Genomic DNA, 144,179 nt, shown 5'->3' with positions numbered 1-144,179 from the left:
TTAAAAAAGCCCTACGTTTCTACATAAAATATCTGCAGCAAAATCATGACATTCAGAGAGGTTTTTCCTATGAGCTGAGCTTTGGAAACCAATTGTGTCCATACATTAACACACAGGTAAACAAAACAAAACAAAATCATGCACCACTAAAAACTCTAATTTGTATGCAAATTTATGGGGGTGGGGAAATGGATGCAGGGATTTTTCTTAAAAGAGGAAATGGCTCTAGATAAGAGGCAAAAGGTATTACATATGACATTTATAATCCCTGGATGTTTGAACCTGGAAAGAGGTGGGCCTTCACTCTGCAAACTATTTTAATAATAATGACTTTACACAACTGAAATTACTAATTCATCTAATTTACATTAGCATGTAAATTATTCATTAGCGAAACACACCGAATACAATTAGACTAGCCAGTGGAAAGACTCCTAAATCGTCCATGTTCCTGCCCTTGGTGTGAGATCTTAAATCATGTATAATTTCAGGGAATAGCAGTGCTGTGCGGATGACACACATGAAAACTATCTAAAATGTCAGTATATATTTGGCACAGGGAGTTCTGATATGTTTCACAGTTTAAACACTGAGAGGGACACTGCCAAATACATTTGTTTATAGTTTTCACTTAAATTTTAACTCCCTGCTATTTGTAACTTTTCCATGGAATCTTGACTATAACCCCCTCCCCCATTGTTTCCTCTCCTCCCCATCTATTTGACAAATATTTCATTCTGCTGTTTTTTCCCCCCAGGGCTGTGGCAGGAAAACCAGGTGCTTTTATTTATGAATTAGTCATTCTGTTTCTGAGCAGTGGGAATGCTTGCTGCACCATTTGTCCTAACTTGCTTTCACAGATGGCCATTTACAGAGGCAGTATGGGTAACTCTGGAAATAACAGCCTATTTTTCATGTGCATTCATCTATTTTTGGGGCTGAGTCTGTCCAAGGGGAAGCATCCTCAATGCTCATTCACATCAGTGGAGGTTGAGTGTTCTCAGCAGCTCTCAGACATCTTACATCCTTTCACATCAGGCCCCTTTAGCTTATTAGTGTAGGTTTGCAGACGCAAGTAGGAAGCTTGCTCCATAAATTGCTTTTACAGGAAGCCAGGAGAATTAAAATATGCAAGGTTCACAGTCTCTCTTGGGGTGACAACTTTTCATAGATCTCATCAGAGAACTGTTTTTCTTGTAGGAAAACTTCAAGGCATAAAAAACTTTCTCCAGGTTTTAAAGATGGCTTCATATTTCACCTGAGCGACATGTTTCAAACAATGCACTAGTATAGAGCTTTTCATTAGAAAACCTCAGTGCTCTACGGACATAAACTAATCAGTTCCTACAAGTTCAACGCTCCTGTTCTCTAGAAATCCATAGAGATCACCTCATTCATCACCATGTACAGCCAGCTCTAGAGTAGAGTGCAGCAGTCACTTCACAATGCACAAGATTACAGAATGGCTTAGAAAAAGAAGCGCAGAAGAAAACTGTATCCAATTGAAACTGCAGGAGAGCTTAGGCCGGCAAAGTAATTGTTGGAATTAGATTTTGGCCAGAAGATCAGGACTAAAACTCTTCCAAAATGTCCCAGGGGATCTTTAATCACCTCAAGAGGTTAAGAATGCAGTGTGGCAGTGTGGAATATTCCACACAAGTGTGAAATTCACCCCTGAACAGCCGATCTAGCATTTAAATCCTCAAAATAAAGGTTAAATGGGGACTGCATATGTCTTGTGGTAGTATTCTGCACAAGGGTGAATTTCATCCAAAAAAGTGCAAAACTACTCAATCACTTAACACTCCATCACACATTAGAAAATGGGCTCACTTTGGTAAAAATTATGCCGATGATGAATTATACCGATTGTAAACTCTGAGGCAGAAATTGTTTGTACAGCACCTAGCCCAATGGGGCTCTAGTCCATGACTGGGATTCCTAGGCACGGCCACATACGAATCAATGTTTTCAGCTAAAATCAAGCTTCTGAGCAAAGATGACTGTCACATCTAATACATGTAAAGAGTGGTTTCTTTGAAATGAAAATAAGAGCTGTTTCCTCTAAATGAGACCTTACGGGAAGGAACCTGAAATCCCACAACAGGAAACAGCAAACATTTTTCTAAAGCCATTTCAGCAAATGAAGGACCAAATTCTGAAGCCCAACTCACGTGATTCAGGTTGCTGGGTTCATGAATGTGAATTTCACACAGCTTTAGTCAGAATGACTTGTTTTACATCTCATTTGAAAAAAATGGCTTTCTTTCCTTGCAATATTAAGTAAATCACTAAAATTAGGGAGGAGGGAAAATCCCTAGGAGGTAGCCCCTGTGGGTGGAGATGAAATGAGCTATCTACAGGCTATGCTGAAAATAGAAAGTAAACTCAGCACTGTCACTTCAGCTACAGCTATAAGGTCAATATTAAGTGCAAAGTAACGAACACTGGAAGAGAGAATCCCAACTGTATATACAAAATGATGGGGTCTAAATTAGCTGTTACTACTCAAGAAAGATCTTGGTGCCATTGTGGATAATGCTCTGAAAACATCCACTCAATGTGTACCACAGTCAGAAAAGATAATGTTTGGAACCATTAGAAAAGGGAGAAATGATAAAACAGAAAACTACATAGTGCCACTACATAAATCCGTGGTGCCCTCACCTTGAATACTGCATGTAGTTCAAGTCATCCCATCTCAAAAAAGATGTATTAGAACTGAAAAAGTACAGAGAAGAGCAACAAATTACTTAGGACTATGGAACAGCTTCCATATGAAAAGAGATTTAAAAAGACTGGGACTGGTCAGCTTAGAAAAGAGACAACTAAGGGAGATATGATAGAGGTCTATAAAATCATGACTGGTGTGGAGAAAGTGAACAGGGAAGTGTTATTTACCCCTTCACATAACACAGAATGAGGAGTCACCTGGTGAAATTAATATGCAGCAGGTTGAAAACAACATAAGAAAGCACTTCACATGACACAGTCAACCTATGGAGGGATGTTGCCAGGGGATGTTGTGAGGGCCAAAAGTATAACTGAGTTCAAAAAAATTAGGTAAGTTTATGGAGGATAGGGGCTTATATGCCTACTATCAAAGATGGTCAGGTATGCAACCCCATGTTCTAAGTGTCCTTAAACCTCTGATGACATGAAGTTGGGACTGGACAACAGGGGTGGATCCCTCAATTCCCTTTGAAGCATCTGTCACTGGCCACAGTCAGAGACAGGATACTGTGGTAGATGGACCATTGATCTGATCCAGTATGGCTGTTATGTTCTTGTGGGATATTTTCACTCTGTATTCAAATATTACGTAGAGGAGAAAAACTATTCCTATTTCCTAGTCTGTTCCTCATGGGTAAATCCTGCAGTCCTTTCTCAGGGAAAACTCCAAACACTGCTTGTCCTGAAAATTTCAGAGCCCTTTCTGAGAGTTGTTGCGTTCTCAGCAACCAGTTGGTTTCAGCAGCAATTCAGTGTTCCAATCTCACCAGAAGTGAACACCTACTAGAAGGGGCACTGCTGAGCATACTCAGTTACCACTGAGTCCTAGTTGCTACAGGATTGGGCCCATTGACTTTGAGTAGAGTTTTCCTTGAGTAAGGATTATAGGATTTGGTCATCAGGGTCTTGTGGTCAGAACTTTGCCTAGTACTATATTTTTGCACCCTAGCCAATTTATTACAGATGAGATGGTGCTAACCCAACATCAACCTCATCTGTAGTTGTTTGATGCAGAACATGAATTATTTTACAACCATTTTTGCTAAAATGCCTGGGTTATTAATTCAGAATATTCAATGGGCCAAATTCTGCTCTCAGCTATACCAGAGTGACTGCTGTTCTCGCTGGAGTTACACCAGCATTACACTGGTGCAACTCAAAGCAGAGTTTGATCCAGAATCTCTCCATTGTTAATTATCATAATGGTAAACAAAGCCTAATATTATGACTGCATTAAGAGTCAATGAAAAAGGGCATTACAAAGTAAAGTGGTGGGTGGATCCATCTGCTCATCATGTGTTAAATAACCCCAGCAGTTAACTCCTTTGCTGGCTCACTGCTTTGCCTTCTATTTTATAAGAGGAAAGTCATTTTTGACTATAAATTGGGGAGCCAGGCTCATGCACCATTTTAATGCCTAATTACTCTTTCATGTATTTACATGAAACAATTTGAACTTAAGACTCATGAGCAACATTTTCTCCATTTGAGAATGCACTTTAAATTGCAGCAAGGTATGCTAGCAATCCATCTAAAATTCGTTAGCTGGCTAGTACAACAATACTTCAGACTACTGTAAAAACAAAATGATATGGCAAAGATTATTTGTTGTACTATCACTTTCAAAGCTTTCTGGTATTTGCAAAGCAGCCTAATAAAATATTGGCCTGTCTATGAAAGATTGCTCATCAGAGATCATTCTAAACAGGTTAGATTATCGCTGTGCTTGGTGTGTTAATTGCTCTCCTCCAATAGCAGTGGGCTTTTTAAAACTAATTTTATTACTGGAAAGTCAAGTGAGACCTCTGTTTATTTTGTGCTATAAATATGCACCAAGGAAGTCAAATGACTGCAGATGTTTTAGTTTGAAGTGGAGCATATATTTTTCAACCAATTCTAATTGTGCAAAATACATCTCTATAAAGGAAGATTTCCCCCCCCCATTGCCTAGTCTTTGAACTTTTCTTTTTAAATGTCCTCTCCTTATAGCAAAAGAAGTTATAATGGAAAAGTCTTGATCCCCTGTGTATTGATGGAATAATGACATGTTATACATGGTACCTAGTGGAGGAACCAATATGCCAGTGGTGTTAACCACTGGATCATCCTTCCACTCCATAAGTCACCATCCCTACCTATAGAAGAGTTGGGCTTAGTTCCCTACTCTGCCACATACTTCCTAGATGGGCAAGTCATCTAATATCTCTGTGCCTCAGTTCCCCATCTGTAAAATGAGGATATTTGAACTTCCCTGCTTTACAGTTGTGTCATGAGGATAAATATATCAAAGGCCTGAGTGCTCATATACTTAAATGATGGGGGCCAAATAAATACTATAAATAGAGAACCAAAACAGTAATTTTGTCAGTGCTACATATTGGCACCTGCTTCACTCCCTACCCAGCATGGATTTTGACTAGACAACTCAATGACCATGCCCATGGTTCACCTTTCCCAATTCTGCTGACTTAGAATGCACTTAATCCTTAGCTTGAAGGCCATCACAACTCTGGCAGCCCAGCTGATTTTTGGGCTTTGTGCAAAGGAAGCAGGCTGTGGACCAAACAGCTGTTGTTGCTATTGAAAGGAAAATGTGAACAAGACACATCCTGAAATGGAATTGAGCGGCCATGTCTCTTCTTTTCCAGCTGCCCTTAGAACTAAGTAAATGAAAATGTCACCAAACTTTAACTGTTTGCCCTCATTGGCTTGAGCCAAATTCCAAAACAACTATGCCAATACGACCTAGCTCATAAGGACCTATAGCCTGGCTCCTTACACAACTCCCCAGCCAGACGCACTACACAGGAACTGCAGTTACTGGGTAACAGTACACAGAAATGCTTTAATACCCTTACGGTGTTACTAAGACAGTATAGTCTCACTTGCCACTTTACAGAAAGTTCACTTTTTTTTTTTTTTAAATGATCAGAATGAGTCTTCTCCTGTCTATCCAGTCATCTCTGGCTCCCAAGCTGCTCAGGATTCACCGGGTGCTGGAAAGAACCTGTTAATTATAACATCTTACCATTCTCTGACATTCCAAGCAGCATGATGGTTGGTGGTCATTTATTACTTCTCCTTTGAAGCTCCTACATGTTGGTCTGTGTTATGGCATGAAGCTGCTGCCTGGGTTGGGGTGTTGGTACAGCAGAGCTACATGCTGATCACCCCTCAAGAGCGATGCTACAGAGGGAGAGTGCACGGGTTCTGGGCTCACCTGTGGAGCATACATATTGGCGGCTTCTGATGCTCTTTCACAAGGTGCAGCATACACTCCCATCTCGTCTCCAGCCCTACCCTGCTGACCATCATAAAATGAGGAGTTGGGCATAACCCCACCTTTGCCTTTCTTTCTCCCGTGGGGTTTCTAGTGTCACTCTTGGCCAGAGTCCTCTAGTCTTTATACACGGACAACTCACTGGGAGATTGTACTTGGCCACAGTACAGGGGCATTAAAAATAGCTCTCTGCTCCTCTCCTCACACTTCCATCTACATGTCTGTGCGTAGGGCTAGGCACAGCCTAGTGCTAAGAGTTTAGCATTGCATCATGGGTTCAAAATAATACAAGTCAAATCACTACAAAAATCTCCAAGAACCTTAATAGTACACATGTGATTGGGAGGAGAGGGAGTGAAATACGAAGCAATCAGTACTAGAGGAATCTTGAGAGGAAAAAATGCAGGGGGATGTAAGTAATCTTAAATTAATCTCAGGAAATGAGTTTTGCCTGCATGTGGAATAGTCTTCCAAGGTATGTGAGTGTGCATCCCTTGGGCATATGTGGGAGGAAGCCATGGCCCTGAGCCAACTTAAATACATGGGTCTACACTTTCAAGTGACCAGTGACATTGTTTTGGGGTGCCTCAGTTTTTCAGTTGCCCAATTTGAGACACTGATTTTCAAAAAGAGCCGATTTTAGCTTTCCAGGGACTCTGCTATTGATTTTACGTGGAAAGTGCTCAGATAAGTAGCAGTATAAAACCCTGAGATAGAATAGACAAATAAATGAACCAACCATATAAATCATAACTCCAGGGGAAAATTTAATGAGTATTTTTAAGCACAGGACCCTTGGCATTGTGACATTAGTCAAACAGCACATACCACACCGACAACTCATTAACAGACCCTTTCCCCTCCTTCCTACCCCATTCCCTTCTCCTGACCCACACATGGAAACTTGCCTTTAGGTAGCCACTCTTTTGATTAGTTAGAAACTAAGCCCAAAGCATATTCAATATCAATTTCCCTATGAAGAAGACATCTTGGTCCCTCTGGATAAACATAGAAGCAAATGACACTTGCTGTGACTGTACAGATTGCAGATTAATGGGCTATCCTGCTATGAAGACTAAAAGAAATGATAGCCACCTTGCAGTATTAATCATTTTGTGACAGTATGCCCTAATAGCACCATTTTTATACCTCTATAGGAAAATTTAGCTTTCAGAGTTAAATCATCCCATTGGATCTCATCCATCCTCCCAGTGGCATCCTATGTTTCTAATACAAAATGTTGAATAAAAATGGAATGGGGGAGAGGCGGTTTACCTTGTAATGTTTTTGATAAATCAGATGGCTTGGTAGCACCTTTTGATTTTCAGATAGGCACAAACATAATCATATTCACAACATGGGCAAAGAAATGTTGTCTTTGAAGCTATAGATGAAAAGCCGGCACAAAATGAAAAGATTTGTTTTGTTCATTGATGTCAATATTTTCTCAATGCTTGAAAAGAATGAAGGCAGGAAAGGAGTCTGTCTGATGGGCCATGTTTGTGTTCCTGATGCATATGTGTGTGTTAACTTCTGTTTAATCCAGAGAATCATGGGTTAAAATGTTGAGCTCTAATCTTCCATTAAGGAAAATGCAAATATTCGCTTATCCAAACAGAGCAAGCCCATCTTTGAAATGCTCATTTTGACATTTCCCCCCCATATTTAAAATTATCTTATCTTATTTGATCTTGACAGTTAGACCCCTCCTTCATCTATAATTCAAGGGAAAATCTTGTAGACTTTGAATTTAAATCATTGGGGTTTTGTTTATTCTCACATGAAAAAACGGATTCAACCCTGTTTTGACTAAGCTACAAGTACACAAAAGTAGCTCTTTCCCTTTATAGACTAATTTGCGAATCCAATGCCCACTGGAGTCTTCCCACTGACTTCCCGTGTGCTTTGCATCAGGCCCTAATATTTCCTTTTACAAAACTCTTCCACCAGTTAGGGAATAATAAACTGTGATTTCAAAGATGTATAGAGGTTTGTAGGATGACCGCATTTGGTCCTTGGCTGAGATCTTGAGCACAAAAGTGAAAACTCAAGCCAATGTGCACTATCAAATATTAATTAAATAAGCTGCACTACCCAGTGCAAAGTATGCATTACTCTCATTTCACAGATAACATTTATGTGCCTCAGTTTACCTAGCTGATTTGCCCAAGGTCACCCAGCATGTCAGTGGCAGACCTGGAGATAGAAGTCAGTTCTTCCCCTTGATAACTTGACAATACTGCCTTGCAGAACTGTGCTATTATCTGTATTCAGTCACACTGGATAAATGACTTAACCTTTTTGCCTTAATTTCCCTATCTATTTCCCCATATTTCTGCCTTACACAGCCAGTGTTAAACTATCCTGTGCTCTTTTGTCTGACATCATGCACTTCTCACAACAAATCATTCTTCCAAGCCGCTTCTTGTAATCAAGTGTGCTCTGAGGCATGAAATGTGCATGTCTCAACCATGAAGAATTACTGCTAGGGTCCCACTGTGTGCTGCAGTGCACCCTTCTCCCCTCCCCCCACCCCCGCTACATCTTTTTTTTCCCTTTGCTTTTCACACTCTGGACCACTATGGACTTGTTTTGCAAGATTGTTGCTGTACAGCTACAAATTCCATTAGCTGCAGCCCTGATTTTCCAACATGACCCCAGACAAAAACGAAAGAGGAGCACAAGCTCTTTGGTGCAGGGACCACCTTTTTGTTCTGTTTCTAGAGTGCTGAACACGATCGGGTCCTGGTAAATGACTGGAGCTCCTAGGTGCTACTGCAATACAAATAACAATAAATGTGTTAGGGTGAGTACACTTGACAGAAAGATGTTGGACATTTTCCAGCAAGAAAATAGAATGGAATAACTGATTGGTTCACTGCCTGCATGTCCTGCTTGGCTATAGTGGAGGACTGGAGCTAGTAATTACACTCCTGACATTTCCTTGGCTCTAGCTCTTCCCCCACCCTCCCTGGCCCCTCGAAACTTAGCAGGGGGGAACTTAGCAGTTATGGGGAGTGCTGCTACGGCTCCATTCATCCTGAGCAACACAGATACCCTCTACTGCTGACAGCCTCCCCACCTGAACAGTGTGAGGAAGCAAGCGTCACACTGATTCAAGGATAGAATGGATGCACTCGGTTAGAATAACCAATTGCTCTACCACAGATTGATCTTTCTAGTGCAGACATACCCCTAAATGGGTTATAATCCTAGAAATGAAATAAAACACAAAAGTAGGCGGAGGACATATTTATACTTTCTGCTAGCAAAGTGTCAATTAGGAATCAGTAATGCAATGTGTCTTTACACAATAGCTGTTTGATTTTTCTGTTGCCATAGACGCTCATTAGCACACCAGTTCATTAAGTTTCTCTTAATTGCTTCATTGGTTTAAGCTTCAGCAAGCATCTGAAAATATTTTCCATTCAGAATCAGAAGAAGCTGGAGATGTGCCCTACTTGATTTTGTTTGTTTTTATTCATTAGAGGATAGTGGTAATTTTGCCTTTAAAATAATAGAAAATAGACTGACTTCGCTCAAGGAGAGTAGATCTAAACACAGGCCTCCTGTAGACTCTCTTTAAAAGATAGAGAATCAGGTGTTTGCCTAAGATAGGAATGTCTTCTGAATATCAACGCACCCATAAGTCGCTGTCTGGCCCAAGGAATCTGAAGCTGCTTTCCCCTCTACCAGAAAAGATGTAGGATCCTTGGTAATCTCAAATGTTCTGAGACTCCCAGATGGCATAAGGGGTTCAGCATCTGACACAGAATGCTCTTCCAACCTCTCTTTAATGATGAAGAATGGAGAGGGTTGCTCGATAGAGAGGCTCTTTTGGTCTGTACAAAATATGAACCTCTGTTCAAATACAAAGAGCTCCTTGTATATATCTGAGCAGGAATGTTCAGCTCAAATATAGGCTATGGCTAAAACGAAACGGGTGTATCAAATGCACTGCAGAAATGAACTGCTCAGAGTCAGTTGAAAAAAAAAAAAATCTGCAGAAAAATTCCAATAAAGGAAGTTTTGAAATTTTCAGTCACATTTTTTGACGTAAAAACCCCCCAAAAAACTGAAAACCAAAATTTTCAGCTGACACTAAAAAAAAAAAAGTTTCTTCAAAATTTAGTTTAGTTGTAAACAACATTGTCAGTTTCAACAAGCCCCTTTCATCTATAAAAGCAATCCACCAGGTTTTTCCATTTGTTTTAATAGTCGTGGGGTTCATAGAAAACTCAGTCCTGGAAGGCTTGCTTTTGTATGTGAACTGACTCACTCAGCTGTACTCTTCTGTCCTGGTCAGTGTTTAGAGAAATGCATCAGAGTGACATCTGAAAGATTTTACTGCTCAAGGTGTCACCTTCCATGTGGTAGGAAAAAAACTTGGGTTGTCCATAACTCCTTGTATCATTAATGATCTCTTGACGCTACTCTGAAGAACAGGGTATTAATTCTTGTGTCCTGGACAAATACTATGTAAGTAATTACATTTCACTTCCTTAAATCCCACCAACAGAACAGAGTTTTTCACTCACTGTATCCAACATAGGTTTATCTACATGAATACTTAGTTTGTGGTGTGACTCTACCTCACGCTAGCCCGCTGCACCCTAAGGGTATGCTTCTGCGGCCTGTGGCTGTGAGCCTCTGAGCCTGCGTCGACAGACTCGGGCTCATGGGGCTTGCACTACCACACTAAAAAATAGTGCTTTCTAAGTTGTGGATTGGGCCCTGAAACTCACTCCTCTCCCTCAGCTTCAGAGCCCAAGCTCCAGTCCAAGCTACCACATCTACACAGCTATTTTTAGCAAGGTAGCACAATCCTGAGTCCTTTGACCCTGGCTCAGAGGCTCGTTGCCACAGGCTGTGTAGACATATCCTAATTGTCCATGTGCACCTCAGCAGGGGTCCACAAACAGCTCATTAGCACACTTTGCAAACTCCCATTTTGAAGTGGGGTGGATCCAAGTGGTGGTGATGGTGGTGGTGGTGGACTGAGGACTGTTGGAACTGCAAACTATCATGATAAAAGTGGGAGGGTTTCCTGGTCCTGCTTGCAGGACAGGGGGCTCAGTGGCAAGGCATATGAGCGGAGTCAGTCTGAAAAGACACAGCTTAAATAAAGGTGGGTTGAGTAGTGCCTCACTGCCTTGGGGAGCAATCTGCTTTCTCTCTTTCTGGGTTCTTGTGTGTATATCACTAAATTCTATGAAATAAAGCTGTGTAATGTTGCAGTCTTCCAGCAAGAGTATTTGTTTGTATCTGCTTTCTCTGTGTATGCTGTGAACATAACAGTAATATAATGACAAGGAGTCCGGTGGCACCTTTAAAGACTAACAGATTTAGTTGGGCATAAGCTTTCGTGGGTAAAAAATGCATGGAGTGGAAATTACAGTTAGTCTTTAAGGTGCCACCAGACTCCTTGTTGTTTTTGTGGATACAGACTAACACGGCTACCCCTTGATACTTGAGTAATGTAATGGTGACTGTGTGTGTCTGAGAACAGTATGCTATCCTCTTGTGGCTGACTGCAGAGAGAATAAAATCCGTACTGCTTCTGAGAACTGAGATTATCCTGTAGCTAATGTGCGCTGTGTTTTAGGAACAAAGGACCAGATTTTTAAAGGTCTTTAGGTGCCTAAAGATACAGATAGGCATCTCATGTGCTTTTAAAAATCCCACTAGGTGATATCTTTAAAAATCTAGGTCCCAAATTCCCAGGTTGTGTCCATTTTGGCATGTAGCTGTTTTTTGTGCCTATTGTTTCATTGAAGATTGGACCGAACATGATGCAAGTAGAGGATTACAAACCAGCAAAGCATGCACAGGATTTATTGCCAACAATTTTTTTTAAACAAAACTGTGCATTGTGGAACACATTAGAATAATTTTAGCAATGACAAATTAGTAAACACCACTGCCTTGATTGCCCACTTTAAAAGGATGGTTGATAATCCTCCCTCCAGTGTCTCTAGTTTGATTTTCACCTCCATCCCCACCCCCACCGAAACTTGTTGAATGAGATGATGCTACAGCTTCTGGATTTATCTGGAGTTTTTAGACTGAAACTAGTTACTCCTGAGGGCATTCTGCGCCAAAAATTAAAAATTCTGCACACAATATTTTAAAATTCTGCAAGTTTTATTTGTCAATAAATAAATGCAGAGGCTCCAGCATGGAAGTGGGGAGCACAGGCCACTGCATGAAGGTGGGATATCACCCTGCAGCCCTCCCACACCGGGACATGGAGGCTGCACCCAACTCTGACACAGCACAAGGCCTGGGCCTGTCCCAGAAACACCCTGGGGCCTTGCCCCTATGTGCCAGGTGCACCAGGAGTGGGGCAGGCAGGCTTACCCAGGCAGGATCCAAGTGTGGAGGGGCTCTGTGTGGGGGGGATCCAGATGTGGGGTGAGAGGATTCTATGTGGGACAATCTGGGTGCTGGCAGCTAAGTAGGGGGTTTGGTGTGTGTGTGGATCGTTGGGGGGTGTTCCAGGTGCTGGGGCAATGGGACTCTGCAGGGGCTTCCAGGTAAAAGTGGTTAGGGCTCAGCGGGGGGGTCTGGGTGCTGTGGGAGTGGGACTTGGTGGGGTGGGGGTCTGGGTGCAGCTAGTTGGGGGTCAGTGGCATGGGGTCTGGATATGGGGGCTCAGGGTGGTGCAGGGGGTGGGGCTCATCATGGTGAGGGTTTGAGTGAAGGGAGCTCAGTGGGGGGTGGTCTGGGTTCAGGGGTGGAGTCCATAGGCAGGGGGTCTGAGTGCAGGGGGGCTCTAGATGGAGGGGATGAGGTTCGGTGGGGTGGGGTGGGGTTTGGGAATGGAGGGCTAGGGGAGTTCTAGATGTACCGTGTGAGGCTTTGCAGGGATGTTTGGGTATGGGAGGTCTGGATGCACAGGGGTTGGGTGAATGGGGGAGCAGCTCCCTGTATTGTGACCCCCAGAGCTGAGGAGCAATGGGGACAGGAAGCATGCTGAGCTTCCTGCAGCTGGGGGAGGTTTTTAGGGGTGGGTCTGACACAGCCCCAGCAACTCCTTCCAGGGGAAGAGGAAGTCCTGTTCTCTCCTGCCTCCAGCACAGCCGGGACTAGCAGCTGATTCCAGCTTAAGGTAGGAGACACTGACTGGGGTGTCCCCAGCCCTGCGGTGATTTACCTCTCTGCTGGCTGCTTTGGGTGCCTGAAACAATGTACCTGCGCTGCTAGGGAGTGATGCATGTCTGCTCTTGCAGCTTTCCTGTCAGAAAGTCATTTTTTTCTGCGGGGAAGCAAAGAAATCTATGGAGGACATGAATTCTGTGCTTGTGCAGTGGTGCAAAATTCCCCCGGGGGAACTAATCAACAGAATTTTGTGCATAGCAATGATTTACTTTGGCAGAAGTCCCATGTTCAGCAAAGTCCAGTGTTCTTGTCCCTATGCTAGATCAATATCCCTATCTGATCACTGATGGAGTTAATGTGAACTGCTTAGAAATCCCAGCACACTAAGTAAACTAAATTAACTCTTTCTACTTCTTTACAGTGCATAGAGTGTTTAAAGCAATGACTCTCTTTTTTTGGTCTAGAAAACCAGTGCAAATCAGAAGTGTCCACAAATTAGACAATCAGTTTTGTGCAGAAGAGATTGAGGTTGGTGATACTGAGATACACATACCTCTAATGGATAAGCCTAAATCAAAATTTCAGTCATACATCAGCTGATCCACTCAGAAATTACAAAGATGGTGCAACATGTAATAGTATGTTAACAGTATTGTCAGCCTCACACAGTCAAATCATGAGATTTAAAAAAAATAAAGGTTGTCTTCTCATTTGCTTTGGGGTTTGTGAGTCTTTCAGATTCACACTTTCCAGCTTTTCTCTGCAACCATGAGAGCTAGAAACTTTCTTTTTTCAAAATGACAGCTGGAATTCTGAGTAATTGCATGACTCCAGGAGTTGGGGCTTAAAGGAAAAACACCAAATGTTGCAAGGCTCACAATAAAATCATGAGCTGGCAACACTGCAATTAATGCCCCCAAATCTGTTTAAAACACATCAATTCCATTTGATTTATTCCATTAGTTTATTCACTGCTGTCTGGGAAGATCAATCACTATTGAAAAGTGCATCCTAGATTCAGATGGGTTCCTAGTATAGAAAGAAATCTTATAGATCAAGGTTGTTAATTGATGAATTCTATACAATAAATCAAAAAAGACCTGCTTTTTCAAAATTGTAAATCTTGCTTGTAAAGCTTTCAGCTGAATTTTGAAAACAGGTAATTGTTCATACATGGTTAATTAGGTGCATTTGCACATGCAGTTAGCCAATTTGCAAGGGCAATTCTAATAAATGCATGCCATTGCACATCTTGCATATCTAAAAATCATGTCTAATGCAATTTGAAATGAACTGAGAAAAGTCCAATGAATGCCTCTGGGGCTTACACTAAATATTGCACAAATATAATGAACTTTTGAAGAAGTTTGTACCTCAAGCAAGTCCCATTAGAATCACTGATTTAATATAGGGAAGTTTAAACAAAAGTAATGTTTGAATTAAAGTTTAATGCTAGGGAAATGGACTGTCAGGACGTGTACAGGCTGAGAAGGAACGGCAGCACTTTCAGATTGTAAAATGTTGCTAAATGTCATAGCAACACTTATTTTGCTGTGGAAATTAATAATGTATAAGAGCTTTTGCAGCCATGAGTTAAGCCATGACTGGCAACTAGAGTTTTTTTCTTTCAGTCAAGACCGTCTCCCTTTTAGGTATTCAATCCTGCTCCTACTGGATTCAATTAGAGTTCTCCCAATGACTAGCTATACGTGTTTAATTAAGTCCTGATTCTGTTCCCCTAAAGTCTTAACTTTGTAGCATGTGTAGGTCAGAGGACAAGACCACAGGTGAAGCTTTAGTAGGCCAGACTTTCTAACAGTGTAAATTGACATTGCTCCTTTGAAATCAGTGGAGCCATGACAACTTCTATGAGCTGAGAATCTAGAACAGAAACTCATACTAAATAGTATGAACAGACCTCACTTGTTCAGCCACACAGTCACTAACTATTGCTATTGACATAGAACCTGCATATTTACCATTTAAAGGGCTCCACTGATATTCAAGAATTAAGATACTGGATCCACAAAGTACATAAGCATGTGCTTAACTTTATTACACGAGTAGCCCCATTAATACTGGTGGGACTGCTCACATGCTCTAAATTGCTGAATCAGGGCTTTGCAACTTTCTGTGGAAAAGCTTGAGGGAGGGAAGGAGGAAAGTACGCTTGAAATTCTCAGGGGAGAAATTAATACTTCCCCACAGAAAAACCTAAATAAATGCTAGACTCGCCAAAGGCTGGCCCTGAAGGGTAGGGCATGTTAAAGAATGTCAAAAAAGCTCCATCTGTCATATGTTCCCACAGCTGCCCCATCCTCCAATACTCCTGTTTGTCTCGAGTGTCTTTGCCTTCTTCCATGCAACCGGAACACCTGGTCGAAAAGGGACCCTCCCCAGCCTGGTGAAAATGAGTGAGTGAGGGTGGGGGAGAGCGAGCGATGGAGGGGTGTGTGTGGAGTGAGTGGGGCGGGGCCTCAGAGAAGGGGCAGGGCAAGGGTGTTCAGTTTTGTGTGATTAGAAAGTTGGCAACCCAACATGCAAGTTGTGGCTTAAGAGCCACATGATAGCCCTGAGTAACTTGCTCACAGTCACAGCCTGTCAGTGGCAGAGCTCAACAATTCTGAATCCTAGTTCCAGGAATTAGAAAACCCTTTTTACTGCACTTAGAGGAACTTAATGGAGTTCAGCATCCAAATCCCATTGCAAGTTCAATGGGTTGGGCTTCTAAGTCTGTTAGACTCTTTAAAATCCCAACCAAAGTGAATTATTTCAAATATATGAATGTCTAAAGTTCAGACAGTTTGAGTTGAGACTTTAAATAGAAGGCTATTGTGATGTGCTTAAATGTCAATACGAGAGCACCCGGACAATTTTTCATCTCTGCTTCAAACCTTCAGACGGTGCCAAAGGACAGATAATGCTGCTGCAGCAAGAACAGGTACTATTCAAGCTGACAGTACTTTTTTTTTTTTTTTTAATCTATCTTAATTCTAAAACCTCACCAGCGTTTTGTTTTCAAAGAAGATCTGTGAGCTAGATGGTATATTTCATAAAGGCTGCTCTTTGAATGACCGTAACTTCAGTTTCAATAGATTAAGACAAAAGATAACATTGATTAGTTAACGGAAGCTCCATAGTGGGAGTCCTGCAGTCTTATTTTCTTTCAGTACTGGATAAAAACTCCTTGTCTAGCATAGTAAATGAAGATGAATCAATGTGGAGTTGAATCATATTTATCAGGAGCACAGTGCATTGGACAAAGCACATAGCCTGAGACATGAACTGCGTGCCCCCAAACTGTCCAAATGCCATAAGAATTCCAGCTTACTCCCTGAAAGCAAGCTGAGCAAAGGAAGAAGACAAAGAGGCCTGTCTATTTACACCAAAACACTTATACCCTGATTGTGCGTCTATTGCATATTAACCAAACATGAATTCATGCACATAGGATACTGTGTACACTAATCAGTCTTGGGGCTAGATCCTAAAAGAGGATATAGGATTATGTTAATGCAAACTAGATACCTTTGTAGTTTGTGCCAGCAGCATCCACATGGGGCAGTTTTGAGCACAACACTGGTGCGCTTTGCAGTTTGCATGTCCACAGCCCACACTGTGCTGCAGTGTAAGCAAGCCCTTGGACTCAGCGTTGCAGTGCCTTACTCTTAGATGTTATGCCACCTCGTGGAATGCACAGCTGCAAGGTAGGTGCCCAGGCTCCCTATACAATGCCTGAGGAGAGCTGGACCCCTAAGAATGGGATTCACAAAAGCCAGCATGCTGAGTGGGAAGCCATCTAAACTTGCCAATAGGCCATGCCCCTCTTTTCAGCATTTCCTAAATCTAACCCCTCAAAGGGACGTAGACTAAATTGGAGGCCCCTCCCTCTGCTTGGGATTCACAGGTGTGAAACCTCCCCTGAGTTAGGAGTACAAGCCCTTACTTGGGCAGGTACACACATGCAGGTGCTCCTCCTATATCCAGTAGCCCATGGGTTAGAACACTTACCCAGGGTGTGGGAGACCCAGGTTTAGTTCCCCCTGCCTCCCTGATTTGGAGCAGACATTTGAACCAAGGTCTTCTCCCCTCTTAGGTGAATGCCCTAACCACTGAGCAATGGGGTGTTCTGGGTAGTCCTTTCTCAGTCTCTCCTGTTGAAGCTGTTCCATTTGTATAAATAACTAAGTAGTCATTGGAACAGACTTGAACTTAAGTCTCTACCATCCCAGCTGTATGCGCTAAACACTGGGCTATAGTCACTGGGTGAAAGAAAGAGTGACTGGTAAATACTCTATACAAAGGGGAACAGCTTTAATGGGAAAGACGCACCCTAGAATACCCCAAAAACCCCTGGTTAGGGCACTCTCCTGGGAGATGGTATTTGAGCCCAGGTTTACCTACTCGATGTCAGGTAGAGTGAGGATGTGAATCTGGGTCTTCCACACCCGGGGTTTGTGCTCTAACCATTAGACTAAAGGTTTTAATTCTCCTTTGTTTTGTGTGAGACCTGATCCAGTAGGCATGCTCTGAGCACGTCTATCAGACTGGGACCACAGACAAGGTAGGTGGGGTAGTGCCTAATGTGAGGATCCCACTGGGGCTTAGGCAAGAGGGAGGTACCCAGGCAGCTTGTGCATGCCCTGTGGCAGAAACGTAGGCAATCCTGTGAGGTTTTGAGCACCTGCAAAAGTCCTAGTGCCATGAATGGGCGTTAAAGGTGTTCATTGTCTTGCAGGATCAGACACTTACGTCTCATGAAATTAAACTGAAGAGAATGGAAGGGATGTTGTAGAGGCATAATGGAGGGAAGAATTTGATTCTACAGTTCTAAGGTGACAATACTTTTTGCTGTAATCAGTTAAAGCCACCAGTGTATCCTAATTTTTGTCAGTCCTCTACATGCCAAAGGATAAGGGCATGAACTATGCAGTTGGAACTAAGTTTAATGTATCTGAATACAGAATTAAAATCATGGAAGCAGGAACAAATGTAGGTCCTGACTTTGAGACAGTTTAGGTGCAGAACAGTGTGCCTATATTGTGCATACAGGAGAGACTTTCCAAAGGAGATTTGTCCTCCTAAAACCCTTTAGCCTATTTTGAGAATTCTCCCACAATTACTATGATTTCAAGTAATGTCAACTACACGTAAGAGGTGGAGTAATGTCAACTACACGTAAGAGGTGGAGTAATGTCAACTACACGTAAGAGGTGTAGCTATAAGGAAATTCTCTCCAGATTGCTAAATCTTTTGGAACAGCTGAAAAATATAACTGGCCTCAGAGAATCCTTTCCTTTTTTTATACTGTGTCCATTACAGCTGGGACAGGACCTAGAGTCTAGTGAGCACTGAGTGAAATCCCTTCCTCTGCAGAAGGCCTAAACATCACTTACGTTCAATTTATGTTGTAAGAATAGGCTTGAATTTCGTTCACAGTGCAGATATGATTAATAAATTGTCTTTCATAACTTAATGTCACAGAGTTAACAGTTGTTACCAAAATCTTTATTCTACACATGAGCCTTTTGCTACCACTATGTTACTGAGGTACATACATATTTCTGAGTGCAATACACTTTAGCCATCTTTACGATCGTGAAAATATTCATCACATTGTAAATAATATTGTGACACAAGCTCATGCCAAGGCCCTGGGCCTTACTGAACACTGACAAATGCAGAGCTGGAAACCAGTCTGCTTCATCTCTATTGTGGAAATAAACATTAGAGTTATAAGAATGTGTTTAGTATTTAAAACGGGGGCGGAGCTTGGCTGATTAGGGGGCCTATATAAGAGGCCTCCCAGCCGAGCAGTGGCCCTAGCAGCGAGCAGCGGCCCCCAGGAGCCGGCCAACAGGGCTGCTAACAGGGGAGTTTAAGTGGGAGTGAGTCTCATTGGAGGAGAAGAGGCTGCAGGCAGAGACCGGAGCAGCCATGAGCCAAGCAGCAGGGGACACAATGCAGATGAAAGCATGTAGCAGCTGCGGTATGTATATAGTCCTAGCAGGGGCACCTGATCAGAGGTATGTCTGTATGAAATGCCGCCTAATTGCCCTGTTAGAGGAAAAGGTCCGAGGGTTGGAGATGCAGGTAGAGACCCTGGTAGAGTTTAGAAGGGGGTTCGAGCAGCTAATGGAGCAAAGGCAAGGAGTGGCAGAAGGGGAATGCTCGGGGGTGCAGATGGAAGCGGGGGCTATGGTCTGTGAGGGGGGAATGTCGGGGGGAGAACAAGAGCAGTGGAAGCATGTGACCGTGAGAAGCAGGCCAAGGAAAAGAAGGGCTAGTGAGGGGGAAATAGAACTCAGGAACAGGTTTGGGTGTTTGGCTAACGAGGAGGGGACGCAGCTGGTGGTAACTGATGGTGGGAGGCAGAGGAAGAAAAGAAGGGCAGCTAGTCCAATAGACAGGGGGGAGGAGTTGATGGAAACAGCATCAATACTCGGCCCCAGGAGGATACAGGATGGCAATAGGGGGACTATAAGGGAAAATAGAGACAGACAGGAGTTACGGCCGCAGGGAACAGGGGATAGATTAGTAGATTGCGCTGCCCCCAGGCAAAGGCAGGTTTATGTGATTGGGGACTCCTTACTGAGGAGGTTAGACAGGCCTGTGACCAGGGCGGACCCAGAAAACAGAAGGGTGTGCTGTCTGCCGGGCTCTAAGATACGGGATGTGGACCTGCGGTTGAAAAGGATCCTAAAAGGAGCAGGTAAGAACCCCTTGATCGTCCTTCACGTAGGAACGAATGACACGGCTAGGTTCTCGCTAGAGAGAATCAAGGGAGATTATGCCAGGCTGGGGAAGACGCTTAAGGAAGTCGAGGCTCAGATTATCTTCAGTGGGATTCAGCCTGTTCCTAGAGAAGGACAGCAAAGGGCAGACAGAATTGTGAGGATAAATAGCTGGCTAAGGGAGTGGTGCTATAAGGAGGGCTTTGGGATGTATGGCCACTGGGAGGCTTTCGGGGACAGACAGATGTTCTCACGGGATGGACTTCACCTGAGTAGGGAAGGAAATAGACTTCTGGGAGGGAGGCTGGCTCATCTCATCAAAAGAGCTTTAAACTAGGAACTTGGGGGAGACGGTTGGGAGATGTCCAGTTAATCTCCAGGCCAGATTCCAACACTGAAAAAGAGGGTGAAGAGATAAGCACAGATATAGGTAGGGGTAGGGAATTGGACATAAGAAGGAGGGGGCGGATGGACAGTACGGGGTCCGTACCAAATTGCATAAATAATGGGAGAAAGGATAGACAGCATACGGTAAGATGTTTATACACAAATGCGAGAAGCCTAGGTAACAAAATGGAGGAATTGGAGCTCCTGGTCCAAGAAATGAAACCTGATATCATAGGAATAACCGAAACGTGGTGGAACAGTAGTCATGACTGGAGTACAGGTATGGAAGGGTATGTGCTGTTTAGGAATGACCAGAACAAAGGTAAAGGTGGGGGTGTGGCATTGTATGTCAATAATGAGCTAAAATGTAAAGAAATAATAAGTGATGGAATGGATAAGACGGAGTCTGTATGGGCAATAATTACACTGCGCAAAAGAACTACTAGAGCCTCCCCTGAGATACTGCTTGGGGTGTGCTATAGACCGCCGGGATCTAGCCTGGATGCGGACAGAGAACTATTTAATGTTTTTAAGGAAGTAAAAACTAATAAGAGCTGTGTAATCATGGGGGACTTTAACTTCCCGGACATAGATTGGGGAACAAATGCTAGTAACAATAATAGGGCTCAGATGTTCCTAGACGTGCTAGCAGATGAATTCCTTCATCAAGTAGTAGCTGAACCGACGAGGGGGGATGCCATTTTAGATTTGGTGCTGGTGAGCAGTGAGGACCTCGTTGAGGAAATGGTTGTAGGGGACAACCTTGGCTCGAGTGACCATGAGCTAATTCGGTTTAAACTAAATGGAAGGATTAACACAAATAAAACTCTGACTAAGGTTTACGATTTCAAAAAGGCCAACTTTAATAAATTAAGGCAACTACTTAGGGAAGTGGATTGGGCTAACATACTTAGACAGCTAAAGGCAGATGAGGCCTGGGATTATTTCAAGCTGAAGTTACACGAGCTGTCCGAGGCCTGTATCCCGAGAAAGGGGAAACGGTTAGTAGGCAGGAGAATTAGACCTAGCTGGATGAGCGGGCGTCTCAAAGGGGCGATTAAGAAAAAACAGAAAGCGTACAAAGAATGGAAGAGGGGAGAGATCGGCAAGGAAACCTACCTTATTGAGGTCAGAGCATGTAGGGATGCGGTGAGAAAGGCCAAAAGCCGTGTAGAGTTGGACCTCGCGAGGGGAATTAAATCCAATAGTAAGAGGTTTTATAGCCATATAAATAGGAAGAAAACAAAGAAAGAGGAAGTGGGACCGCTGAAGCATGTAGATGGAGTGGAGATTAAGGATAATCTAGGCATGGCACAATATCTAAATGAATATTTTGCGTCGGTCTTTAATAAGGCTAATGAAGGGCTTAGGAATAGAGGGAGCGGGACAGAGGGGAATAAAGGAGGGGCGATTGACATTACAGTATCAGAGGTGGAAGCCAAACTTGACCAGCTAAATGGGACTAAATTGGACGGACCGGATGATCTTCATCCTAGAATATTGAAGGAGCTGGCGCGAGAAATTGCAAGCCCCTTAGCGATAATTTTTAATGAATCTGTAAACTCGGGGGTGGTACCGTTGGACTGGAAAATAGCTAATGTGGTTCCTATTTTGAAGAAGGGGAAAAAAAGTGACCCGGGTAACTACAGACCTGTTAGTTTAACTTCTGTAGTATGCAAGGTCTTGGAAAAATTTTTGAAGGAGAAAGTAGTTAAGGACCTTGAGGTGAATGGCAATTGGGACAAATTACAACATGGGTTTACGAAAGGCAGATCGTGCCAAACCAACCTGATCTCCTTCTTTGAGAAAGTAACAGACCTTCTAGATAAAGGAAATGCGGTGGATCTAATTTACCTCGATTTTAGTAAAGCGTTTGATACTGTGCCGCATGAGGAATTATTGGTTAAATTAGAAAAGATGGGGATCGATATGAAAATCCAGAGGTGGATAAAGAACTGGTTAAAGGGGAGACTGCAGCGGGTAGTACTGAAAGGTGAACTGTCGGGTTGGAGGGAGGTCACCAGTGGGGTTCCTCAAGGTTCGGTTTTGGGTCCGATTTTATTTAATCTATTCATTACTGACCTCGGAACCGAATGTAGGAGTGGGCTGATAAAGTTTGCGGATGACACAAAGTTGGGAGGTATTGCCAATTCGGAGAAGGATCGGGATATTCTGCAGGGAGACTTGGATGACCAACAAATTGACACTGTGCCGCATGAGGAATTATTGGTTAAATTAGAAAAGATGGGGATCGATATGAAAATCCAGAGGTGGATAAAGAACTGGTTAAAGGGGAGACTGCAGCGGGTAGTACTGAAAGGTGAACTGTCGGGTTGGAGGGAGGTCACCAGTGGGGTTCCTCAAGGTTCGGTTTTGGGTCCGATTTTATTTAATCTATTCATTACTGACCTCGGAACCGAATGTAGGAGTGGGCTGATAAAGTTTGCGGATGACACAAAGTTGGGAGGTATTGCCAATTCGGAGAAGGATCGGGATATTCTGCAGGGAGACTTGGATGACCTTGTAAACTGGAGTAACAATAATAGGATGAGATTTAATAGTGAGAAGTGTAAGGTGATGCATTTAGGGATGACTAACAAGAATTTTAGTTATAAGTTAGGGCCGCATAGGTTGGAAGTGACGGAGGAGGAGAAGGACCTCGGAGTCCTGGTTGATCGCAGGATGACTATGAGTCGGCAATGTGACGTGGCTGTGAAAAAAGCTAATGCGATCTTGGGATGCGTTAGGCGAGGTATTTCTAGTAGGGACAGGGAGGTGCTGCTTCCGTTATACAAGGCGCTGGTGAGACCTCATTTGGAGTACTGTGTGCAGTTCTGGTCTCCTATGTTTAAAAAGGATGAACTCAAACTGGAACGGGTACAGAGAAGGGCCACTAGGATGATCCGAGGAATGGAAAACCTGTTGTATGAAAGGAGACTCGAGGAGCTCGGTTTGTTTAGCCTAACCAAAAGAAGGCTGAGGGGGGATATGATTGCTCTCTTTAAATATATCAAAGGGATTAATACCAAGGAGGGAGAGGAACTATTTCAGCTCAGTAGTAATGTGGACACGAGAACGAATGGATATAAACTGGCCGTGGGGAAGTTTAGGCTTGAAATTAGACGAAGGTTTCTAACCGTCAGAGGGGTGAAATTTTGGAACAGCCTTCCGAGGGAAACGGTGGGGGCGAAAGACCTCTCTGGCTTCAAGATTAGGCTTGATAAGTTTATGGAGGGAATGGTTTGATGGGATAACGTGATTTTAGTCAATTAAGCATTAACGTGCCATCGCGGGTAAAATGAGGGTCCGGCTGTAGAATCTTGCCTGTATGCTCGGGGTTCTGCTGATCGCCATATTTGGGGTCGGGAAGGAATTTTCCTCCAGGGTAGATTGGCAGAGGCCCTGGAGGTTTTTCGCCTTCCTCCGCAGCATAGGGCAGGGGTCGCAGGCTGGAGGATTCTGTTGTGGGTGGGTCAGCTTTTGTGGCCTGCATCATGCGGGAGGTCAGACTAGACGACCATATTGGTCCCTTCTGACCTTAAAGTCTATGAGTCTATGAGTCTAAACTTTTGGAATGCTTGTAGGATGCTGCATGTATTAATCCTACTTATATCTGTGTACCATGTTATAAGGTAACGTTTACATGTTTGCTCTAACTATAAAAATGTTTATGAAGACTGTAAACTCCCTATAGTCAGGTGAGAAGTATTACCAGCTGGGCAATGCGAGCTTACCACAAGAGGCATTCTCCCCAACAGAAGAAGGTCTATAGACATCCGACAAGCCATTGTGCACAGGAGACTATGTTGATTGCTTCCCCCAAACCCTTACAGAGGGTATATGCACAAGCCCTCATCCAATCACAGCTTGAATGCTGGGGGAAGGGAATAAAAATCCCTGATAAGGAGAAAATGTTACCTTTTGCTGTCTGGATTCTGAGGGGCAAGGATTCCTAAACATGGACAAGTGATCCCAATGCTGCTTGGCTTGGATTAGCCCTAAAGGACATAACACTTGCTTATTCTAGAAACTTCTGTTAAATTTTTGAACTTAAGATTGTGTGTATATGTTTAACTACTTTAGCCTGGCAAATAACTCATTTTTTTTCCTGGTTAGTAAACCTTTAGTTACAGGATTGGCTTCAGCATTGGCTTCAGTTTGAGATCTGACCTTGGGTAAGTGACTGGTCCTTTGCGACTGAATATTGATATTTTTGGTGTAAGGGACCATCTATCACAAAAGCAGGCTTGACTGTGTGGCAAGATAGATTGGAGAACCCAAGGGGACGGTCTGTGGCTCCCTATTAAGGCTATTAGAGTGCCTGAGGTGTTCACACTTGTTACTTGGTTGGTGAAATCTAAGTATGGAACACACAACCAGTTTGGTGTTCATGCCCTGTTTTTTGACAGTCTGCCTTGAGTTTGACACTCATGGTTGTGAGCCACTCCAGACAGAGTGACAAAAATAATACCAATGTGTTTTAACAAGCTCCCAAACCTTTATGGAGCCAGATTTTGAGCAGTGCTGGAGTTGGGAGGTGCGGGGAGCGACGAGTCATTGGTAGTGCGCCCTTCAATTATATCTATTAATTTGAAAAAGTGCCATACATACACCTAAAAGCCAGCTGAGGGGGGCAGTCACCTCCTGCCCCCCATCAGCCCCACTGTCCCAAATCATGAGCTAAGTACCTTTGTTTTGAGTAAGAGGAATGTCATCATATTGTCCAGGTATTTGCATTTCCTTTATTTTGTTTAGTTTGTCTTTGAGTTAACGATTGACCACAATTTTCGCTTTCAGATCAACTTTCACCTTGAAAAGTAGCAAAGAACATTCATGAATCTGGGGCATGTTTTCAGACAAATTAGACGTACGGTTCCACATGCAAATTGCCACAGTTTAGCCACTTTACACACAATTGTTACTAAGAAGTAGACTGAGTCTTCAGGGTCAGACAATATTAAGGGGAGGAAAATAGCTGCAGTGCCCCAGATAGCCTTACAAAGACACTGTGACTCCGAGTCCTAATTCCTGCACTGAAACCCACCTTGCTCCTATGGAATAACAACTTACCACATTCCTTTACTGGATGCAAGTTGCACTTCCCCACATGTGACATTTTGGAAGAACAGCGTGGGAGCTAAGACTGACATACTCTGCCCCTTCCACATTCATCTGCTCAAGTGGGAACAGTTCTGGCGCACAACCCCTCCATTTCCCACTTACAACCCCAGCCGCATTGCTAGAGCACTATGTAGGCATAGTTGGGGGTTGTCTCAAACCCGCTTCCTCCCCTGAGCAAAAGATTGGACCAGCCATGATCTGGTCCTGAATGAGCAAATGGGCAGTTCTGCTCACTTGAACGTGAAACCAATTGAATTTGGGGGTGCAATTATGGAAAATAAGCTTACAGTTGCAAACCCAAACCCTGAAAATCTATTCCAACATTTATTGATTATAAAGGCAGTACAGGTCTGTCGCATCTTACGCTGGGGTTACGTTCCGCAGTCAGCTCGTAAAGCGAAAATCGCGTATAGTCAAAATTCCATTGAGTGTAATGGCGGGCGGAATCGCCCGCTCTACAGGTACAGTATTGAAATTGTAATTTTTCTCTTTTGTTTTGTTTTGTTTTTTTGTTTTTGCCGACCACGCAAAGCTGAATTCGCACATGTTAAATGTGCATGAGATGAGACAGACCTGTACATAAAACCTGTCTATGGTGTGAAATGAGACCATTAGTATCTTTTCAAAATGCAATCGGCAAATACTATAATTAGACAATTTATTTTCCTTCTAACGTTTAACATCAACAAAAAATTGTACACTTTCAGGCATAATTTTTCAACAGACATGCAGCAATAAATGCTTAAATATGCATTGATTCAAGATAAGAATTTGCCTTGGAGACATTGTTAACACAGACATCAAATTAGCTTGACATTGATTCAGTAATGAGTATTTAGGGCAAAACAAACTTCACTGGAATCAGTCAACATTAGGAGACCTACAAAGATAAATGTGGAAGCTTAATTCATAAATGAATTATTTCTATATGTTCAAAATTATATGATAGAATGTGAGAAGCTTTCATCAGAAGTGGTGTTTTCCTAATGATTTTATTAAATGTATGCTTTATTTAAAATTAAACGTGAATGTTTCTTTGCCACATCAGACATATAATTGTCAGGTTCAAATAGCTAGAGGTCCCTCTTAAAACTAACAAACACCACCAGCTTAAGCCCCCACCCAGGATGTCTTGGATCACTAACTACCTTCCCTGGGTGCCCTTATAATAAGCAATACATCCCAGTTTGCAAATCTGTTGTCTGTGTGTGTGCAAGTGTGAATTAAACAAGGTAAACTTTATTGGGTGAATGTTGCTATGTTCCCTGTCTATATAAAGAAAACATTCCCCCACAGTAACTCTGGCAATAGCCCATTAACTTGGACTCCCACCCGCCACTGAATGTCCAATAGGCAAATATCCTTTCACCACATCACTTCCCTTTCCTGTCCATGAAACCCCAGCCGGTTTGGTGTGAGTGGGTAGTGTAGTTCCAATGTCCTCATGTGCACTTGCGCAGATCTGTCTCAAGTTCATTGACATGCTGACTGATACTGTTCTTAGGCTCCACCACCTAAACCAGCTATGATTTCAGCTTTATCAGCTGGCTAGGAAGGGGCCTCACCACAATTCACTCAGCTCTGCCGTTTTCCTCTGCAGCTTCAGCAATGAGCTATCTGACTGTTGCACCTGGCTGATACACCTCCTCTGTTATTTCCTGTCAGTCTTCCCAACAGCACAATATCCCCAGAGAGGAACCAATACCATACAACCACGCCACTGGGGATACATTTCTTACCACAAGGGAGATGCCCATATTTTCCCCTCCCTCTGTCAGGTCAATTCTGGTACACAACCAATTCTGACAGGTTTCAGAGTAGCAGCCGTGTTAGTCTGTATCCGCAAAAATAACAGGAGTACTTGTGGCACCTTAGAGACTAACAAATTTATTAGAGCATAAGCTTTCGTGGGCAGTTCAGTGGACTGATAAGTGTCAAAAGGCCTTTAACCAGCTTAAGGCAACACTCATGTCTGACCCTGTGCTAAGGGCCCCAGACTTTGACAAACCGTTCCTAGTAACCACAGATGCTTCCGAGCGAGGCGTGGGAGCAGTTTTAATGCAGGAAGGACCAGATCAAGAATTCCATCCTGTCGTGTTTCTCAGCAAGAAACTGTCTGAGAGGGAAAGCCACTGGTCAATCAGCGAAAAGGAATGCTACGCCATTGTGTACGCGCTGGAAAAGCTACGCCCATATGTTTGGGGACGGCGCTTCCAACTACAAACAGACCATGCTGCGCTACAGTGGCTTCATACCGCCAAGGGAAATAACAAAAAACTTCTTCGGTGGAGTTTAGCTCTCCAAGATTTTGATTTTGAAATACAACACATTTCGGGAGCTTCTAACAAAGTGGCTGATGCACTCTCCCGGGAAAGTTTCCCAGAGTTAACTGGTTAACAATTGTTTTTGGAATGAAACATATTGTTAGTTTTTATATAATCAGTAGTATGTCTAAAGGTACGTGTGTCTTATTAACTCTGTTTTCTCCTAGAGCTCCAGGAAAGAAATCACAGCCAGTGTGGAACCAAACGTCCAACACTATCTGTGATTTGGGGGGCGTGTCATAACTATAAAAGGAAGGGTAACAGCTCTCTGTGTACAGTACTAAAATCCCTCCTGGTCAGAGACTCCAAAATCCTTTTACCTGTAAAGGGTTAAGAAGCTCGGGTAACCTGGCTGACACCTGACCCAGAGGACCAATGAGGGGACAAGATACTTTCAAATCTTGGGGGGGGAAAGGCTTTTGTGTGTGTCCTTTGTTTAAGGGGTTGTTCGCTCTTGGGACTGAGAGGGACCAGACATCAATCCAGGTTCTCCCCATCTTTCTAAACAAGTTTCTCTTATTTCAAAATTGTAAGTAAAAGCCAGGCAAGGCGTCTTAGATTTACTTTGTTTTCTCAGCTTGTAAATGTACCTTTTACTAAAGTGCTTATCTTGTTTGCTATACTTTGAACCTAAGACAGAGGGGATTCCTCTGAGCCCTTTAAGTTTGATTACCCTGTAAAGTTATTTTCCATACTGATTTTACAGAGATGATTTTTACCTTTTTCTTTAATTAAAAGCCTTCTTTTTAAGAACCTGATTGATTTCTCCTTGTTTTAAGATCCAAAGGGGGTTTGGATCTGTATTCACCAGGAGTTGGTGAAAGGAAGGAGGGGGGAAGGGTCAATCTCTCCTTGTTTAAGATCCAAGCAGTTTGGATCTGTATTCACCAGGGAATTGGTGAAAGGTTTCTCAAGGCTTCCCAGGGAGGGAATCCATCGAGAATGGTGGCAGCGGGACCAGAGCTAAGCTGGTAGATAAGCTTAGCAGTTTTCATGCAGGCCCCTACATTTGTACCCTAAAGTTCAAAGTAGGGATACAGCCTTGACATGGTGGCAGCGGTGGGATGTGGGTTGTAGCCCACGAAAGCTTATGCTCTAATAAATTTGTTAGTCTCTAAGGTGCCACAAGTACTCCTGTTATTTTTACAACCAATTCTGAATTTCTGTATAGCATGGCAGATCCCACAGTGCCACTAGAAGAATTTGGGCTAGAAAGCTTATGCAAATGAAGCACTCATTCTGTAACTACTTCCACCTGTTCACCAATAGAGGGGGGAAGAGAGCTCCAGGCCCTCCAGAGCATCAGGTCACAGGGATCATATTGGTATAATTATGTAGGACTTTATGAACTGGATTTCACTTTGAGGATCAGGTTTTTCAGGTTGCTGAGACTTCCAGAAAGAAGTATGGAGACAAAAAGGGTGAAGTTCAGCACTTGATGTTTACTCCACACCTGAGGAGAGAGGCTTTAAGACAATGACTTACAGAAGTGCTCAGCAACCTGAGCAAACCTTTACCAGAGCGGTGAGAATGGGTGAGTAGGGGTGGAAGTGGTTGTGATGGGACAGAGATGGCAAGTGGCCACAACATATGTGCCATGAGTGCAATCCAGTGCATAGTGGCCATTTTAAGGATTTTTAATTACTCCCACTGCCTGCCAGGAGAAGAGGCTACATAAGTGTTGTCAAGAGCGGCACTTAGAAGGAAGTGGGTCAGATCCTTGGCCCCTCTTGTGGCAGCACAAGAAAGCAGCCATTGAGCTGCCCTAAAGTTAGCTGTGGATTTGCCTGGCATAGGAAATTCCCAGAGTAGCCTAAAGCTGACATAGCCGGCTTTATACTGCCCACTCTCCTCTCTCCCCTCACAAAAGAGGCATGTTTGGGTTGAACAGCGCCTCTGGCTACCAATTGCTAAGAATTCTAGCCCCTGACCTGTCCATAGAGGAAACATTCCTGCGACTATAATTTAGAGTGTTTTTAGGATGGGATTTGGTCAATTGAACGTGGGGTCAACCATGAGGGCTGCTGATACAGAAATGTACCTGAAAGTTCTGAGCAAACACTAACCTTCAGCCAACTGTCGGTGCCTCCTGATGAAAGCCAGGTACAGTGGACCTGCTAGTCCACCAGCCTTCAATGCCCACACCTCTCACCTAACTTCTCCTTAGTAGATCATGAGTAAAAAAGCACACTACTCAGGAGCTCGAGTGGGGGCTCAACACCAGTCCCACACAACTCTTATCAGCACGCGTGCAGGATCACGCTCTAAATAAGCAATAGGATGACCCTCTTTATATTTTATATTAGTCTGTCATGTAATCTTATTTTGTGGATACACTTTCAAAATGGTGTACAGGGATTTAGCTATGCAAGCTCCACTGACATTAATGTAAGTAATGCAGCCAAATACCCACACAGTTTAACATATCTATCTCTTAAGATATAATATCATAGATTAGAATTTGCATTTTGCCATTGCTGGTGCCTGTATCGCCAGAAAAGTTGCACTGCTTCCTTGCTGCTTGTAGTTGGTTTTCACTGATAGCTGTAACAACAGATTTAGGACTAATCCTGGGAATAACGCTCCTTGTGCTGACTCAGGCTGAGAGAATTACATAGACAATGATCCCAGCCACCTGGAGAAGCTAGCCTGTATCAGTCAGAGCTCTCCCTTAGCAGCCAGTTCAAAGGAAGCTGTCAGTCCTGGAGCTGTGCTCTGGTATGCTGTAGATTCTGATGAATTACATACTGGAAAAAGAAGAATGGATGATGATGACCTTGTGATCTGACATTCAGTTCTACTTAATTCCTGAGTCACTGTTATGTGGCTGGAGGAAGGTCCCTTGGCATATGTCCTCAGGAGATTGAGGATGACAAAGTTGTTCGGATACTTGTAACCTGTCAGAGAAACACAAAGCAAACAAAATAAATGTTTGGTTTCTCAGTAGGTAATGTTACCCAGGATTCAAATGCATTCATTCTGCTTGCAGATTGAGTCAGCATATATTTATTTTTATCTTAACATTCACCATCTTGACAGTAATTTTGTTAGGCACACAATATTAAAATCAGAAACACAGCTTCCAGTAAAAGGACACATTCCATTTGTTGTTGTTATTTTTAATATATGCTGTCTCACTCCACTTTGGCCTATATAAAATAAAAATATTTGAATGGGACAGAGGCAACATAATTACACTGCATGACCTATGTTACTCCATAAACTGGCATATCAGCCTGGTCAATAGATTCTTTATTTTCATAAATCATAACATTACAAGGTGTTCAGTAAGAATTTCTTTCCCAGTTGTGCAATGGGTAAATACTTCTATTCATTAATGACCATATGTATTTGTTTTTTAACGTTAGGTGGGCAGTGGGCTGTATTTGTATATGCTGTCTCCTGATTTGCAGGGGCAATCACAGTAATTTCATTCAAACTTAGGTCCATATTTTACTTACTTCACATTCTTGAAAAGCTGGCAATAAATTAGGACATTGAGTGGGTTCTAGTAAAAACACTCCATAGATTTCCAAATACAAGGGAAGAATGGAGGCTCCAAAGAATAGCCCAATTTTTAGGGCTGCCCAAATTTTGTGATCAGAACATACGACTACTCTGCCAGAAATATGTCCAAGTAGATTTAGGGATTCACAGTCTTTGATCACTCGTGGCCATGGTTAATAACCCCACCACACTGGCCTGATCGAGGCATAATTCCAGGGCTGAGCCAGGACATCTGCCTTCCCTAGACCTTCCAAGTTCTACAGTCATCCTCTGCAGAAAATGGTCCACACTGATCAAGTCAAGATAATGACAATAAGTGTTCTTGGCGTGAACACTGACATTTTCCCAAGAAATCCTCCTGGAGTTAAGTCTTTTGTGTCCAATGTTAATGTTGCTCCATCTGGTTGCTCAAATCAGATTAACTGGATAGCTGCATAATTTGGGAAATTCCCAAAACATTCCTATAGCCAAGATAGGGCCATTTTTGGCCTTGTTTAATCAGACAGTGATTAGGTAGAAGAAGGCTCCCCCTTGATTTTCTCTTTATATAAAAGGATGTCACAAATAGAGAGGATAAAGCTATGCAACCTGGTTAATTCCATGCCAAGTAAAGAAACCTGATATAACTTTACAGTCTCTCAAAGGCCACAACCCTCTGTTTTGAAAAGAGTGCTTATTGGGGACAGATTTTCACCAGTCAAATTACTTACAAATTTAAATAGACTTTTGGGTTACTAAATGTTTATACACACTAGCTTTGCTCTCAGCTTAGTTCCATATATCATATAAGAGACAACCAGTCAGGAATAAAGGAACACTTGCAAGGTCAAATTCTTTTCAGTGTGTGTTATACCTTCTCTTCTAACACCAAGTTAACATTCCTCTCAAATCAAGTTAGGATGTCTTTCTATACAATATGCTCTAGTGCAACCAAAAGTTGTGGACGTTTGCAGGAATTACTGGGTGAAAATTTATTTATTCCCTGTGTTCTGCAAGAGGCCAGTCTAGATGATCATGATGGCCTCTTCTGGCCTTCAGAATCTCAGTGGGGAAAAAAAAAATCTTGGATCATCAAAGACAGATCCGTGGTTTATGTAGAAAATATTACCATGGTATTACCATTACTATCATCTGCTTTCATAGCAATCATACAAAATGTCAAAGGTAAAATTAGAGCTCTCTCTCAGCTGAAGAACTTGTTTCTCATCATAAGAACATAAGAACGGCCATACTGGGTTAGACCAAAGGTCCATCTAGCCAAGAATCCGGTCTTCCGACAGTGGCCAATGCCAGGTGCCCCAGAGGGAATGAACAGAACAGGTAATCATCAAGTGATCCATCCCCTCTTGCCCATTCCCAGCTTCTGGCAAACAGAGGCTAGGGACACCATCCCTGCCCATCCTGGCTAATAGCCATTGATGGACCTATCCTCCATGAACTTATCTAGTTCTTTTTGGAACCCTGTTATAGTTTTGGCCTTCACAACATCCTCTGGCAAGGAGTTCCACAGGTTGACTGTGCGTTGTATGAAAAAAATATTTCCTTTTGTTTGTTTTAAACCTGCTGCCTATTAATTGCATTTGGTGGTCCCTAGTTCTTGTGTAATGAAAAGGAGTAAATAACACTTCCTTATTTACTTTCTCCACATCAGTCATGATTTTATAGACCTCTATCATATCTCCCCCTCGCCCCAGTCATCTCTTTTCCAAGCTGAAAATTCCCAGTCTTATTAATTGGTCCTCATATGGAAGCCGTTCCATACCCCCTAATCATTTTTGTTGCCCTTTTCTGAACCTTTTCCAATTCCAATATATCTCTTTTGAGATGGGGCAATCACATCTGCATGCAGTATTCAAGATGTGGGCATACCATGGATTTATATAGAGGCAATATGATATTTTCTGTCTTCTCATCTATCCTTTTCATAATGATTCCCAACCTTCTGTTCGCTTTTTTGACTGCTGCTGCACATTGAGTGGATGTTTCCAGAGAACTATCCACAATTATGCCAAAATCTTTTTCTTGAGTGGTAACAGCTAATTTAGACCCCATCATATTATATATATAATTGGGATTATGTTTTCCAATGTGTATTACTTTGCATTTATCAACACTGAACTTCATCTGCCATTTTTTTGCCCAGTCACCCAGTTTTGTGAGATCCTTTTGTAGCTCTTCACAGTCTGCTTGGGACTTTAAAATATTGAGTAGTTTTGAATCATCTGCAAATTTTGCCATATCACTGCTTACCCTTTTTTCCAGATCATTTATGAATATGTTGAATAGGGCTGGGCCCAGTACAGACCCCTGGGGGACACCACTATTTACTTCTCTCCATTCTGAAAACTGACCATTTATTCCTGCCCTTTGTTTCCTATCTTTTAATCTGTTACCGATCCATGAGAGTACCTTCCTTTTTATCCCATGACTGCTTAATGCATTTTATCCCATGACTTAAGAACCTTTGTTGAGGGACCTTGTCAAAGGCGTTCTGAAAATCTAAAGGTCTACACTATATCCACTGGATCCCCCTTGTCCACGTGCTTGTTGACCCCCTCAAAGAATTCTAGTAGATTGGTGAGGCAGGATTTCCCTTTACAAAAACCATGTTGACTCTTCCCCAACAAATTATGTTCATCTATATGTTTGACAATTTTGTTCTTTACTATAGTTTCAACCAGTTTGCCTGGTACTGAAGTCAGGCTTACCGGCCTGTAATTGCCAGGGCCACCTCTGGAGCCCTTTTAAAAAAATTGGCATCACATTAGCTATCCTCCAGTCACTTGGTACAGAAGCTGATTTAAATGCTAGGTTACAGGCTACAGTTAGTAGTCCTGCAATTTCACATTTGAGTTCCTTCAGAACTCTTGGGTGAATACCATCTGGTCCTGGTGACTTCTTATTGTTTAATTTATCAATTTGTTCCAAAACCTCTTCTAATGACACCTGGGACAGTTCCTCAGATTTGTCACCTAAAAAGAAATGGCTCAGGTTTGGGAATCTCCCTCACATCCTCAGCCATGAAGACTGATGCAAATAATTCATTTAGTTTCTCTGCAATGGCCTTATCGTCCTTGAGTGCTCCTTTAGCATCTCAATCGTCTAGTGGCCCTACTGTTTTTTTAGCAGGCTTCCTGCTTCTGATGTACTTAATTTTTTTTGCTATTACTTTTTGAGTCTTTGGCTAGCTGTTCTTCAAATTCTTTTTTGGCCTTCCTAATTATATTTTTACACTTCATTTGCCAGAGTTTATGCTCCTTTCTATTTTCCTCACTAGGATGTAACTTTTTAAAGGATGCCTTTTTGCCTCTCACTACTTCTTTTACTTTGTCGTTTAGCCACGGTGGCACTTTTTTGGTTCTTTTAGCAAAAGATGGGTCCATGAATTAGTCCATGTAGGGTATGGAGTAGAGAAGCGGACTATCACTGTGGAGAAAATAGCATGACCTAGGACCTGCCTTTCCCAATACAAAACTGTATGTGAGGTAGTAGGTAAAGCAGGAGTTGACTCCCTAAAATATACCAGCATTCTGTCCCTGGTCCCGTCAGCTGCATTTAATGGAGATGCCTATAAAAGCAACTCCTAGCTACAGGCCCAGATGGCAGACCACACGCCTACACTCTCTGCTTCCATGGCTCTCAGTGAAATTATAAAACCTTAGGTGACTGGCCAACTTGTTGCTGGTTTGGTGCCAACAGTATGCTTAGGTCTGTACAATAGACATTAAAAAAGCAATCCCTGCCTGAAGAATTTAGTTACATACCTAGAAGGTACATTCCACATTTACTATTGATCTCTGGCTTTCAGTGACTCTTTCCTGGTCTACCTTGTAGCCATCTGCCCAGCTCCTCTATAAGAAGGATGTCATTGCAGTAAGCTGGCAGTCTCAGTCTAAAAGGGATAGGTATTTGAGTATCCTCCTACGCAGACAATAGGTGCCTGTGTTTAGAACTGTTAACAGGTAGTAAAGGATGCATTTTTAAAAATGTCCAGTTTTACACAGTGAGCAATTCCTTCCCCAGCAATGGGGTGTATGAATAAGTCATTTCAACAACAGTGGTGGGGGTGCCTGAAGTTCTCCCTTTCCTGGTTCATTGTTATGCTCAGCAGTGCTTGCAAACATCTGAAAACAATGACTATCCACCGGCTGCAGCATGCTGCCCAATGCCAGCCAAGTTTTTTTCATCGGGACAGCCACACATTGCCAGAGTAAAAGTGGCATATGTCTGTGTGACATTTCTACCACTTCCACAGGGCCAAGGCTCAGGTTACTTTCAGTCAGAGTCTGGAGTGGTGCCAGATGACGCTTGTTGAGGCAGCCAAGAGACTTTCTGGGAAATGCACCTTCCTGCAGAAAACCACAGGTCACCACCACCTGTCCTGAGAATTGCAGAACAGCCCCTGTTATTGAGCACTGGTCCTTTCTTACGTGGATCTTAAACTTGGTACAGCAAAAAAAAAAAGAGAGGCTAAGAGCCTGATCCAATGCACTTTGGGGTCTTTTTGTTGTCTCCCATGGACTTTAAATCAGGCCCCAAAACAGCATGTCAGTTTATACTCAGGGAATTATATGTACATGCTGAAATATTGTAGGACAGTATCACTTTAAGTGGTTTTAAGGGTGATGTGCAATTTTTTTTTTTTTTGCTCCCAATAAATGACTTACTGTGGTGTGTGTGGGGGCGGGCTTGTCCGTGGCTTAATGTGTGGCATGTCAGGGTATGATGATACAGTGCACTAGCTTGCTGTGCACCATGTTGCCTGTGGACCCTGATACTGGGCATGAAAAGTTCTGTACCGTGCTTTGACATACTATGACCTGTTTCAAACAGCACTATGTCAAAGCATGCTCCAGAACTTTTAACTAAAGTACCTTGTTCCAAGTGGTCAGAGTGCTATAGATTTACACCTGAGCTCATCACCGTGCCCCCTTCTCCACCTCTTCGCCCCAAGGCCCTGCCCCCCTCACTTACTTCTCTTCCCCTATCCCTGGATCATTTCCTCTCCCACTTCCCAGCTGGACTCCCTCTGCTTCGGGATGGGAGCTGATACAGCCTGACAAAGAGCCTGCACGCAGGTAGGAGGTAGCCCTGGCTGAGCCGGGGCTGGCGTGAATTAATCACCCAGTGCCTCCCCACCCTAGGGTGACCAGATGTCCCGATTTTATAGGGACAGTCCCGATTTTTGGTTCTTTTTCTTATATAGGCTCCTATTAGCTCCCACCCCCTGTCCCATTTTTTCACATTTGCTGTCTGGTCACCCTACCCTCCCACCTCACGGTAACCGGTCTTTTGGTGGCCGGTCAGTACATCTCACTGGGCACTGCCAGGGTCCCCTTTTTGACCGAGTCAAAAACTGGGCCACCCTAATTAGGGCACCTGGACACAGCACCCGAAAACCAGACTATCCAGGTAAAACCTGGACAGGTGGCAACCCTATACTCAGCCCTATAAAAGGGGAAAAGAGAGACTGAAACATGGGTAATGAGAAGGGGTGAACACAACTGAGATGATGGTGAAAGAGGGGAAGAGACAGAAGAAACTGGGACAGCTGCCACAGAGCATAGAAATAGACTTAATAAGGGTGAAGATAGGTAGTGAAGAAAATAAAAAGGACGAGTAAAAAGCACAGCCAGGAAAGCTAAGTCAGTCGGGAGTATGTGTATGTATTTAAAGGGGCTGGGCAGAACATGTAGGGAACGGGAGACAGAGAGCAACTCACAAAGCAGCAACGTTTTTTCAGCCAGCCCTACTCCACCAGGCTTTCTCTCACCGTCTCTGTTGCATCGACCATAATTCTCCCTGGGATCCCCCCGCAACTTTCCGGTGCTTCCCCCTGTGAACAGCCAGGACTGCTGCTTCTCCAGGTGCAGCCCCTGCTAGGTGGGCTGGCCCGGGGGCTTTCTGCCCTGGTGGTGAGGAAGGCAGAGGGCGGATCCCGCTGTTCTGCAAGAGGAGAGGAGCTGAGCTGGAGCGCTGAGCTCATTCCAGCCGGCAGCGCCGTCAGCTGATGCAGAGGGGGTCCTCTAGCCTCTTCCCCCCTCTCCCAAGTGGATTAAAACTCTTGCCGCTGAGTTTCTGGGTCAGGAGGATTATTCCAGGGGATGTGGGCTTGGTGAATCATTTCAGCCACAGACTGGATTCAACTTGGGCGAGCGGCTCCTCCCCACAAAAAGGATGGCTTCCAATTTTAATGACATAGTGAAGCAAGGGTATGTAAAGATTAGGAGCAGACGTTTAGGTGTAAGTATTTGTGCTTTCCCTTTCTGTTTGTTTGTTCTTTTTCTCTTTTGGTGGTTCAGTGTGACATGCCTTAGCATTCTCGTTGGCCAGGGCTGGAGACAGCATGCGCGAGGGCTCCGATTGTTATTTCTTTTGCAAACTGCTCGGTGGCTGTCTCAGGGGGAAAACAAACAAAAAAAATAATAATGTTGCCTTCAGCCCCCAATCCAGATCGCTACTGTGTCATTTGCACACTACAAATATAGAAACAGCTTGAGGTGCAGCGCAATAGACTGCTCTCTGAACAGATGCACTTTGGTTTTGGGGAAAGGGCAGACCAGAACTTGGACTCTGTTCTGCTTAGGAACACAAGCAAGATCTTCATTGCCAAAGGGCTCTAGTTCACTTAACTTTGCTGTTGAGCTGCAAGCCTTTTGATGGCAGGGACGGTGGATCAGAGTCTGACAGTAACATGCAGCTACAAAAGAATCTGAACTGGGAAGATAGCTTCTGAAATAGGGGGTGGGGTTGGCTTTTGGTGGCTTCTTTTAAAACAGATGTGTGTTTTGGGGAGTTGTTGAGAATCACTGGGGGCAGGGAGCAGTGACATATGTGGAGGGGTGTTAACTAAAACTTTCTCTAGGATGCTATCGGAAGGCCTGTGTGACTGATTTTTAGAGCTTGTGTACAGGGAGAAACTCAGGAAATTTAATCCTAATTAACTAAAGGTGTGAATTTAGTGGATTAGTTAACTCCCATTAAACCCTTGTGTGGATGCTCTTACTCAGAATTAAAGTGGCCTTAATAAACTGAATTAAGGCCACTTTAATTCTGAGAAAGAGCATCCACACACAGGTTTACTAAACCACTTTAAATTCACCCCCTTAGTTAATTAGGATTAATTTCCCTGAATGTCCCCAAGTAGACAAGACCTTACTTCCTGCAATGCAAACTCGTGCCTTTTGAATTCAGTAATATTTGTGGCTGTCAAAACCATTCATCTCACCTGGGATTGCAATTGCAGCTGTGTTGATGCCACATGCACTGGGTATTCCTACCGACTGACCATTTGCCCATTAAAAGTTTGCATTTGTGATTTAAAAGCTCAGGTGTGTTGGGGAGGGGAGGGAGATTTGTACTAGTCTTAAAACACTCTAAAATGCTCTCACTGAGTTTGGGGGGGTGCACAATAGTTTTATACTTTCTGATATTTTTTTCTTCTGTCTGCCCCTTCCTTTTCTTTTGCAAATATGCATTTGGTTACTATTGTGAAATGTTTATGGATTTAAATGTGGGTGTGATGCATATAATGTAAGCAGACCAATTCCTTATGGCACATCTTTTGGCTTTCATTCTCCTCTCGTGTGATTAATTCCCATTAGTATTATTGAGAATATGGTGCTGCTGTCTCTCTTCTGGGTATCAAAGAATGGCAAGCTACCTAAAAGCTGCAGTTAATCAGCCTTTCAGGCTGCAAAGCATACTTCTTATTGTATAAAATATGCAATCTAGTTAGGTGGTTCAAGGTGGGGAGTGGGAGGGTTCTGAGAATAGATTTTTCTTTTGGATGTACTTACCCTTTTGTTATGAGAAGTTTAGAATGCCTTCTGGTTTTTGTTGTATGCCAATACGAACAGCCCTTGCATTATTAATTCAGTGACTCCGAATCATTCATGGTTTGAAGCTTTACACTGAGGTTTATCACATGGGAATTTATTTGAAAGATTCTGTGGATATCTAAAAGTTTTTGCTGGTTTATTACAGTTATGATCTTTTGGATCTATATTTACTTGGCATATAAATAGTGTTACAGAAAACAGACACTCAAGGAAGTATAAAAGGAGAACTTTCCATAAGTGGTGCATGGAGTTTGTACAGTGCAGTCTTCTGACAGCTAAAATATGATACTGCTTGTAATTTCCTCATGTTGATGGAATCTGTATAATTAGTCTTGGAAGGATTAGCTTTTTATCAGTAAATGTTGGTAAACATTGATTTCACTGTACACACACAAACCAATAAAAATATTTATATCAATAATTGAAATTTGCAGGTAGCAAAGTAAGAAAAGTACTGCTTAAGAGCTTATTAGTTTGATTTAAGGAGATTTACTTTGTACGTTTTGATATGTGATATCAATTTGTGCTTTACCAGTGATAAAGCTATAACTTTTTGAATCTCAACATCTACTGTCATAAAAAAAATCTGACACCTTCTCACCCCATAATTCCCCCCAACTGCAGAAAATTTAAATTGATAACAAAAAAAATTAAAAATAAATATAGGTATTATCCATTGAAATTAAAAATCTAATTCTGCCAAGTATATGTATAATATATACAGTAGGTATGACCCTTCGAACAGAAGGATTTAATTTTGGGCATTCTCCGATAGACTTATTGGGCCTAATACATCTCAGGTGGAACTCCATGACAGCCATGCATTCAGACCTTTATTATAGGTAACTTTTATTGTATTTGTCAATACTGGGGAGGGGGAAAACACTCATAAAACAAAGCAAAATGAACACAGTGTACATAATTTCCCATTGAAACAAACGAGGAGTATACCATGCAGTTCACAACAGATAAACAAACAGACCAAACTTCCAAATAGCAGATAACTGTAAAAGGTGTGCCGGAGAAGGTGGATGGGCATGTAAGCAAGCCCAGTGAGTGGTTAGTGGTAGTAAGACAATGTGGAACTTCACTTATCACTGTAAAACCTTGCAGCTCACTCTTTATGGAAGAGTATTCTCAGTCCCTATAGTATGTAGACTGAATTTTTTCTCTCATTGTTGGTTTATTTAGTTAAGATCCATAGAATTGGAATTAATCTCTTTTTAAAAGGTTCTCTCCTTTACTTAATCTGATTGCCTTTTCTTCCAAGTATTAATTATAATTAACCAAGCTAAAGAACTTTTCAGTTTACCATCGCCAGTTGATCTAAGACAGGACAAACATAGTGTGGAGAGTGCTCTTATAGTTTGAAACCTTCATAGAGTCAAAGGCTGAACAGGACCAAAATTTGGACAGTGACCTAGACTCTAAGTCAAGCACCCACATTTGGACCTAAATTATACCCTTGCTAAGCCACTGACTTTCCAACCCAATGGGGCATAGATAATAGGCTTGCTACAGCTACCAAATAAGCGGGTTACTTCTTTAGCTCAAGTGGCCAAGGTCTGTGCTGAGGATCTGAGGTCCCACCTGATGCCCCATACACATGCAATGAGTAATTTTGCAGTGTGTAATATTCGCTCTACTACTAGTTCAGACTGCTAATGCTAGAAATAACCTGGCTTCAGATTTTTTACCACTTGCATTTGCTGTAAATGTCTCAGCTCTCCAGTGCCAAGATTTCAGATTCCACTTCGTTCTAGTAATACTTGCTGTAATTATAATTAACCTAAGTACTTAAATATAAGACCAGCTTGTGTAGAGTGCTGCAGAGACTAAAGATCAGTACCACACCCACTTGTAGCTCTGAACCAGCACATACGTACCAGCATAATTCTGCTTCAGCCAAAGCTTTCAATGGGTTGTATTGACTCCTGGAGTGGTCTGTTTTAGGTACCTATGACCCCCATTAATGTAGTATCTGTGCACCTCACAATCTGGGATGATTTTTATCCTCAAAACACCCGTGTGGGGAAGGACGTGCTATTTTATACCAATACGATACCATCTTACAGATGGGGAACTTAGGCCTAGATCCTCAAAGGCACTTAAGTGTTACTCTGCTCTGCATTGCAACTCCTAACCCATAGGCAGCTTGCCGTCTAGTGAAACGCACAGCTCCATGTTAGGTGCCCAGGCTCCCCATACAATGCTTGGGAAGAGTTGGGCACCTACGGAAGGGATCCTCAGAAGCCAGCGACCTGAGTCGGGAGCCTCTGCAGGTAGCTAGAAAGGAAATGCTGAAGAGAGAGAGGCTTATGCACCAGACTGGGCCAGAGACTGGGGCCTTTCTTTGCTCAGGATCCTCTCCTGGAATCAGGTGCCTATGCCAGATTAGATAGTTCATGCTTCAGCAGCCAAAACTGAGACCTTTCTCTCTCTGGTTTAGAGAGAGAACCTCACCCCCTGCCAATATCCTGATGGTTAGGACAATGATTCAGAGCTGGGATTTGAACCAAGGGCTCCCCCATCTGGGGGGAGTACTCTAACCACAGTCAGTCTCTCTCTGGTCTACTGACAACTTGTGGAAAGCGGAATAGCTTTAAGAGAGATTCACACCGGACTAATCAATAACCTGATGGTTGGGGCACTCATCTGGGATGTGGGAAACTTCTGTTTGAGTCCCTGCTCCTAATCAGGAATTTGAACCTGGGTGTCCCCAACCCAGGTGAATGCCCTAACTGCCAGATTGGCTACTTGCGAGGGATGATGTTCTCTCTAAACCAGAGGAAGAGAGGTCTTAGTTTTGGACGTACACATGAGCAGAGTTCTGTCAAAAAATTCCTGTCCTGCTTGCTTTTTGTGCTTTGCTGCCCTTCAACCTATTAGTGTCCTGCATCTGGCTCTTCTGCTGCAGATATTTGGTCCTAGATGCATTCAGACTGGGCCTGCTGGTGAGACAGGCGTTCCCCTGTGTACTTTGAGAATCTTGCTTTGGGGCCTCTGGCTCTGAGCAGCTTGTTAGCTACGGGGAAACACCAGCAGTTTGGCATTCAAAAGCTGCCTACCAGTGTAAACTTTGCTGCCCACAAGGTTAATCAGCAGCCGAGTGGTGGCTTTGAGAATGTAAGCGGCACCTAAATGGTGGATTTAGGCACCTAAAAGAGCAGATAAGCCCAGATCCTTAGCTACCTGTATGACTGGGGCAGGTCATGCAGGAGGTCTGTGGTGGAAGCAGGGACTTGAACCCAGGTCTTGAGACATCTGGGCTAGTTTCCTGACCACGGGACAATCCTTCCTCCTAGATGAGGATACAGTACATCAAATTATCACTTTCCATATATTGTGGGATGTAGCGGGCAATCCCTCTAACCTTGTCATAGTGAAAACGGTAAATACAAGCTGCTCAGTACTCACAACTGGGTCCAGATTTCCACTTCCATATCATTTAGGTGCCTACGCAGGAGCTGAGCTCTTTGAAAATCTGGCCCATGAGTAACTTGGCACACTTTGTGGGAAGTCGCATTAAGTTCAGTGTGGCTACTCATGTGCCCAACTATCAATAGGATTGTGGCCTTAGTTTGCTGTATTTTAGAGAGAGACACAATCTAGATGAATAAAAGAGCCTCTTCTCTTCTTTCCATATGTTTATGGTTATGATATAGGTCTTATAGTTCACTTAAGCATGCCTTGCTGACAGCAGTGATTAAGCTAATTTGGAAGTGGGTGGTTACACACCAATATTATCCAATCCCACTTTATTTTGGTGATTTCTAGCTTGGTGTGTTGGACTACAGATGTATTTTCCTGATGTATTCTGGAGTTAGATACATTTAGATTGGAGAAGTAAAATACATCAGTAGATGTGTAGTGACACATCTTCTTGCTTTTGTCTTCACAATAATAAGTTACAAGTGCTATTTTTATGGATACAGGGTTGAGTTGTCAGGTGCTACTGTGTTCGAATCTTGACTCGGATGCTGAGTCTATGGTCTTGAGCAAGTTACTTCAGCTTTCCATCTTGGTGAGTCTTGCTGGCTAAAGTAAGACTCTCATCCAGTTCGCCTTAGCAGAGGCTGGTGCTGGTTGTATTGAGCCATGTGCAGGTTGAGGGGCAGGGCGGAGTGGGAGGTGAGCAAATACTGGTGAAATTCTTTAGTGGGGAAAACATCCTTGTTTTGTGAACCGCTGTCTGAGGACTCGTTCCAAAGTGGGAAGGATTCCATCACTCTGTGGTGAGATAGAAGATAGAGAATTGGTCTAATGTTTTTCTCCAAGAAACCTGGCATGTGTTTAATCAGTGAGTCGGCTCTTCGGGCCATATTCTGCGCCTAGTTTCTCCAGTGTAAATCTGGGCTAATTCCAGCCTGAGGAAAAATGGGAGCAGAGTTTTGACTGTACAACTTCTCTTAAGTTCTGACATTTCTAAGAGAGTGGGGTGAAGCTGATGCTTGTGTGTGTGGTTCTTAAAGCTTGTTCAAGTAATTTTGTTTGAAAGCAAATCATTTATTCATCAAGCGAATCAGAGGACAAAATTCTGGAAAGCCAGTGTATAACTTGAAATCCAATTTGCATCATTTATGGTTTTTTTACATTGATTATCTAAAACCTGACAATTTACATTTATGTAATAAAGAATAGTTCCCATAGCAACATTTTATCACATGCTTCCTCTGCAGAGCATAATATATTCCTAAGAAAACACAACATTCTCATCTCCCAGAGTCTTTCCATCCTTACGAAAAAAAGTCCTCTAAACGATGACATACGTCCATCTCACATTCCAGTAAAACTGAAATACACAAGGGGTTGCAGCTGGATTGTACTGCTGGTAATTTTTTAGTATGCAATACTTTAAGATTCATTTCATTCCACTGATCACCTGCTCTGTGTTAATGGACAGCAGTTGTTCCTTTGCATTGTGGTAATACTTACAAGCCCCAGTAATGGACCAGGACTCCGGTCCCTGTTTACAGTCTGTTGTGTGATTCTCTGTGATTAATATACAACTAATCAAAAGCATTTGATCTGATTAAAGCAATGTTTGCAAGCAACAATCATACATTTGTGTCACAGTATAAAATGTGTGGGTCTTTTTAATCCAAAATAAAATATTGTGGGTGTGACGGGTTCCCCCTGGGGTGCCACCTGAAACTGGGGTACCACTGAGCCCCCTGACCCACCAGCCTGGGCTCCCTTTCACACTGTACTACTGTGATAAGCTGCAAAGCCCTCCGGCCTGCACTTTCACCAGCATTCATACAGGTAGAGACACCACCAGCTGCAGTTACACGCAGGCTCTCTAACCACCAGCTTCCCAGCCTAGGACCCCAGAGCAGTACCGTCCTGCCCTGGTCAAATCTGGCCAGTGTATGGGTTTAATACCTGGTACGCCTCTCCCCCAATGTGAAGAGAACAATGCACACTTGTGGTAACCAAGCAGAGATGTTCCCCAAGCACTCCAGTCAAAGCTCACTGGTTTAGATTAAAACAAAAATAAGTTTATTTACTCCAAATGATAGATTTTAAGTTATTATAAGGGATAGCAAACAGATCAAAGCAGGTTACTTAGCAAATAAACAAAAACACAACCTAAGTTTAATATACTAGATAGACTGGATATGAATTAGCAGATTCTCACCCTGGGAAATGATACAAGCAGGCTGCAGATTCTTAAGGCACAAGCTGCATTAGCTTTACAGTTTGGGTTTCTCAGGTCTTCATTCACAGGCTAGAAATCCCTTTAGCCTGGGTCCAGCACTTCCCTCAGTTCAGTCTTTGTTCCTCAGGTGTTTCCAGGAGTCTTTGCATTTGCTCCAATCCCTCAGACAGAGACAAACACCTACAAGATCTCTATAGCATTCTTAAAACTACAATACCCACCTGCTGAAGTGAAAAAACAGATTGACAGAGCCAGAAGAGTACCCAGAAGTCACCTACTACAAGACAGTCCCAACAAAGAAAATAACAGAACACCACTAGCCGTTACCTTCAGCCCCCAACTAAAACCTCTCCAGCGCATCATCAGAGATCTACAACCTATCCTGAAAGATGATCCCTCACTCTCACAGATCTTGGGAGACAGACCTGTCCTCGCTTACAGACAGCCCCCCAACCTGAAGCAAATACTCACCAGCAACCACACACCATAGAACAAAAACACTAACCCAGGAACCTATCCTTGCAACAAAGCCCGATGCCAACTCTGTCCACATATCTATTCAAGTGACACCATCATAGGACCTAATCACATCAGCCACACCATCAGGGGCTCATTCACCTGCACATCTACCAATGTGATATATGCCATCATGTACCAGCAATGCCCCTCTGCCATGTACATTGGCCAAACCGGACAGTCTCTACGCAAAAGAATAAATGGACACAAATCTGACTTCGGGAATCATAACATTCAAAAAACAGTAGGAGAACACTTCAACCTCTCTGGCCATTCAGTAACAGAATTTTGCAATAGAAAAGCTTCAAATACAGACTCCAACAAGAAACAGCTGAACTTGAATTGATATGCAAACTGGATACTATCAATTTAGGATTAAATAGAGACTGGGAATGGCTGAGCCATTACACACATTGAATCTATTTCCCCCATGTTAAGTATCCTCACAGCTTCTTGTCAAACTGTCTTAAATGGGCTATCTTGATTATCACTACAAAAGTTTTTTTCTCCTGCTGACAACAGTTCATCTTAATTAATTAGCCTCTTAGAGTTGGTTGGGCAACTCCCACCTTTTCATGTTCTCTGTATGTATATATATCTCCTCACTATATGTTCCATTCTATGCATCCGATGAAGTGGGCTGTAGCCCACAGAAGCTTATGCTCAAATAAATTTGTTAGTCTCTAAGGTGCCACAAGTACTCCTGATCCCTGTCTTATATAGCTTTTGCATATGGCGGGAACTCTTTGTTCCAAAGCTTGGTTCCCAGACTAGTCTGTGGGAAAAACATTGACATCCCCAAATGGAGTCCAGCGTCATGTGGCCTGGTCATATGTCCTTGTAGAGTCATAGCAGCCATTACTCTCAGGCTGTCTGTAGTGTTCTTAGGAAGGTTCACCAGGTGGGAGATAAGCTTCTCTTAGGGCCTATTGTTCTTTCTAATGGCCCATTTCCCTGAATAGGCCCTTCCCCACCCACTATCTAGTGGGCGTTACCCAAGTGTAACTACATTTGAAGTACAGATACTGAACATAATCAATATTGATAACTTCAGATACAAAAATGATACATGCATTCAAATAGGATAATCATACTCAGCAAACCTTAACTTTTCCAATGACCACTCACATGACTTATCTTGCATAAACTACATCATAATTATTCTATAATCATATCGTAATAATATCACTATGAAGAATATGGGGTGACGTGTCACATGGGATGCTGTCTCATTAAATAAGGCCTTGTGGTCCTTTACTCCTTGAAATGTAGGTGGTCATCCTACTGCCTGGAGACGTACATTCAAATTACCATATCAGATTGGACCAGCAGTCCATAAAGTCTGGCATTTAATATAAATAATTGATCATGACAAAAGCAGATCTTTGTGAAATAAGATACCTTTTGTACTTGGGCGACATGAGAAATACAGGAGCTGCCAGTCAGGTTACACTGAAACTGATCTTGCCCTCTCATTTATCCTTCTGAAAAAAATATTCCTGTCTTGCCACTGAATAAGTCAAACCAGAATAAAATTAATGAAAACTTTTCAGGTTTTTTTGACTGGATGTAGAGCTGACCAATGGCTCAACTTTTTTTGAAATACACTTCTACCCCGATATAACGCGACCCAATATAACACGAATTCGGATATAACGCGGTAAAGCAGTGCTCCAGGCGGGCGGGGCTGCGCACTCCGGTGGATCAAAGCAAGTTCGATATAACGCGGTTTCACCTATAACGCGGTAATATTTTTTTGGCTCCTGAGGACAGCGTTATATCGAGGTAGAGATGTATTAAAAGTAATCTTTTAAATAATAATGGTTGGGACTTTATTGCCATTGACTTTTTTAACATGTAAGATGCTCAGGTATAGCAGTGATAGACCGCAGTGTAATTCTCTAAGATAGGATTGTAATATACAGCAAAGGCCAAGTCCTTATGTCAAGCTCTACTCAGTGTGGGGGTGGGGTGGGAGAAGTGGCTGTAAGCCACTTTTCTGCTCCCCTAATGCAGGTGATGGCTGGGGTCCAGAGCACTTGATCTTAAGATGGCAGGAGCACTTCTCTAAGGATTGCTGGATCACAGGATGAACTTCATGTTTCTGGGGGGCGGAGAGTGGGTGGTGTAGAGCTAGCTAAGTCAGTTTTATGTCCCTCCAGGATTTTCACTGTACTAGGGAATTTCCATCTGCCTTATTAGAGCATCTGTGCTGCTTGAGAAGCTAGCCCAAAGACTCCTTTGTTCAAGATCCACATTAGCATCATGAAATATCAGAATTTATATACATTTGGTTGTTGGGTTGAGTGTTTGCTTTGGCCGTTGCCATTGGTTTCCCTTTGCCTTTAATCACTGGACAAGACTATATCCACTAATGAAGATACCCTATATTCATTCTACTTTTAACAGCTGCTTCGTGACCCTGAGAGACTGCTTGTGTTGACTGCTGGTGGGTGGATGTGTAACTTGTCAATTCAGATTGTGTACTTCCCTGAATGTTGTGAGATTTTTAAACTGAACGGATTCTGTGACAACTCTAGACTCGCTTGATTTACAGTATCATAATGAAGGAAAATTTGCCCAGCTTAAAGACTAGTTGTCACTAGAGATGTAGTAAAAATTAAAAATTATTAATCTTCTTTAAATATCATGGGAAATACTGTAGAGCACTTTCATATGCAAGATAAGAATACCCATATGTTAGATGAGGCTGTATTAGTGATGAAATTTGATTCTGAGAAAAAGTCTAGTTATTAAAATCAGCTTTGACTGTCTCGTATATCTTGAGGCCAAACGTATATTAATTCAATTCTATAGCAGTATATACACAGACAATTGTGTCTGAATCACTTGCCATTCTAAATGCTTTGGTCATCTTTGCCATTCAGCCTAATGCATTTGCATTGTAATGTTTCTTTAATGTCTACAAGAGAAGAGATTTTTGCTGGAAAATATATACAGTTCACTAATCCTCTACATGGTATGGTTGCAAGCCAAAGAACATCCTGCAATTGAAAATAATGTGTAGCACTTTTAAAACCTTAATGGATAACTATAAAGAAAACTACTACTGTAATATATGTAATATCTGGTTTTATAAAATTATTTTTTGCATTGTATCGAACAGATATATGGAGATTACAGGGCAAATCATCAAGTATCATAAACTGTCATAACTCCATTAAATCCAATGGATCTATGATACCTTACAGCAGCCGAGGATCTACACCTACAAACCTGTGTACTGGTGCACTTCATCCTATGATATGCCAAGACACGGCACTTAAGAAAACCAGCTGCTTATTCCCTTAATGTGGGGTTTGTTGAGCAATAGGAACGCAATCTGCTTCTTGTAGCTATGTCTTGGCACCAGTATTTACCTTGATCACACCTTCTTCCTGACTGTTCAGCAGACGTTTGTTCTGAGTCTTGTGAAATCGACCACCTCTATACTTGCTAGGCCATTCACTGAGCTGTTCTCACAGTTACCATGCACCTGTCTGTCCGTATTTGTAATGATTAAATCCAGAATCACCATATTCTGTTTGCATCTCACAGCTGTAGTCCCATCTGCTGAAGGGACGCCTTTGTTGTGTGAAGAAAGATCCACCTTCCATATTATTAGAAAGTGGATCCTTCTTTGGGAGCTGGCTGAGATCCTCAGAAGTATTTAGGTGTTTAACCTCCATTGATCTCCTCCCATGTCACTGCCTTCCTGAACTAGAGCACTGGGGTAGCCAGTTCAGAGGTGGGATTGCCCTACAAACTACAGTTATAAGCAATCAGCTGGCTTCATCTGTGACTCACTAACTGTGATGTCTGGAGACTAGCTCATAGAGATGAGTACTGATAACTGTTCTTGCAGAAGGAACAGCCCCAATGTTTAGACCACTTTTAAAATATCAGTTGTATAGTTTGTGCTTCAGATCCAAAATTTAACTTCCCAAATAGGTTTTACAGTTTACCTAACTTCAAAATGAATTACATATAGTTCCAAATACAAGACTGGCCTTGTGTAGACACTTTGAACACAGCCCTCAGGCACCTAAATGTACAAGTGGCTAGGCCTTCAAAGGAAGTCAGCATCCTGCAGCTCCCATTCTTGTCCATAAGAGCTGCTGGGTGTTGAATGCTCTTGGAAAATCTGGCCACTTCATTTGGGTGCCTAAGGGGAAGCTGAGCTTTCGAAAAATCCTGGCTCAAGTATGGGTGCCCAACACTTTCAAAAGCTTGACTTATTAATGAAGAGGCTAGATCACTCAATGCCCAGCAACTCTCATTGAGAACAAAGGGGACTGGGTAGATCAGGGATCGGCAACGTTTGGCACGCGGCTCGCCAGGGTAAGCACCCTGGCGGGCCGGGCCAGTTTTATTTACCTGCTGACGCGGCAGGTTCGGCCGATCGCGGCCCCCACTGACCGCGGTTCGCCATCCCGGGTCAATGGGGGCGGCGAGAAGCTGCGGCCAGCACATCGCTCGCCCGTGCCGCTTCTCTCCGCCCCCATTGGTCTGGGACGGCGAACCGCGGCCAGTGGGGGCCGCGATCGGCCGAACCTGCCGCATCAGCAGGTAAATAAAACTGGCCCGGCTCGCCAGGGTGCTTACCCTGGCGAGCCGCGTGCCGAACATTGCCGACCCCTGGGGTAGATGGTAAACACTTGGGTGCCTAGGTGAGAGCTGTTGGGTACTTGGCTCTGTAGAAAATGTAGGCCATCTTGTTTTATTTTTGGCCAGGGGAGGGAGGTGGGCAAAAATTCCCATTGTTTCAGCTCCATCAGTGATAACACTAGAGTTAAAAAGGCTCCTCTGGTGCAATTATCTTAATCATCATGTCCCCTAATCTGGATCAGAACAAGTCTAAACAAACATTGGGTGAAATCCTGGCTCCCAGTGTCCTGGGAAATCCTGGATCCCAATGATGTCCCAGTGTTAAAAATGCTGGGTGGTTGCAATAGCTTTTGTCTACACAATATCTCCCACTACCGCAGTCACCGGTGGAGATGCAACAATGGGAATTTTTTTGCTCCTAGTGCAGACAAGATCACTGAGGACTAAATTGGATCCATGCATGGCTGTACTTTCCCTTTGTCAAAATAAGTGGACCATGTTCCTTCTGTTCTGGGAATTTGGTTTTCGAGTGAAATGAGGGTGGGGAGAGGGAAAGCTGATTTTCTTAACTGTCTTACTGATAGCTAATTTCTAGGAAGCATTTGTATAATAAGTGGAATAACATGAAATGCTCTGAATGCCAGATGTTTCCGGATTGATTAAAGATTCAAAAGGAAGAGGAGTTCCCCAGGCTTCTGGACTGTTTAACTAGATTGATGTGTTACCCACAGGATTACAGATTCTTCTTTTATCAGACTTGCATGGTACTGTGAGGCTAATGTCATCTTAAAAAGCAACACAAAAATGTCACCTAAAAACTGACAGATGTGTATTTTTAGCATGTGCTAATTGACCGTGTTGAACCTGGAATTTACCAACAAATCTCAGCCACACGGGCTAAATGCTAGATTTAAAAAATGTGGGCTGTACAACAATTTCATTTTACTATGAACCACTTAGAAAATAAATTGTCACTGTTGTTGCTATTTAGTTCTTAGATTGCACTAGAGCTAGCGAGGAAACATTTTTGTTCCAATTAAAAAAAATTGATGGATCTCAACATTTTATATCAGAAGTCTTGGGGTTTTCATGAAAAATCCAAAAACGTGAAGGGGGGTGGTGGTGGTGGTGGAGACAGACGTTTTTAAGCTGAAATTTTTCAATTATCAAACTGAAATTTGCGGGTTTCCGTTTTTTGACACCTTTAAAATTTCTCAAATAGAGAGCTCCTTTTTAATTGGGGTGGGGGACATTATTCTTTTGGGGAAATTTTTTTTTCAAATGAAATTTTTTGACCAGTTCTGTGTGGTGCACTTTGTGTCCTTGGCATCTTACGAAAAATAGGCCCGAATCCTGCAAGTTCTGTGTGAGTGGACTCCTGTGTAATGGGGAACAAAATGCAAGTTTGGGGTCATAGTGTAAGAAAATTCATGCCCTCACACTCATACCAGATAGTTATGACTTAAACTTTAAGATGTGAAGACTGAATCAAAGGAGATGAGTTGCTGGAAAAGCTAAGAACCTCAACCTGCAATATGTTAAATTGTTGAATGATCATATTTTTAGCAAATTATAAAATGTAAGCGTTGGAACAAATCTACAGCTATCAGGGATTTTGTGCCACTTAGTACGTCCCAGTGACAGCAGGGATAGAACTCAGAACTTTGTGCTCTAAAATCAGAGGCCTCCAACCATTTAACCCTCCTCCATATTCATGGAGTAATGTTGTACCCTCTGAGTGTATATATGTTCTGATAACTCATGAACTAGTGGCCATCCATCTATGCTGTTTTAGGACATTGTCACCTAGGCACATGTACACAATTCAGCCCAAAAAGAAATAGCATGAAAAATATTTTTTCTGTCTCAAAAAAGTATGTGAGGGTACAAAGTGCAACATATTTGGGGTACATATCTTGTATTTGTAGTAGTTCTGTTTACATGTTTGCTTCTAGTCAGAGTATCTTGTGTTGCAATAGTGATAACTATGTATCCTTCACTAAGCAAGCTGTTTGTTTGACATAAATGTAGTTTGTAGATAATGCATTTGTGGGGTAATATTGTACCCCATGAGCATACACATTGTGATAACTCATGAACTAGTGGCCATTCACCTATGCTGTTTTAGGACATTGCTTGTGCTTATTGATGATGGTGCATTGCAGTGCAAGTGGTGGCTTCATACAGTCACCTTAAGGTTGAAGATACTCCAAGGAGGTGTGGAAATTGCATCTAGGCACACCCAGAATGAGAGTCCTGCTAGTTCTTTCAATTTGCTAGTTAAATTCATTTTTTTGCTCAGAACAGTTTTTTTTAAAATATTTGAAGTTTCTGAATGCATTTGGGGTACAAACTTCCCCCATGACACAGTTAATGTAAATTTTTTCTAGACCATGAATGAAGATTAAACTGAAGGAAATCTCCTTTTGTGGATAGTGGTATAAATCCTATGGCACAGCTGAGCAGGGTTGATTCCATTTGGTAAAGGGTGGTGGGTAGGCATGCACACTAGCCAGTTCATTCCAATATTGCTCTAGGACAGGGGTAGGCAATCTATGGCATGCGTGCCAAAGGCGGCACACGAGCTGATTTTCAGTGGAACTCACACTGCCCGGGTCCTGACCACCAGTCCGGGGGGCTCTGCATTTTAATTTAATTTTAAATTAAGCTTCTTAAACATGTTAAAAACCTTATTTACTTTACATACAACAATAGTTTAGTTCTATATTATAGACTTATAGAAAGAGACCTTCTAAAAACGTTAAAATGTATTACTGGCATGCGAAACCTTAAATTTGAGTGAATAAATGAAGACTCGGCACACCACTTCTGAAAGGTTGCTGACCCCTGCTCTAGGACATTGTTAGGGTGACTTATTTGGAGATTAAGAGGACAGTAATTATGTGACTGCCACCATTTTGGCCAACATGAGGAATTGAACAGGGGGCTTTCAGAACTAAAACAAGGCATTGCCACAGATTGAGATGAAGGTAGCCTTGCCATGTGAGAGCTGTAACAGTCTCATATCATCTGTGGACTGGAGACAGAGTAGGACAACACCCTGACCACTGGGTTACAGTTGCAAACTGATGATTAAATTACGTTTTATGACATAAATTAGTAGGATGGTATTTTGTTTACAACCTCAAGCACTGGCCCTGTGAGTTGTTCAGGGTTTTTGTTTGCAGGAGTTCAGGGGAACTGTTTCTCTTTACATGGTTTTCAACACATGATTTTTCAGTTTGCAATTTTAAATTATTACCCCAAACTAAATTAATGATTTCAAGAGAAAGCTATGTGAAACTTAAATTATGAGTCTAGATGGATGTGACCATGTCCACTCAAAATTTGACCTGGGTACATTTGAGGTTTGCATAGTTCAGGAGTTTTCGGAGTGTAATGAAACCTTAATCAGGTGAGTTGCACCTAGTTCCCAGTTCCGTTAAAATTTCATAGCTTCTCCAGGTCACTAGTTTTGAGCCTCCTAATGTCATGCATGGTTATGCTGTTAATTTGTAAGGTGCGGTTACCAGTAGTAGCATCTGAAATGCTGATTGTAAAGAAAGCTAAAAGATTTTGGTGATAACATCATAAGCAAAGGATGCTAAAAAAAGCTTCAAGTTTGCCTGCTAAAATGTAGGAGATCTAAACATACCTTCTTTATGAATATCTAAAGATGGAGGATTGTATAGAAGACTTTTATGCTATGGTGCATGTTAAAAGCCAACAATGAAGCAGGCATTTTTTTTTTTTAGAATAGGAATTACTCATTTTTCTAGGTATTTTTCAGCATGTGTTTCAGACTGAGTTGCGTCCCCCATATTTATCTGGGTTTTCATTGTTTTGATGTAAAATTGGCAGTAATTCCAAATGTTAGCTCTTCCTCATCCACCCCCCCCCCCAATAAACTAAAAAGACTCCCAAATGAAGGGGGAGAGTGTGTGTTAGCAGTGTTTGGGGGAGAGGCTGTCTGATTTAAAAAATCCCCAAACAAGAACACCTGATTACGGTGCTTTTAATCTCAGGGATTCAAAGTAACTCACGGTGCCCTGTGCAGCAGTGAATATATAATCAGTGATTGTGCATGATGTTTAATAAGAACAATATTGATGGAGAATAATGGAATGGATGAAAATCTTTCATCTTCTTGCACTTCATCTTTGTCCAAATGAGATAGTAAACAGTAGAATGGCCAAAGAAAACCACGCTCTGTTGTGAGCAAAGTTGATCCTTCCCAATCATGGAAAGCTACCAGCCAGTGTAACTAACCATTATATAGTCTAAGGTCAGGTCCTCAGCTGGTGTAAGTTGGCATAGCTCCACTGAAGTCAATGGAACTATATCTCTATATACTATAGACCTGCAAGCTATATATGTCTTTCAGTGCTAGTGAAACATCTTGGGGAAATAACAGATGGAGGCAGTACGATAACTAAGGCTGACATCTTGATTTTGTTTCTATAGTTTTAGATACATTATAAGAGTTGATGGACTAATTTTGTAATTTTTTTTGCCTCAGTTTATCAAGTGCTGTCAGAAATAGCACTGTAGTACCAGGCTATCAGTGAATCCGACTTTATTTCCTATACTGAAAGTAACATAATTTGTTTTAATTAAAAATATTGATGAGTAGAATGACTGCGGCATTTCTCTCCTAGTAACTTCACTACAGCAGATGAAATTGCCCCTTTACCTAGCATGTTATGTTCATCTGGGGAACAATACAATCTCCATTGTCAGCAAAGGAAAAATTAGTTTTAGTGCTCTCACTTATTTAGGTAAAGCATCTGTAAGAAGCAAAGGATAAAGTGAGCTGAAAATTGATTGTACTGAAATAATTAATGCCTGTATTTTGGGTGCTGTTGAACTGCACTTACAGTACAATAGGAACCAAAGGCACTTCTTGCCACACTGTGTTCACATGGCAAAGTACATGCTATTATTTTCCTCTCTGTTTAGCCAAATAATGCAATTTGTTGTGTGATGTGAAGACACTTAATGAAGTAAGTGTTGTGCATATATGTCATAGTCTATGGGCCTGATTCTAATCTCATACCCCTGTAAATCAGGAGTAACTCCACAGAAGTCAACTGGTTTTAGGCTGGTGTAACTCCATCTAAATGAAATTAGAGTCAGGCCTGAAGCATCTAGTCCTGAAATACCTAAACTCCCTGGAACTACCTGAACTACCCCATTTATGTCCTGGGAGGACCAACTCATTCTCCTAAATTGAGATGCATGTAGTTTACACTGTCTGGATATTTCAGATGAGACCTAAAAACTGAACCTTTTTGTAATAGTTCCCAAATTAGCTGCACCTCGGACCCCCTCGTGGTCTCTCACATGGGTGGCAGGGTTGTAGAAATTTTGGTGGTGCCCAGAACCCACCCACCCCCCACCTGCCTAAGGCTCTGGGAGGGGGGTTGGGTGGGGGGAGGAGGTCTGGGGTGCAGGTCCTGGGCTGGGGATTAGGGTGCAGGAGGGTTGCAGGCTCTGGGCTAGAGTTTGGGTGCTGGGTGCAGGCTCCGGGCTGGGGCAGGGGGTGGGTGTGCAGGAGGGGGTGAGGGGTGCAGGCTCTGGGATGGAGTTTGGGGGTGGGAGGTGGTGTAAAGGGAGGGGGTGCAGGCTTTGGGAGGGAGTTTGACGGTAGGAGGGGGTGTGTGGGAAGGGGGGAGGGAGTTTGGGGATAGGAGGGGATGCAGGGGTGAGGGCTTTGGGTCTGAGGATGAGGGGTTCATGATGCAGGAGGGGGCTCAGGGATGGAGCAGAGGATTAGGGTGTGGGGGGATGAGGGCTGGGGCTGAGGGGTTTGGGGCGTTGGAGAGGCTCAGGGCGAGGATGGAAGGGCAGGGTAAGGGCAGCCTGTCTTCCCATTAGTGGATGGGGGACTCTAGGACCCTGGGGCAGCAGACAGCAGTTGCTGCTGGCTCTGGCAGTACAAGCAGGCAAGGGAGAGGCAGGCAGGGAGGGGGGGGTTCGCGGAGGGGTGGCAGGTGGAGGCCGGGGACCCATCCAACACTCCCCCGCTCCCTGACTGCCCCCCCCCCAGACTCCCCTTACCATTCTGGCTCCACGTGTAGGCAAAACACGCTGCCCGGTGGGTCGGTTTGTGTGTTACACAGGGCTGCAGACAGAGGGAGGTGGGAGCAGGGGAGGGCTCTGGCTGCTGGAGGCCAATGGGAGCGGCTCAATTGGCCCAGCCGCCCAATCAGCAGCCGCACTCTGCATGGAAGGGAGGGAGGGAGGCGAGGGAGAAAACCCCCCCGGACATTTTAACCTTGTTACCAATTCCTCCTGGACGGCTATTTAGAGACGCAAAAGCCAGACATGTCCGGGGAAATACGGACGGATGGTAACCCTACATTGCTGCAAATCCAAACACTATCTTCTCTAAATTGCTGAGAGTCACAGTTCTGCATAGCAGGAAACTATTAATGGCCCTGCACACTTGCATGATGACAGCTCCTGCAGTGGATTTTCCAACTCCGAAATGGTTTCCCACTGACCAGTAGCAATCCAACATTGCACATTTCCACAGTGCAATCACCACTTGCTTCTCCACTGTCAGAGCAGCTCTCATTTTGCTGTTCCTGTACTGGAAGATTGGGGTGAGCTCGAGACACAGATCCAGGAATGTGGCCTTGTGCATCAAAAGTTCTGCAGCTGCTGTTCATCATCTGAAACCTGCATTACAATGTGATCCCACAGCCTGTGCTCTTTTTTGTCAGGCCCAGAAGTGACACTCCACCATCTGCAGCTCGTCTACGAACACCAACATAAACCTTGAATAGGTTCTCGCTATGTCCCACAGCAATCTGTCCTGCAAGAAATCATCACATCTCCCATTGATCCAGTTCTTCTTATGGCTCTGCAAATAACAGAGGATCGCAAGTCCTGTGCTTGCAATGCTCACGACAATTGTGCAGAGCTGTGCAGGCTCCATGCTTCTTTCAGAGATGGCAGACAGTGAGGAGGGCTGTGCGGGTTCGTGGGATTTTTTTTTAAAAGTGCAAAATTATGGGATATAGATGACATCATGTGATGGAGACAGTTGCATGCTGGGAAGTTGACCCCTTGTTCCCAGTTAGATTTGTTTCTATCTCGCCATGCATTGCCAAAACTTCCCAAAAGATACTGTGCTGGATGGTGGCGGGTTGCACACTGGGGATACCTATCCATGGTCCTCTACCCTGTGCATCGACAACGGACAGCACTGATGTAAGAAGCTCAAGTACACACACAAGCAATATACTAACTGGCAGCTTTATGCCAACCTAACTTGCGTCAACCAAAGTTTATATTGTACACGTGGCCTTATGCTAGGATTTCGAGCTAATAAGTATATTACCCTGTATTCCTCATGCATCCAAAATGCCAATGGATTCCACTGGCTCATTGATTTCCATGGGAGTTTTTATATATGCATGGGATGCAGGATCAAGATCACTTTAATCACACATGGACTCTACTGTGTGTCTTGGTTCCACTTGAACATCTCTTTGATTACTTTGGTAATTTAGAGCCCAGATGGGGCTATAACTCATATGTCATTACATCAAAGTGCTAGAAAAAGGAAATACATTTTGATAGTTGTGGGCTCTGCTTGGCAACAGAGCTGTGCCACAATCCATTAGTACGTCCAGTACTTCATGCCAAATGATCTCAATTACCATTCTGATTTTATTTGCTGTAAGGCAGAGCTAAAGTGCTTGTTAGTATGATTTAATGGACTATAATTCTGTCACTTTAAAAAAAGCAAAATGTTGTTGTTTGGGGTCAGCTTGCTGTGACTCACTTGATGGCGTTATTTGCTATTTCATGAAAATAAATATCTTCCCTTGATTTGAGTCAGTCATAAATACAAGTGTGTGTGTGTGTGGGGGGGGGGACCATGACTCACTGCACAGCTGTGATAAGTCTGAATTGGAAAACAATAGAAAAGTGAAAGGAAGTAGTTGGCAGGGTGTTTGCTTTGGGAGGTCTGCTCCTGCCCCCATTGAAGTTACTGGCAAACCATCCAGTGATTTCAGTAGAAAGAGGATTGGACTTTAAAAGTGGATCATTATACTCATCATGTGCTAATAATACTTAGCTCTCCTATAGCATTTGTCATCCATGGATCTTGAAGGAATTTTCAGTGAGCATAAATATTGTTAGAATTTATCAGACTGGAAGGTGGAGACAGGTGAAGTGACTTGTCCAAGGTCATGTACCAGGTGATTGGCAGAGATGAGAAAAGAGCATTAGTGTATTGACTTTCAGTCCAATGTCCTGTCCATGGCACCTCATTGTCTAAGGAAATACACTGCAATAAGGAAAATATTAGTACTAACGTTAATTAAAGGTCTGAAATCAACCTAGATCCCTTTTCCCATGAAATCAACATCCTTGAATGCTGATAGTGTTAGGTGTTAATCAATGCCTATAGGCTTATATACACACACCACTTGCATAGATACTATGCACATGGTATTAATAAAGTATGTATGTGTTGGGTCACCAGGCTAAATTGTACTAGGCTTATTGTTGATCACTTTTGCTGAGGCATGATACCCCTGCGACATGTATTGCTCAGCACTTGGCCTAGGAAAATACAGAAACTGTCAAAAGCTAGATGGACAAGGTACAATGTGGAAATAAAGTAAGATGTATGAATGCTTTGTATTAGAGAGTATCTTCGTGCTCCTTAATGTTTGGAATTTAATATTCAGAATGAGAGCAGGGGAAAGTTCCAGGAGGCCTCAAACGCAAAACTGTCACTAGCTAGCTAGCTAGTTAATCTTAGTGATGTGAACAGTGCTGTGTAAATTGTAAACAGCCATACTATAAAAGATCGCTCGTTTAAGGGGTCATTTGGGAAGCACATCTTCTGTGTGAGGTGAACTGAACACACTGCGAGCGTTCGCTTCCTGGGAAGGACTGGTGACGTATCAACTCTTTCTTTCCTGTACGTATTGCTTTGGCTGAGCTTGGTTATTTGATCTCTTGAAGATTCTTAATATCGAACTGCAAGTATAGTCAATTATTTGGTTGTACCTTTTTAGTTAGGGTGACCACCTGTTCTGAATTGGGTGGTACAGTCCTGAAATGCAGAGTTCAAGTCCCGGTCTCGAGCTGAATGACTGGGACAGCATTTGTCCCATATTCCCTGTGGTGCCATTCGGTGCCTGCCCAAGGCTCAGGGGGCAGTGCCAGCCTCTTCCTGGTCGGGAGGGTGGGGGCTAAGATGGGCTCTGAGTCTCCGGGCGGGGCAGGGACACAGGCCAGGAACTACTCTCAGGCACCCGGCACCTGGCCCAGGGCAGGTGGAGCGTCCGGGCTCCCCACAGTGGCCCAGGCTTCCTGCCTGGCCAGGGGGCAGGGCCTAGGGGGGAAGAGAAGGTGTAGGGGTAGGGTCACAGGCCCCTGCATGTGTCCCGCTTTTGCCTTTTGAAAAAGTGGTCACGCTACTTTTAGTCAATATAGCGATCCAAATCCAGGTCTGAGTGAATTTTGCAAATGGCTCTGAGCCATGTTGGCTAAAACAAAACCTCTGATCCAAACACACCTGAACTTTAGAGCCAAATGGTGCAGCCTGAATTTATATTTGCCTTTATAAGCAGCTAGATTTGGGAGACTGAAATAAAGCTGTTGTCCCATTGCTTTAAGAAGAAAAGCTTTTTGCATGCCCTATGATTGTCATGCATCCTGTTGATCACTCATAATTATTAGGTGCCAATATATTTGTGGCCTGCATCCCATGTGTTAATTAGTGCGCTCCATGAATTATTAACAATGGCATGGACACAGCTCTTCTTTTCCCCTCTAGCTTTCCCCCTAATCAAACAAGCTGTCAGATATTTGCAGTCATAGATGGTCACAGCTTTATTCACAATTAACTAGTCCATTCAAACACAAATTGCATGCCAATCTACTTGTGAGTTAGTCCTTGATTTTTTTTTTTTTTTGTACCTTGCCAGCAGGCAGCCTATATTAATGACCTGATTCAGTAAAACAACATATCTGGCTTGTGTTCTGGTGGAAACTATGGCCAAGCTAAGGTAGCTGTACTGAGTCTGTTTCCTGTAGTTTCTGTGGCTTTACACAGAAGCCTGGAGTTTTCTTTGACTCAGACCGTATAGTGTGACTGTTCACCCCATTTAATGCCTAGGACTGTCTTCAGATGCTGGCACAGTTTAGATTAGCAGGGAGGCGTTCCAGCGTGAGTTCCCTCAATAACTAACAAGATGGAGCTTCTGTTTGCTGGAAATGGTCCCTAGTTCTAGAATACGCTTCCCTCTGTGACCCACCAAAGGCCAGATTTGTTAGCCTTTTCTGGGTATGCTGAATAGTTGGCCATCTTTCCCCAGGGAGGTCGCAGATTCGTAGGTGAAGGAGCTGGAGATAGATGATTTAGGTAGGTGTCTGTTACAAAGTAGTTGGGTGCAGTGGCCGTTAGGTTTTGGGGGAGAGTCTATTAAAGGGGGAAATTGTAACTGGAAGCTTGATTTAAGTGTTGTTCAGAATCTCTAGATTTTTCTGTGTTAAATTCTGGAGATGTGCTAGAGAAATAGGAATAGTAGAATAAAGCCTTGGATAATGACTGCTCCCCGCCATGCCAATCCAAAGCATTGCTTCTCTTTTTAATCTGCATCCTGGACAGTAGATTTATTTATTTACTTACAGGAGCTCCTATGGCACTTGTCATAGACTAGGATCATGGGTTAGTGTCTTACCCAGGGCCTCACAAGGACTCTGTAGCAGAGAAAGAAACCAGATGTCCTGCATTTCATTACCATAACCCTTAAGACTATCTTTCCTTTTGTCAGCCCTATACGCCCTTCAGCCTGGATAATAAGAGATCAAGCTGATTATAACCAAATGAAGGTGCCCTCCACTGACTGTTTGGAAGCATTCATTGAGGTGTCTTTACAATAAAATATCTTCCAACTGTTTTGTGCATCAACAGCAATTCCAAGGAGATATTTTGCTTTTAAACTAGCTTATTAACATTTGAAGTGATGTGCTGCAAGGGACTCTTGGGAGCTCCCAGGTGCCCTTTTAAAATTTGTCTCCAAACTGAAGGGAAGGTTGGAATCGTTTTCCTGCCTTTGAATGAGTTCACTACATTTTTGGATCCTGCCATGCCAGTCCTGCCAGAGATGATTTATTCTTGAGTCTTAAAAAATGTTTCTGATGAGCAAGTTTTTTAAACCTTTTGGAATGCATGAGACTACACCAAATGTCATATACACCTTCATCTTCCTACAAAATTTTACTCATGCTTCCCTTTCCTCCACACAAACACTTCCTCCAAGCATCTCCAAGAATCTGGCAAATGTTAATAAGAGCACTGGACAGGGACTCAGAAGCTTTGGGTTCTATCCCCAGCTCTGCTGTGGGGTTGCCGAGTGACCTGAGGCAAGTCACTTCACCTTTCTGTGCCTTAGTTTTCCCCTCTATAAAATGGGAATAATCATGCTTGCCTCCTTTGTGAGAGGTTTGAGATCCACAGCATAAGATCTAGATATTAAAAAAAAAAAATCTGTAAAACTCCTAAGAGATAGGTTAACCTTTTCTTACATAGGCATAAAATGAACCCCAGACAGTCCACGGCAACACAGTGAGTGAACAGCAGAACAGTGACTAGAACTTATTGCTTTGATACTGGGACATAGTCAAGACACACATGTCACACTTTGCTGCCAGAATTTCTGGTGACATGTCTACTTTCTGTGGGTTAACACTTGGCTGTTGAAACTCACTCCTTAGATTTCAAGCTTAGCTGATGCTGGACAAGTAAATTGGGATGTGGAGTTAGTTGGAAACTTTTATCAAAATATTTTTACTCAAACAACTTTTTTTGAGGGGAGGGGGAGCGTTTCAATTTTGACAGTGTAGATTTTGCTGAAATTTCAAAATGAAACAAATTGATTTTAAGAAAAAAATAATTTTGGAAAACTTAAAAAAATGTTGTTTTCAAATTTTGTGGGTTCTCTTTTTTATGTTTATTTTTACATGGTTTCACGATATGTCCATAATGTGGGGAAATCTGGTCTAGAAAAAATTATAAGGTATGGGCACAATTGGTTGAAAAACTATATTCAAAGTAGTTTTCAGTGGTTTGCTGTCAAACTGGGAGAGTGTATCTAGTCGGGTCCTGCAGGGGTCTGTCCTGGGTCCAATACTAGTCAATTTTTTAAATTAAAGACTTGGATAATGGAGTGAAGCATATGTTTATAAAATTTGAGGATGGTATCAAGCTGGAAGGGGTTGTAAGCACTTTAGAGGACAAGATTAGAATTCAAAACAATGTTGAGAAATCAGAGAATTGGTCTGAGATCAACAAGATGAAATTCAGTGAAGACAAGTGCGAAATACTACACTTAGGAAGCAAAAATCTGAAAAAGATCTGGGAGTTATAGTGGATCACAAACTGAATGAGTCAACAATGTGATGTGGTTGCAAAAAAGGTTAATATAATTCTGGGGTGTATTTAACAGAAGTGTTGTATGTAAGGCATGGGAGGTTACTGTCCTGCTCTTGCAGGCACTAGTGAGGCCTGTGTCCAGGAGCTGGAGACCTGTGTCCAGTTTTGGGCACCAAACATTAGAAAAGATGGAGAGTGCTCAGAGAAGAGCAATAAAAATGATTAAAAGCTTAAAGAACCTGACCTATGAGGAAAGGTTTAAAAAACCGGGCATGATTCTGAGACTGAAGGGGGAACTGATAAGTCTTCAAATATGTTAAAGGCTGTTATAAAGAAGACATGGATCAATTGCTCTCTATGTCCACTGAAGGTAGGACAAGATGTAATGGGCTTAATCTGCAGTAAGGGAGATTTAGGTTAGATATTAGGAAAACCTTTCTAACGCCAAGTAGAGTTAAGCACTGGAATAGACTTCTAAGGGAGGTTGTGGAATCCCCATCATTGGAGGTTTTTAAGAACAGGTTGGACAAACGCCTGTCGGGAATGGTCCAGGTTTGCTTGGTCTTGCCTCTTTGCAGGGGGGCTGGATTTAATGACCTCTCAAGGTCCCTTCTAGCCCTATATTTCTATGATATGCTCTACTACTACTGGCACGTCATTCCGACATAACAGCTGAAATGTTCTGTTTTTAAAATCAGTAATGGCAGCTGCTAGTTAGTACTAATTGCAACATCTGAAGGAGCAGGTTCTCTTAATGATTTAAAAAAAACAACAACAAAAATTTAATATTCGAACCATATGGAATTGACATGTCATAACAGGCACTATTACTGACCTGTTATGAAGTAATGTAAAATAATAAAAAATATAAAACCATCAAATAAAATTCAGAACAAAATCTTGAAATTCTGAAACTGAAATTTCAGAATTTTCATTTCAGTAGAAGTTCAGAAAATTGTTTTTGTTTGTTCCAAATTGGAATGTCAGTTTCCTGAGAATGGAAATGTGGAGTTTTGATCAGATTCTTTTGATGAAGGGTGCTAAATAGAATTGATCAAAAATGTTCTCCTGCCCCCCTTAAAAAACATGCATCATTTTTGGTTTTAGTGGAAAAATTTAAAAACGGGATCCTCCCCTTATCAAAATGAAGCCATTTTGATATGATTTTTTTTCTTTAAATCAAGTCACTTTAAAATGTTATTTCATTTTTGTGAGATAAATCCCAGTCATATTTGTACTGCTTCCCCCTACTTTCCACTGGGAAAAAAGTGTGTGTGTGTGAGAGAAAGTAAAGGGGAAAAAAAATCTCATTTTTAATTTTTCCACCTTCTCCAATGGGGGTAGGCTAGGGCGGGAAGAAATTTTTTTTTAAAGCAAAAATGAAAATTATCCATACTTCAATACAAAAATGCTGAAAATTTCCCCACAAAAGTTGAAATTTAAAAAAAAATGTTTTGAAATTTCTTTGAAAAGAGACATATGACTATTTTTTTCAGGAAAAATACTCAACACCCTATTTCTTATTGAAAAAAATTTCACTAGCTCTGGTACTAAACATGCACAAAGAATTATCACTGCCTAGCTGTATTCCAATATCAAATGCTATAAGTTAAGCTATTTTGAACTACTAGGTAATAGTTTCTTTTGTTGTACACCTGTTACAATGATAGTGATGTTTCACTTTGAGAACTTGGGTTAAAAGGCTTTCCCCATGTATGTTATGTGTTATAATGTGATAAAAAAAAAGACATGACAGACATATCTAGTGGTACAATGCTAAACACTTCCATTTATTGTCCGTTGGAGACACACACCTCTGCTTTATTGATCTGAATTCCTACTGACGTTTCTGTGGGAAGACAGGGGCTTTAGATTCCCTCTGGAAACTGTGCAGTACAGAGCAATTTTCATTTATGCCAGTTGAGATCTACAGAGAGTTATATATATATTATGTGAGATTTTTCTTTATTTCTTTATTAGCAAACAGCAGATTAGACTAATTTATCCTAACCGTTTTGGTCTGAAGACACATATGAAGTGAGCTTCTCATGAGATTTATTTTGATTTGTATACATTTGTTTACTCAGGGAAGGAGAAGAAATGTACATAATCTTCTGTAAAACAACATTGATTTATATGGTCATTACTGCCTGATCACTATGAATAATATAATATATCATTTATGCTCATAACACAGTAACATTAAATAGGTATTACAGGAAAATAAAATCCTCTGTACTGCCAAGTGCAGTTACATTTTATAAATAAAGTAGAGCGTCAACACTCTGCCAAATCAGTGAACCAATCTGCATTTGCATGCATTGTTTGTTAGGTCTATAACAGTCTATTTCTGATTATACAATAACAATGTCTTTCCCCCCCTTCAGTGGGAGGGTAATAATAGTGTCATGCTAAACAACCCAAATTGCACCTGAAATTAGTTTGCAGCTGTGTAATACCTGCTACTTTTCTATTTAGTAATAATTGTATTTTACATTTGTATAGTGTTTTCATCCTAAAGGACCACATAGTACTTATACATATCTTTTAAATAACAAATGTTATGGCTGCTGTGCCCAACAATGAAAGAATAAATTTCTCCAATATCTGCCTGCCTGTAATTATCTATTCATGCAGAAGTGCAGTGATAAACAATACGCATTCATATCAGTTTGTAATGTAAAAAAAGAGAGTGGCTGTGTTCAGTTAAAAGGAGAGCATCCTGCATTCTCAGTCTAGGGGACATTTTCTCTAAAATAGCTGAGTCTTATATTACCAATGTACCAATGTTCATATGTGACATTATCAGCATTCCGCGGTGATAGTTCCACCAGTTTTCCTATCACAATTTGTAACACATTAGAAGATGCTCCGAACGCTTTAAGGGAAGAGGTATCTCTTGACTTCACTGCTGTGTGAATGAGAACTAAAAGACAAAAGTAGAAGTCAAAGCACCAGCATTAATTGGAATTCTATCCACTGTATGTTCGAAGGAAAAATTCATTGCTTTTGATCAGAATAAAATTGCAAGTCCTGCTAGTTTAAAAAAAATGCAGTTTAGCCTCTGCCATATATAATTTGAGCAACCTGTCTAACTAGATGTGTTGTAATTCTTTTGTGTTTGGGATTTTATTGTGAAAAATATTAATGACGGGAAAACACATGGCAACAGAGCGTCAGATAGTGTAGGTGGGGATCTAGCCCATGGAGTTACACAGATTTACACCACCGGAGAATATTGCCTATTGTATTTTGCAAATAGCACAAAGGAATTTTCCATTGCCATATTGACTGTCTTGTTCAGGAACTGAAAACATAATGCAGGTAGGTCCTTTTCGAAGATGAAATATTTAAACGTAAATTAATTTGTATTGCATACTGCCTAGGAATCCTCATCATGGACCAGGTCCCCATTGTACTAGGTGCTGTACAAACACAGAACCAAAAGTTGGCCCATGCCTCCAATTGCTTACGGTTTAAGCAAAGAAGACCCAAAGAGTTGCAGTACATTTAAGTCATATCAGTTTTATAGAACATGTATAGGGAGAACTGAGGATGTATTGTCTCAATGTATTTCTTGAGAAATTTGGGCCAGGTTTTCAGCTGGTGTAAATCAGAGCCAATGGAACTATATTAATTTGCACTAACTGAGAATCCAGTGCTTTGTGTTCAAATTAAGGTGCAGTGTATTAATGAGAAGCCAAAGCTTCTCAGCCCTCATCGTAGGTAGATCAGGCCTCAAATCAGTTAAGTGATGCCATTGGTGTTGATCATAGGAAAAGTCCATCTAACTGATGCCAAAAAATGCTAGCTATTTGCATCTTTGTTTAAACTGATCAGATTCAGTTCTTTCTTCGAAACAGACATGTTTATATTTATATTCAGTGTTCAGTACGGATATTATTGTAATGCTGGGTGTGATATATTCTGCAGTTATTTGCAGGTGCAGATCATAGTGTCTCGGGCTGAATTCTCAAAAATGTGCTTTACCAGATGCCCAGTACTCATAAGTCAAGTATACATAAGTGCGCACTCTTGAAGATTTATCTCTAGATGACTGTATCCAAAATGTTACTGCACTCACAAAGCAGGTAGACAGTTATCCTGGGCCATCAGAAGCCAACTTTTGTCTGTGTACAACCCCACGTGCACAAACAGAAGTCAGGGGCTGTATATTTCAGCTTAATTTTAAATTCCAGGGGGTTGCACACATGCAAAGCAAATAGATGTTTGCTTTTGAAAGTTTAGCACTTAGACTGAGTCCAGTAGGAATCTTTCGCCAACTGAATTCAATGGCAGAAGTCCAAATACACTAGCACTTGCCATGTTAGATCTCTGACTGACGCCATTTTGGAAATGTTTATGAAAGAACTACTTAATCTCAATCTGGGTCACTTTATTGGATTCCAGTTCACAAATTAGATTGGCCAATGGATTTTCCAACCTACCATGTCTCTCTATCCATGTTTTGATTGACTCTTTAGTTGGCAGCTGGATCTTCCAGGGTGTGTGTGTGTAATTTTATAAGCAGTTATAAAATGTTTAGGTTCTGCACTTCTAATAATATAATATATTTCCAGTGCTTTTCATCAGTAGCTCTCAAAGCACGTTACAAAGGAGGTAAGTATAATTATCCTCATTTTACATATGGGGAAACTGAGGCACAGAGAAGGCAGTGAATGTCTTTGGTGGAGCCAGGAAGTGTATGCAGGTTTAAACTGTAGAGGTTGTATAAAGAGGCTTCAATACTCCCAGTGCTACTACAGTTGACTGAAAGTGCTGACTCATTTAATGTCTCCAAGAAGCAATTCCACAGTAGGTTCTTTGTAGCCATCTGTTCATGTGGCATCCCTATCTGACTTTGACTCCAAGAACAAATTCCTCCGCTATATTGTTTGATGGAATATGCTCAAGTAAACTACCTCGGAACCCAGTAAAATTAGCATTTTACATTTTCCTTTGTATTCTATGTGAGTTACACAGATGGCTTTGCAAATGGTTTTGGATGCAAGGAGTTTTCATGTGAGCTGAGTATGTTGGTGTTCCTAGGATCAGATCATGTTCCCTGCACACAGCCTGAGTGTAGGGATATATCAGAGATTGGGGAACAGATAATAGTCTCATTCCTATACTGTAGTTATGAAGCATTAATGGAATTGCTCCCCAACTGTGACTGCAGCCCATGGGACTCAGTAACATTTGTGGTATCTATGCATGGTGGGGGCACATTTTTTAGGGCTTGTATACACAGGAACCATCATAAAAATTAATCTGGATTAATATTTAAAGTGGCTTAGTTAAACTGCATTGAATTCCTGTGTGGACACCTTTATTCAGGATTAAAATGGCCTTACTTCCAATGTGAATTAAGCTAAACTAAATTAAGACCACTGTAATTCTGAATGAAAGCATCCAGAAATAGGTCTAATGTGGTTTAACTAATCCATGTTAAAGTCATGCCTTTAGTTAATTCGGATTAATTTTGCTGTGTGAGAATCTCCAGTTGCACAGCATAGCCACAAAGGATGGTAAGAGGCAGGATTTACTCCTTTATGCCAGTAATCTTCTCCAGAGTTAAAACTGGTGATTATTATTATTATTATTATTTTTAATCAATATTTTGAGTTTTGCTTAACATCTGCCAGTTAGAGCCTATTCCTTGGTACTAACTCTCCGTATACAACGTGATTTGAGAGGAATTGGTAGGGTAGCCATCATCAATAGCATTAGTAGTGTAAGAGAGGCATTAATTAGGTGTCCACTTGTTTGTGTGTTTGGCCTCACTGAACTGATGAATTCTTACCTCTGATAAAATGGAAATAGACAACAAAGAACTTTGATCATCTGTTTTAAGAAGCAGGCTAGATTGGACAATCTACATACAAAAGACAACTGTAAATGCATGTAAAGGGTAATAGCTATTTAATGTTCTATTTAGCATCTTATTTTAGGGTCTACAAGCAGGGCCGGCTCCAGGGTTTTGGCCGCCCCAAGCAGCCAAAAAAAGAAAAAAAAAGCCGCAATCGCGATCTGCGGCGGCAATTCGGCGGAAGGTCCTTCGCTCTGAGCCGGAGTGAGGGACCGTCCGCCGAATAGCTGGACCTGCCTCCCTTCTCCGGAGTGGCCGCCCCAAGCACCTGCTTGCCAAGCTGGTGCCGGCCCTGTCTACAAGGTAAATGAGGTTACATTAGGGTGCAGTGATACTAAGGGGGAGAGGTCACCCTTCTGCACACATTATTCAATTCTGTAGTAAGATTACACTGTTTTACTCGTGTGGTCCCAAAGTCCAACATGACAACAGTGTGAGGAGGGGTAAAGACTATATCAGTCTGTTTCGTTAGGAGATAATGTATCCTATTTATGATATATTGTCATTGTATTTGAGCACGAACACAAGCTATATAAGGAGACAAATACATTGTCTCCTCCACCCTCCCCCACATAGGCTATGGGAGTGTGCTTGGAAAACATGTCCCCTCTTTTTCTATCTTTGGGAAGAGGAAGTAGGCTGTCTTGGCACTGTTATTGGGAGATAACTGATGAGTCTTGCATACACATGTGTTGGTTTTTTGGGGTGCAACCCGGAGTAGTGACTGGTTGTGTCACCACTTGTCTTGTAACCCTGAGTGCCTTAAAATGCTCTGCTTCTGTAGCTCCCTGTCTGGATGCTTCCAGCCAGCATACAAGCATGCAGTAAGTGTGTCTCTATGATAAGCAGCCCCGGTTTTGCAACTCTGACTCCAGCAGCCTGCGTGTTACGCCACAGCCATACTCTGGTCTCCACCAGCCTTGGTTAATACTAGCCAAGTGACCCCAACACACCCACAATCCTGAATTTCCCCCCAAACCATCTGCCCTGAAATGTCCACCAGCCTTCTATTGGAACACTTGGGGTAGTAATGAGGTCTGCTGCTTCTTTCAAGAGGCAGATACAGCAGTTTGTTGTATTAACTGGTGTTAATCACTTCATATCAAACACAGTAATGGGTTGCTTTAGATTCAAAGTAAAACAAGTTTAATAACAAAGAGAGGATTTTCAGTGAGTTCAAGTGTATGGGACAAAGTCGGAGATGGTTACAAGCAAATCAAAGTTTTAAAAATGCTTTCCAGTGACTAAGATTTAACAAAACGACATTCTTGGTTCAAGGTAAGATTCTCACCTCAATTTATTCTAGTAAGATGGCGGACCACCTCCTTGGTCAGGATCTCTTTCAAAGTCCAAAGTGCTCAGTTCCTTTGCCGTCTTCAGTGAAAGAGCGAGAGGGGCAAAGAACCCCACATTTTTATAGTCCAGTGAACTTTTGAAATGTATCCTTCTCAAAGTCCAGTGCCCCTGCTCTTAGGACGATTGCCAACGAGTCTGATGGAGAAGGTTCCATGCTGGTTTCTTCCCCACTGGTGCTTTTTACAATGCAAATTGATTTGTCCCTGCAGTCTCCTATATGCCAATGAATGGCCACTTGACTGATTGCCAGTTGTCTGTGATTACACCTGAATGGAGGCATCGGCCTTGGCTTTGTCTGGAAAAAAAAACTTGTTTATCCATTCCCCAGACTCGTCTGGTTCGAACACATTTTAGTTCCATATTTCCTTTGCATTTGAACAGTCCTTTGGGTGTTTACTGTACATACACCCCACAAGTGTAATGATCAGCATGTTGGTTTTCCAGTGATACCTTACATGACATCTATTAGCTTATGACATTAATAAATTGAGGTACACTGAGCTGGTCAGGCCAACTGAAACTCGCTTCCTGATATCAGGGAGCCCCTGCTTTCTGGCATTGGGATACTTTTAGGGTCACAACATGTCAGTCTCATTTTGTTTGGTGGCTCTCTATATTAATGAATTAGAGTTAGTGGGAACCAACATACTTTGGCTATTTAGATACATATTAAAACACACCAATGTAGGAGTGTTAAGAATGCCATTGTATGCAGTTTCTCTTGTGGCAGACACTTGTGTAGCAAACAAAAGGTTTTTATACCAAGGCTGCTAGGGACACGGGGACTCTAGAAAATTGACTCTCAGCGCACAGATTGAGGAACAGGGTCTGTTTGCTTAATCCAGGCCAGGATTCAATCACAGAGTTTGCTGCAGACTACATTATGCAACAAAACATTAAAGTGTTAGTCTGTAAATAAATAATTAAGGGGCCCAGCCAGTTGCTCACTCACTATCACTCCATGTGACCAGGTTATCCACCATTCCTGGTTTATGAAGTGTAAATTCCAACAAAGTACTGTTTAACAACATTACCATTTGGTTAGTGAAGTGATAGAACCTTGCTAACTGTGGATTAATTTGTTAATCCATTAATATACATAACTAATTGCCCTTCAGCAGTTGTTTTTGATGCCCCGAAGTGAACAATATAAAATATCTGTTTTAAAATTTGCATAGCACCTTCTTCTTACTTTGACCAAGTCTGCTCATTTGATCAAGGCTGGTCACAAAAACTGGTTGGGAATTTTTTTGGAAAAATAAAAAAAAAGGTTTCATTAGAAAGTGCGGAGTTAAAACTGATACATTTCCGTGAACTTTCATTGGGAAGGATTTTTCTGGTCCAGGCTGGAATTTGTTTGTGGGGAGGGAGAGGAGGGAAGGGAGAGAGAGAGAGAGAGACAGACTGACTGACTTCCCTTCCCCCACAAATAGGGTATTCACCTGGGAAATCCAGGTTCAAGTCCTTGCTCTGAGTTAGGCAGAGTGAGTACTTGAACTTGGGTTTCCAACATCCCACTTGCATGGTCTAACTACTGGGCTATTGGCTAGTCTGGCATGGGTGGATCACGGGGGGCCTTGAAAAATTACAAAGGTCTCTGGTTCATGTCAACTCAGAATGAGAAAAAAATTGAAATAGCAAAGATTTTTGCAGGATGGGAAACCAGTTTTTCCCACCCTGCTTGTTACTGACTGCAGTAGCGTAATAGGCTAATCTTGCTTGCCATGCATGACCATGAAGGTGTGAACTGCAGCGTGCGTAGTACGTGGTATGTTTTATTAGTGTGGTTGAGGTCTGGTCTCTATTTGTAATTGCAATTTGCTTTGCTAGATTGGGGGCAGAGGGCTCAGCACCTTACTGGATCATACCCATAAGCCTGACAATATGTCGCATTTACTTGCTGACATTAAGAATCCTATGATGATTTAAAAAAATAGTCTTAATCTGGATGAACTGGTGCTGACTGTTCTAATGCTTTGCGTTTGTTTGGTTCATATCCTTCATGAAAATAACATAACAATACCAAAGCAGGATTAAAACTCTCATTCGACATACCCAGGAAATTTGATTCTTTTCCCCTTCCCTTGTACTGATCTTCACAGCTCTGTCCATCAAAATCTCTAGTGATTTTGATACTATCTCATCAAATTCCTTTTTGACTGACTTCTTGAATGTCATCTTTTTTTCCTCTGGTTCTTAGGGGTCTAGTCAAACATTGAGCTGGGAGGAATTCCAGGTGCCTCAGAAGTCTTCTGTCTCAATGTCCCAATTTGACTTCAAGATTTCTTCTTAGCTATGTAAAGCTTTTTGCTGTAGTAGCTGCCAGGTGTCTGAATCAATATAAAAGTGTTAGAGTATTGCTGTTGTTCCATTTTAATTTAAACATTAGATAAATTATTTCTCTGAATCTGCACTTAGGGAGCCATCAGTGCACTGTTAGTTTTCCGTGTCCTCATTTCTTTTCCTGCTTCCTGTTTATTCGGATGCAAAGAAAGTGAAGTGGTGAGCATGGATTTATTGATCTGTCTGTCAAGGTATTTATAGCTTGCTCATTGCTGCGGTACCTGAATTCCCAAAACATCTCCTTTCTCAATTATTTTTCTTCCAAATCTTTTGATCTAGCCACATTTCTCATAACTTTGGTCACTTTGCTGCATATTGAGGATTTTCAGAGAGCAGACATGTCTTGTGCCAAGTAAATATTACTTACGTTATACATTTTTCTCTATCACACCCTTCAGTGATCAAATGTTGGCACCACCTGCTAGAAATGCTACAATCTACTACTTCAGTGATTCTCAGACTGTCGGCCGGGACCCCAAAGTGGGTCACAACCCCATTTTAATGGGGTTGCCAGGGCTGGCTTAGACTTGCTGGGGTCTGGGGCCAAAGCCCGATCCCCACCACCAAGGGATGAAGCTAAAGCCCAAGGGCTTCAGCCCTGGGTGGCAGGGCTCAGGTTACAGGCCCCATGTTTGGGGCTGAAGCCCTTGGGCTTTGGCCCCTCCACCCGGGGGGCCCAGGGCAGTGGGCAGACTTCGGTCCCCTCTCCTGGGGTTGTGTAGTAATTTTTGTTGTCAGAAGAGGGTCGCAGTGCAATGAAGTTTGAGAACCCCTGTACTACTGTAATGCCGACAGACCCCGGTGGTCGGTGGGTGGGATCGAACCGGGGACCTCTGGAGCTTAGTGCATGAGCTAAAAGCCAACTGGCTGTTAGCTAAAGCTGTAGAGCAGACTCACTTTCTCTCTCTTTCTCTCTAAGTGGTCTCGGTGCCACTAGATGGGACAGAACACCACGCCCAGGAGGTGTGTGGGTTACACTACTTCATTCCCATGAATATAGAACCTATATTTAATGCTGTAGTGGCAAATGTGAAGTCAGCAAGTATAATTGCAAAATCTGAAAATACTTACTGCTTTGGATGGGACATTAGAATGCCATGTGGACTTGAACACTCTTCATGTCACAGAGGAGGTTCCATAAATATTTATCTTGTTTCTCTGGGTTTTAACAGGATGGCTTTTAGATATGCACATTCCTGTAGGAACAATATATTTTATCTACTTTGTGTTACACTCCTTATGTATTTGTAAATTGCTGAATATTAGAATCAAAAGGCTGTAGCAATGAGGAAGATAAAGTTTTATAGGGAAGCCCATCCTATTTAGTAGAACAACTACAAATGGTGTAACAATCTCCATTGACAAAGTTCAATCCGTATTCTTTCTTTTGTATGTATTCTTGTTAGTATAGCTGGACGTTTTAAATTCATTTACTTTCTCCATCTCAAATATTTAGGTAGAATTACATGTTTTCTTGTCTGGAAAGATAACTCTTTAACTTCCTCTGAAAAAACAACAACTAAGAATGAGGTCCTAGAATTGTTTGATAGAAGTGGGGCTGAGAAGGCAAGTGCATCTATAATAGGAAAGACACATAAGTACATATCAAACAATCTAAAATGTGCAGCTGTAATCATTCTAGCCAGCATAAGAAACATAAACTTTAAGGGTGAAATCAAACTTGACACTAATTATTGTAAAATCTTAAAGCCAGGATGCAAGACCAGGGTTGGAATCCAAAACACATTCATAGTCCATAATCCTAGTGCTCTGCTCTTCTAACCACTGTTGACCATTCGGTCAAAGGACCTGTTGCTATGTAAAAGTCTATCGTCAAGTGAATCAACCCCCTAGCAAGCATTAAGAATAATTTGTAATAATAACATTGTGTAATCTTTTTTAAGAATGGAAAGTTTAACTGCTTAGTATAATATCCTATTGATCAGAATAGATGTACTAGCTGCATTAGTATGGAAAATTTGTATATTGCAATATGTACTTGGAAATTTGTAACGTATGCCAGAAAAAAAGTGGATATGCATAATGGTCCTTAATGTAAAAAAGGAAGTTACAGATTGTCGACTGTCTATCTATAAAAGAATGTAAATTTGAGTTAATGATTGAACCGGGACTGGGATCAGACTGTCATCAGCTGCAAGCTTTGGTTTCATAAGGACTGGGTATTGTATATCTCTTTGTTATAAATTGTTCTTAAATAAAAAGACAATTTTTAGTAAGAAAGCCATGAAATTTGACTGCCTTGTGTGTCTGTTTTATTGTAACTGGCTAAGACCAGACCTCTAATCAATTTTTTATATAAAGCTAATGCCACTAGCCCAGTATAATGGTTCTCATCAAGACTGTAATGCTTTAAAAAAAGAGGTACCGTGGGACTTTTATTTTCCAATTTATTGAGCTGTAAAGTTTCTGAACTGAAATGGTGGTTTCATTTGTAAGTGAGGTAACAAACCGGGATCAATACTCAAAAGATATATAATAAAAATCTCTAACTATTTTTTTTTCCTACTCGGAAGCCAGTCTGGTTCTCCAACCTCTTCTCTCATTGGGAGAAGGGTTTGAAGAGAATATTGTCTCAAATTGTAGGGGTTATATGGTTAAAATAGACTAAGCTTTTCATGGCAGGATCTCTCTTGTTTGTATAGCATGGCACAATGGGGCTCTGTTTTTGGTTGGAGCCTCTAGGTGCCATGATAATACAAATGGGGGAGATTTTTTAGAGGCACAAAGGGGAGTCAGGTACCCTACTCCTCACTGTGCCTATGAAAATCTTCCCCATAACAAATAATAAAGATGCTCAGAAAAAAACAGTAGCAACACATGTCCTAATTGCTAATAAAATAAATAAAAATATATGGAGATCTACCTATCTCCGAGAGCAGGAAGAGACCCTGAAATGTCATTGAGTCCAGCCCCCTGCCTTCACTAGCAGGACCAAGTACTGATTTTGCCCCAGATCCTTAAATGGCCCCCTTGAGGATTGAACTCACAACCGTGGGCTTAGCAGGCCAATGCGCAAATCACTGAGCTATCCCTACCACCGGGTATATGTAGAAGAGTTTTTTTAAAAAGTCTTAACATAAGATCTATTTTTGCTAGATTAAACAGAGGGTTTTCATCTTGGTCACTCTTTAGAAATCCTTGAACAATGCAATTCACAAATGCTAGTAACTCTAGTGTTCAACAGAACATGTTCTTGAATTGCCAATGAACTGGAAAATCGGAGAGAATTCTCAATAGGTTGTAAATGTGCCTGACTGTTCTTCATTGGGGAAGGGAGACAGTAAATGTTATTAGCAGAGCAGAGCAGTACTCGGAGAGAAAAAGGATAAAATGGAAAGCAGGTAAGATTGAAAAGCAGGGGAAAGAAACATAATTAGTCAACAAAATAGTCACTGTCGGGGTTAAAACTGGGAATCTGAGGCTACTTCTCATAAGCCACATTTGTATCTGGTGCAAGACATAGGTCCTGAGCAAAGTACTTAAGCAAGTGCTTAAAATTAAGCATATGAGTAATTTCACTGAAGTCAATGGGGTTAATCCTCTTCTTGAAGTTGGGCACATGCTTGTTGAACGGAGTTATAGGCTGAGATCTTCATAAGAGCCAAAGGGAGTTAGGTACCCGGTGACCAATAATTTCAATGGGAGTTGGATCCTAACCAGGGTCGGCTCCAGGGTTTTGGCCGCCCCAAGCAGCCAAAAAAAAAAAAAAAAAAAAGGGCCACGATCGCGATTGCGATCTGCGGTGGCAATTCGGCAGAAGGTCCTTCACTCTGAGCAGGAGTGAGGGACCGTCCGCCGAATAGCTGGACCTGCCGCCCCTCTCCGGAGTGGCTGCCCCAAGCACCTGCTTGCCAAGCTGGTGCCTGGAGCCGGCCCTGATCCTAACTCACCTTTAAAAGCTCAGCCGTACTCTTTTTCTAAGTCATTATGCAACACAGGTTTCCTGCTTTCCATCTTTATGACATGATTTGGTTTACATCAACAATGCAGAGGTGTAAATAATCATTTAACAGAAATCTCTGGTTACATCCAAATTGAAGGATGGGGATAGCTGGTGATACCTTTTTAATGAGATTTCTGTGCACATACTGTTATCTGAGCTAGTAAGGGAAGCTGGTAATGCTGCTTTTGATTGCTATTCTCAGTACGGCCTCCAGTCTGCACAAGGGCTCTAATGCAATAGAACTGCATTATTATGTCTGTTAGCCTTAGAGCAGGCGCACAAGGTGGACTGAGTTTTCTCTACAGTGGCAGATGCTTTGCAGGTGTTTTTCACATGGATATGGCAAATGAGGGGGGTGTGTGTGTGTAAATACTTAAAGGGAAATGCATATTAATCAGTTTCACATGCACACAACTTTCAAAATAACAGGCCCAAAGAGTGTGCCGTATTTTCTTAATGTAATTCCAGATTGTGTGATATTCTTCCCACCCAACCCAACCCAACCCAACCCACCCCAGTTTGTTTCAATCCAAAGATTTATCCTGAAGTCTTTACTCCAGCCAACTTCTCATTGATTTCTCTGGGAATTAGCCAAAGTGAGCACCATGGATTGCTTTCCAAAGGCCTGATCGAAAGCCCATTGAAATCCATGGAAAGGTTCCCATTGTCTTCAACAGGCTCTGGATCAGGCCCCAAGTTAGTGTTTCCATCAGAGATGTCAGATAATTCACTCAGGCAGAGTGCATAAATTGAATGCCCCTTATTTCTTAAATGCGATTAACATTATTTGGTTTGGTGATCTTCTCTAGCAATGTTTTCTTTATTATTTGTATTACCATAGTGTATGGACCATGACCCTGTTGTGCTAGACACTGTACAAAGAGTGTAAAAGACTGTCCTGCTCCAAAGAGTTTACAATCTAAATATCCTAATCCACCGCATGAAATAGTTCTGCCTAAGTTTTCTGTATGTTCTTGTTTCATAACATGGCCTCTAGTTCTTGTCTTCATTACCTGCCACTGTATTTTGTTAGGTTTAATCTGCGTAGACATTTGTTGGTCATAAAATACATACGGATCCATTTATGAATTTTTCTACACTAAGCTGTCCTACATCCTACATTTTACTACCATGAATTCGAGCTTTAAATTGTATTAGTGTGTATATTCAATCACTAGTCTTTAATTCAAACTTAGATCAAAGGAAACCAGAAGACATTATCTTCAGTAGTACTTTTATATTTCTTCCTAACCTTTTTAAAGTATCATAAAGATGTCTGTGTAATGTTTGATATTTGGAAGGTTATCCTAAGTAAATTGACAGCTTAATGACTTGGTTAGCATGTGTCCCATAAACTCTCAAGATAGTATTTCAAACTAAGTATTGTAGAAAATTACTTACTAACCTCCTGCTCTCATCCAGAAACCATCTCAAACATTCCCAGATGTAAAGTATAATCAACATCTGAGACTCTTTTAAGTAGAAAGCAGCACAAAGTAAGTGTTCTCATTGCAATGTGACACCAGAGCTAGGCTATAAGTAACTATTCTTATGTTTAACTAGTAAAGCCTATGGTACTCAGGCAAGAGCACCAAGATAATAAATAACTCTAGGCTTTTTCCTTCCATTGTTCTTTGCAATCAACATCAGCTGTATCAAAAGCATAAAAGTCAAAAGCAAGATCTGACCCAAGAAGACAGTAGGTCAGATTTTCTGCCGGTGTATATGGCTATCTTCAATGTTAGGCAAGTCTGGCATGCAAATAACAGTGGTGAATTTGGCCCATTAATTCTTATTGCGTTTGAGCTGTATCCTTTGTTTCCTTAGTTAGACTTAGGGTGAAACCTGACAGGCTCTAAAGATTACTTAGAAGTACTGTGCTATAGTTATGGTGTCTGTATAATTGCACAGTAAATGGATCATTTTGTTACAAGTGTATATCTAATGCACACAAACATTTCATTTAAAAAATGTAGTGATGCTCATCACCTTACTGCCTGATCACCTCATGAACAAATTTATCCTCAGAACACTTCTGTGAGATAGGAATATTTTATCATTCCATTTTTACAGATGACGAAACTAGAGTACACAGATGACTTGCCCCGGATAACATGGGAAATTTGTGGCTGAGCTGGCAAGAAACCCTGGCTCTCCTGATTCTTATACCGGCACCTTAAGCACAAGACCATCCTTCTCTGAGGTGGTTTGCTTGGAAGCATCATGAGAAAGTGATTGGTGTCTTCAAATGTTTTCATTTTCCCAATGATCTATTGCGTATCTGTCTGTAGCATGCATAATAGCTGTAATTTATATAGTGGATGTTAAGAACGGAGTACAAATAAGTGGCTCCAAAAGGTTTCTGAAACACTGCATTGTGAAAATGAGTGTATTTTTACTGCTTGAATCTGAATCCACATGCTCTAGAATAGTTGGGGAGTTTCCATAATCAGATACACTATTCTCTAAATATGTGTCCCTAACTCCCAGTGGCAGAATGAGAGAAACACAAAATCAAGAGCTATGTGCCCATTGTATTGGATCACATGATGACAGGAAAATCTGCTCTGACGCACAGCAGATCAATGATCCATGTAATGTGGCATCATGTCTCCACTGGTGGGACGTATTTGAGAAAGGCACGCCTCCCCATCTCATCAGATAATGCACCTCAGAGAGCACAGACAGTGCCAGGAAGCAGACCAGACAAGGACACCTGGAGTGAAATTGTGCTGCACTTTTAAAAGATGACGTGCAGGACTTGCAGCCTAGGGGGAGGATGGACTAAGGTGTGATTAAACGTCTTTCACACCCTCCTGGCCCTAAGTTGCAGTGGTCTCTGGTAGACAGCCCTGAGGGCCTCTCAGATAAAGTAGCCTATAGGCTGCAGAGCTGCCCAGAATCTCTGGGCTTTGCTACAGTCCAGCCCCCAGCACACCTTCCTGCTCCTGGTCCCACTCCCCTTATGCTGGGGTGTGCAGAAGTATCCTTAGAAGGCAGTCTTATAGCTGTCCTTCGCAGTGCCTGCACCAGGGTAATCCTCTGCCAGGGAGAACCAGACAAAGGAGCAGGAACAGTGTCCTGCTCTGTACCTTTTGAAGCACTAGTTATTGTCCATGCTGGAGGTAGAATACTGCATTAGATAAACCCAATGATTATATTTATAAATAGTAAAAGTTTGTTGTCTGTAAAGTGCCATGCATACCAATGGTATTCTGTATACAAATATACATACATGATGTCAAGTACAGAGCATCAGACTCAAATCAGGATTTATAAATGTATAAAAATTATTAATATTACTGATTTAAAAATGAATACCTTCCCAGCTGTTACACTCAACAAATAAATACATTTCCCTTCTGTCTGTTAACTTTCCAGATTCAAATCATCACACTTCGCCATTAGATTAAGTATAAAGGTTATTTTAATAAGGCAGAAATTGTTCATCCAGCTTCTGGATCCTCTAAGTCTGTAACTCTGCTTGTGTTTGCCTAGCTGCTGAAAACAATTTCACCTCAAGAATGCTGCAGTTGCTGGCATTGCTCTGTGTTTTTAAGTGATGGACACTATTAAATTCATTACAATTTAACTATCCTTTCTTCGTCTTAAATGCTGATCATGCATTGGTTGTGCACCCAAAACTGCCACTTTGTTTGTGCAAGGTATGCAGGGGTAAGGTAGGTGGTAGGAGGCTAGTGAGGAGGGGGTTACAGTAATCAAGACAGATGTTATTGGTGTGGACAGGAGTTTTGAGCTGTCTGGAGAGAAACTAGGATAGACGTTACAAATTGTGTGGAGAAAGATTTAGATACAACCTGAATATGTATGTGGGGATGGGGAGGGGAACAAGGCTTGAAGATGGCATCCAAGATGATACCAGGTCTGAAAGACAGGAAGGAGGTTAATAGTGACAGAGTGGGGAATAGAGAGATCTCAGAAGGAAAGTGCAGGAGTGGGGAAGAGGTCCAGGTAGTCCTGGTCTCTCTGGTGAAGGTGGGGACAAGAAGTCACGGATGGCTCCGGTCTTGCCAATGGCCTCCACCTTAGGAAAATTTCAGGTTGAGCCTATGCACCAGACACCCACAGGGAGATTTTAGAGAGAGAGACTGAGGTTCAGGATTGGATGGGAAAAATAGATCTGAAAGTCAGCAGCATAAAGATGGTAGTTCAAGCTATGTGAATGGATGAGAGAGATTGTATGTAAAGAAGAGAAGGTGGGGCCTCTGTAAGCCCTCATGCACAGTGGCTGAGGAGAAGGAAGATACTCACCTAAAGAGATACTGAAGGAGAAATCCGAGGTTGGAGGAAAACAAGAAGAGGATGGAGTCATGGAAGTCAAGGAAGGAGAAGAAGTCAAAACAGGTGTCGCCCACCTTCTTGGAAGCAACAGAGGGTTCAAAGAGTGGGAGGAAAGAATAGAGATCCTGGGGTCTGGCTATAATGGAGTAACTAAAGACCTCTGAGAGGATTTTGGTAGTGGACAAGGATGAATCAGGCTGTCTACACTACAGATGCTACATCGGCACAGCTACTGCACTGCAGTGGTGCTTCTATAGCGCTGTAGTGTAGCCACTCCTGAGCACCATAGCTAGCTCGATTGAAGTGTTAAGTTTAGAACAGCCCTCAGACTGAAGGGGGTTGAGAATGCAGTTGTATGGGAAGCAACAGTTGTAAGGAACCAGAACTACTTTCCCACCCCAAAGCCGGCACCTCACTCCACTTTCTTTCTGTTTAAGGCACTTACATGGCTCCCATATCTGAGCACCTTACAATAATCTTAAATACAGTTATCCTCATCACACCCATCTGAGGTAGGGAAGTGCTGTTGTTCCCATTTTACAGATAGACTGTCAGTGCCTTAGTTTCCTAAGTGACTTGCCCAATGCCAGACAGTCGGTGGCAGAGCAGGGAGTTGAATCTGGCTCTCCCAAATCCTAGATTAGTGCCCTAACCACTGGACAATTCTTCCTCTCATACCTACTTCCTTTCTTCCTTCTCTCTTCCTTCCCATGTCTTTCCATTTAGCTAATCCTCATCCTCACAGAACACTCCCCTAGAGTGAGAGAAGACCCATGAGGCTAACATGATGCTCTCAGCCCACCACATTTTTCACTCTGCTTGTGTTATATCCCCCTTCCTTACCATTTGCCACCTTGTCTCTAAAATTTAGATGATAAACTCTCTGGGGCAGGGACTATTTACTAGTCTGTGTTTGTACAGTACCTTGCACAATGGGGCCTCAATAGTTTAGAATCCTAGAAATGTGGGGCTGGAAGGGACCTCAAAGGGTCATCAGGTCAGGCCGCCTGCACTGAGGCAGGACCAAGTAAACCTAGACCATCCCTGGCGGGTTTGTCCAACCTGTTTTTAAAAACCACCAATGATGGAGATTCCACAACCTCCCTTGGAAGCCTATTCCAGAGTTTAACTAACCTTAGAGTTAGAAAGCTTTTCCTAATATCTAACCCTTGCTGCAGATTAAGTCCCTTATTACTTCAACTAATTTTAGTGGACATGGAGCATAATTGATCATGCTCCTCTTTATAAAAGCTGTTGAGAGTAAAAGTTGAGAAACTGAGTTATAAGTCCACCCAGTTTAGGCTTAATCAATTTTTGCCTTATTTGTACAATGTCAGACAGAGTTGTAGTCACTTAGTCCAGCCGGAAATACATTTATTCCAGGCAAATAATGACAGACAAGACAGAATTGATAAATGGACCCAAATTACCACATCTGGGGCACCGGAAGTTCTTCCACCTTTTATAATAATCATTGCTTTCTCTTCTCCCTTGGCCTGGTCCTTCAGTCCTGTTCTTCAATGTCTGGTCTGGTGTTTCTCCAGTTTGGGGCCATGCTCACTTAGGTCTTTTATACATTTCTACATTACAGATTATTTAATCTTTATCCCATTGGCTTTTAACACATCAGCCCTTTGGATTTTAGGTAACCTATACATTACACATCTGCAAGCTTCAGTTACCCATCTTCTGTATTTTTCCTGCTGGGTTTGCAGTTTGTGGGTCAGATTGTTTTTATGTCACTGTGCCCTGGGTCTTCCTAGAAAAAGTGTGTGTTTGTTTTTAATTTATTTATTTATCATTTCCTGTTTGTGACTTTTTTTACTTACATCTTCCAACACAACATGTTATCTTCTGTCAGCAATAACATTTTAAGCAGATTAGCAATTCTATGTAAAAGAATTGCCAAAACCACGCATATGCCGACCAAAACCATGGCTTAAGTATTAATTCATCTATGCATAATTACAAATCATTAAAAATACAGCTATCAATATTATCTTAATATTATCATTAATAATTCTTTATTTTCTGTTTCAGTGTTATGAGTAAATATATGTTATTCTGTGCTACATTTAATCTACTAGAAAGGGGAGAGGGAGTTGTGGAAAACATGATGATTCTTTAATGTCAACATTCCTTGCCTTCTTTAAACATGTTTTTTCATTCAAAGTCCAGTTTTGTTTGTGAATCATACAATTAGAAATTTTCTTGTGAATGCATTTTGAGGGGGAGGGGGCGTCACAATTTTAGAGCTTTGAAATTTAGTTGCTTAACATATTTGAAAACTCTTCATCAGGTCCCCTGCTCAGTCATCTTTTCTCAAGACTAAACATGCCCAGTTTTTTAACCTTTCCTCGTACGTCAAGTTTTCTAAACCTTTTATCACTTTTGTTGCCGTTCTGTGAATTCTTTCCAATTTAGCCACACATTTCTGAAAGTGTGGCAATTTTGGTTGGCTCCCAGATGCTACCATAGTACAATTAATGATAATCAGTAAGTGGCACAATTGAATTTAGAGGTGAACAGATTAAGGGGAATAGAGCAGTAGTTGGAGAGACAGGTGGGTCAAGGCTGGATTTATGGGGGCTAATGAAATACTCCTTCAACTTCCCTGGTGTTCTGTTAAGCAGAAGAAGAGCTCAAAAATAAATAAGTTCAGGTGAATACAATGAACATATGGGAATGATTAATGGCTAAATGCTGGTAAAATTCCCATTGACTTCATTGGGACCAACCTTTGGTTCTAGATTCCAGGATAATTGAATGATTTTGCCTTTGTGTTGTCCAGTAACTTTTTTCCAATCCCTTCAGAAACACAGAGCGTCGTTTCCTGTCTTTGTTACGGAAAGCTCCATACCTGCCTGTCTGCTCTGATCAAGATTTTACAAAGTTGCTATCTGAAGTGCATGTAGCAAAACTGAATCCTATGTCTATTTTAATTACTCCCATTACAATAATACAGTATGTCTAAATAAAAATCATTCAACTATTCTCTCTATAGTATTGATCCCCTGGGAACTGAAATTATCTTGCATTAGCAAGTCCATGATTTGCATCCTTTTCCCTCTAGTGGCTATTAAAGGAAACGATCAGACAAGTATTTTGTTCCAAAACTTTTTCTTCATGCCATTGTATTCTGAAATCAGGCCAGTGATGACTTTTTCCCCCTGGATCTGTCTTCAAAACCCTCATTTTCTTTCTTCTGATTTAAGCAAGTCTATCTTAGATCCATGGTGGATACAATGTTTTATTTTTACTGTAAGCAACAACTAGTTTGTGACTTGTAAATAATTTACATGCAAAAGCATCAAAAAGAAAACATTTTATGCAAATGTCAGTGATATTCAAGTCATTGGAGATGCCAAGTTTACTCTTTTGTGCTTCCAGATTTATCAGAGATGCTGGTTAGTATTCAAGAAAGCTTCAAGCAAAGGGCCAAAACGACTGGAGAAGTTTTCAGATGAGCGTGCTGCCTATTTTAGGTGCTATCACAAGGTAAGATTTGGCCATATGTAAACTTATCCCAATTTCCATTGAGTTCATAATTCTACACTGCTCCCACAGATGTTTAGAGGCCAAAAATGCTTAGTTTTGCTGCTACTTCAAAGACAAGCTCTCCAGTGAAATTTAAAGATTTTATAACGTGTGTAGTTTGACAACTCATCTACTATGAATATAACTGTAAATAATCAAGATACTCAAAATCCTGGGCTCACTTTTGTGTCTGTCCTAACTCTGTTGCACTTATGAGCCTTAAAGCTAGTTGAAAAGTTGGAAAAAAATTCATGGAAGTTTTTTCACAAAGAGTGTGTCCCCTCTTTTTCAACATTGAAAACGTGATTAAGTACCTTTATGAATCAACGCCAGAGTTTATTATTAGCATGGTAAGAATAGTGACCTAAATACAGTTCAGACATATAAAAAGATAGGGCCCAAGTCTCATTTACACGAAGGCCTCTTAAAGGTCTCTTTGCACTGTCAAAGATGTAAGTGGGAGTAAATTAATATTTACACCTACTGTACTTTAAGACCCATTTGCACTGCTAAATGAGTATAAAATGGCCTTAATGTAAACAAGAATCAGGCCCAGAGTGCTTGCCTGGAAAGGGGAGTCTAAATCATAATTGCCATAACCATGACTTTAAGGGCCCTACCACCAGGTTTTTTTAGACACAAGTTTCAGTTGAACTTGTAATGATCTATATTGGCAGGGATTATTTGTGCAAACTCTTGGAAACATAAAGGACCACATTCATCCTTAGTCTAACTCTGCTGAAGTTAGCGAATTTTGCTCCGTGTTAATACGAAAGCCCTCGTTAAATGCTTTTCAGACCAATGAACTTCCTTAATTTTTCTAATCACTTCTCTCTAGAGACCTCTGCTCATCTCAGTTCATCTGAGAATTTACATGAGTAATTCCCTTGGGCATGGAGTTGAAAATAATATGCTTTAATTTATAATCTTTGTTGGTAAAAGCTTAATACGTTTGAAAATTAGGAATTATGTGCATAACCTTCGAGGTGCCTGAGACTGCAGATGAGCTTCTGAGGCTGATCCTCTCTTATCCAGTTTGTGAGACATATAGGAGGAAATCATGAGGGAATACTGGATCTGAATTCTCTCCTATTTGTCTCCATCTGTATCTATGCTCAATATAATGTATAAGGGATTGGTCATAAAACCCCAGGGCTATTTGTAGTACGTCATGCCCAGAAAAAGGCGTTCATTCAAATTTATATTAAGCAATTTGCAAAAGCAATGAAAAGTGAATAATAATTTTTCCATTTGATCTGTGTGGGGATTACACAGTATATATTTTTAGAGTAGATACATTTCAGCTCTGTGTGGAATATGTAACCTCTATGATGGTGCAGTTCTGACAATTACTGATGCAAATTTAATCTCTTATAATATTAATGCAGAGCATCAGCCATATATGCACCATTGCCTGGAAGATTTTGAATTTAAGACTGGATTTGAGATCCAAGAGGAACCAAAATACTTAAGGCCAAATTTTCTTCTCTTCTTTAAGAGGATATCCATTTTTGCATTTGCAAGTTTATTACATATGCAATCCAGACGTCAATTCCTGCAACTGGATCTGCACAAGTGGACCACTATACCACAGGGCTACCACTAACTTCAGAGGGATTCCATGAAGGCATAGGGATCCAGCCACATAAATCAATTTGCAAGATATGGCCTAATATCAAGTAACTGATTTATGGATGTAATCGGGAGCTCAGACAGCTAGTGTGGCATTTACAATAGCTCTCAGTATAGGCCAAACTTTGCTCCCAGTCACTTAAATGGTAAAACTCCCACTGATTTCAATAGGAGCAGAATTCAGCCAGTTCTGGGTACTTATGAAAATCTCACCATTAATCAGCTAAACTTACACCCAGAAATAGTTGCTGGCACAAAATAAACACTAGACATGGTCGATCGCCATATTTGGGGTCGGGAAGGAATTTTCCTCCAGGGTAGATTGGCAGAGGCCCTGGAGGTTTTTTGCCTTCCTCCGCAGCATGGGGCAGGGGTCGCTTGCTGGAGGATTCTCTGCGACTTGAAGTCTTTAAATCATGATTTGGGGATTTCAACAGCTGAGTCAAGGGAGAGAATTATTCCAGGAGTGGGTGGGTCAGCTTTTGTGGCCTGCATCATGCGGGAGGTCAGACTAGATGATCATAATGGTCCCTTCTGACCTTAGAGTCTATGAGTCTAAAGTTTTTGTTAAAAAAAAAAAAAACTTTTTGAGTAAAAAGAACATCTAAAAAATGTTAATGGAAAATATTTTGGGTTGTTTAGAAATGTTTTGGTTTAAAAAAATCACAACCCAAAAGCAAGCCCCAATCTCAACATTTCCACCCCAATCTCAACATTTCCCCCCAAAAACATGAAAAGTTTCTAAGGAAAGAAAACATCTTCATGTAATTTTAAAATTAAAAAATGCATGTGCAACATATACTTCTGAAAGCTACATTAGTTCTATCTAAAACTACATTTTATGATATTTTTTGGAGTTGTGTGAAAGATTTGACTCAGACACTGAATACACTTGAAATCTGTCTAGGTTTGAGTTTGACCCGCATTCCTAGATTAGCCGCCATCCTTTCAAACCTCTATGTACATGCACTTCCCATTCAAGATTTTTGGAAACTGTTCTTGCTCTTTCTGGGTATTCACAAACATTTTGGTATGGTTGCTCATGCTGCATTTTGAGTTCAAGCCCAAATGTGTCAAGGTAAATGGTATATTCCAGTCAGTTGACACTCATCCACAGGCCAAGCAGCCAGTTGGCCAGGACTGTCCTTTTATTCCCCCAGAAAGCCCAATTCCTAGTCAGCTGATGCTTTGTCAGGTGATTTCACTCACTGCTTCTACATGGGGAGACCACCACCAGACCAATCTGATACAGGTTCAGCTGAGACCTCAACCCTCTTAATGGGCCAGCTCATCCTGTGACAGGCTAATAGTCCCACTTCTGGTACTGGTTCTGGTAAATCCATGAGAATTTAAGCAAACCTACAGTGCACAAGCCATGCTTTCCCAATGAGATTCTGCCATGGGAAATCCATGTTATTCCAACCAAAACTTTTCAAACTTCAGAGCCCGTTAACCAGAGCTGCCCCAAGTTCCAGATATATAAGACTCAAATGTCTAAATACATGGGAAGCGAAGCCACAAAGAATCCATGTAAGGTATTCTGCAATTTCCTGTACAAAATGGAGTAGTATTCCAGGATGTCTCCATATGTGGGACCACAATGGACAAGAATTTGTAGGTGAGCCATGCATGTGGCCAGTGGAGCTCGACATTGTAAACATGTTGGTTAACAAGCCTGGGAGTGGATGTCCTCATGCCCAGTAGAAGTGTGCTCACAAGAAGCCAGTTTGCCCCGACGGTTTAGATGTAAACTGTCTGGCACAGGGTCTGTCTCTAACTATAAGTTTGTACAGTGCCTTGTATGACAGGACTCTGATTTGGAGCAGGGCCCTAAATGCACTACTACAATGAAAATTAGTCACAATAATAATCATCTATATCCAGAATATTTCTGCTGCAGTATGTACGTTTTCATCAGAAATCATTTGTAGTCTAGAGTAAATGTTATTTTAATTTATGATTTCATTCACTATTCCAACAGTGAATCTGGAAGCGTATTCTCTCCACGCCCCTCACCAAACAGTCAGTGTCATCATTATAATTTACTGCTTCTCCATGTTTATCATTCTTCTGTGCACACCCAAAAATGAAAAATAAGCAATGCTTATCAGACAATATTGTTTAAATTTAATTATGCACCAGGATGAGCTATCATTTGCCTGGGTAGTATTTCCCCTTTGCTGTGGTAACAGAGACTGTGGCGTAGCAGAATCCACATTTTTCATTGGGAGAGAAATTTGAAATGGAGACAGGGTGTTTTCCAGCTGTAGCATAACTTATTAATTTACAAAATGTCCACAAGTCCTGTTTACTAGGCCTGGTCGGGAATTTTCTGACACATCTTTTTGTTGAAAAATACCATTTTATTTAACTGTTTGTGGGAAAGGGTCAGTTTAGACAAATTTTTCAACACAAAACAACAAAATTGGAGGAAAGAAGTATCAGAATTGTCGATGTTTTGTTTTGACATTTTTGAAACACAAAGTTCCAGTTTTCCAGGTTGAAATGACTTTTCTTTTGAAATTGATGCTAGCTCTAATATAATAATAATTAATTAATTGAAATCAAAATGAAACTTCTCAAAATTACTAAAAGAAAATGTTTTGATTGACCCAGCTAGATTTTTTTCCTGTTTGAAAATTTGAAAATTTTCACAACCAAATTCAGGATGGGAAATTCTTTTGGTATCTCAAAAATTTTCATGGGACAAGAAAACCATTTCCCACTCAGCTCTACTATTTTTCTTGTACAGAGATGGTAAATTCAGTGATAAAGTTGCAGATTCCTCAGCTGGTGTAAACTGAAATAACTCCATTGACTTCAGTGGAGCTATGCCACTGATTTGCATCAGCTGAGGGTCTTGCCCCAGTATGTCCAACCTGTAGCCAAAATAACAGCAGCTCCTTTTTTTCTGCCCCTTACTCTCGACAAGCCATCTGGTTTGAGCTGGGAAATCCCTTGTCCTCAAATCACTACCCCTGTTTGCATGAAGTTCCATGTGCTCAATGTTAAGCACAGACTAGTTCAGGTGGCCCTGGATGTTTACCTTTATCTGACAGGTGATTGAAGACTTTTAGGCCAAATTTAGAATTTTTGAAAAAATGTCAACCACTCTATAAGCTGGTCAAAATAGCAAAAACGTATCACAAAATCCTTTCTTTTTTTTTTTTTTTTTTTTTTTTTTTTTTACTGTTTTCATCAGAAATCTGAAATTTTTCCACCAGCTCTGCCTCATCCAGATACTCTGCAATACATAGGAACTCCTCAGTCAGGTGTGACCATAATCAATGTCTATCGGAGCCGAATTCTGTGCTAGTGTCCATCCAAGCAAACAAGATTGTCTAATCCAGAGGTTCTCAAACTAGGGTTCTCAAAATGGGGGCTGCAGGAAGGGCAGCCAGCACGTCCCTCGGCTCACGCCGCTTCCTGCAGCCCCCATTGGCCTGGAGCGGCAAACCGCGGCCAGTGGGAGCCGCAGTCGGCCGAACCTGCGGACACGGCAGGTAAACAAACCGGCCCAGCCCGCCAGGGCTTTCCCTGAACAAGCGGCAGCCCTAGTTTGAGAACCACTGGTCTAATCCACAGTGTAGTTTGAATGGTCATCTGGATCTGGCTGGTTGTGAGATCTACCTTTAATTCTTTCTACTGAGGTTTTCAAATTATTGATAGGAGTATTGAGTAACATGCATTCAATTGCTACTTCTACCATAAGAGTATATTTTATAGGAAATTTCTGAAAGTTTTGTAGAACTGCCTCTCTTGTAGTCTATGGCATCAGAACAAAGGCTGTCATAGCCACAAAAAGTAGTACCTAAAGTTTGGAGAACAAATTGTCAGCTACACTCAAACCTCCCTCTCCCACCCACCCTCATGTGTCATGAAAAAAAATTTTTTCCCCTGCATCCGCTGACTTAGGTGTTGGGCATATATCCATATTGTGAATGCAAATTGTGAAGGTGATTGCTCAGAAACGGAGTTTAGACTTTCTGATGTTACTCGCTTTGATGTCATAGTTACCAAGAAGAGTGGGGGCATTGTCTGTCTAGATGAGTCAGGGCCTGAGGGCTACTTTGGAGATGTGTGAAATTCCAATCTGGGATGTAATCTAACTAAATGTGTCTAATAATAATAATAATAACAATTAATAATAGTAATATTAACTAAATCTAATAAAGTGAAGAGAAAAATAGCCATATCATCATTATTCCTTTATTTGAATCATGAGCTGGTTCTAGGAACAGCATGGCTAATAATTCAAAACCAATTTTACGTGGCAGAGAGTTCAGCTAATATTCCCTCTGGTCAGTTTTTCACTATGTGTATCATTAGAGTAATGTGGCTTCGGTGATGTATTGTACTAAGGCATCATCTTTATGCTCTGTTGCTTTGATGTATGAGACCAACATGGAATCGTGGCACTCTGCCTTTATTGATATATAGTCACACTGGTCAGCAAGAATGGGTCTAAGTGTATGGTAATAGCTTTGTGTTCTTTTCTGTTAATATTCTCATTAAATACCCATGGGAAAGAAGGTTGCTTTTAAATAGCTATGACAAAGGCAGCATCGCTACAACAAATGAGAAAGCAGCCCCACCCCTTTACTATGCCTGGTGTCACTGCGACGAGAGATTGTGCTAATGAATCCAGGGGAATGAGGTCCAGCTCGACAAATGATACTGTAGGAGGAAACTCCACTTTTGCATTAATAATGTTTAAGAATTTTGGTTATTAACCTCCCTCTTGGGCCCTGAAAAATGACTCCCAAATGCTGGGGAAGGCAGCATCAAATCTAGTAACAGCAGGAGCCTCTGCTCGCCTTACATATCATTCTACAAGAAAAGTTTTACACCATCACAAAAAGTATACGGGGCTAGGGGAGGAAAAATGATGAAAACAGCCAGTGTTTCTGTAGCACCTGCTTCTTCACTGAAGTGTTAAATCTTTTCTTCTTATATATATATTTTTAATGATAGATTTAACTGCAGGTGTTACTTTTAATTTATTGCGATAGGACAGGGCTCTTTCTTAAGCATCTGCTTTCAAGGCATTGTTATACCAATAGTCCTGGATCTGGGGTCAGACTCTCAATTTCTGTGGCCTGAGAACTCTTGAGTTCTGCTTGGTGGGTTGCTTTACTATGTCACCACTTAGGGTTTTGGTCTGTGGGCTCTAGAATGGTGTCATCACATTGAGGTATCTGAGACTGCTGATCACGGAACCATGATATCTGTATTCTGCTCTATATATCCGAACAGTCAGTTCAGATGAGTTTGCTTTGCTTTTCTGAATGGTTCACCCAGGCTTAACCCAGATTGGAATTCTGGGATCAACTCTGCTACCTATATGCCACTCCAGTGGTGTGTGGGGCTGTAAAGGAACTGAAAGGGGCTGGGTGAGATCCTCTGATGTAGAAGTAGAATAGGGATGACATAAGCTCCCTTATAGTGTCTCACCCCCACAAGCTCCAGGATAAGATGCAAGGCAGGGATTGGGTTGAGGGTGGAAGGAGGCCTAGCCATAGTGCTTGGCACTATGGAGATACTGAGATGCAGTGAGCCTATAGGCAGCCTGGAGGATGCTCTCACTTATGCTGAATGCTGTTTCGGCTGCCTTGCAAATTTGGTGGTGTAAAGCCACCTTTCCTCCGACTCTCTGTGGCCTGTATCTTCTGTGCTGTGTCTCTGATGCAACACAGATTTGGACCTTTATTTTAAGTATGCATCAGGCCCCTTCCTAAATGTGAAAAATATGCTGGTAAATCAAATACAAATAAGTGGAGAGTATATGACTTATTGACGTAACTTGTGATTAATTTCAGACTGACAGTACAGAAGCCAGCATGAATTTCAACTTCAAGACTGACTTCCCCAATCAGTGCAAATGCACAACCAAATAGCTAGGAGCATTTACATATGCAATCAGAGAGATTATGCACACCTAATTTATCTGAATCAGGCCTTTAAACATACGTATGTTTATTTTATTTAAAGAATATCCTGAAAAATATGAATGAGGGTGGAGGGGAACTAGATGTTTTAAAATTAATGATGTTCCCCCAAGATCAAGGAAAAACATGTAGTGCAGGGGTAGGCAACATATGGCACGCATGCAGAAGGCGGCACACGAGCTGATTTTCAGTGGCACTCACATTGCCCGGATCCTGGCTGCCGGTCCAGGGGGCTCTGCATTTTAATTTAATTTTAAATGAAGCTTCTTAAACATTTTAAAAACCTTATTTACTTTACATACAACAATAGTTTCGTTATATATATTATAGACTTACAGAAAGAGACCTTCTAAAAACGTTAAAATGTATTACTGGCATGTGAAACCTTAAATTAGAGCAAATAAATGAAGACTCGACACACCACTTCTGAAAGGTTGCCGATCCCTGATGTAGTGTGAGGCTATGGCTTATGGAAAATCCCGAAAAACCTAAAATCTTCACAGCATTTTCAAATTACTTGTAAAAGGCTCTTTACATTTCTTCTTCTTTTTTTTTTTTTTAAAAAAAACACAACACCTCTGACCCCTCCTCCAGCCAGTCCCCTAAATGTGAAAGGTCTTTCACTGAACGCACAAAGAAAGGGAAATTCAGTTATAGATTATTGTTTTCATGCATAGCCCTGCTCATTATGCCTAGTGATTTGGGGCTAGATTCACAAAGGTATTTAGGCACCTAACTGCCTCTTTAGATGCCAAAGTCCAACATTTAGGCTCCACGGACATTCATCAAACCACTGCTCAAGTGCCACCCAATCTTGTAGATGCCTTACTCCCCATAGGTGCTTAAGTTTCCACTGATGGGCACGCACAAAGCCCTGATGCCGCCCTGCAGCTAATGAGCTGCTTGGAGCCCTAGCTCATGCCCAAAGCTTGGTGGGATTCCCAAGCTAGGTATTCCCCTGTCTGCCTTGCCTGTGGTGCCCAATCCGGTAGGCATTCTCAAAGCACGCTATCTTGCTCAAAAGACAGGAGCAAACAGATGGGGAATTTGGGGGACTGCTGTAAGCATACATGTCCTGCAGAATATCCAATAGCCCAGCGGTTAGTGTAGGTGACTCAGATTCCATCCTCCCTGTCTAACTTGGTGTAGGGACTAAAGCCCAGGTCTCCCATGAGGATGCCCAGCCATGGGTCATTCTCAGTCTCTCCTTTTGAAGCTGTTCCACATTGTATAAATTAAATTTTCATTGGAGCAGGGACTTGAACCTGACTGTCCAGCTATAGAGTCAATCTCTCTCTTTCTCCCCCTCCCTCCATGGCCTAATGAATATTTACTTACACAAAGTGGGAAAGCTTCAACAGAAAAGAGTAAGAGAGACCCGCCCCAGAGCAACCTCTAGCGTGGTGGTTGGGGAAACTCTCCAGGACGGTGGGAGACATGGATTAAAGTCCCTGCTCCAAATCAGGCACAGCAGGGATTTGAACTGGGTCTCCAACACCTGGGTGAGTTCTCAATCCACTGGACTATTCACTATTGGAGTCAGGTGGCATCTCTATGGTTTTTCATGAGAAAGGGCTGACCTGGAGAAGGTTCATGGATGAAAATCCCAAGCAGAGATAGGCACCTCCTTCTGGCCTGTCAATCAGGACATGTCTACACTGTAGCTGGGATCCTGCTTCTCAGCTCCAGTAGACAGACTCACTAGCTCTGCTTGAGCAAGTGGAATAAAATAGCAGTAGACAGGGATAGCACATGGACAGGACTTGGGCTAGTCACCCAAATATGTATCCAGGGGGTCTGGGTGGGTTTGCACTTGTGCAGCTAGCCTGAGCTGCTGCCTGTGCTATCCCCAGCTATGTTGCTATTTTTAGCATGTGAGCTCGAACAGAGCTAGCATGTGTCTGTCTATCCAAGCTGGGAAGCATGCTCCCAGTTGCAGTGTAGATGTTCCCACAGATGCTTAGGTACCTTTGTGGATCTGGGCCCCAAATCCACCCTCATCCTTGGCATTTCACTCCTGGCGGTTACTCACTCATCTTGCTGGCTTCTGAGAATCCCTGTTTGTCAGCTTCTGAAGATAGACTCAGTTGTGGGCACAAATTTTGAGGACAGGACTGAGAGTTTGCCAGCCCTGCACATGGCTTAAAGTACCTACAGCAGAGGATCATTAAAGGTAGGAAAAACAGGTTTGTCTTTGTGTTTAAGATTCTAAAGATTGATGGTATGTGGACTTTGTTCATATGTATGTGTTCGTATGTGCCCATGGTGATGGGCAAGGCATAATAATTTCAGTAGATGTTAAGTTATGCTGTACAAGCTCTCTACTAATTACCTAGGGCCAGATTTTAGCTATCCCTTTTTTGAGTGCATAGGGGAGGGTTCAATAGTTCCGTTACCAATCCAGGTTCCATGGAAGAGTCCTGTACTTAATAGATAAAAATCAATGCCTCGTTAAGGTAAAAGAACAACAAATCATTTTGAAATAAGTAACTTTGTAAAATATTGGCCTATAAATAATATCAGTTTAACTTTGGAATCTTCTATTAGTTTTACAACATATAAAGGTTAAAGGGTTCTACGGATGTGATTTATTCAGGGCAAGGCTATAGATAGGTGACTTGTGTGAGAACAAAGTCATTTGAAGTTTAAGAAGTGGGCTCCAAATTTGTATACAAAAAGCAAAATGGCCACTTAATTCATGCAGTCCCACAAGGGAGGAAAAATAATGAGGATACAGACTACAAAAGCTGGGCAGAAAATTGCCTTTTAAGTAGCTGTCTTGTTTTCATTGGTAAACATAAATAAATCATCTACAAGTTATCATATGCAAAAAAAAAGAGGGGGGGGGAATGTTGGAAGTTAAATTCTTGTTTCTCTAAATGTCTTTTGACTTTGCAACATATCATTATGTATATACCAACTAATTGCATAATGCTGACAGGAATATACTGATTCCTCAAGGGGATCTGAGTTTTAATCCGGTCGTATTAATTTTCCCTTGAAACAGCAGAAGTAATTTAAGCAGTCTTTCTGCCTAGTTACAAAATAATCCATTTGGAAAATTGAATTGTGTAATTTGTAATTGTTTTCCAAGCTCGCTAATGCAAAACTATATTGGTAGCAAATTAAACATTTAAAATATGGCCACTCTGCTAATCACTGGTTGTTAAACATTTATTTTAATGAATACTATCACTTATTATAAATAAAGTGTCTGGTCTGAGACTTGAAAAAAGTTGGCAGGGCATTTTTGGCATCTTTATTGGACTGTCATACATCAAGATTTATCAGGCGTATTATGGTGTATATAGCGTATATGTGCCATTCCTTACTGTGAAATGACAAGTAGTATAAAGCTGGTAGCCAGTGGTTATGGATCTCCAGTACAGCTCAAATGAACATGTGAGCCAAGGGACTAGTTCTGAGAGTGATAGAGTTGGTGATAAGTCCTAATAAGTCCAGTCTCAAAATTCAGTAGGTGGTTTTAGCCATAATCCTTCTACAAGCCAGAATTGGAAGCCTTATGAAATGTAATATCATTTTTGTCAGATGTCAAACCATAACACACGTGTGTCTTTGTGTGCACGCAGCTTTGCACATGCAGAGATGGAGGCTAATGGTTGATAATTTACCCCTTTCAGAAAGGTGTGGTATATTTGGCCCTCTAAGCATTTAAAAACTGTTTATGCCCACAGGTGCTAGAATTATTAGCAGGTGTTTGTGACTGCAGGTGCAAGTAAGAGTACATATAATTTTTTGCACCCATACATGGAGGCCGGAGTAGAGTTCCAGCTGCAAATGTACTCCTAATTTTCCATTAGAATACTGGCACTTTATTACTTACATATGAGGTGTATATGGGTCAACACATTGTGAAGTAGTTTTGAAGCAGTTGAAACAGTTCATGGAATTCATGTACTGCTATTCATATGCATGAATGGGCTTTTGGGGGTTCGTTTTATAGAAAGAAGTACTCTGCTCTCCTCCCTCAGAAAGTCTTGTGAGGGAATAAAATAGAAAATAAAAAGACACTCAAAGGAATTTTAAATCTAACTCAGGGTACGGTGAGTATATGCACACAAATCCACAGCCTATGCATATGCTGGGACAATATGCTGTGCAATTTGGGAGTGCACCTATTTTAGAAAATTGGGACTTAATTTTGAGTTCCTTGGTTTTTAGATGCCAGATTTTAGACCCATAGGCCTGATTTTAAAAAAAAGCCAAATACCTATAACTTCAGTAGCTGCAGACCTCAGTACTTTCCAAAAATTAAGCCCAAGAGGTGAAATCCTGACCCAATTGAAGTCAATGGCAATAGAAAACCAATGGATTTCATCCAGTGTGCAAGCTGGGCATTTACAAACAGAAGCCATGACAGATTTTACAATCACATGAAGTATTTTCCGGGACTATTATATTAACTTTATGAATGTTATATGGATCATTGTGCACTAGGGATTGTATTCTACTCCATGAGCAAGGGTTACCAAAGCTCCTCCAGGAACTAAACACAATGGGGGTCATTACTGCAGTCTCTAGACTGTAGGCTACTCCAGAGAAGTACCATCGCATGAGATTGTTTTCGTGTATTGGTTTAGATATGTACCGGAGGCCCAAGGACAAAGAAAGACTTTTTGGTATAAAAGACTGAGTTTAACCTGCCAGAGGTGCCTTCATTTTGATTGAGCAAATGGACACAACCTTTTATCCAAACCCTGCTAAAGGGTTGGTAGGACTTTGACTTGCCAGTTTTGTGAAGTCATATGATGAAAAACTGCTATTACAAATGCCGATCTGTATGTAGGTTCACTGTTGCTGACAGGTCCTGTAGCATGTACACACCAGACAGATACAAAGGGAAATACTTAAGGTTAACAATGGTACTTGACAGTGGAAACATACCAGCAGTAGAACAAAACAGGCCAGCTGACCAGGAGGGGCTTAAATAAAGAAACAGAGGAACCAGTGGCCAGAGAGGAAGAGATAGGATGGGGCAGGAGAGCAGAAGGTCACAGAAGCTGGGTGAGGGAGACCAGCTAGCATACCACAGCCTGTATTAGGAGGGAATGCTTTGTCTGCTTTCCTGGACCCCGATGTTTCCCAAGGGCTCACAAGGGCAGTGTGAGCTAGAAAGTGTGGGACATTGCGGTTTCAGATGTTTGTTCTTTTGTAGGATCCGTGCTCCCCTGTTCTTGACATGATTACGAATAAAAGAGTATAAAGGTTTTGGATTGTGCAAAGTGTGTGTGTGTGTGTGTGTGTGTGCTGACTGCTCGACAACTACTTTATGCCCTGAGAGACTTAAACTGTAAACTAGGACCTTCACACTTTTTGGATGGAGTTAAGGGAAAGGGGTGTGTTTAATTAACTGGGGTATCTCGTGGGGTGTCACTGCTGGTCCTGGGGCTAAGGAAGGAGACTGATCAGGTAGCAGATGGAGTCAGTACCCAGGAAATATGCCAGAGCAGCAAAGGGAGGAACCAGCGCTGCAGCTCTAGAAGTCTGACAAACCCCAGGGGATCCAGACCACAAGGCAGGACATTTGTCTGGTTTTAAGTCATAATGTCCTGTTTTTGGAAAGGAGGCCATTTTGAAGAGTGTGATGCTCCGCCCCATCTGGCGTGACCTCACATACATGGTGCAGGGTCACACCACTCTGGAAGTACTGCAATGTCTAGTATTCTGGGGATGCATCGGTGGCCACTCTACAGAACACAGAGGCTTAGATATTGCTCACAGCAGTCCTAGGTAGTGCTTGCTAGGACCCGTGATGACTTGTAACCACTGGAGTATGTCAGTCATAGCCCTTGGAGAGACAGCAACGCATGGAGCCTAGACTTTTGATCAGATCTGCTGGGGAGAATCTGTCTGCGTACCAGGAGGCTGCAAGTCTAAAGCCCTGGTCAGGAGAGAGTGGAACATGAGTCCCTGTTCAGTGAGAGTGATTGTTAGAGACCTAAGAGGGCATGGTTTGAGCAGGTCACAGGTGCAGTTACCCTGAAACTGTGGCAAATATCCAGAATTAGTGGCCACTTTTGAAAATGTTGGCCTTAATTTCTTTGTGTCTCAGTTTTCCTATTTCTAAAAATGGGAGTTGGTACAGTAATTATCATTATCTGAAAGAGCTGCTGAGGATTAACTAATTAATGTTAGCACAGCACAAATCATGCATATGAAAATACATTTGCTGTGAAAGAGTCTGAGTCAAGAAGAGTTAGTAAGATGCAGAAAAGAAAAATAGTAGTAGTAACAATAATAAACAACACCAGGTAAGAAGGTGACACAAGTCACCCTCAAAGAAGCCAGGAAAAATTCAATCACAAATATTTCCAGTCATTTTCAGACTTCCTCATCAGCAGTTCTCCCAAAAAGCACAATACACCTCAACCCCAATATAACGCTGTCCTCGGGAGCCAAAAAATCTTACCACATTATAGGTGAAACCGCGTTATATCGAATTTGCATTGATCCGCTGGAGCACGCAGCCCCGCTCCCCCCCACCCAGAGCGCTGCTTTACCGCATTATATCCGAATTTGTGTTATATCGTGTCGCGTTATATCGGGGTAGAGGTGTACTAAAGATGTTAGCAGTCTGTCACTTTTCAACATGGATTCAGCATACGTGTGCCAGGCCATTTGCACCATCTGCCACACAAGTGTCAGCTGAAGGAAGACTGCCTGGATACCTGGAGATGATGATGATGATGATGATGATGAAATGGCTTGTTGAGGGATTTAGCAGCTCAGTTATCAAGAGGTCTTTACACAGTTTCCCCCTCAGATACCCAGGTGCAGCTTTGAGCCTAAAGCACATGGATAACCCAATGGCTAAAGTTAGATCTTAAAAGAAGGGGATGTTCCGTTGTTGGAATGTGTCTGTCTTCTTTGTCATCTCTTACATGTTCAGTAACAATTCCAAAAATAAAAATGTAGCTGTGAAGAATAAAAGGGAAACAGCAGAGACTTCTGTTGCACAGCTCAGGCTACATAAAGTGGCAGCCATGAAAGCAAAGCACACAAAAAGTAAGTCTTCTGGCTGAAGAGTCTGGAAGTAGAGAACTGAAGAGTTGATCTGTGAAGGGATATTGGTGGTTAATACTTCACATCAAATCATTTGTGTAATTCACGGTCCAAATGACACCCATAGTGCTTGGTTTCTTCAAGTGATTTCTCTCATTGTGTTTATGAAGCCTTGCACCAAAAAAGAATTTGAGTTGAAGCCAGCTGGGAAGAGAAGGAATGATGTGCACATTATCATAGATATTTGGACCAGGATCAGAGGTCAAAATTGTGGATTATATATCTATCACAGCACACAGGGTAATGTTTCCACTGCAGCCTGTTCAGATTTACAAAACCAAATATCATCAGAAAATGTTCATAGCTACAAGTAAAGGATTTCAGAAAGACCACACTGTGTGAAATGCCTCGCGCCCGAACTAAGTTTCCAGTGCAGTTTGCTCTAAAGTTTGGTAGCTGTTGATTAATTTTATCTATGGTGCTAATCTTTCTACATTTTTGTTTGCTATCTAACTTCAGTTATAACTATGGGTTTTTTCTTCAGTAATAATATCTGATAAATCTCAGTCTCATTTAAATCTATGGCAAAGTTCCTACTGACTTCAATATTTCCAAGATTTGTCCTAAAGGGTGAAATTTACCCCATGCATGACCAGCGGAAGGCCCATCTGAAAGCCTTCAAAATAAACTTTCTACCAACCACGCCATTATGTATTCCATATATTTTTCTCCTCTGATCTAATGTTGGTGTGAAGAAGAATTTGTTTTGTTCATTAGGATTAGTGTTTCTTGATAACCGTCAAAGCAAAATTGGTCAGTATGGGCACTATGAAGGTAACCCTGATGAGAGATAGATAATAGTATAGATAGTTTTCTTTGCTTTGTGACATAGTACTCTCATAAAGAGCAAATGTGAAAGGAAAAAGGAATCAAATGAAAACAAATGTTGCTGTTCAAATGGATGAACTTTGGCATTTCAAGCATGAATTGAAGCGTACTAAATTACTATTGAAATCTATTGCTCTACCTTTTGGATTACCACAGTAGTTCTTCATAACTGCGTGACCTTTGAGATGAATTGATAATGTCAGTACTTTTTTCCCCATCTTCAGTTGTATATTCCTCCCAAACTCCATAGTCATGATATGCTGAACAACCGAAAACCCATGTTTAAATTTATACACGGTTCTCTCAAAAAGCTTATTTGCATAAAAAATTCCATTTGAAACTTCTAAAAGCCTAGTCACCTGACTACGGTGCTCCTTGTTACCCTCGGAAGGCCTGTGGAAGGTAAGCATGTGCTAAGTCCCATTTAAGATGATGAAGGCTGATATCTTGCATCCAATCTGCAGGCTTTGGATTCTTCCATGGTAGCTCTGGTGTTGTACTTTGTGGCTTCAGCAAAAAGTTCTCTCAATGGCACAGGATCCTCAGTAGACGGGAACCACTAGCATATAAGTCCCTTGAGCAAAGTCCTTTCTATTTTGGATGCACTCCATGACACAAGATAGGGTTCCCCTCTCTTCTTTGTCAGTTCAGTTCCACTACTCAATACATTTTGAGTTTGTGGCCAGTTTGGTGGCTCCCAAAGTGTCACTGGAGGAATTACTGGTAGCAAGATTATGCAAATGAAGTTCTCTCTGCAGCCATACGTTCTCTATACACCAATAGATGGGGACAGAGAGCTTCTTCCCCTGGGACATGCCTCCTCAGTTCTAGGTAAATAGCTTACGCAAATGAAGCAGCTCTGGGGCCATTCTTTCCCCTGTTCAACAACAGAGGGGAACAGAGAGCTCTTTATTCTCTAAAGCAGTGGTGGGCAACCTGCGGCCCGCAGCCCATCAGGGTATTCCGCTAGCGGGCCGCGAGACAGTGTTTACATTGACCATCTGCATAAACAGCCGCCCGCAGCTCCCAGTGGCCATGGTTCACAGTTCCCATCCAATGGGAGCTGCAGGAAGCAGCGGCCAGCCCACGCCGCTTCCCGGAGCTCCCATTGGCCGGGTACGGCAAACCGCGGCCACTGGGAGCTGCAGGCGGCCATGCCTGCAGACGGTCAATGTAAACACTGTCTCGCAGCCCGCCAGCGGATTACCCTGATGGACCACTGCTTAAAGCGTCAGGCCACAATGCTTATATTGATATTATTGTTAATATACATTAGGGAAACCACTGTGAATCATTATATGTCCCATTATGAAACCCTTATCCACACTAAATAGTACATTATTCTGCAGGTAATACCATTGGTTTGTAAGGTACTGCTCAGCATGAGTACAGATAGCAGAATCTGGCCTTTATGAATGTGTAGAGAATATGTGAAAACAGAAGACTTTATTCTGGAAAGCTTTTCTCTGGATGTGTCAAGTCTAATGTAAATCACTGAAAGAATGCATATACCAGCTTCTGGCAACAGTCTTTCTCCATGGTCTGGTCCTCTACCAACCACAAGATGAAGGTTAAATTGTTTCAGAGATGCCATATCAGTAAATTAGGTTATTTCACCCTTTTGCAATCGTGGATTCAAATTCTGTAGACAAAAAACACCCACTAACATCAGTCTGGCGAAGGCCCAGTAACTGGAGTTGTGAAGGGCATTCTACAAAGTAGAGCAATGCTATTCACACAGACCTAAGCCCACAGGTAGGGAAGGAGCCATAATACAATCTCTGTGTGGCCACTAATCTTGCACAAATCTTGAACTGCCTCTATGTTGTGGTTGTGAACAATGGGGAGAACTAAAGCAAGCTTAACGACTTCAGGAAGCAGGCTCTTCCCTGTGTTCTATCTAATGCTATATGCTAAATGATAGAGTAGTGCATTCTATGTAATACTGTAGCAAATTATTTTATGGGTCAGATTCTACCATTCTCTACTTAACATGAGTAATAATTTACTCCACCATTAGTCCCATTTTCTTCAGAGGAATTACTCAGAGAGAGTAAAGTACTATTCATTGTGAGTAAGAGAGGGAGACTTTGGTCCTAAAAGAGGAAATGTCTACTGTTTCTCTCATGCTATTGAATTCTTTCCTTGGGGGCGAGAAGGAAATATTAGAAGTTGAACTTGGCAGCTGATAATTTGCAGTTCACCTGTAATGGGATGAGGTGGGAGGGGAATATATATTGACAGATTTCTTATTTTTATCAAAATGTTTATTAGTGTCTTGTCTTGTTAGCATCAGGAATGCTCTTCCATCATGGCTCTCTCACCATAGCCTTCCCTGTAAAAGTGGGAAGAGATCCTGCAAATTAAGCACAATTACATTATCCTGTTTAAAGCAATGTTAAGATTGATTCTAAAACCCATAGGCAAAAAAGACTGAGTTCTGAATTCAGCCACCTGGAGGTGAGACTTAGCAGCTGGCTTAGTGTTCGTGTGATGACCCTCTCCTGACTTTCTTTCTGCTGCTTCTCAATGAAGTGTGAGTCCAGACACAGGTTTCAGCCAATGCATTGCTTTTTTTTTATTTTGGAGGCTGCTCACAATACACCCATCACTTTGCTACTTTGCCCCATTCTCCTTCAGGAGAGGTTAGCTTTCAAAGATTTTCCTTCTATAGAGCTGTTCTCGTTCTCTCTCTCTCTCTCTTGCCAGAAGGGAACATGCAATAGAACTGCTTTGAGGAGGGACTGGGTCAGTGAGAGCCTAAGGCTCATTAGGATATTTGTCTCTCACTTCTTTATAAATAGATTGTAATGCCTTTAGTTTTTCAGTACTGTAGAGAACCAGCCCACAATGGTAAAAAAACAAGTGAAATTTTCCACTGGGATGTAATGTTGCTCAATGTTACAATACCCTTTCAGTAATATTCAGAGAACTAGGAAAACCTGGACAATGATGGTGCAAGCTGTCTTTGAAGAGAACAGGTCTAGCAGCCACATCCTTCCTCTTTCTGATGAAATTACCAAAAAAAATGCACCAGTGGAGGGAGTGGCTAAAATTCATGTTCAGATGGTTACTTTGGCAATGAAAATGTTGAGGTGTACTGCCAAGATTTTCCAAAACAGAAGCCTAAAATGTAGTCTCCTGATTCCATTTTTAGCCACTTGCCTGAGTGTTAATAGTGCAGAGAAACCAACAGTTACCACTGAGCCGAATTTTAGGCTCTTTTTTGTTAAAATCTTAGAGCAAAGTCCTAGTCCAGGCTGGAAAATAGGGCTCTTTGTGTAGAAATGTTAAAAAGCACCTATTGTCTGCTGAAGCTGTCTACTAGAGCTGGACAGAAAATGGGAGATTTCCACAGGGTGGGGAGGGGGAAATCAACTTTGCATTGAAAAAATGAAAACCGGAAAATCAAAACTTTTTCAGTTTTTGTCAACCAAAGTCTGAAAATCTCTGGCTAAAAACTACTGAAAACCATATTTTTGAGGGGTGGAGAGGACTTAAATGTTCTGTTTTCAGGTTTTTTTATTTCTGACCAAAAAACTGAAAATTTTCAAAGAACATAAGACGTAGGACTGGAAGGGACCTTCTTGGTCATTGCGTCCAGCCCCCTGCTATCACAGGCCTACAAGGAAAGTGGACACTTCCGTTGAAAAACTAATTTTCCATCAAAAATAGTTTTAGATGAAAAATTTCACCTACCCTAGTGTTTATTCTTCCATACAGCAAGTCATAACAGAATCGGTTTCACCCGCTAAGTGAATGGATCAAGTGAAACCTTTTTTCTTGGACTTGTTGCTACTTCTGCTGCACCTGTTTGCTCTTTACCATGTACTTCATATAGGTGTTTCCCCATTGGCGTGAATGTTGCTTCCTGAAGAGATGATTCCACCATCCCTGTGGTTTAAATCCTGTTTTTACTGGGTTTCACTGGAGCTTGTGCACAGACAGAATATGAGGCAGTGTGGAAGTGTCAATGTGACTACATCATTTAGAATCTTCAAGTTCATCTGTGAGCCTGATTCATGTCAAGATGATTTTTCCTTGTGTGTGCTCATGGGCTCATTCTTTTTGGGTTTTTTCCAGCTTGGCTTAATGCTTTTCCCTTCTCTCCTCCGTTCAATAGTCATTATTCAAGGATTCTAATTAGAACTCCAAATTGCTCTTTTTCAGGTCACAGAACTCAATAATGTGAAGAATATATTACGACTGCCAAAAAGCACGAAGAAACATGCTGTAGGCATTTATTTTAATGACGACACGTCCAAAACCTTTGCTTGTGAATCAGGTGGGTAAACTGGCACAGTATATTAGAAAACACTGGAATGTAAATTGTGAAATTATAAACATATTGTACCTACACACAGATTTTCTGGGCATTTATACAGAACTCGAGGCGGATGAGTGGTGCAAAGTGCTGCAGATGGAATGCCTAGGAACTCAGATTAATGACATAAGCCTTGGAGAGCCTGACTTGTTGGCGTCTGGTGTAGAAAGGGAGCAGAGTGGTATGTACAGAAATATTGAACTTTATAGCGTTTAGAAAGTTTTAGAACATAATTCCTACCTGAGGGCATGGCTCAGTTACTGAAATGTTTGGGCTGTGCACGTAGAAACCAGAAATATACTCAAGCTTTTACAACCTGGTGCAAAAACCAAACCCACAAACAAAAAAACAAACCCCAAAACAAAACAAAAACCATCAATCTTGATTGTTATCAGCACTAACTAACCTGTTCTGCTAATCTGACACTCTGATTTAGGAATTTAGAAATCTTCTAGTGAGTTTTTTTCAGACAAATTATGTGCATTGTAATCTCTTTGGGGCAGGGAATGCTTTTTGGTTCTGCATTTGTAAGGAACCTAGCCAAATAAGGTCCCAGTTCATGACTGTGGCTCGTAGGCACAAATACAAATAATAAATATTGCAATATAAATAATAATTGCATACATAATCTGAGCTCAGTTACTTCACTTGCATATGGAAATCAGCTAATTGTATGCACACATGTGCTTTCCATGATTTAATTAGTGCACACAATTTTATTAACTGCATGCAAAATACAGTTGTGAATGCCTTTTGTGTGCCCACATGCATTTACCTTGAAAATACAGGGCCGCCCGGGGGGGCAAGTGGGGCAATTTGCCCCAGGCCCTGCAGGGGCCCCCACGAGAGTTTTTCGGGGCCCCTGGAGCGCGGGGCCCCTGGAGCGGGGTCCTTCACTCGCTCCAGGGGCCCCGGAAAACTCTTGTAGGGCCTGGGCCCCCGGAGCTTCTTCCACTCCGGGTCTTCGTCGGCGGGGGCCCCCCACCGCCAAAGACCCCAGGCCCCCTGAATCCTCTGGGCAGCCCTGTGAAAATACACTCCTCTTGAGAAGCACAGGCTGGAATCTCTCCTCCTTTCAAGCAGCCCTAATTATTAGCTTCTTTCTCCTCTATCTGTATACTGGCCAAACACACACTCTCAGATGCCCATGTATGGTTAACATATTAGAATTTATAATTAGCCCTCATCCCATTTCTGTTGCAAACTGAGTCCAGGGACTTGCACTAAAAATATAACGGAGAATGCAACATCAGCTACATTTTTAACCATTCATTGAACCTAAAAGAGTTAATTTTGAACACTTAGGTTGTCTTTTCACCTGAAGAAAACCTGGAATTCCTTTAGCAGCATTTCTCCAAGCTTTTTTAAAACCAGATTTCAGAGTTAAAAATCTGAATCTGTGTTTCATTCCATTGTCTTTTTGGAGACATTGTCTCCATTGTCCATTGCAATTCCACTGACTTAAACAGTGTTATACCATCACAGAACTAATGTAACAGAGTGGAGAATCAGATTCTAAACCTCTAAAATACTATCCCAGCTTGAAATTAAAGAACATATTAATTTTCAGATTTACTTGCCACTTTCCTCTATCGATTCTGATTGTTACTCATTCAATCCAAAATATGTGCACTAAGTCAAGTGACTGAAAAAAGGTGATGAATGAGAAGGAACCAGTTTGACAAGTGGGTGAGTGGCTTTAGATAATTCCATGTCTGCGAGAAGTAGACTGAGGGAATCCTCTTTGCGAAATTGAGTTCATATAAAATCTTAAGCAGTCATGAACATAGATTAGAGACTTATTAAATGCACAGACTTGCACTGCACTTTATTCTTGTGACGCTTTTTATATACAACCATAATTATTAGAAGAGAAGTTCATTGCTATAGTTCTTCACAGTGACATACATGTCCTGAATGTAAGGCCTGAGTAAATAGGCTTTGTCTGGGGAATCAAAGCCTACTTGGGTAGAGAATGCTGAATCTTCTGTGCAATCCCAACCCGAGCCAGGACACTGGAGAGTTTCCCAGCTCTTCCTGAAGGTCATGGGTAACAAGTTTTAGCCTACTGCAACCTTCCATATGACGTGTTGTCAGTGAATTTGTGTAGGTTTGGATCCATTAGCAATGTCCCAGTCACTTCCCAGGCCATACCAGAGCTCACCTCCCTTCCAATCTCCTGCAGAGCAGGCCACTGGAGAGTTTACTTGTGCAGCATGCAGAGAGCTGTTAAATTCCACTATGTGGCTTCTCTATGGTCTCCAGTCCTTGCGGCCCCACATATTGAACCTTGGCAGCTTGAACTTTCTCCCTTGGCATTTGGAAGTTGAAGCTAGACAAATTCAGACCGGAAATAAAGTGTAATTTTTTTAATGATGGGAGAAAATTAACCACTGGAACAATTTACCAAGTCTCATGGTGGATTTATCACTGATGATTTTTAAACCAAGGTGGGACTTTTTTTTCTAAAAGATCTGCTCTAGGAATTATTTTTGGAAAATTCTATGGATTGTGTTATACAGAAGAGCAGACTAGAGAATCACAATGATCCCTTCTGGCTTGGAATCCAGGACTCTATTAGGCCCTTTACATATGTGTAATAAAATAGACCTTTGCCCCAGAGAGCTTCAAATCTCAGTTGTTTTAAAAGGTGATCACGTAGATAACATTTTATGGATTTTTAGAGATCATTGCTATGTACTGTTCTTATGGTACTTAAATGGCTTCACTCTGTATGCAGTATATTTTTAGAAATAAATGTAATCAATTGAGGGAAGCGAGTTTTTATTCTTGGAGTAATTGCTAAAAGTGGATATAAGACTTTGTAATTTATAAATAAAGGAAAAATAGGAAAAATCTTAGAGATTTTAGACCAACCATTTGTTTTTCTTCCAGAGAGATTCAATGTGTATTTAATGCCATCCCCTAATTTAGAGGTGCATGGGGAATGTACCTTGCAGATAACATTTGAGCATATCTGTCTTTGGGATATCCAGAATCCCAGAGTAAAACTCATCTCTTGGCCATTAAGTGCCCTCCGGCGGTATGGACGAGACCCAACTTGGTTTACGTTTGAAGCAGGGAGGTGAGTGTTTTGCTATAATACTATAAGCCATTTTCATAGAGAGGTGATAGAGGGGCTAAGCCTAGGTGATACTAATGAGCTTTCCCACCTCATACTGAAGTGAATGAGAGTGGAGATTGTTCAGAACCTTACAGAGGAGGTTGCACACCTTGTGGGGAAAAAAGTTCACATTTCGATATGGATAGTTTTAAGTTGCTGCTTTATAAACCACAACTTTTGCACACTGATTCTACTTTTTACTGTGTAGTTATTTTTAATAAATACTGTACATGAGCCCGGAGAATTGGATGTACAGATTTAAAAAAAATGGGGGGAAATATCATACTCTGCCAGTAATTCGTACAACACAAAGATTGACCTTTGGTCACTAATAGCACCTACCTTAGCCATAATGGCATGAAGATTCAATTAGGAGTTACTAATGGATCTACTAGCTACATGTACAAGTGTTTCAAGTTGAAGGCAAACTCTGCTCTCAAAATTTTACTGGAGTTCTGTGCAATTAGGGAGAGCTAAATAGTGGAGTCAGGATCTGCCAGAGGGGAATTTTGCCTTAAAGCATTGGCATTAGTGTTAAAATGCTATTTTAATTCCTATTAGACCCTTATGTTTTATGTTGAGATGGATGTTTCTCTATAGAGCTGAAAGAGCAACAATCTGAAGAGAAATGGCATGGTGGCTTCACACAGGTCCCAGAGGAAATTTTGTGCTCTCCTAATGATGCAAATCAATATAAGCCTAATTACTGACTTTCTCAGCAAATTTACATATTGGTCTCCTCAATTAAATAAAGTTCACATCCACCAGTGCATGTGGAGGTAACATTTCTCTTCTTAGTAACTCGTCTGGTCTAGGAGACACTTCCCTATTTCTAACAACAGCTTTAATAAATCTAAAGAGATACACAATGCTTTAATTTAGTTCAGTAATGTAGGATTCTAGACAGGGGCCTGAGTCTCACAGCTGAATCAAACCCTTTCAAGCATACATAGATTGAAAGTGAAATATACCAAGGACTTGATTCTGTAATGTTTACATTGAGAAGCAATTATGTGCATAAGTAAATACTACTCCATGAATATGGGTTGGAGAATCTGGCCCATATGTTATTGATAATGATGAGTAATCATCATATCCTGTTCTAATGGTTTGTATATATGCTTATGAAGTTGTATCTAAATCCGTGTGTTTTACTGCAAACAATCATTTGTTATTTTTATTACCTTTTGCTTTGATATCACTTTTTTTTTTTACAGCAGTAGTGCCGAAAATATACTTTACAAATCACCCTGAACAAATGAAAACCTCACATTTGGATCATTTCTGTTCTCGCTTTGGCAGGATGTGTGACACTGGGGAAGGACTATTCATCTTTCAGACAAGAGATGGGGAGGCGATCTATCAGAAGGTTCACTCAGCTGCTTTGGCCATAGCAGAACAACATGAGCGCTTATTACAGAGCGTGAAAAATTCAGTGGTATGGCTGTTAGTTGTGCTTGTCATCCAACACTCCGCATTAATGAGTAACACAATTCATAGACCACCTTCTTGACCGTTTTCTTAATTTTTGATTTACAGATATTAAATTGTTTGAGTGCATGATGATTTTCTTCTCTTCTAGTTAAGGTGTTAATGTGTTCAGTTCTGATGGCATTTAGCACTTGGGGTTACTAAAGCAGTAAATAATTATGATTGCTTTTTTAAGCAACTGGAAGTAGAGAAGTTTCTGCATTATATTCCTTGATTGCGTTATTTGTAAAACCATCAAGAGGTGTAAATTGCTATAGGAAAGATGGCTGGGTCTTGTAGGCACATGTTTTCCATTCTCGTTAGCTTCCCATTATTAATCAGCAACTTGAGTAGTTTATTTGGAAGTGTTTCTCATCAATGTAATTCCAAAATATTGTGGCTGACTCATGGTTTTCCATTTATTAATTGATGTCTACACTTTAAGAATAATTTAGAAAGTGTCATATGTTGTTTTAAACTAAACTGCTTGATTTGTTAAGGGGAAACAAATATTGGTCTAGAGTCTCAAAGCATCTCAGCTTCCTGGGGCTGTAAAATGCTTTAATCATGTCTTCAGGCCTGTTTTTTGACGTTTACAAAATTAGAGAAATTAGGCATTTAGAGACCTAGTAACTGGCATACTGGATCAGACCAGTGGTATATCTAGGCTACTGTCCTGTCTCATACAGTGATCTGTCTAAAGTACTTATACGGCTCCCATCGTTGTAGCATCTGAGTACTTCACAATCTTGAGTGTATTGATCCTCACAACACCTCTGAGACGGGGGAAGTACTGTTTATCTCCATTTTACAGCTGGGGAACTGAGGCACAGAAAGACTAAGTACCTTGCCTAAGACCATATAGGAAGTCTATGGCAGAACAGGAAACTGAACACTAATATCCTGAATCCCAGACTAGCACTCTAGCCAGTAACAGATGTTTCAGAAGATATAAAATTCCCTTAATGGAGAACTGTGGGATAACCTGACCATATGGGAATTTTTCTCCTTATTCCAGACAGATAGTGATTGGCTTATACCTTAAGCATAAGGGACTATACCCCTTATCAATACTTATCCTTCCTAATGTAAACGTGGATGTTGTTATTATCCATATTAATGTCTAATCCTTTTCAGAATCCTTCTAAGATCCTGGTCTAAGTGATATATTGTGGCAGTGAGTCAGGCTGGATGTAATTAGTTGAGAAAAAATGGAAATCGTCCTCTGAAATTTCATCCAAAGGTCGCCCTTTTTGGGGAAGATTAATATATTGAATTAATATTTCCCCTCTGCCTTCCCCCTTTTTTTAAAAATCTTTTGTAGGTTTTTTTGTTCTTCTGAATGTGGGCCAGGAATTGGAATCAGAATCACAAAAACAAAGCTAGAGAGGCTGTTCTCATAGTAATTCCAGACCAACCAGAATGAGGAAATACAAGAAACACTAAAAGGAAAAGAATCTAACTGTTCTCTTAAGTTGTCAAGCCAAATTTTGTGGATTGGATAATTGAGCTAAACTTCAATTAAGCACCCACGCTAATAAATAATTCATTGGTGTAGTTTGAAAGGTATTTTGGGGGAACAAAATTTGATGCTATACATATTTTTTCACCTAAAAAGGTCCAGTGGTAAAACATTCACTTGTTTCCAGTCAATACCAGTATATTAATTTGTAGCTAATAGTGACACTTCACAGATATTGTTACCTTAGTAGCTTTCCTAGACTTTCTGCCGTGTATTCATTTCCTTAATCAGCATCTGTGATCACCTTGTAGGTTAGGAATATGGGGAAGTTTTTACCAAGAAGTCATTCTTGAAGGCAAGATTCTTCTGTTGAATTCACATGGTGTTAGCTGGCTCCTTATATATTCACTGTCATTATGTCAATAGGACATCCACATGTGTTGTCATGACAACAGAATTCAGCATGCCAAACCTAAATGCAATTGTAAAAACTCTGCCCCAAGTGCAGCCATTGGGATTTTAGCAATTTCCAGTGCAGCCTTCAATTTATTAGGTTATATTTGGGTAGTACTTGTCAAGGACACACTTTGCTTTTCTGCCTCTACAAACGCATTGACCTGAGGTGCAAAATCAGTAGCAAATGAAGTTTTATGCTGTTCTTTCTCTCAATGCAGTATCCTCAACTGATATATTTCTTAGAGCTGTATAGATGACTTTCTGATTGTTGAAACAATGGGTTATTTTCAAGTCTTCAGGAGCAATGTCAGCCTTTCATCAAAGGGGGAATAAAAAGGGTGATAATTATTTTGTTTATCCTGAATTAGCAGCTATTTTACTAGTGTAACAAAACCACTCAACAAAACAGATTAAAAATAGCCTGGCATGGGTCATACATACCTTGGAAGCAAGGACTGGCTGCAGTCCACTAGTGTTGGAAGAGACTGAGTAGCATGTGTTGTCTATTCAGTCATAGCTATTTTCAAAGACAGTCTAAAGTCTGTGGTAACTTTTTCCTATTGAAGTGAATAGCATTTTCAGACCACTTCATACCTGGTGTTTTTACAGAAGTGTAAATGGCAGCCTTATTGTGCAATATGGTATTTGAAGAGTCACTTCAATTGATTCTTAAAATACTAAACTGCACTGTAAAATCGTCACCTCAATCACTTCACAAAGATACAGTTGCCATAAATTTCAGTGGGGAGCAGCTGCAACAGATCTAAACTCCATTTTACTTAAACTAGGTCCAACTATAACTTCTAAAAATAACACAGTCAATCCTAGAATGCTAACCTGACGATAACAACATACTCTTCTTTTCAATTTAAAGGCATATCATTTAGTATTGGTATACAAAGATGAGCCCATCTGGATACAGACTTGAGACCAACTGGAAATTCAGATCCTGGATTTTTGGTGTAGCCCATCACAGAGATGGCTCTGAAATATGGCTCTGGATCTAGGTTCAGATTCCAGCCTTCATCCTAGAGTTCAGAGGTGTCCAGATTAAGGTTTCTGGTTGTCTTGTTAGATCTGAGAGAATACTTCATACTAGGTAATCTGTTTGATGAATTTCACCTCTTTTGCTGATCACAAAACATGTTCAACTACATCATGAAATTCTCATTTTTATTTATAGAAAGTGTACCTGGAAGGGTAGAATATGTAGATTATTAAAATTCATTTTAGAACTCAAATATTCACAGAAAATTTTGTCCACTATTTACTCATCTCTAAGGTCTATATCTAATCACTGGCTCAGGTACTCCAATCTGGCTGAGTTCTGCTTAGCACAAGACTGGTGGAAGGTTGGCAGAAGTGACATTAAGCTGCCCACATGCTCCCCCAGTTCTGGGACTGACAAGGAATCAGGCTAGCCCTCACTGCAAATTAGAGCAGACAAGGGATCATTTCAGATAAGATGCTGTGACCACATGACCTTTGTCCAGACACATGACAAGTCTCATATGGGAGTGGCGTAGGATATGCCAATTTTATGGCTTCTTTGCAACATTGGACGCAGACAGACCAGACAGTTGCATTTACTTGTCAGCAGAGTGAATTAAAAGATGTGTCCTTTTTGGAAAGAGTAGAAACTGTGTTAGCCCTCTGCTTGGGTGAATTTCACCCTTTCTGATTATTTGCTAGCACACACAGCATATCTGGTTTATACCCACCCTTTTCATGCTTTCTTCCTTTCTGTTTTCTACCACCATTCAATGGAAAAGTAATATTTATATAGAGCACAAACACATTTTTCAAAAACCGCGAAAGATTATCTAGCTGGCCTAATAATTGACCAACAGAATTATAGTCCTTGACTGTTGCCATTTATGCCAGGGCTCAGTCCAGGTAGTTTGAGAAGGAACCTCATTACTTCTCATGATGGAATGTCAAAACTTAATGAATCTTCCTAGTTCTGGCAACCGAAATCCAATATTGCCTAGAATGATCTTATTGGCCAGTTCAAAGGGCAGCCTAGATGCTCGGGGGCGGATTTTCAGACAAAAGTACATCTGATGCATATGATAATACAAGTGCAACTGGATTATTGGATGGTCAAATTGCTAATTATGGTCATTTCCATGTGTACTTGTGATCATTAGAAATGGAAATTAGTGCTGGGAATGGTACTTCCTATCTTTGGGACTAGAAAGGAGTACCTTGTAGTAGAAAGGATGACAGTAGGGTAAAAAATGAACAACATAAGTAAACCCATCAAAAAAAATTTAAAAAGAGCATTAACATATCCCTGTCTATCTGAAGACGTTAAAATAAAAATATTTCCTCTTCTACAGCATTTGCATATCTTTTGCAATGGATTTGGTAACTGCCTTAACTAAGCAATGATTGTCTTAAACAGTTTGAATTGACTACGTGAACCTACTTCACCTGGCAGAAAAAAGGCCCATCTCAATTAGGGCTGACAAATGATTAAAAAAACAATCACAATTAAGTGTGAGATTAAAAAATACTATTTCTTTTATCTTTTTTTTCCAGTGCAAATATTTGTAATAAAAATATCAAGTGAGCACTATACACTTTGTATTCTGTGTTGTAATTGAAATCAATATATTTGAAAATATAGGAAAGCATCCAAAATATTTATAATAAATTTAAATTGGTATTCTATTATTGTTTAACAGTGCAATTAAAACTGTGATTAATCGCAACTGTGTTTTATCTAGTTTATGTTTTTGCATTAATCACATGTATTAACTGTGATTAATTGACAGCCCTAATCTCACTATAATAATCCCAGGACTAAGATTCAGGTATTTTATAATTAGAGTGTTTGATAAATCTCTGAAATGTATACTCATCAGACTAAGTGAACAGATCACACTATTAACAAATGTTTTACATAAATTCCCTAGGTGGTGGTGTTTTTTTTGTTTTGTTTTTTTGTGGGTTTTTTTTTGAGAGAGAGAGAGAACACATGAAATACTAATTTGTGGGATGGTGGTGGTGAGGGGGGGAGTTATAGTCTTAAAAAAAAAAAAAAAAATCGGACCCAAACCTTTAGTCCTGGCTGAGCTGTGCTTAATGTGGGACCCAAGAGAGGGTGCAAAAATGACTCCCTCAAACTGCTGGACTGCTTGGAAACCAATCCCCAGGACTAGGTTCCATCTTAGTAACTGTCCTCTACATAAGCCTCTAATACAACCCCCATGCCAGGGGAATTCTCAAATGCACAGCTAGGGCAGCTTTACTCTTCTTTTCCAGCACTAGAATGACACCAGGGGCCATAGTAAGAGCGATAATTTGGCCTTTTTTCTGAATTCCACAGAAAACATTTAAAAAACATTGGACGCCCCAGTAGAAATATGTGTTTTTTATTTGCAATGGACAGATAATATTGGAGAAGTATTGTAGGTATTAGACCAAGTTCTGTTCTCAGTCACACTAGTGCATTCCTACTGAAGAAGGACTCAAGGATGCTCTCCTTGTTTAGGAGAAGGATTTAAGATGTGGAGACATTCATCCAGAGAAATTTCAGGCTGAGCCAGGTATTTATACTATATATTACATCTTGACTGTTTCATTAACTTATTGAAATTTGAACTAAAATAGTAACTTACTTTTCACCGCTGTGTTTTTGCTTCTCTCTGAATGCAGAATGGAGTCACTAATCTGGCACAGAATTCCATGGTTGGCTGAAACACCACGCAATAACGTCCCATCATACTGCATTGTTTTACAAAATAGCGTTTGGCTCACCTCTAATGGTGAAATGGTACAATGCCACCACTGACTCCTGAGTGCCTCTAAATTGCTTTTCCTGTTACGTATATGTAGTGGAAGAACATTATCAACAGACTACACCATCCAGGTTGCCAGTGAACCTTAATATACATCAAAAACCCTGCTAATGATCACTGTACCATGGTCATCCATCCAAATAGCCAGTAAAATGTCAGCCTTTGTGAGAATGCCTCCACACTGCATTATGCAGTTATCTGTTACAAAGGTCAGAAAAATTCCAGTCCCTTTCATTGCCTTTAAGAGGAGATTTCACCATAATTAAGGTATAAGGAAAATGAAGAAGAAGCCACCACAAAAAGTGCACCTAAGTAGGGCTGAGCATAAATGTTTGTCTTGATGGAAGAGGATGCATTAACGTGCAGTATTTTTGTGCTAGTGCAGGTTCACCAGCAAGCCATCACAAGCGCTACTGTGTATTCTCTGCAAAGATGTGTCCCATCCGGGAGAACGGAAGTATCTTTTGGATGGGATGTGACTGGAAGGATCCCAATAGGCTTTAACCAATGACATGAGTGGAAATATCTAAGCAGCACTCCCAACATGGTAGGTTTTCAGTTTGATGTCCTTCGGTTGCCAAATCATTCACTCACCAAGTGAATGCAACACAGATTCACACTTCTCTGCTCTTGGCCAACTCGTAAGCACTGTGCATGTGCACATTAGCGTTTCATTTCCTACGGCTTTCAATCCACTTCTTAGTGCTGAGTGTTTATGTGAAATAAAAACAGCCAATTATCATGTCATTCCGGCTCCTCCTGTTGCTGCAGAGATACCAGTGAATTAATTATGGGAATCAAATCAGTCATGGTCTAGACAGGGTTTGCATGAAATCTGAGCTGTGTTGACACAGTCTGTGTGTTCAGGACATAGAATTGCTTCTCCTTATCTCTCCAGACCCATTTCCCTTCCTTTTGGGTCAAAACTCACAGCAGGCTCTCCTTCAGGCCTTTTGCTTTCTCCTCCTCAAATTTTCTCCCCCCCCCAAGTCTATTTCCCATCCTCCAAGGATGTCCCATTATTAACTCCACTTACTTCAGGAATATATTGTACTGTCTCTTAAACTCCCTTCTGACCCAACTTACCTTAGAGACACTGTTAAATGGAATTCAGACTACTAAAGTTTTTGTGCAGTTGGGGAACTGTCAAAGTCAGTGTTCTAGTTTTACATTTCCTGGAATAGATCCCTAGTTGTTTGTTTCTATGGTGCTGAAATGTATGCTAACACTGAAGTTTCTGCTGATACTTTATTGAAGAGATTGTAAGTGGAAGTGTGTGTTGTTTAGAGTGATTCAGTAATAGTAACTTCAATGTGGGCGTTTTAAAGATCAGTAGTTGACTTGGTGTTTGCTTTTCCTTTCAGATCCCAAGCACAATGTCCACACCTTACAGAAAGGAGGTTGTAGGCGAATGGGTTCCGCTAAATTACTTTACCCTGATCTGAAGAAGAGCTCTGTGTAAGCTTGAAAGCTTGTCTCTCTCACCAACAAAAGTTGGTCCAATAAAAAATATTACCTCACCCACTTTGTCTTTCAAATCTTTACGTCTTCTCCTCTAAGACAGCCAGCCCTTATCTCTGCCTCTTCTGTGTGCTTGCTTGACCCTTCCCTTTTCGCTGTGAAATACACTAATTTTGTAAAGATTCTTTCCCTCCATTTCTAGATACAGATTTTTTTTAAAGGAAAATAAAAGTTGAAGCATGCTTGAAGCATGTCTTTAAGAACATATTCTGCAAGAACGCAGTGTAGCATAGATATTACTGTGCTTTTTGCTCCCAATATAACAGAGATTTTAAGAGACTGGGGTTTTAAGAGACTGGTACGATTTTAAGAGACTTTGGGTTTTAGAGCCCTTAGTCTGACTTTCTGGGCAGAACCTTTGGCAGTGCCACAGAGTTAAAGTTCAAGAAATGTGTAGCTTACTGTTGGCTGGAGAAAACATATTGATTAAAAATGGAATTTATGAGAAATTGCATTAAAAAGTCAGAATTCAGACTATTTTTACCAGCTCTAGTGCAGATCTCATGCATTTTTGTATCTTGAAGCACAGTGTAATTGACAATACTTTCTACTTTAAAATAAAGAATTAGGGAATATAGCTGAGGGTGTTATATGTAAGGAAAGAGGCCTGAGACTGGGTTTTCCATGAGATAGTTTTACTCAAATGCATTTGCTGATCTCAATTGCAGAAATATGGCACCAGGAGACAGGTAGTCTCCCAGGAAGTCCTAAATCCTAAATGGATTGGGACTTCTCCATTTGAGGCCTGGTCCACATTAACCCCCCACTTCGGACTAAGGTACGCAAATTCAGCTACGTTAATAACGTAGCTGAATTCGAAGTACCTTAGTCCGAACTTACCGCGGGTTCAGACGCGGCAGGCAGGCTCCCCCGTCGATGCCGCGTACTCCTCTCATCGAGCTGGAGTACCGGCGTCGATGGCGAGCACTTCCGGGATCGATCCGGGATCGATTTATCGCATCTAGACAAGACGCGATAAATCGATCCCAGAAGATCGATTGCCTGCCGCCGAACCAGGAAGTAAGTGTAGACGTACCCTGAGATTCCACGTCTTTTCTGACGCTGCACTAAACCAGTTGCAAACAGAGGAGACATTCAAGCTGAGAAAATGGTCAGGAGGTAGGACATCCTCCTGGAGGGTCCCTAAGCTCTGGGAACAGCTTTCTACCCTGATCCGAAATACATAGGGTCTCCTGACCTTCAGAGGAAGCTGTCTATATGCTAAGGTTTTTGCAGATGAAAGGTTTTTGACAGAGTTTAGGTCTGCACCAGGGAGAGAATCTTTGTGTTGTAAACCTTAGAGTTGGTAGGGCAACTCCACCTTTTCATGTTCTCTGTATGTATATATATATCTCCTTACTATATGTTCCATTCTATGCATCCAATGAAGTGGGCTGTAGCCCACAAAAGCTTATGCTCAAATAAATGTGTTAGTCTCTAAGGTGCCACAAGTACTCCTGTTCTTTTTGCGGATACAGACTAACATGGCTGCTACTCTGAAATTTGTGTTGTGTTGTTGACTATCAAATGGTAGGATGATATTTAGTATTCTTGGTTGTCCTTTTTCTGTGCAAGTTTTATTTCACGTTTTTGAGTTTTACAGGTTGTTAAGCTTTGTGATTTTTTTGGTGCTCACCTGTTAATTGAAAGACACCAGAAATTGTTTGATCCTGTTTACATTAGCAACTGGGACAGTTGAAAAAGTTTCAATGAGGTTCATATAAGCATCTAAAAGTTTCAAACGTGCTCTGAACATCCAAAATTCCTTGGCCTGAAAATTACGCTGGAAATATCATGAGAACAAGATGTCAGGTTGGGTGGGGTTGAAAATCTCCCAAGAATGGCCCACTACTCAGTATCTCTCTATTTCCAGTTTTGGTCTCATACACAACAAAATATAGAGACAAATACAAATAGCATTATTTTAAATGTTTTGGTTCAAGTTGGGAGCAAATTGAAGGGCATAGATGATCTACTGGTTAAGGAATGGGATCTGCTTCTCTTCCCTTTCTGCTACACATGCTTCTTCTCTGACCTGAGCCACATCACTTGCTCTCTCTGTGCCTCAGTTTTTCTTTTCTGTAGAGTGGTGGTAAAAGGTGGCTCACTGATTTGTGCATTCATTGTTTGTTTGCGTATGCAAAATGGCTGCATACCCACTTCTCGCAGGTGCAATCAGTCAGTGCACAAAATTGGAGGCGAGCCAAAAAATTATGGCATTTTTAATTTGATCTGTCTCCAGAAACTGCCCATGTCATAAAAAGAGTATTGTATTTCAAAGTGCTTTATTTGGTTGACTAATATGATTTGAAATTACAGTAATTTGTTAGCTTTCCTGTTTTCAGGGGAGCAAATTGTAAAGAAGCTGTAGGCTGTGGCACAGTAATACTACCGCAACTCTTGTTTGAAGTCCGTCCTGCATGTTTTTCTGTTGACATGAATGTGTGGTAAGCTATAAACCATGCCATCTTGCAACTATGCCAACACAACTTAGAAGTCCTCAACTATCAGATTAATGGTATTAGTTCATTGGTGGTAATAGCGATACAGAACAAAGTGGCCAGGAAAGTCCTATCTGAATAGAGCTGTGCAAAATTCAGCAGTGTCTTTTTGTAAGATATTAGGCAAACTTTATTTCATTTTGAGTCTCAGGCTTGAATGAATCCCCAAATTAAGTACAATGCAGCTCAAACCTGCCGTTTACACCTAGCTAGGCATGAAAGGGTTCATCAGTAACTCAGGCTATATCCACCCAAAATGTGTCCTGGGTTTACCTTGGTGAACCAAGGCCAGGTTCATAATGAATCCCTAAGCAAGATGAATTGGATATGAAAGATTCAGACAGCTGTATCCCTGGGTAGGATACATTTAGCATGGTCCCTTCTGCTGTATCCCAGCACTCCCTCTGCATTGCCACAGGGTTCTTCTTTCACAAGACTGCCTGTCTCTTAAACTCCTGCTTCAGTGGGCTTAGTTGGCAGCTTAGTCCATGCCAGATGTTCGAACTCATTGTATGAAAAGCTGTAGCAATAGCCCTGCTCACATTCATAGTTTACTGTTCACGTTCTAATTTTTAGATGGTGTGCTGACTTGACTGTGTCGCTAATGAGAACAGTTTGTCTTTGTCTGACCTCTGCCTGTTTGTGAATTCTGTTAGGTCACCCGAAAGCCTTCTCTGCTCAAAACTGGATTGGCCATTCCACCCCCACCCCCGCCCCCAACATAATATTAACACCCCCAGTTGTTCGGTTTAGAAAGCTTCTGTGTAATGTACAGCATTTAATCATCATGATCTCGTCAGTCTTTCTTCTCAGGCCAGTGAAGTTTGAATGGGCCCAATTCATGCCAACTCCCTAGCTAGGTATTTCTGTGGTCCTCCTCACTGTGGAAATCTATCATTTGGTGTACTGAGCCCTGGTCTACACTACAGACATATGTCGGTATAACTGTGTTGCTCAGGAGTGTGGAAAATCTGCAGTTATACTGACCGAACTCCAGTTGATGGGAGGGCTTCTCCCATTGACATAGCTACTGCCTCTTGGGAAGGTATAGGTGGCCTCTTCAGTAAGCATTATAGCAGCACAGCTTCACTGGTGCAGCATTATAAGTGTAGACAAGCCCAGATGTCTAACTCAATGAAGGTGCCCATGGGATGAATTTGTTCTATTGTGTTGAGGAGCCAATGAACTCCTGTGTTGTCCTCAGTGCAGCCTGTTAGGGAAAGGTGCTTGCTGCCCTGCAGATGAGAGAGGAGACAGAGAATAGTGAAAAGAAAAACCTATGCCCAAAAAATAAGAACGACGTCCCTTTTCTTATCACACCCTGGCTGAAAAAGACTTAAGGTCAGATTCTCAGGTGCGGTGTGACTCCGTTTGGCCCAGGCAGGCTGATCCCCACTGTAGTGGAATTCTCTGATGGCAAAGAGGTTTTGCTGCTGGCAAAGGGGGAGTGGCCAGAAATTCCTCATGTTTCACTGGTTTTCTGTTTCAGCCATTTGGGGCTCAGAACAGCCTTCAGAGGAACTAGTGCTGGACCAGGACCAGGGAAGCACAAACATGAGCTTTAAGCTGCCTTTGCACACCCCTCTCCCAGCCTTGCTGGAATCTAATTTCCTGTGTCACTGCTACCAGTGCAAAATATAAAACTACACCACTTTTGGCAAGAGCTGGGGGTGGAGGGATAAAGCTATTATTCCATTAGAAGCTCCTATTGGGAATTAACATAAGGGTCATTTCTAAATGATATTTGTACTGATTTGGCTGGCTTCAACCTAGTTTTAATATGAGTGTTGTCTTTGTGACCTTGTTATTAAGTAAACTTGCTTACAGCTGCTGCTGTATGGGACAACAGTGATGTTTTCACCATAGGATGTGCTTAAATTGGAGGACAATGAATATACAAAATGTGCTGCCAAAAGCTAAGTGGAGAAAACGGACTCCCTAATATTGGGTAAAAGACAGACGTAGCCTGGTCAAGCACGTGCCATCAGTGTATGATCAGTGGTAATAAACAAATTAGAAATAACACGAAAATAGCAAGGGCAGTAAAAGTCATGCCAATTGAAGTTTACACGTGTATATTGTATGGAGTTGCATAAAACACAGAATATTCATACTACATAGTGGTGATTGGAAGAGAACTAATGAAATATATAATTTGGTTGTATACAAAAGGTGGTAGATTGTAAGGGGTAGTTGGGGCTCCTATGGAGACATAGGAGAAGTCCATCATGACCTGCCTGCTCCCTAGGAGAAGGTAACCGGCCATTGTCTTTTTCAGTTTCTCTGTCGTTTCTTGCTTTTAATACTAATTGTAATCCAAGGCATGTGTCTGGTTCAGATAAAGATTTGAATTAATAAACCTGTGTGTCTCGGACCTGAGTGTTTGTCATTCTCACCCAACGCTCCAGCAGGTTTGTCTGTGCAACTATTGCCTTAGCAATTAACATGCTCTGGTGGGTATTAGAAACACCGCTGTAGTGCTCTCCTCCTGATGTCACTTTCCTTTCTTACAGCTTCAAATGAAAATGAGTGAGCGAGCCGTCTCCCTCAACACCATAGTGCCCTTGCCTCGGAGTGCCTACTGGCAGCACATTACACGGCAACACAGTACGGGCCAGCTCTACGGCCTACAAGGTAAGGGAGAGATGGTGCAGGGAGACTCAAACTGCCACAAACAGGACCAAAGAGTGGTTTGACCACCTATTGTGCTGGAAACAATAATTGTGTTATAGGCAGGGATGGTAGCACCACATTATTATGGTTGCCCAGGACTTCCCATTATAAGATCCTGTAATTAGTTGCTTATCATTTGCCACACTTCGACCACTCAGGCTGAAATTTACTATGTCACGTATCTGTCTAAGGCTGAATTATTTTGGAAAACTTCAGCCAAAATGCTTTAGCCATTTCCAAGAACAAAGCTACGCAAAATACATTGTTTTGCCCATGTCAAAAAATTCTAACAACCTTTTCTTTCTCTAGCACCTTTTCTTTTCTCTATGCTTTGGAGCAGGGACTTGAATTTGTCAGCAGGTGGCCTTTGTGTCAGGGCTGTATCATTTGCTGTCCCTGTGAAAATCTGCCCAAATTTGGCCAAGTTATAAGCCTTTGAAAAATGGCAGTTTGCACATGTTTATGGTCCAGTCCTGGAACATGCCTTACTCATGGGAGTAGTCAATTGATTACAGCAAATTCAAATTATTCTAATAACAAAATGGTTTGAAAAGATCAAGTGATTTTAAATTATCAAAATGAGTTGAAATGATTTGCTGGGGGATTTTTTTAATCCACACCATTCAAATGTGTTATCACACCACTAACCATTACTAACCCTTCTCCTTGTCCAACCCTCTCACTCCAGTCCCTCCAGCAACAAACAGGGAAACACGGCTTAGTAAAGCACACAGTGGAGTGGCCTTGCTGTGAACAATTCATCCAACTCAGCAGTGGGATAACTGCGTCCTTGCCGTCTCATACTCAGAGGAACTGCAGTTCCTCTTATTTCAGATATACTTCCCGTTGCCAGCCTAAGGGATAGCACAGACCATTCTGCGAGATTTCTCATAAGAGCCTGGGCAGTTTTCAGTAAAGTTAGATTTTCCTATGGGGTCAGTAGTTCAGCAGTTCTATAAAGCCCATTATTGCCTCTATCATGATCACTGGGGGACATCTAGTGGCTAGTAAGAATCTTTATCCTGATGGCCAATTCAGTGCTTTAATTTATCAGATTGGAATGTTGAGTGGTGAGTGTGCAGTAGACACTTACAAACATGGAGGAAGACATGGTCCTATCCTTAGTATCTGGCATGTGATCTTTAAAAATGAGCCGTGCGGACCTAACTCTACTGGTAAAATTCCCCCCAAGCTCAGTAGGAGCAGAGTTAGACAGTACTGAGCATTTTTTAGAATCCCACGCTTACAATTTAAGAGCTGATCCCAGGAGGTCATACTGCAATATCTCCAATATATTCTAGATCCTTTGGTTCAAATACATCCATGATGTAACTCCGTTAAGCTCCATCACATGTCTGGACTGTCTTGTTTGTTACCATTGACTTCAGTGGGAATTGTGGGTGCTCAGCACATTTCAGGATCAGGCCCTAAATCAGTACCTTCTAGTTTGTGCACATATTCTTAATTTAAAATTGAAACCTTTTCCCATCTACATTTTACGTTGTGAAGTTTATTATTTTAAATCTGCTGGAATGAAGCTGATGGGCTGTTTGGTGGTTGGTTCAGTATTGATGATGAATCAGTAACTAAGGATCAGGGATCTGTTCTGAGTGGTCAGCGGAGGAGTTCTGAGAAACAGACTGGACTAACCAATATTTAACAGAAACAAGGCAATAGTGGATTATTGGATGGCAGGAACCAAAAACTGTCAACCTCTCTGGCCTGATTTTCTCTCTAGAGCACTTTGGAATAAAACTTGGACAGTTCCTTTGTTTCATTTAGTTAATGAAGAGGGATTGAAATAGCTTTGCTAGATGTCAATACTGGACAGGCAATGGAAAGAGGCCTAGACTCTATCATCCAGGCACAACCCTTAGTTAGGATAGAGTTGTACTGTCCCAAGAGGAGGCACCACTGACATGCACCACAGAGGTGAAATGTTTCCCTGAGCTCACTGACTTGCAGGAAGAAAACACCTGCTGCACTAACCCTGAGAAGGGTGCACGTGAATTGTTTAGTGTGTTGAAGGATAGGTTAATCTTGGGGTGGCTTGCACTGCAGAGAGCACCAGTAAGGAAAATCCATGCCACTCAGAGAGCTCAGGGACAGCAGTTGTGTCTGGCGCCCATGCAGGGTGATGCACAGGGGCAGGCTACTGGCAAACTTGTAACAATTTGGCCCAGAAAGAGAAATAGTTGGAGAAGTCAAGGCCTTACTGCTCCTGACTGCAATTGAATTCCATGAAGTAGGGAACATGTGGACAGACTTTGAGCTAAATGACTGTAAAACAAAACAACGTTGTAAATGTGTGTTCCACAGAATGGTTTAGGGGCTGGTTAGGCAGCACACTGCAGCCCTGATATCAAAGTGCAGATATCACTTGCCAACCCCAAGTGTTCAAATGTCAAGTCAGGACTCAAAAATCATGAGATTGGCATAAATTATGAGTTTTCTTTTTTTAAAATGTGGGGTTCTTTTAATTTGCTACCTCGTTTTGAGCTTTAGGGTTCATGTTTTCAAGTTTTTTCTCTGCAATAATGAGAAGTACATTTTTTTAAAATGAAAGCTGAAATTCTCACATTCAAATGACTCCAGGAACTGGGATTACCATATGTTGCAAGACTTGAGATAAAAATCACAAGAGATGGCAACACTGAGATATAGATAGGCTTAGACAGGAATAGATTGTTATTGGTAAGTGTCAGTAAAACATCAGCTTCACAGACAACTTATACACACACAAACCAACAAAAAAGTATTTCCATCTATCATGATTGAAATTTACAGATAGGCAAAGTAAGAGAAGTGCTGCTTCAGAACTTTAGAGTTTGATATAAGGATATTTATTTTGTATATTTTGACATATGATGTTGACAATTTGTGTTTTAATAGTTATAAAGCATTCACTTTTTGAATCTCAAAATCTATTGTCATGAAATAATTGTCTGACCCCCATAACTTCCCGCAAGTGTGAAAATTTAAATTGATGAAAATAAAAAAAGTTTTAATATAACATTGATATTATCTATTGAATTTATTTAAAAAATCCAATTCTGCCAAGCCTAGATATAGCCTGTGTACCATTCTCATTCTCCTGCCTCATTTATCACAAACACATAAACAAAGCTAAGCAGATTTTCCCTACTGTCTTTGAAGATGATCTGAACACTAGAGGGCGCAGACACAACATAAAAGCAGCAAATGTTTTGAAAAAGGGATGAAGAGTAAAAGCAATATTTTGCTTAAATGCCAGTTTGAATTTGCTCCATAAATTAGGGCTTGACCTGCTGATGACAGCCTTTGACACAATGAGAAAAACGTTTATTTGCAACATTGCCCCACAATCAGCAGATTTTTCTTACTGTGTTTTATGATAAAGCCCCCTATTAAAGTAATAATTTAACACCAATGTATTTGACATAAGATAAATAGGGAGACAATATTGGCACAAACTGTTATTTTTATACTTGAAAAATTGCTTAGATTTAATAAACTAAAGAGAAGGATCCTTGAAAAAATCCACAGCTCGGACTGGCTAATGGATCTAAATTCTCTGATAAGTCCTGGGACTTCCAGAAATAAGTCATACATAGAATAGTGTTCCAATTAGTAAACACCCATTAGGATTATTGTGTTACTTGGTATTTAGAACTGCTTTTCACGCAGTACCTGTAACATATGTAATCAATTTAGTTCACCAAAATCTTAGAATGCACCAAGTTACCAAGAGGAAAGGAAACACTCAGTATAAAATAAACTTTGTCCTAAGCATGGGCCCAATTGCAATACCCTTACACACGTTGAGTAGTATCTTACTAAGTGAGAAGTGGAGAAGGTTGATATTTGTAAAATTGCTGTGAAACTACATTTTCTGTGGGGAAGAAGTTTTGAAAAGCAAAAAAAAAATCAATTTCCATTTTTGGGGGAATTTTCCAAAATATATGAACATTTTCATTTTGAATTGACATTTGGAAACAAAATGGCCTGATCTCGTTTTGCAATGTTGAATCAAAACTTTTTGTATGCTGTTGGTTTGTGAAATGTTTCGCTGTTATGACTTTCTGTTCTGATTCAGAATGGAAACTGATTTGCTAATGTTGAAATTTTCATTTCCTGACCATCTCTAGGGAGTAGTCCCATGGATCGTACTGGGATGGCCTTTGAAGTCAGGCACCATTCAGCCTGAGTACATGCAGCTCAATTTTGCCCTGTTTACATTTTTATTTAATTTAGTGCAAAATGACTGCTTGTCCTACACACTCACACAGGAGAGTGAGGTGATATAGGAGCCCCTGTGTGTCCTGAATGGGCTACACACTTTGTGGGTCACAGCAAGAAAGGGAGAACAGCCTCTATGGGACCACTCTTGTCCCTTCTGCACAGGAGGGTGGAGAATGGATGGAGTCTTGGCTCCTTCCCACAGCACATCAGGTAGTAGAGCTGAATCAGCATGGCAGGAGAAGCAGTCTTCTACCTATACGTATATGTACAGACCAGTAGCCGATTGCTTCCCCCTGGAGTAAGGAAGGAGCCCAGAAGGGACATGTAACTCTCTACATTCCCTTCTTGGTCAGCTCCTAGGGCAGTGCGGCAGATTGTACAGTGACAATCTTTCCCTTAAGTAACTAAAGTGAGTCTAATGCATGTCTCATTCTTTAGCTAGTTCTAGACTAAAGTGCTGTGTACAGTAACTACGCTTGTTTTTCTTGCATCTGATTTGGTGAAGATGTTTCAAGCCCCCTGAAGCTTCATCGAACAGACACTTTCCCCACTTACAGATCAGAGCATTGATAAAAGACTGTAAAGGATTTGAAAACTCTCTCTGTCTTGTGACAGCTTGGCCCAGCGGATAATAATGATGACGGCAAGCAAACAAAGGTGGAAATACAGAAAAAGTCAGCTTGGATTGAATTAAGTCCTTGAATAATTTTTTTTTTTTAACCTTGGCAAGAAAGGAATGTGTTCTGTAGATATTTAAAAAAATGCCAAACCAACTATCACACGTTTATTTAATATTTTACACCTGGAGGGGACAGAAATCAGCCCCTAAATGTTCCTGAATGTTTTTATATGATAGATATATGTTGCAAATATATGAATTTGTCTTATGATGTGGGGTACTGTGATACCACTTAGTCTGTTTCCGCAGTGTGTTTGTTGATGTCAGCTGTGCCAGCAATCTCATGGTTCCTGTTTGTTGTAACTCTTACCCTTTAGTTGCTAACATTATTGGTTAAGACTAATCTTTGACCATAGTACTTTCAGAAATGATGGCCAGCTTTAAGCAGCAATTGGATCTGTTTTTCCTGTGCTAAGTCTCCTTGAGTCCTGATAGACTTTTAAAAGGACACTGTCAAAGTTTCTTTAATTTTTCCATGTTTATTTCCAACTCTGTGGTGTTTAAAAATAAAACTTTTCCCCCCCACCAATGTTGTGCTTTTCCATGTGAATGCCAGTATCAGCAGTGCAGTCAGCTCACAGAATAATGTCAAGCAACAGACACTCATGAGTAAGCAGAGGGAAACTGGGTTATTTTGGATCTCTCCCAAAGAATCACCATTCTTTAGGATTTGTGATGAATTTAGAGAAACAGAATAGTAACTTCCACACTCTTTATGCCATGAGCTCCAAGTAATTTTGTGGCAGAGGTCACATTTTGTGTCCTAGCTACTGTGTTTAACAGTGTTCCTTTAAGTGCTGCATTCACAGATACGATATTAGAATGTTAATTAAGTTGGACAGAATTTTTCATGCAACAGTTGTGTTTTGTGTGTTTTATATTGCACTAACTGGGTAGCCAGTTTATGGGCATTAAATGGGGAATTGGAGACCTATAGATGGATAATTCTGGCTGTTCTGATATTTCATACATGAGGGAGCTATGTGTAGTGATGCAGACTGTTAACAATAGTTAATAAAATTTGCTAATAAGTCAATGAGCAGGAGCAAGGGTGAAAAACTGGTTTATTTTATTCCAAATGATGGGCACTTGTAGCTTGAACTCTAGCCAGAGTCAGTTCTAAAATGTATAGGTTCGAGAAGCCACTCCTGTATCCTGAGGCAATGTTCACTTTAGTATCAATAAACCCATACATGCCTGAGGAACTTGGAAACTGACAGGAACATGAGATTTCCCTTGAAATAAGCACTAGCACTATTTCCTGGGATATATCAGTGAAATGTAAGATGGTGGCATCTATAAAATCCTTTCTTTTTTTTTTTTTTTTTTACTCAAAGTATAGTGTGATGATTTTTTTTTTTTTTAACTGGAAGAACTAAAGTCACATGTTGGGGAAATAGCAATCAACCTGCTTACAATGCCAGAAACCAGAGCAGTCTCTCTGAAACCTATTACTTCTGTAAAGAGCTTTTTCCCTTTGCCGCTAGAGATGGTGCTGTTTTTGCAAATCCAAACCCAAGGTAGGTTCAGATCCTGGTCCCATTCAACCAACTCCCACAAAGTTCACATGTTGAAATAAATGGCTCCAGTTTGGGGATGTGTGTGTTCAACATCAAGGTAAGATAGAAGGGGTGGTTTGGGCTTTGCAGAAATGTGCTGGTCATGTTTAGGTTCTGCAAAACCCAAAGCAGGGTGGTTTAGATCTGAGTCCCGTTTTACCCATACTCCAAATGTCTGATAAATGGTTTAGATTATCTGTCTTTCTGCCTGTGGATTTTCTAGAGTCCTTATCACCTGTGTCCCTGTCTCAAGTAAAGTGAAATGAAAACCTTTTCACAAAACACTTTTAGACGTGTATTCCAGGAAAACGATTACCTTTTACAATACTTAAAAGGAAGCATGGTCTTTTGTAATAAACCATAATACTGCCATAAACTTTAATATTCAGAATTTAACCCATTTTCTCCCCTTTATCTACAATTTTATTCTTGGGCGTCAATTTTATTATTATGTTTAATATTAGAGTATCATAATGCCCAAAGGTCACAAAGCCCAAAGTCTGCATTATGGTAGGTGCTGTACAAGACACCGTCCTTGCCTTCGAGAGCGTACAAGCTATGAAAACAAGGAAGAGTTTTGGAGTTGAAGACACAACAAGAAATACAGTGGGAAACAGAAGAAAGAAGTGGGTGAAAGAGATGGCTGGAATGTTTATAGATACCATTTTGCTGTGGTGACTGCCTACAATGATCTTTTTATTAGCAAAGACCTATGAACATTATTAGTAGAAGGAAGCTCAATGAAGTCAGAGTTGAGCTAATAAATAAGGCCTGATTAATTTTTACTTAATAATTTCACCCGCTTAAGGGGAGTTATTCTGGATTTAAACTGGAGTAGGTCAGGTCCTTAGACATCAGTCCCCTGCTATGCATGCATTATGTGAGCAGGCTCACATGAAGAAGAAAAAAAATTAAAATTGGTTTTGGAATAACTATATGAGAAAGGATGCCAAATGATTTATGTGGAGCCTGGTCAGTTATGTGCTGAGTCTGATATGACTGTGATGCCATCACTTTTACCTGTCACAAGTGGCTGGCCCTTTAAGGAGAGTCAGGGTCAGCACTGCCTGTGAGCAGATACCCTCCCAGCTGAGGGTTGTATGGTGTGGGTCTAGTTTAAGTGCAGCTGTGAAGGAGCTGGGTGATCTCACAGTCTTTTAGGGACAGCTTGATTGTGAGGAAGGTAAGCTGCTGCAAGGAGGGGCTTGTTTCTCATGTGACTAGCCCTGAAGGGAGAGGGTAACTGGAGAGAGAGAAGCTCATGAAGCAGGGCTTGGGAATGGCCCCGACTCCTAAGCCGTATGGAGATGCAGCAAACACTCCCCTCTGTAGTTTGCTGAAAGGACATAGCCTGTTACCTCCCCTCCCCACTCTACTCAAGAACATTCAAGGTCTGCAATTGTGAATGAAGCTTATGTGTAATGCTTATGGCACAATGGGGAGACAAATGCGCTTTGTGTCCCAGCCATGTACACACTCACAAGGGTCATTACAACTTCAGTGGGTATGGTGTTCATTTCCAGGACACATGTTACGGTAGTGGAACTAACAAAGATAGTCCGGTCAGATTTAGTGCCTATGGAATTGCTGGCGGTATTCACTTGTAAAAGGAAAACTGGAAAAAGTTATGGAAATTGTATATATTAAAAGGGAGGGACATTAATATAATATTTTTATTTCAATCAAAAACAAAAAATAGGCCAACATTTTCAAATTTTGGTCCTTAAAATTAGATACTTTATTTAGGTGTCTACCTTTCAGTAACCACGCTTGGAAAATTTGTCAATGGTTCATGTAATTATAGGAAACAATTCTGCAAATGTTTACTCAGGTGAGTAATTCTCTTGATTTTTGTTTCTCAACAAAAAAAATATGTTCATGACTGGGCCTCTAAATCACTCACGGGAATTTAATTTTTATATTCACATATTTTTCTCAGGAGTCAAAAAAGCTTAAGCACATGCTTAACTTTAAGCAAGTGTGTAATCACATTAATTTTAAGCATATGTCTGAAATAAATCGTGTGCTTAAGTACTTTGCTGAATTGGAGACTCAATACTGACTTTCTGGGAAGTTGCCTCAGAAGAATGAACAATTCTCCCCACCCGCACCCCCCAAAAGCTAAGCAAACTACAGAATAGCACAAAATGTGTTTATGTATTTTTTTAAATAAAGCCAAAGACATGTTTCTTCTAAACTGAAAGCCAATAAAACAAAATGAAGGTATGCAGGGGAATAAAAGAAGATTTAATATTGAAGTAATGAAAGTAAAAATGCTGATATGAAGGAAAAAATAAAACAGGTTGGCTGTTAAGGGAACATATTAATTCCACTCTTCTTAACATTGTTTTGAGGTACATAAGCAAGTAACCATTTTGCTGATTTGGGCTGAAATGAATCATTTATAGGGCTGTTTGGGAAACAATTCCATTTCACACACAAAAATAAATTGAGAATTTGTTCCACATCAGGACAAAATGGAGACTTCTCAGGGCTTTTAATGAAAAACCCCCAGGAGACATCCCCACCCCAGACTAGCCAATAATCCAGAGGATAAGGACTTGAACCTGAGTCTCCATCCTCCCAGTGGGTTATTGGTGACATGCACATGTACATTTTGACCTGAGATTCCATCCTAGACATGAGAAACTTCCTCACTGAAATGATACAATGCTTTGAAAAGTTTCAGTTTTGAGAAATCAGTATTTTCTGACACAAGTTTCATTTAAAAATTCCTGACCAGCTCTAATCATTGATTTCACATTAAATCCCCTGGAGGTTCAGTCATACATCTGACAAAGGAACAACTTTTCAAATACAAGTTAGTCTTTTCCAAGACCATAGGTTTGAACCTATTCAGGGATGTTTTGGGGGGTTCATTCTAGGCCTTTCTCTAAAATTTAATTCTGGTCAAAGGAAACGGACTAATAGCCCAGGAGACTCATGTTCTGTATTCTTAAATCACACAGCACAGTCAGATACAGTCTAGACTTCCCCATACTTTCCCGAGCAATGTGCCTCAATCCTGTGATAAGGATGGGCAGATAGTTCAGTCTCCACACCATTTCAAGCCTTGATTTCTTTGTGGTGTCTGCCCTTGACTCCGAATAGGACCACACGTGCATGTAAAAAAAAATAAAAAAAATCAGCCTTGGGTCCCTTGTTTGTATATTGTTTTGATAAATTTGGGATTGTTCAGGATGCAAGGTGCTATAGAAATGTAAGTGGCTAGTATCCACCAGCTAGAAAGTCAAACTAGCAGAACTGAGAGTGATAGGGACTTTCAGAAAAGCAGCCTGACATAAAGTGCTGGGAAGAATGGCAGCATGTACTTGTAAAGGGGAAAATCAATACACCTCTGTTTGATACACTGTTCAGTACTAAGATAAGCTTAATTGACAGTAAACAAGGATTATATTCTTTTTTATTTCTGAGCTGGACTGTGACCATAAATAAGTGATCTTAAGGGCATGCTATGACTAGTCTTTATCTTTAAGGTTTTGTCCCATTAACGTATTCCCTTTAAAGCTGACAGCATCTGTTGTTTTATCATGAATGTGACAGTTCAGTAAATGCTTTTATTCAGCCTTCATTCATGCAGTGATTGATATGGTAAGACTTTACCTATGGTTGAACAGTCCAATTATAAAGAAGACAGAAAATGCTGTGACCTTGGTCTTTAAGTGAAGGGTCCTTAAATCAGTGGGGTCTGATTCTTTTCCCTTTTAGTGGAACTGTCTGCAGGGTGGGAAAAATGACCTAAAAGTAACTTTTCCTTCAAATACTTTGTACTCTTCAATTGTATCATTTATGACATTTAATGTCAAAAATCTGTCACAAATGGTTAGCTAAATGTATAGCTATGATTACAACAGATCAGGATGAATTTGGTGGGTTATTTATCTTTTGCATCATCACCAGACAAATCAGCTAGAGAGGTCATTAGTTAAGCTGAGTGAAAGAGAATGCCCACCCAAATTGCCCATGGCTTTATGGGGTGTGTGTGTGTGTGTGTGTGTGTGTGTGTGTGTGTGTGTGTGTGTGAAAAGTTTGTGTGTGGGTTTTGAATTGAATTCTAATTGTCTTCTTGTAAAGTGCCAGAAGTCTGTTTGCATGTAATGTTGATAATGGTGATGAATCTTTGGGTGATATTGTATGATTCATCCAGATGGGCTTTAAAATATTTACTAACTGATACAATAGTGAAGATGGTATAGAAATAGAATAGCAAATCCACTGGATTGAGCACTGAGCAGATGTATACCAGGAAGAATGCTAGAAATGTAATAGTTGGGCCATGGCCCTTAGGGATCCCATTGGGATCGGGGAAAAGGATAGTAGGATCCATGCAGTAACAGGTCCCTCAGCACTATTTCTCCTGTGGCTCTCCCATTCTCTGCTTCCACCTGCCACACAGAATGGTCAGCCACCCAAACAAGAGGTATAATCCTGCTGCACAGTGGATGGGCTAGATATGAGCAGGGAGACGACAACAGTTCTACCACCCAGATCCTCCGATTTGAACTCTGCCACCCCCAGCTTGCTTTCCCTCCAAACTTTGGGGTGATTAGAAATTCAGCACATATATAAACACTTCAGAAGAACAAAAATATTCAGCATGAGTACATGTAGCGGACAGCCAATATGCATGCCCTCCAAAGGGCAGCCTGGAGCTTTGTGTAACCTTCACCATTGGACATAAGTAACGCTGTGCTATTTGTCAAACTGCAGTTCCACATAGATCTGACAGATCAGTGGTGGACTCTGTCCTTTCACTCTCCCTCACCCTGAAAGAGATCAGCATGTATTTATCAGCATGGAATATTTTCACTACTGAGGAATAGACTTCCGGGACAAAACATGGAAAGGGAAGTATAAATGTGGGGCTGGAAGAGGAGAGGAAATAAGAAGGAAGTGAATTGCCAAGCGAATTACACTTCAGTCCAAAATCACAACGAGAAAGTATTCTGAACTGTGCAAGTCTCTCTAGCTCATGAGCAGGTCTGAACTACTTAACCAGCAGCAACACAGCAGGTAACCCAAGCTGGCACTGACCTTGGCAGCACTCAGTGGGGGATAATTTTTTAAGACTTCACTTGAATTAGATCTTCAGTACATCAGGAAAAAAATCACTAGCTGCATCCCTGGAAGTAAAGTCATGGCATCCTATACCATTTTCATTTGATTTTCCTTGAACATATTTAGTAAAGCCAATACAAAGCAAATTACCACTCTTCAGCTGTATCTGATTGTCTTTTAGAATACAGGGTATTAAGATAGAGCCAAATGCGGTTCTGTTGTTTTGTCTCATTTAGGATTGCCCTTTCCAGAAATTAATGATAGACATTTAGTGATCTTTAATGTCAGAAGTTCATCTTTTGACTCTGGGAATAGACTTTCTTCTCTATATATGTAAATTCGGAGTGGGGGACAATTGCTCCAGCCCTGAGGCTGTACTGAGTACCAACAACAAAGGGTATGGAAGCCGTGCTGAAGCAAGGATGTAATTTTGAGATCTTCATATGATTCTTTCTAATGCTTTGATTGTCCTCTGTTTCTTTACATAGTCATGCATATTTCTGTGTTTCTTAGGCTAGGTCTACATTACCCGCCTGAATCGGCGGGTAGAAATCGATCTCTCGGGGATCGAATTATCGCGTCTCGTCGGGACGCAACAATCAATCCCCGAATCGACGCTCTTACTCCACCAGCGGAGGCGGGAGTAATCGCCGTCGATGGGGAGCTGCGGAGGTCGATTTTGCCGCCGTCCTCACAGCGGGGTAAGTCGGCTCCGATACGTCGAATTCAGCTACGCTATTCACATAGCTGAATTTGCGTATCTTAAATCGACCCCCCCCGTAGTGAAGACCTGCCCTTAGATTACATTTAACACATTCAAAGGGGAAAAATGAGGTTTAAATATTTTCACTAGAAATATGGACCTGATTTTGAAAGTATGTGGTTGTGCTGCAGACACATATTGCACCTTGAATTATGTATCTAATTTGTGAGCACACTAATCATTTTTAGATACATATGTAAATATACATCATTCGCAATCACGTGCATACATACCACATTGTTCGTGCAGGCAAATGAGGGGCAGGTGCGCGCGCGCGCACACACACACACACACACTTTAAATCAAGCCACCAAGGTGCAACTATGATAACCCACATTTGTGTGCAGTGTAATATACGGCTGTGCAAATCAAGCAATTGTACATACAGCAGGATTGGTCAATATGATTTGTGTGTGCAGAGATAATAGTGGATGGGTAGGCATTTGTGCATTGTCTCCAGAGCTGGTTGCAAAACACAACCATCCTTGTTGAAAATTTTCATCAAAAATTGTTTTCAGTTAAAGAGAAGTCAGATTCAAAACTCAGAATATTTTGACTAGCCCTAATTGTACTTGCATTCAAAACTTTGACTGTACATGTCCTTGGAAGCTATGTATTTAGAGAATTAAAAACAAAAACACACAATCTTCCCCCCCCCCCCGATAATTACAATGTTTATCAAAACTAAACCTCCATATTTTTTTCACATTTGTCCTATTGCGTTAATATTTTGGTGGTGGGTTTTTGTTTTGTTTGGCTTTGTTTGTTTTTGTTTTGTGTAGGGGGTGTGAACAGCTTTAGTTCATATTTAAGAAAATGAGTAGCTCTTCAAGTTTGCAACGTCCAGTTTTGTTACCATTAACTAAATAATCACACAAATAATCTGAATACCAAAATAGTTGTGTCTGAGCCCTGTTGCTATGCTGAAGAGTGCATAATAATGCTACTGCTTCAGGCACTGAGATCACAGGTCACAATATGATATTTCTGTGTATTCATTAACTTTCACAAGTACAGATTGATCTTCCGTTGCCATGAACACTAATGAAACATTTTCTTGTTTTTACAGAATATTGTATCATTACCACCAAACACATAATAGTTAAAGAAAAACTGCTTCCAAACAAATGGCTCTAATTAGAGTTCTAACATAGGTTATCTTGATTATGTTACACTTCCCCATTTAATTTCCAAATGCCAGCAAGTATACTTGATAGGAAAAATTCATTGCGTTTCTTGGTAACATTCGGCCATATTTTGAAGTATTTAGGGCGTGTCTGCATGGTGGACTAATGGGACATAACTGGGGTGTAAATTCAAGGGTGCATCGGTGTGTCAAAAACTAACTGCCCATGTGGACACTGCTGGACACATCAAAGCTTCCCTAGTGTGCATTGGTGCATTTTGCCCAATGAAATCTTGAGAGGAAGGATTGTCTAATGCAGTGGTTCTCAAACTTGTTCCGCCGCTTGTGCAGGGAAAGCCGCTGGCGGGCCGGGGTGGTTTGTTTACCTGCCGCGTCCGCAGGTTCGGCCGATCGCAGCTCCCACTGGCCGCGGTTCGCTGCTCCAGGCCAATGGGAGCTGCGGGAAGGGGCGGCCAGTATATCCCTCGGCCCGTGCCGCTTCCAGCAGCTCTCATTGGCCTGGAGCAACGAACCGCGGCCAGTGGGAGCCGCGATCGGCCGGACCTGCGGACGTGGCAGGTAAACAAACCGGCCTGGCCCACCAGGGGCTTTACCTGCACAAGCGGCGGAACAAGTTTGGGAACCACTGGTCTAATGGTTAGGACACTAGCCTGAAAGTCAGGAGACCTGGATGCAATTCCTTGCTCTTCCACAAACTAACTGTGACCTTGGGCAAGTCATCTATTTTTTTTTTTCTGGGCCCCAAACTCCCCATCTCTAAAGTGGGAATACACAGTACTTCCCTTCTTCACAGGGGTTATGAGGATGAATGCATTCAAATTTGTGAGGAGCTCAGATGTGGTGATAACGGGGGGCATATGAGTACAATAGATAAGAAAATCATCTTAGTGATAGCAATAGAGGAAATAGGTGGCTGTTTCAAACAAAACTGTCACCATCAAACCATCCCAAAATCACCCTAAAGTCTCACATGTTTGAGATTAGCTCAAATCCAACTTGCCCCCTGAGGAATTCTAATCCATATAGTTTAAAAGAAACTACTAGTAGAGGACTTATTTAGAGCCAACAATGAGCTGAGAAGATTTACATACTTGCCTTAGAATTGTAAATCTTCTGAACTGTAGGCAGGGACTGTTTGTTATATGTATGTACTGTATAGCCCCTAGCATATTGTGAACCTGATCCCTGAGAGAGGCCCCTAAATGCTACACATATTAATAATAAAATGTTACAGACATGTTTTTCTACCTCATTTTATTTCATTCTGGAAGGAAGCTCAGTGATAGAGCAGAAAATGTTTACAACTGAGAAGACTCTTATACACCAGATGACACTGGGTTGACGTAAACTCGTTAAGGTCAATGTAAATGCACCAGTGAGTGTAATGGATTGTTCAGACAGGTCTTTTATCACATGATGGTGTTGGGGTGGATCTTCAAAGGTTTCACCGCAGGGAAGCATTCAAATGGTTATCCAAACTCTCTAACCCTCTTCAGCGCTAAAAACAAGGCTGACACTTGCATGGGAACAGAGTCTGATGAGACTGAAAGAAGGATGTATCAACAAGCTTTACTTCAGAAACCTCCTAGATGGTCTCTCTTCCACTGCTGACATTAGCCAGGACTTGTGTCAATGAGTGGGCCTGCAGGTACACAGATGAAAGACAATTGAGGGAGAAATAACTGTGAACAGGTCAGTTCCCATTTTGTCTGAAATGTTGGCTCAGTTCTTATTTTATCCCAACTGGTTTGCACTTCCCAGAAATCAAACTGGGAGAATTTCCTGTTAAAGAGTGGGGTTGATTTGTGTCACTCTCCTTCGCCACTAAGTGTCACTGTTTCCATGTGATAGAAAAAGCGAACAACTTGATTTACTTTAACAGTATCTGCCCTATTCTTTGCTCTCTGGCTAAACTGGGGTTTATAGCTAATAAAGTAAAACTATCCTATGCTTTTTCTTCTTTATCTATCTTACGACACCTTCCACCATTTCTGCCATATCAGGCCTCTACTCTTTATCTTTCGTGTTGCTTGCATAGCAATAGCAACAAAGTGAAACATTTGGTTTATTCTAAAAGAAATCTCTGCAGTGAAACCTTATAGAGAAACACAATAAAAGTGTAAATGGATTGGAGACCTACAATTCCCCTTTGCAGAAATGAAAACTCTGGATTCAAAATTAGTGCCGGTGTGCTGTACGTCCACCACTTACACAGATGGTGATCAGGATGAAGTAGGATTTAAACAAAGGTGTGCTGCTGACTCTTCTTGAATCACACAGAATGGGGGATTGTTCTGTCTGTGAAATAGCAGCAAGCAGCTTGGCATCTCTCTCTCTGTCACTGAGGGGTGATTCACAACATGAAAAGGGGAGGGTTGGTGTAATTGGGGAAGAGCCTAAATTATACACATTTCTCCTGCTGCTTGCAACATTTATGAAAATCAAAGCATGTAAATGAACACTGGCCCTGTCTGTCTGCATTTCAGCTCCTTCCCATCTAGCTGGAGGACTGTCTAACTGCACACAGCTGCAGCATGGTTCTCCCAGGTGGCTATTGTAACACAGTGTGAGGCTCCCTGGCTTGCTTGAAGGAGGCATTTCTTCTCCCCTCCCCAATTAACCCATTCCTGGTCCCTATCACCATCCTGATTTTCCTTCACATACAGTCCAGACTTCCTCCTTAACCACAGATAATGCTCCAGCTGGCAAAAGAGAATCTATTGACTCACTGCTGGAGTCTTCCCCAGCTCCACTGAAACAGAACTTGCTGTCTTTGAGGGCATTTCTTTCCTCTGATGCTGAGATAAGAGGTAGAGATGAAGATTCAAATTTGTGCCTCTTGCAGACATGTACAAAAATTCTTCAGTTGCAATGCAACTATTAAAGGCTTGTGTCTACGGACATCAATGTCATTGCTCCCACTGACTTCAAAGGTGCAAGATCCAGCCCTGTGGCAGGTCCCACATATCTCCTCTGTCCCACGTGTATTGCAACCTTAGCACTATTGACAAGACATGCTGCAGACTACTTAGATACTAAAACATTCTGTATACTAAGGGCTCTCAATCATTGTGATCCCTTGTGGTGGAGTGTACAAATCCTGCACCTGCCAGGTGATGGTTAAGGAACTGTTATGGGCTCACCCTATTATACCTGCAAGGCATTCCAGGCCTGGAAGAAAGGCTTAAAAGAGGGGAAGCCCTACTCAGTTAGCAGCAGGCCAGGGAGGGAACAGACTTTCAGTCCTCTGTTCCCAAAGGAAAGTGTGGCAGAGAATAAGGACTGCTAGTGCAACTGCTGCCTGTCTGAGCTCCTTGAGTGGCAGGTGGTCTGGATTCTGAATGATTGCTTTGGAACTCTTCCTAGTGACTCACCTGTGGGTGTAGAATTGGACCATGGCTTGCAAAAGGCCCTTGGAAAGAAGGGAGGCCTGCTGTGGGCTAGCTTCAGGTTTTGTTTTCTCCCCGCCCATCTCCTTTTTTGGGGGGGGACCTTTGGTAACCCTGGAATGGGTGGACTCTTGTGGGGACTCGGCTGAGTCTCCCACACCCGGCTCTGTGCTGCTGACTACCTGGACACTGAGGACTGGAAGACGGGTGAGTACAGGGGCCCTGTTGCACCGACCAGAGGATGCTGTGGGAGACTAAGCCTGTGACAAATACCCGTCCCCCCCAGTCAGCTACTTGGAAATGGTCTCCTTTGATGCTCCCCTACATCCACAGCACTTCAAAGGAAGCAATGGGTTCTGCAGCACTTCACAGCAGGAACTGAGCAGATCCATTTCCACTGAACATTGAAATCATGGAATGGGAAGAGACTCATCGTGCCCTTAGAGCTTGCAGCCCACAGGTTGAGCATTGTTGCTGCTTGATTTCAGTCAGATTTCTCATGCTAAACAAGGTCAGGTGAATGACTGCCCTTGGACAGGAGACATCCCAGAAAGGTGCTGAAGTAAATGGGAGTGGTATTCAGTAGGTTTCCTTTCTCCCTCTACCTCTGAAGCAATGCTCCAGCAGGGTGTTAGAGTAAGGATAGTCCAGTAGATAACCTGGATTAAATTCTCAGATCAGCCGCAGACTTCCTGTATAATTTTGGGTAAGTCACTTAAACTTGTTTCCTCCTCTTTTAAAGGGGGTTAGCACTTCCCTACCTCACATAGGTGTTGTGAAGATAAAGACCTGTTAACAACTGTGAGGTGCACAGACACTACAGTAAGGAGGGCCACATACATATCTAAGGAAGGCTGTGCTATTGGACATGTTGCCTTTCAGATTAGATGTAAAACAGAGACACTTATTATGTGTGCTAATTATAGATCCCATGGTACTTTCTGTAAGAGTGGAATTGCATTCTGGCCACATTTTACTTAAGTAATTACCTGACTTTCCCATCAAATTTCTACTGCATATGCTTTTCTTCCCTTCCTATCCTAAACTTTTGTGTTGTGCTGTGATCTGTTAAAAGGCTTCCATACTCCACCCAGGGCTGGATGCACTATCTATGTCCTTTATATTCATCAGGAGTGGGGAAGTTATAGGCTTTAATAGTGCCTATAAAGTGTTTTGATCCTTGGATAAAAGGCATTGTAAAGGAGGTCAATGAGTTGTTATACTAAGAAATTCACTTGTTAAGAAAATTTATCTCTTTCACTGAACAAAGAGTTTTTCATTTTACATAGTGAGATAAAACTTATGCAAACCACAATGATTTACAAAACCCTTTGTGATGAAGACATGTCCTCTGTAAAATATATTATCTATAAAATGTGAGCTAATATCTGCATAAACACCTCATTTTTCCATAAACATGTAATGACTCTGATGAAAGCCTTATGGCATTAATGATGCATGAGCTCTATTTTTAGTTATAATTTAGTTGGATAAAATGCCATCTACATTTAGTATTAATAATGTTATTTTCTAGTGTCTTGATGCCAAGGGTACTACGAGTAGATTTATGGCTCTCTTCCTCATACAGAAGCATCCCCCCTTGGAGTGACATGCTGCAGTGAGAGAATTTTCCTAGGGTATGTCAAAAAAGTGTCCATGGTCCTTTTTCCCTTGGAGTCCCTGGCACAGAATAAGGACCAAGTACACTTCATGCACTCTCATGCACTTTAAATAAGAGGCCAAATCATGTTTTTGTTCCAGACACAGAACTCCCACTGAACCTTAAAACCCTGCATGCATACAGTATCCTTTATCCCAAAGTATTTCCTAGTGTTAACAGAAAATCTGTCCAATAGTTGCTACGTTAATAGACTTACTGTGACCCTCCGGAGGTATAAAAGGGCCCTTAAAGGTGATGAATCTGGCCTCTAAAGAATAAACCTAACATAGGGTGGTGTTGAGCCATCATGCCAGCTATCTTGCAGCTACCAGCAAAGTGGATGTGGCCAAAGCATTGCTGTGCTCTAGTTATACTCTGCTGGTGGAATATCTTGAGACCACAGGTAGCCAAGGGCAAATAAAAGTAGCTATGAGAGGGTGGTCTCAGTAGTGGGGTTCTGCAAAGCTGCCTCTGATATCCCTGTCCTGCTCCTATGCCAAGTGTAGATCCAGCAGAATGAAGAGTCAGGGCCATCATAATGACAGGGATCGCCTCACCCTGAAATACAGACTTCTGGGGTGCAGAGCGGCAGCCAACAAAAGAGACTCGACCTTAGCCGTGGAAGGATGTGGTATTTTGCCATAAAGACTGGGACAAATACCTACCCTATGAATTGTGTCATGGGACTGGTAGTGTCTTGAACCCCTGCATGCAACCCTTAATGTGGTACTAGAATCTAGATACAACAGTGATTAAGAAGTTTATAAAATCAATCATTAGATGATCTACCCATAACTTCAGGCTTTAAGTTCTCTGAAAGTACATCTGCCCACCCCTCCGGTTGTCTGAAACTCATTGGAACCTACCTGTGTACTGATAGCTGTCAACATCTGATTAATGTTCAGCGGACTAAATGAAATTGGTGTAATAATATTAATACATAGCTTTTTATGCTGCATTTTTCACCCATAGATCTCAAATCCTCTTACAAAGGAGGGAAGTACCACTATCTCCATCTTACAGATAGGGAAACTGAGGCACAGGGAGGTGGAGTGACCTTACTGCAAGGCCACACAGCAGGGCAGTGGCAGAAATGAGGACAGAATCCTTTGGATCCCAGTCCAGCACCCCATTCAATAAGGCACACTATTTCCAGGCAAGGCTGCACCGCTCTCAGGAAGTGTCTCAGTCTATTTTTCAATGTTATTACATAAATCCACTACCAAAATTGCTCCTTAGTTGGCAATGAATAAATTCGCATGGATACTGTACTATGCTCTCACTGTAGAGGTGGTCCCTCCAGGCTAGGGATGGTGCCCATTGATGGTTCAGACGAGGTGGCTGCTACTGTCCAGACAGTGAATGTTCAGAAGACCCAGCAGGATTTCAGTCTGAAGGACTGTCAAGCCAATTCCTTTCCTGTGTGCTAACTGCACATTTAAAAAAAAATCCATTTTCTTTTAGTGTTAACACTTTTCCCCCCGACACGCTTATAATCTATACAAAGGCGTTTCTTGGCAACCCGTCTAAAGGATGTCAAAAAAATCTGCAGCAAGAGCGAGATGTTTAATTGTAACGGGGGCAAGTCCTTTTCTTCCCTAAAACCCACCCTATGTCTCTAGTTTCATATATTTCTTTTCTCCAGATAAGACAGCCAAGCAACAAATATTTCTGAGAATGAAGTTCTGGGGTGGCAGATCTCTGCCAACCTTTTGCAGTTCGATGATAAGGATTGATTGAAACGGGGGCTCAGCTACAGCAGCAATATATAAAATGCATTTCATTTAGCTTTATTTGGGGGTCGGTTATTTATAACATCTGTTTCTCCAATGGATTATTCAATTTACTTGTTTACAGAGTGAAACAAAATCAATCCAAAGTTGCTTTTCCTTTGCAACACGTGACTGTCAAATCCTTGTGGAAAATTGCTTAAATTGCATAATCCATTGCTTGAAGTGAGAACCTAGCATTTAATTAGAGTTTAATTATCTTACTAGATTTTTAAGCTCTCCGTTTGCTTTTGTGTTTCCTTCTCTTCTCTCAGTGCTGTCTGCTGAAGTGCTTCCTCATTTAGAGCACAATCGGGTTCACGGCCTGAAACTGCACAGCCGCTCCCCTGGCCTCTTAATAAAGCGAGGAATTCGTTTCTTTTCTGTTGCATGGACCTAGTTATACATATATCTGGGAAACTAACCAAGGAAGCTTAAAATACACCCTGCAACAGGAGCATAATCCTGACAGGTGCTGAGCACCTGGAACTCCAAGCAGAACCACTCAGAATCAGGCCCTATGATTCAAAGGCATGAATGGGAGCTAAGCACATAACTGTTGTTTGTGCCTTTGAAAATCTGAGGCTTTTTTAAATGCTTCAAACTACTAATTGCTAATAATAATTAGTTCCAATCACAATTATTTACATGCTATTTGGTCATGTTCCCAGACTTGGTAATTTGCTCCTACATGAGTAGGGAATCAGCAAAATAACACTGACTTTCTCAGTTTTATCAGGTAATTTGAGTCTATGTCATTACACATGAAATGTTAACAGTACTCCTCCTGCTTTTGAAAAGCTAGTGCTCACTGGGCTATAGATTTAGTTGCCTAGAACTGTTTCTGCACCACGAACCATGCATACAAAACAGAAATGCTATAATGCCCAAGGCAGAACCTTGAAGATGCAGATGACTTTGGCCTACTTTACAAAGAGTGGTCATCAGCACAGTTTTCCAAATACAAGCTCTTATTGCCAGTGGGAGCTAGACTTCTAACCGCTTCCCACTCTACTGATTTCCATTCTACGGGTGGGATACCAGTTCTGTTCCAAAGGGTGATATCTCACAAGACACTGCACATCTTAGAAAAAGAAATGAGGCAAAAATGGGCTGGTCAGTAAAGCGAGAGGTAAATAATTTGAAAAAAAAACATCTGGGATAGCTGCACATAATTAAGGGCCTAATCCTGAACCCAAACAAGGAAAGTTCCTGGGTTGTGGGAATCTTAGCAGTGCTAGGGAAGGAATGCACCTCAGACTATAGGATGGCAGCAGAGCTCTTCCATGGTCACTATTGCAGTAGCCTCATGCCCAAAGAAGCCATGTGGTGATAGATCTACTGTAGCCGCATCACTATATCTGTTCCCTCACCACCCCAGCACCCTGGGCTGCTGTATTGCCCCTGTAGGGCTTTTCCAAGCAGCTGCAATTTAAATCAACTATCTGGTTTCTTGAAGCCATGCCAGGTACTTATCCAGTGTACAGATGGCTCTAGGATTGGACATGGGGGAAGAGGGTAAACTTGGCTGCTGCTCCAGTGGATGGGAAAAACCACACACATCATGACAGAGGAAATAGGAGGCAACACTAGGGGTGGAAATCCATAGTATTTTAGTATGGCAGTACATGGGAAACATCAGACCCATTGTCCCTTCGAGCCAGGTGAGGCAGATAGCCATGCTCCATTTCAAGCTTCTGAAACTGTGACTTCTCAACAATGAAATCGATAGACTCCCATTATTGGGAAGGGATCCTTTAGCTTCATTTTAAACTGCAGTCAAACAGGAGATATCACCTGACAATTAATTTCTCTTCATTTTGCCTTTTATTCTTTTAAGTGGCTTGTGATCAAGTCTATATGCTGATGAGCTCCAAAATCACTACAAACCTAGGATCTCAGCTATACAGTACAGAACGCTTTCAGAACAGCCCAGTAAAGACAACATGATGGGACAAACCACTTCTCTCTCATTCCAGATCTGGTGGTTTATTATTTGATTTTTAAAGTGTTCTATTTTTTCCTCTGTGAAAAGCCTGGGTCAAAGAAGCTAGAGTTACTCAAACAGATAATTTCACTGGCTTTCCCTGACAAACTGGGGTTTGAGCTCTCTCACTGCTTAGTGAGTCAGAACACACTTTTTGACATTGCAAAGTGTTCGGCTTGTTTTGGCTCTTTGTGAGAAGGGAACATCTCATTTATAAAACTCCTGCTGCCATCAAAAAAAGGAATCATCAGCTGGAACTGGGAGCTATGTTAACTTCACAAGAGCCAGACTCCCACTAGGGTAAAGGTGAGATAAATGTGAACCACATGGCACATAACATTGTTTAAATGAATATCTTAGGTACCTATGTCCCCATTACCATAGGAGCTGAGTGCCTCACAATCTTTTTTTAATGTACTCGTCCTCATGACAACTCTGTGCGGTAGGGAAGTGCTATTACCCCTATTTTACAGATGAGAAATTGAGTCTCAGAGAGACTGAGGGACAAATCCTCAAAGGTATTTAACTTCCTAACTCAATGGGCATTATGCACCTTAAGTACCTTTGAAGATCTGGGACTAAATGACTTGTGCGAGGTCCCACAGAAAGTCTGTTTTGGAATCCTACTTTCCCAAATTCTACCTTACCCCCTATTATAGGAAACTGCCTAAGTAAAAGACCAGGTCAAATGTACTTCCTTGCACCGCTGCAGTTTTTGAGAGTATGGCAATCAGAAGACAGAGCCAGCTCTTCTTGCCCACAAGTCCAGGAGAAGGACTCCATCCCACCCCAATTGTCAGAGAACCCAATCGCTCAGTCTTCACCAAAGAGAGGACTGGTGCTCTCTCCAGCCCTAATGTATCTTGAATAGGCTCATCCCTATTTTGTGAGGTTGTCTTCATATGTTGAATGGAGATTAAATATAAATAGCAAAGCTGGTTGGAAAATGTTCTACAACAAAAAGGTTTTGTTCAGATGAGATTTTTTGAATATGTAAGGCACCTTCCATCAGAGGATCTGAGAGCACATTGCAAACATTAATGAGTGTAGCTTATAGAGCTCTGCAGAGTTATATGCATATTAACCCCATTATACAGATAAGAAAACTGAGGCAGACAGTGGTTAAGTGACTTTCAAGGCTGTGGCAGAGATGGCAACAGAATCCAGATCCCCACTCCTTGATACATGCTTTACCAGAAGATGACGACCATATAGATAGGCTATACCTACACATGGAATTAAAGATTATTTTCTCTTGTGTTCAAATTTCCAGCCAGAAACCTGTACCATCTCTAGCAAAATTGGAACCTCTTGACAGAACAGGGCAATCTCAAATGGACAGCTGGCCAATATATGACACTGAGCATATATGATAGTGGAGAACAGCATTTAAAACTATCAACAAACTGGTAAATGGAACCACTTTTCTTAGAATAATGAATTAATCAGTACATCGCTGAATAACATGATGAGAAAATGCTAAGGTATGTATTTCTGTCTCTGA

The 144,179-nt window shown here is 41.4% G+C and overlaps 1 protein-coding gene across 2 annotated transcripts; it reads left to right on the top strand.

The window, feature by feature from the left end:
• Positions 1–37,364: 37,364 nt before the first annotated feature.
• Positions 37,365–125,213, top strand: DOK5 (docking protein 5). Of its 2 annotated transcripts, none has more exons than XM_065414755.1 (8): positions 37,365–37,430; positions 83,448–83,555; positions 103,256–103,370; positions 103,471–103,590; positions 106,305–106,494; positions 107,836–107,971; positions 120,263–120,383; positions 125,149–125,213. In XM_065414755.1, the coding sequence occupies exons 1-8, from the start codon at positions 37,365–37,367 to the stop codon at positions 125,211–125,213; spliced, it is 921 nt and encodes a 306-aa protein (XP_065270827.1). The 2 variants fall into 2 exon arrangements, with proteins under 2 accessions (XP_065270827.1, XP_065270826.1); XM_065414754.1 differs by having other exon boundaries at positions 103,450–103,590.
• Positions 125,214–144,179: the final 18,966 nt, after the last annotated feature.

Source organism: Emys orbicularis, chromosome 12 (assembly GCF_028017835.1).
Source record: "Emys orbicularis isolate rEmyOrb1 chromosome 12, rEmyOrb1.hap1, whole genome shotgun sequence".
NCBI classification, from domain to species: Eukaryota; Metazoa; Chordata; order Testudines; family Emydidae; genus Emys; species Emys orbicularis.
The sequence above is the reverse complement of the archived record's forward strand: the minus strand, read 5'-3'. Positions and strand labels throughout refer to the sequence as shown.

What these genes read in the sequence shown, in the direction of transcription:
- DOK5 (XM_065414754.1), top strand. Translation starts at nt 37,365, where the DNA reads ATGGCTTCCAATTTTAATGACATAGTGAAGCAAGGGTATGTAAAGATT. An exon ending in TGTAGAAAGGGAGCAGAGTG is followed by an intron (nt 103,591 to 106,304) that starts GTATGTACAGAA and finishes TTTTTCTTCCAG; the next exon opens with AGAGATTCAATGTGTATTTA. An exon ending in AGAGCGTGAAAAATTCAGTG is followed by an intron (nt 107,972 to 120,262) that starts GTATGGCTGTTA and finishes CCTTTCTTACAG; the next exon opens with CTTCAAATGAAAATGAGTGA.